A 144,179-nucleotide genomic window follows, 5' to 3' on the forward strand; every position below is an offset into this window, starting at 1 on the left:
TGCCATTGGATGGAAACTATGAGACATCATCCAGTATCCTCTTTTCTTTTTTCTTTCAGAGAAAATGGCAGTTCAGATGCTTGGGCTAAGTTCTGACACATGTAGATATCATTCATTTCTGTCTGAAGAAATGTTCTGCCTAGGGTAGCTGCGTGCCCTATTTGAAGACTTTATTTAAAGGAATCCTCTGCAGCAGTGGTGGGCAGAATGAATAATAATAATAATAATAATAATAATAATAATAATAATAATAATAATAATAATAATACCTAATAGCTACAAAGGATTAAGTCATAGCAACCAAGAACTACCAAAAATAAATCATGAAATATAACCGTGTAACAACAGATTTATGTAGGCAATGTTCTCAATTTCAAGAAACAATAGACAATAGACAGAAAATGGAATCAAGGGACAGGGCCTTCTCAGTGGTGTTTCCCTGTTTATGGAATACTCTCTGTTGTTGTCCTTTCAACACCAGGTTTAAGACTTTTTTATACCCTGAGGCATTTGGCAGCATATGATAAGGTTTTAATCAATCCGGGGATTTTTTTATTGTTAATTGCTTTAAATTGATATATTTTTTGTAATTTTTTTTATATTATGTTTCATATTATAAGGGTTTAATCTTTCATAAACTTCCCAGAGAGCTTTGGCTATTGGGTGGTATACAAATAATATCAACAACAACAACTGCAGTAGCCCTGCCCTCTTTTTTATCTGGTCACACTACAAAACAGGACAGGGCTCCTGCAGCTTTAACCCTAGCTAGAATTCCATCTCTGCCTATGTATATTTACTCAGACGTAAGTCCTATAGGGAAGTATGATTGCAGGGTTTTGGTTTTCTTTTAAAGATAAATGGAAAGTATTTCTCCCATGTGTCACCATGCTACATGGGTTATCTTTCCCTCTTTCTTCCCCTAAAAATATGCATCTTAAATCAGACTGTCAGTCAGTTGTCAGATCATGGTGTTTGCTTAGTCTATGTCTGCTTATCAATTACATTAATTAGTGTTTGGAGATAGAAAGCTCCAGATGGTGCCATTTGCAGCTGTATTTTGATTTTATTTGAACTAGCAATGCAACTGGATCATCCCATTGGAACCGTTTTACCCCTTAAAGTTTCATATAACTCCTCTAGACTACATAAGCATCTTGTCTGCTTTAAGGTGGTCTGCAGACTTTAAAAAAATGTCCCTGATGTACAATCCAAACAAGTGTTCTACTCTATTCAGGAGATCCTCTTTTTTTAGGATAGAGTGTCATGTCTAGCCCTGCTCTCCCTGGGTTGGAAGAAGGTGTTTCAGATGATCAATCAGACTCTGAAGTAGAGGAGTCGGCACCAGAAACAGGCCAGCCTGTACCGGGGGGGCAGGGGCGGCGGAGAAAGCTCTCATGGGCTCTTCACCAGTTGGGAGTGAACCCTCTCCAGAGCTTATCTCTTCAAACACAAATAATACACAGTCATTGAGAAACCAACATTCTTCCGAGGGGGAGAGCATGGAGAGGTTAGCTGATCCTAGAGTACGCTGCAGACTAAAACAGGCAGAGCTAAGGTGAGAGTGAGAGAAAGTCGGCCCGGCTGGCATCCCGTCAGAAGCTGCCTCAGAACTAGTCTCTCTGAAGTTAACACGTCTTGGGAAAGGGCTTTCCGTTCTTCTTGAAAAGACAATTGCCTCACTTAGCTTGCATAGTTTTGCTTAGGGAAAAGTTCCTAGAGATTAGGCTCTCTTCAGGTGGGAAGAGGTGTTGATTGCTTGAATAAAGCTTTGTGGATTGCTTAGCAAGCCTTGTTATTGTCTCCCAAGAAGGCAGGAGGTTTTTGAGAAACACGACACAGAGAAAGGAGATATGCAATACTCCTAAACCATATAGGCATATGGTTTAGGAGTATTCAAATTCTTCCCTTACATTATACCAGGGTAAGGCAGGCTATCCCAATCTGGTACCCTCCAGATGTTTTGGACTATACTTCTCGGGTTTTCTGATCATTAGTCATGGAGGCTAGCACTGTTGGAAATTGAAGTTCAGCATATCTGGAGGGCACCAAGTTGGGGAAGGCTGATCTAACATCACCATTCTGTTCTGACTCAGCTGGGACTCAGGGGAAGTGCTCATGGAAGGTCTGGGATAGAGAAATCATATCTGGTGGAGCAAGGACCACATCTTGTCAGTCAAATCACATTTGATACAGCAAGCTCACATCCAGTAAAACAAATCATAGTTGGTAAGGGCTGAAGGCTATCAGGACCTTGGACAGTGTTCTGCAGGAGCTACTTGGCTGGACAAGTTTCTCATAAAGGGAGCTGTTGTCTCAGCAGGGACTATCAGTAATGGAGGGCTTCAGTAGGTTGGTTAGCCCAGATACTTCAGAAGCTCCATCCTCACAGGGTACTAACTAAGGTCTCATGGTCATTTATGTTCATGGCTGAGGGACATGAGAGGCTTTGGGAGAGCCTTCTTTGGGTGCTGGAATTGAGGAGAAAGCTAAAACCTTTGGCCCAGAGTATGCATGAGGATTGCCAAAGGTTCTCCCTGGAGTGGAGTGACCAGTGCCTCATCTACTCAGCTTATTAGAGCCACACTGAGCCTTTGCGTACAGTCCTGACACATTAATAGCAGAGATGAGATCTGAACTCAGGCTTTCCTGTTCTTTAGAGTAGTTCCTCAGCCACTATATTCCACTATCTTCCCTCAAGTCCCTTAGAACTTTAAGATTCAACTGTTTTCCCCTTCTTCTTTTTTAGCAGGTATCCAATTAAAAGTTGAATAGACCAATGCTTTCTCACTAGCTCATGTAGCACCTAGTAACAGCTGAGTAAAGTCAGCTCTAAGCTAATGGGATAAGTTGTATCTCCAGAGTACATAGATTGTCCAGCTGAGACACATCCCATGATACAAGAAACCAAACAGGAAATGTCTCCTGTTATGATGGAGTGCCTCCTGACTGGGGATTGGGTCACTAGTATTCTATTTTATTTATTTTATTTATTACATTTTTATACTGCCCATCAGCTGAAGCTCTCTGTGCAGGGCACAGTTAAAAACCAAAACATACAACAAGTATAAATTTAAAACATTAAAAAGTTTAAAATGCAATATAAACCAGCTACATTAAAAACCAGGGAAAGCCTGTGTAAAAAGGTATGTCTTCTGGAGGCGTTTAAAAGATATTACATTTTCCGCCTCCCATACTGCATGAGGGAGGATTCTTCAGAGTGGGTGCCACCACAGAGAAGGCCCTCCACCAAGTTTCTTCACAGTGGCATCCCATTTGTCTCGGAATGGCCAGTAGGGCCTCCTCTGGGGATCGTAGTTGTCATCTGGGTGTATATAAGGGAAGGCAGTCTGCTAGGTATCCTGGTCCCAAGTTGTTTAGGGCTTTGTAGGATAACAACATAACCTTGTACGTGGCTCGGTAGCTAACTGTCAGCCAGTGCAATTATTTTAATACAGGTTTAATATGGGCAGAGCTAGGTGTCCCTGTGAGCACCCACACTGCTGCGTTCTGCACAAGCTGCAGCTTCCGAACCACACACATGGGTAGCCCCACAAACAGTGTGTTACAGTAGTCTAATCATGAGGTTATGAATGTGCATGAATGACCATGGCAAGGCTATCCCTATACAGGAGCAGGCGTAGTAGCAAGCTATGCCATTGCTTAAGTGCCTGAACTGATTGCTTTTCCTTCTAAGATGCAGCTTTTGACCTTAATAAGTTTGGTCCTCCATATCTAAGAAACGGCTATCCTCCTGATGAATTTAAGGAGCTGCATTGACTGAAGTCAAATGATTATTGAGCCACCTAGCCCAGTACTCTCTATTTTGATGAACAACTACTCCTCTTACCATTCTTGCTACAGGAAATTCCTCATATGGGGATTGAACCAGCTGTAGCTGCATTTTGCAAAGACCTACCTCAAAACAATGCTCTGTTCTGCGCTGATTTTAACCCTGCCTCAATATGACTCTAAACCAGGCCATGGGTCAGTTCCAGATTTTGTCCATGGGACTTAGGTTAGTTATCATTAACTTAAGCCCCATTGCTTTCAAGGTGTCTGCTGTGAAATATGGATAAATACGGAACCAAGTCCCATTAAAAAAATATGTCAGCTAGTGAGATTTCCATCAAGCCCTTGCTTACAAACTTGCATGCAATCACACACATAGATTGTTCATTTGCAGTTGTCCACTAAAGGCTTCTGAGGCAACATTGATGCTTTATTAAGTAACTATAGTAATTAACTAGAGATAGAAACCAATCTGTTGGGCCTGTTGGATCAATACAATGGACATCATTCCCCTCTGGGGAACTGTTGTGAAGCTGGATTTTCCTGAGGACAATAGCTGGCATAGTGAAAGTGGTACAATATAAACATGTGTGGTTCCAATGGGCTGATCCAAAATGTGTTTGGGCTATCGTGAATACATATTGCCAATGTATTTGTTGGAGAGTTGGGTATTTGTGTTTGTTAATTTATTGCTTTCAATTTGAGTGAGATATTGATATTCATATTAAAAACTAGTTATTGTTTCACATCCACACCCACACCCTTAACTTATTTTGTTTTTGTGGTTGTGTAAATGTGGACAAAACTGTGGTTATGGACACAACTGATCCTAAGTAGGACCAGAACCTGGTTATTTATAGATTAAAGGTGCAATCCTATGCATGTTGAGAGGCAGAAAAAAGTTCTACAACTCCTAGCATTCCCCAGCCAGGGAGAATGGGAGTTGTAGGACTTTTTCTGTCTAAACATACATAGGATTGCATTCTAAATGATGGATGTCTTGTGCACAGTAGGTTAATTCCCTAACCTGAATTAGTTCCATTGTTGTCCATAGAATAGCTTGAGAGGGAAACAAATTCAAAGGCTACAGGCTTGCATCCAGATATACACATATATCCCCCCTCACCCCCAATAGAGTCTTAGCTGATCTACCATCTGAATCAATTGCACATATCTGAGACTTTAAACTGCTTCTATTAGCTACAACAGAGGAAGTGATTATGTAGAACATTGAAACATCTATCTTGTGATTGGTTTATCAGCCTTCCTCAACACTGCATGATTTTCAAACATTGCCTCCTTTTTATCTGGATTTGTAATTATTATAATGAATCCAAAGGTTGTCCTTACTGTGCTGTAAACCATTCTGAATTAGTCTGTGATCTCATATGATCTAATATTCACCAAGCAGTAATAAATCCTGGCAGTCTATACTGACTTGCCAAGAAATTATCATTAACAGTTTCAGAAAGAGTAAGAATATGAAGTGTTCAATTAACTCTTCCCCAACCTGTACTTCCATGCTACATTAATATATTGTTCTTACCCTTGGTACTTGGTAAACATTTTGGTTGCAAATACATCATTATCAGTAGTGAAACAAAAGTTAAAAGAGTGCCAAAGGAATGTCAGTATCCAGTTACAGAGTTAACATCATACTGACACTACTTAACCCCTTGCAGGCCTACACAAAGCTCATTTTCACTCACATCCATAAAACACTTAATTCACAAATCTAAGTGCCTGCACCATTTCTTCTTTTGCATGCCCAGTGGAGGCTGGTGGCTTTGATTTTGGTTGGACTGCGAATCCATTCTGGGGTTCAGCCAGAACTCTAAAGCTGTTGTCCGAAGTATTGAACCTACTTTGTGGATTTGGTTTGACACCTTGGATAGCTCTTTTTGTGTTGTGGTGGGACTTAAACCTGGAATAGAATCACAGCCCCACTCTGCACTGATTTTGCCTGCATATTCTCTTGTGTGCAATACCCATGGTTTATATCTAGAAAGTGAATATATCTAAGAAGATAAGGATTGCCTTGGGTTAGTCTTGGGATAAAAGTGACAGACAATACAATCCTTCTGATATATATTTTTTAAAAACGTCATGGTCTGACAGTCACAGAGTTGTTTAATAGAAATGCAACCTTTGAGAAACCACACCAAGGCCATTCAGATAGGCTGAATGCGAATCTAGCTACTCATTTTGAATTCTGGAATAACTTCCCCCCCAATTCGGGACCAGGATACCTGAGAGTGTCCTTTTTCCCTTACCAACCTGCCCAGTCACTGAGGTCATTAGAGGGCCTGCTCCTGGTGGTTCCACATGGACCTATGGCCCGATTGGAGTCCACCAGGAGAAGAGCCTTTAGTGTGGTGGCCCCTTCTCTTTGGAACTCCTTGTCCCTGGTGGTCAGGCAGCTGCCAACATTGTGCTATTTCCAGCACCTCAACTGACCAGCCACTGTTTTTATTGGTATTCTGTTTTAGATTGAACAATTTTAATATGCTGTTTTAATCTTTTTACTGTTTTATTCTTATGTTCACCACTCTGGAATCTATTTTAGATATGGAGCTGTATATAAATATTGTAAATAAGTAAGTGTGCCACAATGGTGTCAGAAGTGGCTTTTACTCCTGCTGAAACCTTTTGAATGCCGTGGTATCCTCTCTCTTCTTCCAGATTCAGGGCCATGTTAGGCAAGAATCTATAGGAATGGTCATATTCTATCCTTGTCATGGTGCCCATCAGTGGAGCTCATGTTCCACCCAAGCTTTTCTCAGGCGATGACCATCATGTCGTAAATTGCAGCTAGAGTTATCACAGCCTCTTGAATGCCCTCCTTTAGAATGCTCCGGCCGTGGCCTGCATTGACTGACTGTACCTCAGCAATTCTACTATTAATATTTATAAACCTTAAATAATGCAGACCTTTGTGTACCTGATAGACCATATGTTGTCCTCTGTCCTATCAAGGCACCTGAAGTGATGGGGCTTGTTGCTCCATCTAACACTAAGGCATGATCTTGAGAGGGACAGAGGGAGTGGGATGAAGCAGAGATTCCTTTCCCACCCCTCATTCCCAAAGACCCATATCTTTTCCTCCTCATTAGTCGTCAAAGCACATCTCTGGTCTTCTTCAAGTGAAAGCTCAGGGAATATTGCTTTCCCTTTCAAAACTTGTGAGCATAAAAAGAAGTCATCAGGCTGTGTTGCATTGGTTCATTTCTTTGTTTTAAACGTTGAGACTCCTTTTGCTTGTGACTTGGACTGGCTTAGGCATTTTGTCCTATTGATGATGACTGGAGCAATTGAGGCAGCTTTAATTCTTTTGTGTATCCATACTGGGGTGGGGTGGGGGCACAGATGACTGTAAATTAACATTTAATGGCATGCATCTGAAAGAATGAATAATGCATAGAAATAAATGGCTTGGGGAAAACCATTTGGACTGGGAAGATACTGAATATGTATTTTAAAAAATCATCATATTCTTCAACAGCATTCTAAATTGCTTTATTAAGATGGGTGTGTCCAAAGGCTCAGTTGAATGAGTCTGTGTGGTGCACACTTTTGAAGCTATTTGCCCATAACGGTAAAATATGGGTGAATAATAAATATTATATATGACTTACCTTCTTTTGTACGGCTGAGCAAAGGCCTGGGTGGGATATATGATTTGATCAAGATTTATGTCATACTTAGAATAACCCATTGAAACCAACCGGACAAAATAAATCATGGCTAATTTAAGTCCCATTGTTTTCAATTGCCTTAGAGCAGTCTTATTGTTTTCAAAGGGACTGCTCTAAGAATGACATAAATCTGGGTCCAACCCATCAAGTGAATGATATGAATGTGATGTGCAGTTATTATAAAGAACATACAAAGGCCACAGCAAGGTACATCTAGTCCAGCAAAGGGATTTCCTTAGGATCTCCATCTAGATGCCTCTGGAGAGCAGTTAGGACTGTACCATCCTTCCCCCACCATTTCCTCCCCAGAAGGAGATATTAATGGATAGACAGACTCTATTTTTTCCTCTGCCCTCTCCACCCCCCTTTCCTTGTGTGCTGTGTCTTTTTACATTGTAAGCCTGTCGGCAGGGTTGCTGATTGTTTGTAAGCTGCTATGGGAGTCTTTTTCAGCTGAGGAGTAGGATAAAAAACATACTGTAAATAAATAAAGTAATAAAGATGGGGCTCTACTCCGTTATCATAACTATTAGCCAATGATAGACTTATTGTCCTCCATGAATTCATCTAATTCTGGCCAGCAGCCAACACCTCAGTAATAAAGGGGGCAGGACAGAGCCTCCAAATCTTTTCTAAGGAGAGCAAGGTCATGCCCCAACTCCCTCATAAGTGTCTTCCACGAGAGGTGGTTTTTCTCCCTCTCACTGTGGCTTCGGCCCTGAGAGCCAAGAAGCGTGGTGCTGAAAGGACAGCGCCTATAAAGCCATGTGAGTGGAAGAAGATACCATCTCTCTCAACTAGGGGACCCCGTTGGCCAACGAGGCTGGTGGTGGGCAAGAAGCTCTTGAGGGTGCTCCCCTCGCCCAGATTGGAGGATCTCGGGCATCATGAGCAGGAGATTCAGGAGCAATGACCAATCCTGAGGGCCCACTATAAGCATCACCTCCAATGGCAATCCAGCTCAATAAGACACAAGGCAAACAACAACAACAAAGGTATTGCTTTAAATGTGTGTCTGGTAGCCCTGTGTCTCTCCCACCCCTTAAATTTTACTCTAAAGTAGACTCAGAGCCCCTCAATCCAGATCAGCACCCTAGCATGGGGGCTTTTCATATCGCCATCAGGGCCCCTGCGTCTACTCAAGAGTAAAAATGAAAAAAGTCATAGCAGCTAGACCACGCTTCCCCAACTTGGGTCTATCCAGATGTGTTAGGACTACAAGCTCCAGCATCCTCCAGCCAGTCTGCAGCTCCCATCAATCCCAGCCAGCATGGCCAACAGTTGCGCTGGCTGGGAATGATGGCAGTTGTAGGCTGGCTAGGGGATGCTGAGATTTGTAGTCTCAATGTATGGGGGCGGGGGCGGGGAGAAGGTTGGGGACCCACCTTCTTTGGCATCTCCGGAAAGAAAGAATCTCAGTTTGCAGCAGCAGGGATAGGAAACCCGCCCTACCTGATACGATAAAGAGCTCCTCATAGTCAAGGTAGATCAGCCTTCCCCAACCTGGTGCCCTCCAGATATTAGATGATGATGATGATTTACATTTATATACCGCCCCATAGCCGAAGCTCTCTGGGCAGTTAGCTCCTTGGGCGGTTGTCTATCCTCTTGTGGGGATGATGGGAATTGTAGTCAGTCCGACACATGGATGGGTGGAGGGACCAGGTTGGGAAAGGCGGGTGCAGAGAATACTGGGCCAGATGGACCAATGACCGTCCTGAGACACCCATATTTAATCTTCTCTCTTCATGTGCTCCTTGCTTTACGCCTTTTCTCCATCTCTCTCTCTCTCCCCCCCCCACCCCACCCACCATAGCCCACGGTCTCAGCCTTGCCAAGGACAAACCTCGCCTCTCCTTTTCTGCCTCCCCATGCCCTAACAACGAAAAACTCCACCCTCCCCATGGCCAGCTGCCGCCTGCCTCTCCTGCGTCCCTTCCCATCTCCTTACACACACACGAGGGGAGCGAGGAGGGCGGGGGGGGGGGGAGAAGCCTCCTCGACTCACAGCCCTGACGCCCCATGTCTGTGAGTCAGCATCCCCACCCCCCGCCCCGCTTGCAACCTCCAACTCGACCCGCTCCCCAAATCCCCCCTCTCTTGCGTCAACCCTTCGCCCCGAACGGCGCGCGCCCGCCCGCCCGCGCGCGCGTGTAGAGGGGGGACTCGGACGAACACCAGGCAGGCTTGTCCGCGAGGTGGGTGTGGCAGAACGGGGAAGCCTCCGCCCGACATCGCCTCTCGTAGTAAAGCCCGGAAAGGTAGGGGGGGCACGTTTGACCATCTATGACCCTCCCCTCCATCCCTCTCTCTCTTCCAGCCACTTGTAGCAGCTGCAGTGCGGGCCGGCGGGGGTGGGGGTGGGGGGGCGCAGGTGGTGCCGGGGAGAAAGCGCCTTTCTTTCTCCAAGCTGTTCCACTTCTATTCGCCCATTCCACTTGTCACATCACTTCCGGATCAATCCCCCGTTTCTGCTGCAGAGTGAGCGGGGTTTCCACACCCCTCCCTCTCCGCTTTCCTCTCCTCCTCCTCCTCCTCCTCCCTCTCCTCCTCCTTCTCCCCCCCCCACCTCGCCCCTCCATCATCTGGATGCTGGGAACTTGAACCCACCCCCCTCCCGGCTGCACCCTGCAACTGACAAACCCCTCCTCGCTCCCAGCCCTTCCTCCTCCCCACCCCTCCCTCGGTCGCCTCTTGCAAGTCAACTTTGCATCGCCTGCAAAGCTCCAGCTTCCACAGCAGCCAGCCCCGTCGAGGAGCCAAGGAGGCGAGTGGCAGTACAAAGGCAAAGCCCTCTGCCCACCTCTGGGAGCTGCCGCCAGCGCTGCTATTGCCAGCTACCGGCTCTCTCCAGGGCTGCCGTGGATGCTCTGATCTGTACTAGCTTTTCTGTTTCAGCCACACACACTCAGAGAGAGAGAGAACGAGAACTCCGGGAGGGAGACCTACGAGCCGCCCCATCGAAGAGCCATGGCCGAGAATAGGCAGGCATCGGGCAAGCCCCACGAGGAGGAGGAGGAGGTGCCCGCCTTCTTCAAAAACCTGGGCTCCGGCAGCCCCAAGCCCCGGCAGAAATTCTGCGGCATGTTCTGCCCAGTGGAAGGCTCCTTGGAGAACAAGACCATCGACTTCGACTCCCTCTCGGTGGGACGCGGCTCATCGAGCAAGATCGTGGCCAAGCAGAAGGACGTGGCCCACCTCGGACCGGAGAGTCCGTCCCTCGGCTCGTGGCAGAGCAGGAAGGGAGGGCAGCCATCTGTTGATTTCGGGAGGAAGGTGGAGATCCGGAGAGCCACGGGCAAGGAGGCGTTGCAGAACCTGAATGACAAGGTGAGGTTGGTGGGTGGGTGGGGTGGAACTGAGAGCCCTTGGACCCAAGGATCCGGGGCTCAATCTCCCCCTAGGCTGAACGGGGCAGGCAAAAACTGCTGAGAGACAATCCCCATGGAGAGAGCAAGAAGGTGGTTCTCTCTTCTTTGGGTGGGGTGGTGGTGAGGGAGGGACAAGTAGGCACAGCTCCTCCTCCTCCTCCTCCTCCTCCTCCTCCTTCTCCATCCACTCTAATTTTTTTTCCTGGCTACCACTGGAAGCCAACTCCTCCACCCCCTTTCCTTGGACATTTGGTATTTTTCAAACAGTGCTATAATGAGAAAGCCCCACCCATTTGATGCAGGGCCCAAGACTAGACAAAGATGCTCACTGGCAAACAAAACAAAAAGAGAGAGAGAGAGAGAGAGAAAGACAACCAACTACAACTACTACATTCTTATCATGGCTCACTTGGACCAAGATCCTCTGAAGCAGTTTTGGCGACGCAATGGAACTCCTCCGGGTGTAAGACACTTTGAAGAATGGTACCGTAGGAACTTGAATCAAGCAAGGATCCCAGTCAGATTAATACTGAATCAGAGAAAATCTTGATTTGAGTGCTCTTGGGCCAGCCAGTCTATTGGGCAAATGGGACATATATCCCAAATACCATTACAAAAGAACTTAGAACCAGTGCTGGCCATGCCATGATGGTAGGCTTTCTGGAACCAATTCTCCAGATCAGGGAAGGTGTTTGTTTCTTAGGAAAGAGGGATTGAATATCTCTTGGCAGCCAGATGGAATCCCTGACCACCTACAGGCCTGGATCCTGAAAAGGAGGACGGACATGGGAAACTGGCTTATACTGAATCAGACCATTGGTCTATCAAGCTCAGTATTGTCTACACAAGCATTTATTCCAATCTGGTCTCCATCAGATGTGTAGGTCTACATATCTGGAGGACACCACATTGGGGAAGGCTGGTCTACCCTGAGTATCAGTGTCACCACATGGTTACAGACGGGGGTCTTTCCTGACCATACCTGGAAATGATGGGGATTGAACCCAAGAGCTTCTATGTGCATTTGCTCTAAGATTGCCCAATGACCTTATACAGATGCCATTCCCTTTCCTGTACACTCATTCTACAGCTGGCCTTAGTGCAAAGTCATGCAATATTGGGCTATTGGTTTTTCAACAGGGTTTGGGGGTGTTAACCACATGGTTGGATAGACTAGGCCAGGGGAACTCATAGCTGGCTGGCTTGGTCTCAAAAATGGGAGAAGGGAATATAGAGATGTCTTGGCACCTTTGGTGAAAATGGTGTGTTCACCTTCAGATGCAGACCTTTAAAGGTGCCACTCATAAAACACCAAGGAAAGGTTGTATATGATGCCAGCATACAAAAATCCAATCTTGGAGCCTGTGAAGGGCAGTGCCCTGTGAACCGCATTGCCTTAGATGGCCACCTCCAGATCCGGTCACTTCCAGATGGCAACACTACTTTGGATAGCCTCTCCATTAGGCAGAATCAAGCGGCCACATCCAGCAGCTGATTCTGAGTGTCATGAAAGGGCAGCAAATTGCTAGTAGTCTAAGGCGCAATCCTATGCATCCTTGCTGGCTGTGGCTTGCTGAGAGTTGTAGGACTTTTCTGTCTGAACATGCATAGGATTGTACCCTTAATGAATAATATTTTAGCTCCCAGGGAAAAGTTTTGCGAGTTTTTCTGGCTCAGCTGCCAAAATATCTTGACCGGCCTCGGGTATTATGCCCCTTTACTGGGAACTGGAGAGGATTTTCTGGTGTGGCAGCAAAATATTATAGAGCAGCCAGCCCTGGAGGAGAAGGAGGAGAAGAAGGAAGAGGAGGAGGAGGAGAAAGAGAAGAAGAAAAAGAAGAAGTAGTAGTTCAAGAGAAGTTGGAGAGAAGTTGGATAGATGTCTCAGTTTTTCACCCCCTCAACCCGATAACACTAGAAGTCCAGCAAAATGGATTGGCAGTAGATTCAGGATATAGAAAAGCTCTACACAAGTGTTAATCCTGCTCACATGAGAGCTTCAAGCAGGGATGTGATATGAATGTGTATGCAAGCCCTGCCCACAATGTCCCTATCCCTCAAGGTCTGATCTTCCCATCTTGAGTGGAGAGGTCTCAAGGGGGACATTCTACTCACATTCACTTGAACACAAGGTGAACAATCCTGCTTTGTCTCTTTTTTTAACCATGAAATTTTATTTTATTTCAAAATAAAGGCAACATAAACAAGAAGGACATACATAATAACAAATCAAGATCACTAAAGAAACAAAGGCATTTACTAATTATAATTCTTATTCTATAAGTGATATACTTCTGGGACATCTACAGTAAACAGCCAAAGTAGGGACTCAATATCTAATGAAAGTGTTAAAATGCAATTTATACAACATATAAAAAGAGCATCTGCAAACGTGTGTTATTTTATGTGTTTGTGTGTATTAGTCAGAAAATATATATAAATAGGCAACTGTACCTGGTTGGACTTTGATCAAAAGTTTGAAGAGCTTCAACATAGGAACTAATAGGTTTCTTAAAGTTAGGATTCCTTGCTTGCTGAGTAAGTTCATATATACATAGTCATAGTCCCCCACATGTTATCAACCCACTGCTCTTGAGTTGGTTTCTTTGGAGACTTCCAATTACATGCTATGAGTACACATCAGAGCATTAGGAGATGAGGACATTGGGGGTGGAACTGTCCCATTTGTGATCTTTTGATGCTCCTTCGGAGGCTGGTAGCAAGAGGGACATTGGTTAGCTCCAAGTGGGTCCTGCCTGGAACTCTTTCCTGTGAAGACAATGGGAGGGTGTTGTCTCAGCCGGAAGCTAAAGTCAATTGAAGTCCTGTAGTGTGGTCAGTTCCACCCTCCTGGAGAAGCTGACTGGACTCTTAAAGGGATCTTGATTGATTTTGTAGCCTGGGACTCCTGCAAGGCTGGGAGATGGAGATTCTATTGGAAACTCATTCTTTGAGCCAGAGAGTGATGGCAGGGCTGTGTCCTCTGGCTGGAAGGTTCCTATATAAGGCACTGTCTGTCCTTCTCCTAAGGAATTAGCCTGTGTTTCATCATTATTAGAATCCTCTGCTGCACACTAGAAAGGGTGGGGGTCATGACAGGATCTCCCATGTTCCAAGCAAACCCACGTCTCGTTCCCACTTTAAAGGCAGATGAGACAACAAGGAGAAGACATCTGCCAATAGTAAATTATTAGTTATGATGGTTAAATGCCATCTTCATGTTCAGAGGCAGCACAGCTCTAAATATCAGTTACTGGAAGGCAAACAGTGTGAGTCAGATGTCACCTTCATGCCATGGTTATAGGCTTCCTAGAAGCATCTGACTGGCCTGTGTGGGCAGCAGGATGTTGGGCTAGGTCAACCTTCCCTCGCCTGGTAAACTCCAGATGTGTTGGATGACAACTCCTACAATCTCCTGGCTGGGAGATCATTGCCCAGCACATCTGGAAGGCACTAGGTTGGAGATGGCTGAGCTAGTTAGAACATTGGCCTTATTTAGCAGGGTATCTTCTGAGCAAGCCATTTGTATCATCTTCTTCTTCTTCTTCTTCTTCTTCTTCTTCTTCTTCTTCTTCTTCTTCTTCTTCTTCTTCTTCTTCTTCTTCTTCTTCAGTTGGCTGCCCAAACTAGGGGACAGGGTGATGAGCAACTAGCAGAAATGTTGGCCGTGGTAAATAGAGCATCATAGGCATAGTTGGACCTCAGCGTTTATCCCACTTTTTTGGTACTGTTTCCCCCACTGCTTATGGCAACGACTACATAATGAAGCATGCCTTTCTTTTGAGCAAGTGCGTTTTTTGGAAGCAGAGCTCTGTCTAGTTGTGTGCAGTTGCTCTCTAAGAGCAGTATAAGCAGCTTCAAACCAGCTTGGCTGGGATGTAAGCCAAGGGATATTGCCACTCACTGCATTTTCCTTCGCCTCTAAAGAGCTCACATTTGCCGCTTTGAAGATAGCTAAGTCAACGCAACACCTAACAAACTTCCAGTTTCAAAGCCAAATGTGTCTTTTGATGTCGCTCCGCTTACTCAGCAGCTCCAATGTCCTTATCAGAGTGACATTCCAGGAAAGTCAGCCGATGCACCAGTGCCATAGGTATCCTACACATTTGTCTCCTGGGGACTTGAATTTTTGGAAATCTCAGGAGCCACCATCCCTTCTCATCACCTCTGCAGAAACCAAAGGACCAGTTCAGACACTACTTTTTCAAATGTAATTATGCCCAAAGATGCCATGGTGACATGTGTAAATGACATCCATTAGCAATTGTGTGGATGGGTTTTAAAGTGAGAAAAGCAGGTGTGCTGCCCACTAATCCAGGTCAGGACTGTAGTGGGGGAGGAAGGGGGGTCTTTCACCTTTTCTACCCTGCTGTGGTCCAGTCTGGATCAGGGCCCTCTTTTAGCATAAATCAGACCTTTCCTTTCTGTGCCAGTAACAGGTGCAGGGCCTGATAGAGACTGCAATGGGGTGGTGGACTTCAAATCTACTTCTGGCCCCAATGCACCTTCTATTTACACAGTAAAAAAAATCACACAATTGCTGGTTGTGTGAATGGCATCACATTTAGCCCTTAATAATGTGCCCGTGTCATTGAAACCACTTCATAGAATCATAGAATAGTAGAGTTGGAAGGGGCCTATAAGGCCATCGAGTCCAACCCTCTGCTCAATGCAGGAATCCACCCTAAAGCATACCTGACAGATGGTTGTCCAGCTGCCTCTTGAAGACTTCTAGTGTGGGAGAGCCCACAACCTCCCTAAGTCATTGGTTCCATTGTCGTACTGCTCTAACAGTTTTTCCTGATGTCCAGCTGGAATCTGGCTTCCTGTAACTTGAGCCCGTTATTCCATGTCCTGCACTCTGGGATGCTCAAGAAGAGATCCTGGCCCTCCTCTGTGTGACAACCTTTTAAGTATTTGAAGAGTGCTATCATGTCTCCCCTCAATCTTCTCTTCTCCATGTGTACAAGTCCATTGAAACCACATGTGTAAAGGCTTGGCTGCAGCTCCCTTCCCATTGCATACTTGGTAATCATAAACCCGGGTCTACTGCCATGTTGTGTGTCGAAGAACTCCAGGGCAATGTTCCCGAAAGTGGAAAGTTGTATGAACATCTTCACCCACGAGACTAACTGTGCAGTCATTTTATTTATTTCATCCATTTCTTAGCCGCCTTTGGAGACCGTTTCATCATCCCTAGTCATTCTACAACTGAGCCAAAAGAAGCTAGCAAGGGAACTGTTAATATGGAACTGTTCAAGTTAAGGTGACCATACGGAAAGGAGGACAGGGCTCCTGTATCTTTAACAGTTGCACAAAAAAGGGAATTTCAGCAGGTGTCATTTGTATGCATGTCACACCTGGTGAAATTCCCTCTTCATCGCAATGATTAAAGCTGCAGGAGCTATACTAGAGTGACCAGATACAAAAGAGGGCAGGGCTCCTGCAGCTTTAACTGTTGTGATGAAGAGGGAATTTCATCAGATGCTGCATGCATACAAATGGCACTTGTTGAAATCCCCTTTTCTATGTAACTATTAAAGATACAGGGGCCCTGTCCACCTTTTCATGTGGTCACCCTAGTTAAAGTAGGAACTGTTAAAACAGAAAGGTCCTTAAGGCTTAAAGTTAGCTTTTCATCTGCTTTCTGTTGATTCATAAAAGCAGGTTGATGTGGTGAAGTCAATTGTACTTTGTGGGGTGGGGGGGGAGGACACACAGACCTGTGGTGAGCCTGTCACGAGCTCCAGGAAAATGGAGAAAAATGTCTACACTGGCCAACTGTAAGATCAAGGCAGAAGAAGGCTGCAGAGATCTTCAGGCCTCCCTGGTTGAACACACCCACATGATTTGGTATTGTTGACCCTGCCTCAGGTAAAAGCTTTCAGGGCATGCTCCAACCCTTGTTAACTTGAGCGTCATTTCTCTTCACATTGCGCTGATAGCAGTTCCTTTACCCCTCAGCTTTTTGCCTGTTTCGATGTGATCCTACTGTCATGGTCCCTGGTTTCTTCTTCCAGCCTTGTTTAATACTGTATCCTTGGTGGAAATCTCACTCATGCCCTGCCCCTTTCCTTGCACATCTGTGTGATGTAGGAGCTCCGCAGAGTCTTGAACCTATAGTCAGGGCGGGATGAACATGCAGTTTTGGAGGAGAGGATGGGAAAAAGTATCACAGAGAGATATCATGGCCCTGTGCATGCAGGCCTCTGCGTGCCACCCTGCATGTAGCATACTTTTAAATACAAGATGGAGTGACTGTTGTCCACCCCCTCCACAGAGAACACCACCGTTACTAATGCATGACCAGAGGCACTGTCCTTTAGGACAGGTTGCCAAGCTGTTGACCCCTGAGCGTCATCTATCAAGTCTCTTATTTCTGCCACATCCTGCAGCTTGAACTGGATCGATGTGCTTGCTCATAGCCATGGCAAGTGTCTGACTGTACTGCAGCTCAGCCCACCCTTCTTCTCATATCAATGACTTCCATGGAACAACGGTTTCTTATGGCCAAACAAACCTGGCACCGTGTCTTCCACCTGACTTGATTCGCTGCCTGTGCACCTATCCTCTCTGTTGCCAGAAGCTTCTACTCTTGGAGGTTGTTTTTGGATGAGTCTGCAAAACAAGCAGAAGAAGAGATGAAAGCCTAAGGAACGTTTGCAGGGGCCACCTCTTTTGAAATGAGCAAGGGCTGACAATGACACCAGCTCTGACCATGGAGTCACTCTCGCGTGCCAAGACACCGAGAAATGGCTTTTTAATCCCTCTCTCTGACCAAGCATAAACAGCAAGAGGAGCTCTGCCAAGAGTTTTTCCTATATGCACCTTGGCACCTATATGCAGCTATATGCACATTCTCTCATGCAAACCAAAGAATGGGCAAATGCTCATCTGCAATTGATCTAGATGGGGTGGGGTGGGGGGAGACTGTGTCACCAGTGCCTGACTCCCAGTTGCTCCCTGTTACTCTAAGCAGGAATAAAGAAATTTGGCAAGAGGAAATTATTATTTCCCACTAGTGCCAGGGGTTTTTTGGGGAGGGAGGAGGGCTTGGGCAAGATGCTCTCTGTGGGCTCCCTCCCCATGTTAGCCCACCTCCTCCTTGCTCACTGCTATTGTTACTGTTTTTCTCTCTGGGCTCAGTTGGCATCACCTCCTAGAGAGAATGAGCAAGGCTTGCTGAGGTTACCAGGCACATAAGAAGCTGCCAGGTGAGAACGATGGACAACTTCAAGCCCCCTGCTTCAAGAAGACAACTGTCCTCTGCCAGCCTTTCAAATGGAGGAGTGTCCTCTAAAGTAGGAGACATGGCCACATGGCCACCTTAAGTCTTGTACATGCGCAGGAATTCAATGGTGTAGAAAAGGCTCTTGCATCAATGGTGCAATATTGTCCTCCTAGCTGCAGAGCAAAAGTGGCCTGTATGGAAGACGTAGGGTTGATATGTAGGGATGAATAGTTTTCTCCCCTCCTTTCTGTTCTTTTATTGTTCCATGGGGGTTCACTTTGCTCTGAGATCCACTCGCTCTACCTGAATTCTAGATTAATGGAGAATTTCTCAGGTTAATTATGGAAGAGTAGCATATGCATTTTGCTCCAAGGCTCAGTTTTGTGAGTTCATTTGCATATTTCTTTCCCTCTGTGTTACCAATGCATACATAAGCTTTGATTAAAAAAACCCCTGCAAAAAAGCAATCTGGATGTGCTCAGACATACAACTGTATCGAGATTCTTTTGGTGAGGAGTTTTACCACATGTGTGCACTCACATTGAAATACCATTGAGCAAAAAGAAGTGGAATACAGTTGAAAATATGATCACATCAAGATCATGATGATGATGATGATGATGATTTGGCAGTGTTTTACAGATACCCATTGGTGTAGTGTGTGTTTTGGAAGATAAAACACAAATGGACTGTAGGGATGAAGAAAACTTGGGATAAGCAGCAGGAAAACAGTTCTGCTTGAAAGTACTAGGAGGAGCACAGTTCAAATTCTGGTATTGGCCACAAATGCCTAGATTCAGAATGTGCTCAGGGACATCCTCTTCTTGAATTTGAAGTGTATATCTGTTGCACCTGGCTCTGATTGGTGGACCTTGTGGTTCTAGTAAAAACCCCAAAGTAGATCTGACAAGCCTGAAGTTCAATAGTGTAGTGGTAAATTTTGACAGTCCCCATACCCATGCCCCCAAAGAGAGTCCAAAAATTCAGGTAGCTGTGTTGATCCCTATCAACAAACCAGTTCTAGCCCTTTTTTTTTATCCCCAGGAGTAAGCCCTTTGTGAAGTTAATGGGACTTAATTGCTCATTGAAGACCAGGACACCCCAAAATACTTTGTACTGCAATATGGTTGATTCACAACTATATATTGTTGCTGGGAAAATCCATTTCCCCCAGCTACTGTGGGGACTGCAATTAAACTCAGAGGGAACAGGGAAGCCTGGTGTGTGTGTGTGTATGTGTGTGTGCATGTGTGTCAGATGACATCATCATCCCTACTAATCAAAAAAGTCCAGCTGCTCTGAGCCTGTGAGCTTTGGCTCCACTGCATCATGGCTGAAGCCTCCTTGCTCCTGAACTAGTGCACTTAGACAGAGACTGGGTTCAGACAACATAATAACCAATGGTGGTTTAAACAGATGAGACAGTTGGTTATTTAACCCACTGTTGGTTATCGTTTTGTGTGGAGGGAGTTTTTTTTTAACCAACAGTTGGTTATTTGGTTGAAATAACCAACACTGTGCAGAGTTGGCTGTTTGAACCTCTGTTGGTTATTGTACTGTGCGGAGGGCACCGTTGGTTATTTCCTCAGCCACTGTTGATTATTTCATCAGCCACAGGGTTGCAAGGCAAGAGCAGTGGCTGCCGCTCTAGTCCAGCCAGCAGGATAGATTTTTGGCAGCAATGGCTGATGGGATACTAGCGGGAGGACTGTGTGTGTGGGGGGGGGGGTGACAGAGGGTGGGGGATGAGTGAGTCAAATCAGTGTGGACCAACAGTCAACTCAACACTGATCCTAATCCACACCACATTTGATTATGATCATGTTGTGTGGAGAGTACCCCCTAGATAAACCACTGTTGAGTTGATTATTACCTCACCACTGATTATCGTGTTGTCTGAATGCAGCCCATGAGCGTACAATTGCAGACATATAGTGCATTCTACTCAATCAGATGTCTTGTTGTTGCTGTTCACATGCCTAAAATTGTTGGGAGTTGTAGAAAAATTAAAAAGGCAAACACACACTGTTTGTGGGTTTACAATCTAAAAGTAGTTGCAGTGGTGCACTTAGTAAATTTAGGCCCTTTCTACACCTAAGGGTGTAGAGGGACGCAGGAGAGATGATCCTGGGAATTCTGGCTTCCAGAATTGTCGCCCTGCATCCAGACGGCTGAGTGATGTCCCAGACGTGAAGAGGGACGTCACACCCATCTTTTTTTTTTTTTTTTTACAAAAACAGGAGCTGGAACACACTTGCGCTACAGTGAACAGTATGGGTTTTTTTTGGTTTTTTTAAAAAAGAAAGCCCAGACCCTGCTCCCCTCCAATGTCCCTGGACTGCCCCCAGCATGGCTCCTTCCCTCTGCTGACCTCCGCTACTTACGGGGAGGAGGGAAGAAGCTGAGAGGGGCACCCACACCACCCATGGTCCTTGGGATAACCATGGGAAGAATCAGGTTTTACCATGGGTTCTTTACCCCTGGGAAAACCCATTCCCACCCCACTGCCCCCAGGAGTCCCTGTGTGTCATTTGAAAGCACAGGGACCACCCCGGGGAAAAAAGGCTGATGCAGAAATGGCCTTAGGCTCAGGTCTTATGCCTCTCACTTTAGATGGCAACATAGATCACTTCAAATGGTCTTATACCCCCATCTAACCCACCCCACATACACATTTTGGATGTTAATGTGTATTATTTCACTTCAAATTATCTTATGGGGCTCAGCCTCTCTAGATGGTAATTAGTTCACTTGTGAATTAGTTTGCTTACTTCAAAATGCAGTAAAACAGCCCTGTTGATTTTGGAGGCCCTCCTGTTCATTTGTGGGGAGTGGGGCCCTGGACATGTGGTGATGGCACCACTGAATAACTGACAGGAAATAGGGGGCAGAAGAAGCATATACATCATTAGCAGCTTTTGGGTGGGTTTGGGGCCGAATAGAAATTATGGCTTCTACTCCCACTACAATAAACAAACAAACAATTGGCCATGCACGTCACTCAGATTTAGCATCCAAGCAACTGTTTAATATGAATGTTTATTATTCTTAATCTTTACAAATTGAATCCAGATTTACACTCTGCTTCTCCTGCTACTGCTGTCTGCAGATGTCTCATTTTATTAACTGTTTCTCCACCAGTATACCTCAATCCATATGTACATATTCCTATTACTTTCTAAGGCCTTAGCTAGACCTACCTTTTGTTCCTGGGCAGAGGAGGGGAGATCTTGCATTAGGATTAACGTGAGATCTCTGCCCCGTTTACACGTAAGGTGTGACGACCCCAGGAAGAGAGGCGTCGCGCCCTCCTTTGTTTTATTTTTTAAAGAGGACGCATGAATGCTTGTGCAATAAAGGTAAGTCTTTTTAAAAAAATTAATTTGGTTTCCTCACTCCCTCCACCCTAACCCCGATGGGCACAGCACTCCTGAGGAGTGCTGCACCCTGTGCGCGGCTCCTGGTGAGTAATCGTGTGGAGTGGGGTCAAGCCGCGGAAATGGGCTATATGTTCCGCGGTCTCGGGCTCAGCCTGAGACCCTGGAAAAAGTGGGCCCAAAGGGGAGGGCTGTATCCCAGGGCAAGGGAGGGATGATCCTTCCCTGATCCCAGGATCCCCTGTGCGTCATCTGGATGCACAGGGATGATCCCGGGGTTCGCTCTGGGATATAGCCTGGACTAGCTAAGGCCTTAGGCTCATGTCAAATGTCTCTCATTGATGAAAGCCCTTGGTGCAGTAAAGCAGCTTTTGTCCAAATGTTCATCCATTGGTGATTGCCACATCAAGGGATGATTTGCATGTGTGAATGGGCTATCACCCAGACATATTATTTGGACATCAAGGGGTTCTTGGGTGAAACAGGTTATCTAGACACATTTCAATCTGGTTGCAGGCCTAGTTATGAGACTGAAACAGCTTTGGACACCGTGGTGGATGACCTACACTGGGGATTGGACAAGAGGAGTTTGCTGGTTCGGCTGGATCTTTCAGTGCCATAGTCCTATCTAATTGCTTCAAGGTTTCCAGGGAAGCCAATCTGAAGCAGTTGTACTTACTAGAGTGGTGAAGCACAGTCAAGTTTGGCTTTGCAGGGGGCAAGGTCTTTCAGGACCCTGGACAGATCTATTCTGGTTGGAATTAGGGATGTACACCACAAAGAAATCTTGCCCTTTTAAGGCTTGCTGGATTCCTGTCGCACGCCTGATGCAGCTTGCTTTGGTGAGCCAAACTGTGTGGTTCCTCTGAGTTCAGTAGACATGTTATGCTGTGGGTGGGTGGGTGGGTGGGTGTGGGTGTCTCAGCTGTAATTTGCACAAATAGACACTTGCACAAATTATGGCCACAATTTTTTACAAATTTGCATGATTTGTGCAAATTACAGCCATAAATGGTGTATTTAGAGTAAATTGTTGCCATAATTTGCACAAATGATGCAATTTACAGCTAAAATTTGATCAAATAATGCAATTTACAGCTTTAATTTGCACAGATGACTTTTTATGGAAACTCCCCCTCCACAAATAACGAAATTTCACCAGCTGGCCTAACTCACTGCACACCAAGTCAAGCCATCTGGTGGAAGATGGAATGAAGTCAGGGTGGGGATGAGCTGATGAACTTTCGTCGAGCGCTACCCCACAACCGGATTCCTCTCACATCCCTAGCTGTAACTCACTCAGGAAAAGCTTTTGTCTCAGCAACATGCAGAGGCCTTCTAAAAGCTGTCAGGACTGGACCTGTTATTTAGTTCTGTCTCATTTAAAAGGTCATTGTTCCATTCTGCAGATGCTGGATCCTATGGCAATGAGGTGCATTGAAAACTACATTGGAGGGGTATCCCCTGAGTCCAAGGAGTCTGGTAAAGCCATAGCCTTGAGTCTGATAGATGATGGATCACTGGATGAAGCCTCCTTCCCCTCTGAGTCAAAGAAGGGATCAATGTTGTAGAACATGACAGGCATTTGATATCCAACCATGATATCCTTCTGGATCACCTGGCTGGGATGGGCCTTAGAGGCAACATTTAACAGTGGGTCCTGTCCTTCCTGGGCAGCTGATTTCAGATGGTGGTTCTGGGGGACCACCAGTTTGATACCTAGGTCCTATGGTTTCCCAGAACATTCTCCATGTTATTTAACATCCAGATTGAAGCCTCTGGGAGAGGCCATTCAGGATTTCAGTCATGGGGCCAACCTTAATAGAAGTATAGCTTCCAACTCCAAGTCATGTGAGTTACTGGTTCTTTTCTATTTGGCATTGGTTAGGCCTCATCTTGAGTATTGCATCCAGTTCTGGGCACCACACTTCAATAAGGAAGCTGGAGGGAATACAGAGAAGGGCAATGAGGATGATCAGTGGTCTGGAAACAAAGCCCTATGAGGAGAGACCAAGGCCATAGCTAGACCTAAGGTTTATCCCTGGATCGTCCAGGGATCAAACCTGTTCATCTAGGTGACACACAGAGGATCCAGTGCTCAGGCAGGGGCGAACCCTGGATGATCCCAGGATAAACCTTAGGTCTAGCTGTGGCCTGAGAGAACTGGGCATGTTTAGCCTTGAGAACAGAAGACTGAGGGGAGACATGATAGCACTCTTCAAGTACTTGAAAGGTTGTCACACAGAGGAAGGCCAGGATCTCTTCTTGATCATCTCAGAGTGCAGGACACAGAATAATGGGCTCAAGCTGGAAGTCATATTCTGACTGGACATCAGAAAAAAACTTCCTGACTGTTTACAGCAGTATGACAATGGAACCAATTACCTAGGGAGGTTGTGGGCTCTCCCACCCTAGAGGCCTTCAAGATGCAGCTGGACAACCATCTTTCAGGAATGCTTTAGGATGGATTCCTGCATTGAGTAGGGTGTTGGACTGGATGGCCTTATAGGCCCCTTCCAGCTCTACTATTCTGATTCTACGAATATGAAGATGACAAGCAGTTTGAGTTCTTTTTTCATCTGGTTCCAGGGAAACAGCTGATGTGGCACTGAGCAACATTTTATTGTCCTGTACTGTGCAGGCGGGGGGGGGGGAGGCAATAAATTGAAGCTTAATCCAGACAAGACTGAGGAGCTTGTTTGTTCATACAGATCAACATAGCTGCCTGGGTTTTGGGACTTCTTGAGGGGTGTGTCTATGGGGACATCATGATGAATGATTGCACTTCTAAATTTACCACTACACCACTGGCAACTAGACCAAAAATATGGGAGGAGACAGAAGGGGCAAAGCACATTTCTGGCAGGGGGCAGTGGTGGTTTCCCCCTCACATGTTAAATTTATGAGAGAGAAATAACTATGTATTTCACATTACCACTTCCATCCTAAACATATATTGACTCTGTTCAGATGACACGCTAAGCCACGGTGGTTAAGCACTTTGGCTTAGCGTGCCATGTGAAACATGACTTAGTGTGTTATGTGAACCATTCCTCAGCATGGTGGCTGCATAACCATGGTTTAAACATGTTCACCGACCATTTGTTGCAAAAGGATTTGCGCCCTAACCATGGTTTAGCATGTCGAGGTCTTTCTCTGTAGTAAGTCCTCTTGATTTTGATGGAGTTAACCTTCAAGTAAGGATTAAAGCCCTTTTTTTTAGTATCAGGTTGTTGTTCATTGATAAGTTGCATGTGACAAGTGCCCACTTCAAGTAAGGATAGAGGTCCAGCAACATGGAGGATCCAGATGGATGGGGAATTTACAAGTCTCTGGTGCTACTGGTGGTAGCTGCCAGTACACTACTTGTGTTGCTGGTGGCTGATGCTGAATACTCAAAGTTGCCATATATATACGTAGAATTTTTCAGGGATATATTGATGTCAAGCTGGCAGATTTTGTTGGTTATAGCCTAGATTTCAACTTCCTGTGATCTCAGGAGATCTAAAAACATTTCCCCGGTTATTAATTACTTTTCTACCATCTCTTTCTTCCAAGAAGCTTAAAGTGGCATTTTTGAGTCACAGTAAGTGTTTAATATTGGTTAGAATTCTTTCAAATTTGGATGGATAGTTGACATGAAGATTGCAGCATCTGTTTTTTATTTACATTGAATTATCTTATGTGAACTGCCCAGAGAGCTTCAGCTATGGAGCAGTATACAAATGCAATAAATTTATTTATTTATCTATTTATTGCATTTATATCCCACCTTTTTTCCTCCAAGGAACTGAAGGAGACGTACATAATCCTCCTCCTCTCCATTTTTACCCTCACAACAACAACCCTGTGAGGTAGGTTGGGCTGACAGTCTGTGCCTGGCCCAAAGTCACCCAGTGGGTTTCCATGGCTAAGTGGGGACTAGAACCTGGATCCCCCGACTCCCAGTCCAACACTCTAACCACTACACCACACTAGCGCTATAATAATAACGATGATGATGATATATCCAGATGTGGCTATCCAGGAAAAAAGTTCTTTGGTTGAGGTGGACTGAAGTGGCAGTGGAGAAAAGAGGCATTCTTAGAGAATATTATGAAAGAAAATGAAGTAAAATAGCCAGAATCAGAATGCTATATGGTGCACTTGCACTCAGACTATTGTATACAATTATGGTCAGTCTATGAATCAAAGAACTATGGTGTTGGAAGTGATCCCGGAAGTTATCTGGTCCAGTGCCCTGCTCAGTGCAGGAATCTTGCATCTACAGCATTCCTGACAGATGCTTAAGTACCCCCAGTGAAGGAGAACCCACCACCTCCTAAAGCAGACTATTTCATTCCAAAAGAGATCTTATTCTTAGGGCATTTCTCCTGATGTGTAGCCCAGGCCTGCTTCCCTGTTATTTCTACTGATTGGTTTTAGTCCTGCTCTCTGGAGGAACAGAGAATGAATCTGTTTGCTATCATAAAGCTAGGACAGCATGAGGAAAGGACAGCCAAAACAACCCAGAACTTGCAGCAACTTGCTTTTCAGGAAAGGTTAACCACAATTGGGGCTTTTAGGTTTGGAGTGAAGAGCAAGAGGCATGACTAAATTGGGACATGAAAGAGGTTTATGAAATGATGCAGGGTGTGGACAAAGCGGATAGATGTTGCCTTCTCCTCTTCCATCACTCTAGAACTCTGAGTCCCTTAATGAATTTGATTGGCATTCTGGACTGATAAAATAAAATCCTCCTCCAAGCGACATACTTATGGAATTTGCTGCTTCTGTAAGATATGGGGATAGCCCTTGGCTTGGGCAACTTTAAAAGCAAATTAGAGAACTGCATGGTGGTAAAGGAGGGCAGGTCTACCACCATTAGCCATGTTGCATAACTGGAAAGCATAATACCAGGGTCTGGATGGAGGCTACAGTGGTGGAGGACTATTGCTTTTATGTGCTGCTTATGACCTTCTGGGAAGCCTCTGGCTGGACACTGGAAACAGGATGCTAGAGTCGCTAGCTCTTTGGTCTGATCCAGCAGGGCTTTTACAGACCTAGTAGGACCCTGCAACAACATGTTACAGCGTGGAGTGCTCCTGTTCAGAATTCCTGCTGCTCCATTCCTCCCTTGCCTCTAGTTTTCTTCCCTCTGCCCACTTACCCCCACGTCAATCAGCATTCTTTGGCCACTGAGTATACTCAGTTCTCACTGGGAAGTTTATAGGTAACCCCCAACCCCCCCATTTGTTCTTCTGCAAACCTTGGGGTTCCCCCAAGCCTCCTGACATGTAGATGGTGTTATTTTGTTACATAAACATCGACACTCAAAGCCTAAACACCAGAAATAAAAGGAAATGAGACATATAGCAGGTCAGGATGGGGCAAGCAATACTCCCTGATCTTGGTAAAAGCATCCAATTCAGCTTGCCCAACGGGTTTCTCTTGCTCTGTTCTCTGTAAGACTTTGAAAATGCTTCCGTCTTCCCCCACCCCTCTGGCAGCTTGGCTAGAGTTGGATATGACAGTCCTGCCAGCCAAATTTACAGCTGTATAAAACAAAAGAACAGTATCATGAGCTATAAATATCAAGGGCAGACTCAGAATGGGCAAAGACACACAATTCTTGATTATATATATACAACGAAGCAGGCAGTACTTAGAATGTAAGCTGTAAATGTCTGGAAATCCCTTGATGTGAATGGGACTTGGTATTAGAGAGCAACTGGGTATGCTGCCAGAAGCTGAGATTGCAATACAATTTTAATGACCCAGCTCAATTCATAAACATTCTTTTACCCAAGTCATGCCCAGATTGGATCGAGGCATCCCAACATCACTCAGGGAACCAGCCTCGTAATGCCTACTCTGGTCTCTTCTGCGGAACGAAAATAAAAATGGAAACGTTCATTTATAAAGAGAGGTTCCCAGCCGACGTAATTATAAAGAAAAGTATGAGATGATGTGGAAAGGCGAAATGGAGAGATGATGTGGAAAGGCGAAATGGAGAGACGGCTACCCTCTCCTCCTAATTCAGCACTGTCAAGAGAATATGATTAACGTTGCTCTGGGTTGAAGTTGCCAGCAGGATTTTGCATTTGAAGTTTTATGGCCAATCGCTCTTGCTTTTATTCAGAGGACCAGATCTACACCAAACACACACACATATACACACACTTTGAAAATGGTTTGAAAAGTATATATAGAGTGTCCTGGGCCCCAACAGTTGTCACTACTGTTATAAACTGTTTTAAAGCCATTGTGTAGATCCTGCCTTAGCCTTTGGGCATTGGAGTTTCTTTCTGAAAAGCAAAAGCATGTTCAGGTTGATCTGCGTTGATCTCAGTGGCTGAGGGTGTAACTGTAACCCAAATCCAAAAAGAGAGACCCCTTTGCAGGTCCATAGCCAGAATGCACAAGTGTGCTAGACTAGACAGACCCTTGGTTTGATCCAACATGGATCTTATTATGTTCTCTGCAAGTGATCAGTTTGGCAAGAGCAATCTGTTTATTTCCAGGCAGCTGGCAAGGCGGGGAAAGCTGGCAAGCACAGAGAAAACTGCTGTCAGGGAATAATAATAATAATAATAATAATAATAATAATAATAATAATAATAATAATAATTTTCTTACCCACCTCTCTACTTGGATCGAGGCGGGGAACAACCATGAATATAAAAAGGTGGTGTCGGCAGCAGAGAGCAAGAGAGAAGCAGCAGCAGCCCCCAACAGGTTATCCCTGAGAGCACGTGGTCTTCAACAGAAAAAAGGTTGCCCACCTCTGCGGTACCTTAAGTTTAGCCTTGTGGTTCACACCACACCATAGGTAACCAGGAATCCCACAAGGTAAGCGAGCAGGCTGGCAGAGAAGGACAGAGAGATCAGCCAGCCCGTTCCACCAAGCCCCGCCAGCTGGTAATGGTGGGACGGGTCACTCTGCCTCTCCTCTCCCTTGGTAGCAGGCGATTTCTTTTCTAGCCTGGTAAGGGGTTGGCAGCTTGTATTTTCACGCTGGCTATGGAGAGTAGGGCTTCGCCTTCCACATGGCGGAAACAGGAGAACAGGCTGCTACCCTCTTCATTGACCACTAGCCTCTTTTACAGGCTGTTCAAAGAAAAGAATGCATGTTATTAACTTTCATAGACTTATTTGCAAGGCTGATTGAAGTCCTATTCAGCATGGATTAAATCCTTGTTCTCCTAACATGGTCTTTGGTGCTATTTTGCCCCCTAAAACTAGTTTTTCTGGAATTATCCCTGAATGAATGAAAGTGTGTAAGTGAAGAATAAAGTGTGTGTGTGTACAAAAGCTCTAGCTGTGGTGGTTAACCCTCCCTGGATCATCCACACATGATAAAATGATGTGAGGTACGGGTTCCTCTCTATTCGGCCTTGGTTAGGCCTCATCTAGAGTATTGCGTCCAGTTCTGGGCTCCACAATTCAAGAAGGACGCAGACAAGCTGGAGCATGTTCAGAGGAGGGCAACCAGGATGATCAGGGGTCTGGAAACAAAGCCCTAGGAAGAGAGACTGAAAGAACTGGTCTGGAGAAGAGAAGATTGAGGGGAGACATGATAGCACTCTTCAAATACTTCAGAGGTTGTCACACAGAGGAGGGCCAGGATCTCTTCTCGCTCATCCCAGTGTGCAGGACACGGAATAACGGGCTCAAGTTAAAGGAAGCCAGATTCCAGCTGGACATCAGGAAAAACTTCCTGACTGTTAGAGCAGTACAACAATGGAATCAGTTACCTAGGGAGGTTGTGGGCTCTCCCACACTAGAGGCATTCAAGAGGCAGCTGGACAACCCTCTGTCACGGATGCTTTAGGGTGGATTCCTGCATTGAGCAGGGGGTTGGACTCAATGGCCTTGTAGGCCCCTTCCAACTCTGCTATTCTATGATTCTATGACAGTCATCCCTTGATCACTGAGGAGTGATGAACCAACCAACCCCCGCCAGCCCAGACGTGCTTTTTAAAATGGCACACAACTCTCTTCTCAGTGGGCTTCTTCAGCTGCCATAACCTCATGCAAGCTAGAAGGCGACTGAGGCTCGTTCATCGATAATTTTACAATACAACCTGTAATTTCAGTTCTATTTCAGGAGAGGCAAAATATATATATGTTTTTCGGCAGAGAACCAAAATTAAATAACTGGGGAGTGTCTGGTCTCGTTTGAATAGATCCTCGCTCCACAATGGCCAACGTCTTTATTCGGTTTATGCCATTTCCTGCTGCAAAATTCAAACAATGCCTTTGCAACCGCGCTAACCAATTGGCCTCGCGGCAGCAGCAGCAGCTGCTAATGCAAAAACAGCCCAGCGGATGCAAATCGAGGTTGCTTTGCTCCAGACAGCAGCAGGAGAAAAGGCACAGCCAGCCATTCCTTCACCCTCCTGTCTGGCGAGCGAGAACAGGGCGTGGACCGCCGCTTAGCAGCCGAACTGCAGATGATCACTCCTTTTTCTCCAGCTCCGGGATGCAACTCCGCACCGAGACCGGATCAAACCCAGAGCTGCTGCACGAGGCCAGCATTGTGCAGCAGTCAGGCATTTAGCGGGAGAGGGGAAATGGCCAACATTGACCGGGCTTGCAACAAGAATAAACCACCCTACGACAGAGAAATTTGGAATCCTCCGTGGAAAGATGAAAGCAAACCCCGCCCCTGCATTCCTTATTGACACTGCTGCATCCCAAGTGATCATGGTGGCGGCGGCAGCAGCAGCAACGTCGCTCGTTCGCTCTGCCTTCCTGCTCACGGCGAGCGCCAAAGGCTGCAGCCCGCCGCTCAGTGGCTCCTTCATTGCGCCACTTTACATGTTACCGCTCCGCTCGCTTCCCATTGCACGCCGGCCGGCCTTCATTTGCATACCACGGGCGTCGGCGGCCAATCGGGGCTCGAAGCAGGCCGACCCGCTCTCTACGGAGGACAAGGGCGTGGCGGGCCGCGCAGGCGCAGCAGGGCCTTTTCTTGTGCTCGGGCTTTGATTGCTGTAGCGAGGAATCTGTCTCCCATCTCCTCCTCTTGCCTTAAGACTGGGCTGGGTTTGGAGCAGAGGGAAGGAAAGGCGACGCGCGGGGATCGCGATCGTGCTCCGGTTCCTGGGATTTTTTTTTCAAAAAAATTTTTTTAGGGGGGTGCAAAAGCTTTCCCGTTGCACGGTCTGTTCTTTCTTGCAAAAACGAAACAGCAGCAGCGGATCCTGCACACAAAAGTCTTTCAAATTCTTATTTTCTTCCTTTTTTTTTTTGTTAAAAAGAAAACAACCCCCCCAAAATTGTGCATTTTGTTGTCGTTGTTGCAAATAACCGAATCCACAGCAAAGCGGGGTTGTTGTTGGCTCTTTTTATTATTGTTGTTGTTATCCTTATTATTATTTTGCGTGGGGATTGCGTGGGAGTTCGTTTCCCAAGAGCAAGATGTCTTATCAAGGGAAGAAAAATATTCCGCGCATCACGGTGAGTGGCGAGCTGTGCGGTGATGGCCCGAAGCACTTGGAGGCGAGGGTGGTGGTGGTGGTGGGAGGCTGGCGATGCGGATCAAGCCCTTTGTGTGTAGGGGTAACCCGCGCGCATAAAATAAGCGTGCAAGCTTTTGCCGTCAAAAGGGGGGGGGAAAGCGAGCGCGCCTGACCTGCTTTGGATGCAGCCGCGGATTAAAATAAATGCATTTTTTTTTCCTTTGGGGGGAAAAAGAAACAATGAACGTGGTCGTGGGGGCGGGAAAGGGACCGGTGCGGGCGGAGGAGGAACAATGGTTGCCTTGGAAGTGCATAGCGGATGCAGATGATCCTGGAGGCGATCGCTTGCTCTCTCTCTCTCTGGCTGCTGTTCGTGGCTGCCCAAAGATACTTGACGTTGCTAGCAAAGGGAGGGTAGATTTCATGACAAACCCGCCTGGAATCATAGGGACTAGTGAGTGGGAGAGACAAAAACGGAGCGAGAGAAGGTGTCCCATGGCTGCATGGTCAGGCTGTTTCATAACCCTGGCTGAGTGCTGCTGATAGGTCTCCCTTGAAGAACCTTCCTTCCTTCCTTTCTTTCAAAAGCAGCAGCAACCAAATTCTGACATGGCAAAGCTGTTCTGCGCCCTGGAGAAAAAAGAGACATGGAGTAGCTCTATGATGCGAAAGGGTGGTGGATGTGGATCTGGCAGCAGTTGTGAGGCAGCAAAGGGTTTTGTGTATTTCTAATTATACCTGTTTATCTATCTGTTAAAAAAAGTCGGGGGCTTAATGGCAATCCTACTTGTGGGGGGTGGATGGGGGGGGCTTTGGTAGCCCCACCCCTGCCTTGTTGGGTGTGGGTGAAAGCAAAGCTTGGGGAGTGGTGGATATGACTGAGCTCTTAGATTTCTTTTCTCTCCCCCCCCTTTCTCCTGGTGTTAGCTCCCCCCCTCCTTTCAGTTATACAATGGAAGTGGTGCTTGCAGAACAAGGCTGGCTTCCCCCCCCCTCCTGCAGGAGGTAATGGCGCTCGCTCTGGTGACATGAGCAGATGGGCTGGCTGGCTGGTTGGCTCAATTCATCTTTGTACTCCTTCCCCAGCAAGCAAACCGTGTTGAGGAGATGGGGGAGTGGAGAAGGGGTAGGAATGGTTCTTTATGGGTACAGGAGACACCCCCCCCGCCCTCTGCTCCACATTTCCAAACGCTCCCCTTTAATTTTCCCAGCTCTTTTAGGGGGCAAAAAATAGGGTATAATTCTGTTCTGGAAGGATTTTCTCCTGTCATTCATAATATCCCGCCTTCCTTTCTGCTGAGAATCCTGCGGGAGAAGAAAGAGAACAGTTATATAAAAGTCCGACGCTCATTAATAAAGGACCCGATTGTCATGCGAGCATCAGCAGATAGCAGTTGGATAGGATCATAAAAAGATCTTAGTTGGAGATGCAGCTTGTTATTTTAATATGATCTGCCCTAACTAGGGAGAATCTTAATTCCACTCTCTAGCCCCCATTCCGCCCCTAAATTAGTTATGTGACAGCTTAGACACATTCGCTCACATCTCTCCTGCCAAGCCTCTTTCTTAGAGTATTAAAGCTGGGTGTGTGTGAATAGATTTTTTTGTGAAGCATCTTCAACTGCTGGGGTTGGACAGCAGTCTTTTTACATAACCCAGCTCAGTTTACAGATTGGTGGAGTCAGTGAATTTATATTGTGAACCGCCCAGAGAGCTTTGGCTATTGGGCGGTATAGAAATGTAATGAATAAATAAATATTCTTTCGCCAAATTTTACGATCCAAAGCCTTAAAAAAAGAAGTTAGATCTATGAAAGGTTGAACTACAGCTGTTTGATTGGCAATGCATGCCTTCGGATGTATATTTGATTTGTTTCTTATCAACGGATACTGATTATGTCGAAGCAATGATAGTAACATTCTAAAATAAAGAGGGCAAGTGGATGAGATCTAGTTCATTTCGGTGTGTCAACCTAGAATAACTCTGCAGGGTTAATGGTATTACAACAATGGAAAAGAACTGAGCACGTGATGCAGTGTAGAGGCCAATTTTGCCAGAAGCAACACTTCTGCATCCAACAATTAATAGAAGTGTGGCATTGTAAGGGCCTGGATGCAGTTTGGAATTCATTTTGTCTAGTGACCTTCAACCTCCCAACTCCAGAATTCGCATTTAATCTTAACTCGCAATTGGGGTGGGTGTGCTTTTATCCTTGGCTGTTTTTACACACTTTCCTTTGCTGTGTATTTGCAGAGACCTTCCCTCTGCAACTTAAAGTCGTGACAAGGCTGGTGCAATCCAGTTTACCTAGAGGCATGGCTCAATTATTTGTTGGGGGGAACTGGTTGAAGACCAGTGGTACAGCTCAACTCCTTGAAACCGGGCACGTTTCAGAAAGCCCACCACCCTTAAAGGCCTAGCTCACATAATCCAGATTAACTGTGTTTATATGTCACACAGCAGAGGTGCCAAATTGAACTATTCTTAGGGATGCCCAGAGAACGACTTTGCTCTTAAATATAATTGCTTGGTTTATTGTGGAGACGAGAATAGTGAGAGGGGACATGACAGTGCTTTTCAAATACGTGAAAGGTTGCCCTATAGAAGAAGGCCAAGTCTAGTTCTCTGCCGCCCCAGTGGACTAGATCCAATGGGTTTAAGTTACAGGAGTGTAGGTTTCGGATGAATGTTAGGAGAAACTTTTTAATGGTAACTAGCTTGACAGTGGAAGCCATTAGCAAAGGGGGAGGCTGCCCTTCACTGGAGGTCTTCAAGCACATGCTGAACAGCTCTCTGTTGGGGATACTCTAGTTCTGGGTTTCCTGCATTAAGTGCGGGGTTGGACTGGATGGTTGACATGGCCCCATTCCTAGTCTGTGATTCTAAGTCAGTCTTGTTGCGTTCAAGGTGAATTGCTTTTGCTCAAATGTCCTTTAGGACCGAATCCTTAAAAAACCAAATCTAGACCCATAGCAGTTCTTTTTGGCAAAGGGGTCGGAAATGAAATACGAGTGAGCACCATGAATATGCAACCCCCTTCGCCTTGGGAAGAGGGTTGCTACTGGTTTACTGAGGGAAGAAGTGCGTGATGAACCTTCCTCGTCATGTCTACGGGCCGCAAATCCCTGCTTTCTGGGCGTTTTCAGACATCTGTTCCAGAGACTAACCGTACATGATCTGTAGACCTAGATAGGGAAACCCACATTTCTATGTCCTAAAAGGTAAGGAAACCCACCAAAAACCCTGTCCTAAAATGATAAGTGTTTGAAAATTCATTTTGAGGGTAGGGCAGGAATCCACAAATGCGCTCACCAGCTCACCGCTGGCAACTGGACCTTTTTTTCTGGAAAAACAAGCTCAGTGGCAAAAACTGGGGTGTCTCCAATATTTTGATGATCTTTGGAGACACTCAAAGTAAGATGTTTCACTGATTTGAGAGTATTTCCAAAATTCAGCCTGACAGCAGGGACAAGACTCAGCACCCTCCCATCAGGGTAGAGTCAGTGTCAGGCACACATTTTATCTGGCTACGAAGGCTGGCCAAAGTTTGTGGACTGCTGTTGTGGTTGCTGAATAGGCCCCATCTTTCCTGCTTTAGGTTCCAGAGCATTTGATCAACCTGTACGCTGTCTCTGAGGGAACCCTGCTTTTGTATGAACAGCTCCTGCGTGGTCGGAGTAACATTTAAAGGACCCAACCGGATTGACTCACCCATGTGGCTGGGAGACTTAAATGTCATCCCAGGCACATGTTAACTCACGGAGTAGCAATTTATTTATTTAGCAACTACCCTGCAGCTCTTTATTTATTTTGTCTGTACTCCGCCTTTTTACCGAAATAATGGCCCCCAAGATGGCTTACGGGACCAATTAAAATTCCTTAAAACAATACTTTAAAATGCAACGCAAACATAACAGTTACAGCAAAAATATGTAATTAAAAACAGCACCCAACTAGTGCTGTGCCGAAAATTTCGACCATCCTATTTTCAGCATTTCGTGGCAGGTGGAGGGAAAATGAAAACCTAGTCAAAAGGGGCTGGGAGAGTTGAGAATTTTGGAGTTTTCTCCTTGGGGAGAGGTTTTTGACATACTTTTAAAAATGTAGCCAGGTGTTGCCGGGTCATCTTTTTTCTTTTTCTTTGTTTAAAACACCCCTGGCATTTTCAGGAGCCCAGGAGTTCTTCCTGAAAGCTTATTGAAGAGGGTGAGGTCACATGGTCTCCAATAGGCGTTCACTGAGAACTGCTGAGCTCCTCCAAAGGCGAAGTGAAGGAAGATGTTGCTGTTTTGTGAAAATCTAAAAAAAAAAAAAAAAAACCAGGAAGAAGGGTCCTCAGCAACCGGCTACATTTAAAAAAGGTATGTTGGAATCCTGTTCCCCTGCGCAAGGAGAAAAAAAATCTCTGAATTCCCCCCCCCCCCCCCCGGCAAAAGAGGCAGAAAAAACAATGCCTCTTTCACAGGGAGAGAGACAGATCCCGAAAATAGGGGGCAGGTTTTGGCCCAGCACTACACCCGACCCATCTGACCCACTTACAGGTTAAAGGCCTTCTTAAATAAAGCAGTCTTTGCTACCAGCAGAAGGACACCAAAGAGAGCAAACTTGGCTCCTTTGGGAGAGAGTTCCAAAGGCTGAGGGCAACCACCAAAAAGGCTCTCCTTTGGGTTTCCCCCAAAAATGCCTCTGAAGATGACGCTCTTGAAAGAAGGGCCTCTCCAGAATATCTTAGGAACTGGGCAAGCTTGTATGGGAGAAGGCTTCATTTGAACACCCACCCACTCACCCGTGCTCAGCAATTAATTGTGATGTCCTTACTGTGTACAGGTAGTATTTGTAGAAAAACACAGCAAGCAGTGAAAAACGCATGGCCTGACTTGTTGATGTGCCATAAAATCTACCTAGTCTAGGTAGCTACCTACATGGTACAGAGACTCCTAGAACCATCAGCCTTGCGTATAAGTCTGCAAAAGTTACTAGCCTACAGGAAGTTGGTTTTTTTTTTTTACTGGCTTGCTAAGTGGCTCATATCTTCTCCATTCTGGCTTCATCCCTCCTCTACGACAAGTATCGAAAAATGGATGACTAGCCTCTTAGCAGGCTAGTAAAACAAAACAAAATCCTCCCTTCTACTAAGTGGGCTGGCGGAGAAGGGATGGAGTGTTTTGAAGAGTGGGGGGATAAAGTGCTTACATAAATAAACAACGTAAGTACCACAACTAAAAACGCCCTGCCCTGTAGATGCAACCATGGCCCATCACTTGTTTTGAGAAGCCAGAGCGCAACTTCTGATGTTGATGGGACTAAACAGGGCAGAATATATTGGAAAAAGTGATTCTTAAGGTACCCAGCTCTCAAGCCTTTTAGAGTTTTACAGGTGAGAGCCTGAACCTTGTCCTGGGCCTGGAAACTGTTGGGTGACTATTGAAGATTGTATTGGACCAAAGGAATATGCTGTAGCCAGCCCCAGACAATAGGCTGGCAGTCTGGCAACCCTACAATCCTGTCTGTAGGTTGGTACGACATGAATCAGTTTCCACAGGGGAAGATGTATTATTACGTTGCAGCAAAACCAACGAAGTATCCTGTGGCACCTTAAAGACTAACAAACTTATTATGGCATAAGTGTTTGTGGAGGTGTTCTCCACTCCACAAAAGCTTATGCCATAGTAATAGATTTGCTCATCTTTAAGGTGCCACAGGATTCTTTGTTACTTTGACCACACGAGTGATTGTGGTCACTGAATGTTGCTACACACAGTATTTTTAAATTATTATTATTATTGAATGTTTCTACATAGTCATTTATTATTATTATTGTTGTCACATACAGTATTATTATTAATAATAATTTAAATTGTCACACATAGAAAACTAGGTTGTCAAGGAAAAGGCTAGCCCTAGAGTCTTTTCCCTTGAGATGCTAGTTTTCTACATACATTATTATTGTTCATTAGTGCAGTCTCATCATGTAGTCTGAAATAATACAGCCCACGCACCGCAGCGAGAACTAGGCCCCAGGGGAACAGAGCCTGAGTCTCCGTCTAGATTTGCCCCCTCTTGTACCTCAGGCAAACAAGACAGCAGAGAAGGGCATAAGTAAGAGAAGAGCCATGGCAGATGTTGCCAGCTCCAGAGTCTTGAGGGCAAGGCCTCCTCTGCGTGCAGCCTCCCTTGGTGGGTCCTTCTCATTGCCACTGTCACCAGCTGCAATGGTTGCTCATCCTTTTCCTCAACACAGAACCAGTGTGGTGTAGTGGCTAAAGTATTGGACTGGGAGTCGGGAGATCCGGGTTCGAGTCTCCACTTGTCCATGGAAACCCACTGGGTGACTTCAGTTAACATCAGTAACTCCACCTTCCCATCGCTGTGTTGCTGTTAATGCAAGCTGAGGGGTTAAAGTTGGCCAGTGAATGGAGCCAATAGGTGTGTGGAGATGGGCCTCTCCTGCCCATTTGTGTAAAGTCATGCGCCTGCTTACTATGTCCCTTAGGCAGCCAAGTGTACAGTGTCACTGAGAAAGACCTAACATGTACTACTACTAATATAATATATTTATTTCTTACCGGCCTCTCCCTTTGGATCAAGGTGGGGAACAACATTAGTACAATAATACAGTATAAATCAGATACATAAAGTTAATTGAAAGAGCATATAAAACCAATACAACATCAAAATAACAACACATCTTAAAAAATGTTGGTTTAACATTCATCTGGGTAGGCCTGCCGGAAAAGGCTAGTCTTTAAAGCTGTCTTAAATTCAGAGAGAGAGAGAAAGAGAGAGAGAGAGAGAGAGTGTTAAGTTGACGAATCTCCTCTGGCAGGCCGTTCCACAGTCTGGGGGCAGAAGAAAAGGTCCTCGATGGCTCAATTCAAAACTAATTACTGACCAAGGCCAATTACCCTCCAGTTTTGGAATTAGGATAAAGGAGTTTGAGGTAAGAGTAGGTAACTTTGACCAGGTTTGAGCTCTGGAACCTCTCACTTTGGGAGTGTGTTCAAGGTTGTCTTTGGGTAGTGAGCCTTTAGTTAGACGCAAGCCTTTGCCTTGATCTCTTCATTCAAGACCCCGCTCGTTGGCCTGTCATTAAGCTCAGTTAGGTTGGCAGGCATTACACACGGGGCCTTTTGGATGGTGGCCCCTAGTTTTTGGATCTCCCTCCCAAGGTTTTTGGGAGTGCTGGTGGTTGGATGTTGTCATTGTTTGGTTTAGGCTGGGCATGTTTTAATTGTAGTTATTGCTCTCTGGCTTTCGATATTTCATAGAATCATAGAATCATAGAATCATAGAATAGCAGAGTTGGAAGGGGCCTACAAGGCCATCGAGTCCAACCCCCTGCTCAATGTGTGTAGTTTATTGTGTGTAGTTTACACACAATAGTTTCATTGTGTGTAGTTTATTTGTTTATTAGTTATATTTCTAAACCGCCCAATAGCCGAAACTTTACTTTGCATTTTATGTTGCATTTTACCGGAAACAGGATTTTATGTGTTCTGTGTTTGTCCGATATCTAGAGAAGACGCTGTCCTGTAAGGTACCCCAAAAGTCCTGTAAATAAATATTATTTTTTAAAATGTGCTGCAGTTTGAGTTTTGAAAGGTTTTAATAAGCTAACACCTTAGTAATACTCATGTTGGAAAGGTATAGTTCTTCCCTTCCTGATTCTAAAGGGATGTTTATTTCCCTTATATAAGGACCCATGGCTGCCTTACCCCATCACCATCACCACCGTCTTTTTATTTGTGTCTCCTTATTTATGATTACATTTATATCCCATCTTACTTTCTCTTGCAAGGAACCCAAGATGGCTCCCCATTTTATCCTCACAACAACCCTGTGAGGTAGGTGAGCCACTTTGTATGCCTGTTTCCCCCCAAAATTGTGCCAGAAGTGTCTCACGACATAAGGAATGAATAACAATAAATACAATTTACAAGGTATCCAACAGCAATCAGTATAACAATATCCAAATATGCAATAGAAACCATTACAAATAACCCCAATGTTGGCAGATAAGTAGGTAGTAGAACTATCAGTATATAAATATCCAATAAAATGTAATAAATAAATAAATAAATAAATAAATAAAAATAAAACAGTATAGATAAACTAAACAAATCCAACAACTGAGCACTAAACAAGAGAGAATGAAGCACGGTACAAAAGTATTAACAAAAATGAATAGCCCATCATTGCACAATTGGTTCTCCACAATTGGACTACAAGTGGATGTTACACTTCTCCCTTCTGGCAGCCTTCTGTCGTGTCTAACCCTACTGCCCCTGTTTTGGGAGAAGGTGTTTCAGGTAATCAATCAGAATCAGATTCAGAAATAGAGGAGGTGGCACCAGACACTAGCCAGCCTGTACCAGTGGGGGAGGAAGCTCTCACGGGCAATGCTCCAGTTGGAAGTCAGCCCTCTCCAGAGCTGATCTCCTCAAGGCCAAATTCTACACACTCAGTGGGAAGTGAGCTTTCTTCCAGGGGTGAGTGTCCCGACAAGCTAGCCGATGCTAGGGCCCGCCGGAAGCTAAAACATCCAGAGCGGAAGGAAGGCTTGAGAAAGTCGGTCCGACTAGGATTGCACCAGAACCTGTCTCCGCACCAGGCTCTCTGAAGTTATGGGCGTTTGGGAAGGGGCTTCCTATTCTTTCTTGAATGTACAATTGTCCGTTTGAACAGTTTGCATAGTTTTGCCTAGAGGGTCGTTTCCAAGAGATTAGGCTCCCTTCAGGTAGAAGAGATGTTTGTTGCTTAATAAAAGCTTTGTGGATTATTTAGCAAGCCTCGTCATTTGCCTCCCATTGAAAGCAGGAGTGTTCTGAGAAACACAACACCTTCCTCTCTCCCCTTCTCACCTGCATCTCTTCCCATAGTTCCTTCCCTGGGCAGGACTACAGCTTAAGTGTGTAGAGGGAGGGGGGAGCATTGTAATCTTCCCTGTTGCCATGATCCTCCCATAGCGTCTAGATGGCCGCGCGACGTCCCGGAAGGAAACAGGGACGTTGCGGCTGCCTTTTTTTAAAAAAAGAGGAGCCGTGTGCGCACGGTGAAAAACAAAGGTAACCCCCCTCCCCCCGTGCTCACCCCCCGCCATTCCTTGGATGGTGAAATTGCTGCCCCCGCCCCCCATGGGCATGGAGCCATGCCCGTTTCAGGCCCCAGAAGCGCGTGGCACACCAGCCACAGTCCTTGGGATAGTTCCGGGACTGTGACAAAAATCAAGATAACTGGGCCACCAATTGGCCTGGGAAAATGCAGGGGTCATCCCCTGCCTGCCCCAGGGATCCCCTGTGTATCATTTGGACACACAGGGACAATCCAGGGCGGACCCCGGAAGAAAGGGCTGGTGGAGACATGCCCTAGAAATTGCTAGTGTCAGCTCTTCTCGCTTTGGATTCTCTATACCAGCTTTCCTCAAACTGGTGCCCTCCAAATGTTTCGGATTTCAACATCCAACATTCCTCTCCGTTGGCCATGCAGGCTGGAGATATGGGAGTTGAAGTCCAAAGAAGCTAAAGAACAGGATGGGAAAGCGTGGTTTATTTGGATTGCAGTGACTTAGGCCACAGCTAGACCTAAGGTTTATCCTGGGATCATCCAGGGTTCGCCCCTGCCTGAGCACTGGATCCCCTGTGTGTCACCTAGATGAACAGGTTTGACCCCTGGACGATCCAGGGATAAACCTTAGGTCTAGCTATGGCCTTAGTCTCTACATTGTCAGGTAGATTGCAGGGATTGAACCTCTTCTGGGCTTGCAAAGCTGTGTTTTTCCATCTCATCTATGACCACTCCCCTTCCCTCTCTTTGTTTCATGCCTGGCTATTCTCATCTCATAACAGCCTTCTGTGTATTTGAAAATGGTTGCAGCATATATTTACACTCACTCCCGCCACATTTATTTTTCTAAAAAATGTATTTGAAACAATTCTATATCAACACATATGCAATAGGTTCCAAGGCAGCAAACAGCAAATATATCAGTAAAATAGGCAGGGCAACCATAAAATTAACAATAAAATGAGGCAGCAACTAAAGACATATTATTGTTTCCTAGGCCTAATCTACACCAAGCAGGATATTCCACTACAAAAGTGGTGTGAAACTGCTTTATAGTGGTATTGAAGTGCACTGACAACTGTTGGGGCCCATTTACACAAACCATATACCGCTTTCATACCGCTATATCCTGCTTGGTGTGGCTCCTGCCTTTTATATACCGCTTTCATATTGCTTTCATCGTGCAATATCCTGCTCGGTGTAGATTAGGCCCTATAGAGTTGGGCAGATTTCAGGCTTGGGGATGTACTTTTTCTTTTTTTTTAACAAACTGGAACAAGGAACAAAGTAGTGGCTGCGTTGGTACTGGAGCTAGGTGTAAAATGAAGCTTGTTGGTAAAGTCAGATACTTCCTGCACCCCACGAGGATGACCTGTGTGTGGCTACAGATCTACATGTCAGATCCAGAGAGCTTCGGCTATTGGGCGGTATAAAAATGTAATAAATAAATAAATAAAATAAATAAATCCTATATCCGAGTTAGAATCAGGAATTCTAACACAAAACTCTAAAACTGACCAGCTGAATTACATAATGGGTTGTTTTGAACTGTGGGTTGTTAGTTGTATTGTATTTTAGTGGGTTGTCTGAATGCAGCACATTTTCTTAGGGGTGGTTATCGTATTGTTTGAACACAGCAAGGGGGGCGGGGCTTGTTAACTATGTAGTGTGACTTGTTAACCACCTGGAGCAACCCAACAACAAACCATGGCTTCTTAAGGTGGCTTGTTCAAGAAAATAACCCACAGTGCATGGTTAATAAGCCACCCTGGTGCTGTTCAGGCAACACACTAACCCACGGCTCAACAAACAACTCATGGTTCAAAACAACCCACAGTCAATCACAGTGTGGGTTAGGGTGTTGTGTGAACAGCCCCAAAGACTTGCTCAAAGGCAACCAGCTTATGCTCCTGTTTTGCAGATGAGGAACACTGAGGTTGAGAAGTTAAGATCTCTCTCTATATATATCTGATTCGCCATGATCAAACTGTTGGGGAGTTGGAACCCATTGGTGATCTACAGCAAATCATCTACAGATCTACAGTAGATCTTGATCAACCTGTCCCTAATGAATGGCAGGAGTGGGCTGACTTCAAGGTTGTGGGATCTACTTGGTATTTTTGTGGGTTTTTTTTACTGGAATCCTGAGAGCCACCAATCAGAGTCTGGTGTAAAATACATACACCCAGAATGGAAAAATCCTGAGCCCAGACATTTGTTTGGGGTAGCAGAACTGAACAGAACTTATAGTCTTTCCATGTAAAAAAATCCTCACATGGCTAAGTCCAAGCTTTCTTCATTCAGCACTATAATATAGGGTGGTGGTGGTGTGTGTGTTTTGTTGAACAATTGAGAATCAGGGATCTTTGCCAATCTGCTGCATATTGTCCAGAAGTTGACCAGTTCCAGATCTACCTTCTGCACATCCCTGGTGTACAATATGGAAAAGAAATATGTCTTCTTTAGAACTGATGTTCCAAGGTGGAGTTTGCTAGCTGTGTTGCTGTTGCAATGCCAACATTTTGGTTTTTCCCACTATACCATTTTCATCTGAGTGAAATGCAATGACTTAGGTTTTCTACCTTTTCCCCCTCTCCAGCTTAACTACGGCTGGATTTGTTTTAATTGGAATATACAGTAGCTGCATTAGAAGGGCGAACGTACCTATTCAATTGAACCCTTTCTAGAATTGAGCTGAAAGGGCTTGTTTGTATCGTAAATCCCATGGCAACAGACTTTGGGTTAGTTTCCTTGACTGCCGTTGATTTGAAAAAAGCCAAGTGATGACTTGAACCTCTGTGGGTGTCTTTAGGAAGTGAAGCTCACAGCAAAATTGAAAATGAAACGTTACAGGAAACCGTTGATTTGCCTCCTCTAAAATAGTGTGTGCCGCTTTGTAGTAGCTGAATCTTTATTTTAACTGGCTTTGGGTGTAGCTTAATTAAACAGGTGAGCAAGCCCTGTAAATGTAACCTCTTTTCTTTATTATTATTACTAGAGCGTACGTTTTTACTGCTTCCTTTACTGAGGGTTAGATTGATGAAAGGCGTCTGCGGTTCTGAAGAGCTATTTTATCTTTCCAGTTGAAAGTACAGTAGTTGACTTGTTTATATGGAACGCCCTCTGAATAATTCAAATCTAGATTCCCCCGCCTCTGTTTTTTTTAATCTGGCACTGCACACTGTCATCCAATAATTGTTTGATGTCTCTTTATTTCAGAGTGATCGCCTTTTGATCAAGGGTGGTAAAATAGTTAACGATGACCAATCTTTCTATGCAGACATTTACATGGAAGATGGGTTGATAAAGTAAGTACCCGGCAATTGTGTGTGTGTGTGTGTGTGTGTGTTTGCAGTGGGGTTGTACATCGGAAATGTAAAATCCTATAAAATAAACTGCGGTGGGCAACTTAGCCGCATGGTAAAGTTTAGGGCAGGGATAGTGGGGAACATGTGGCTTTCCAGATGTTGGACTGCATCCCCAGCCAAGGATTAAAGGGAGTTACAATCCAACAACATTTTCCCCATCCATGGTTCAGGGAAAAATGGGTAACTAGTGTTAAGTATTAATGTTAAGTGAAGGAAGATTTTTTTTAATTAAAAAAAAAAACTGTTCTAAGGCTACAATCCTGTGCATGCTTACATGGGAGTAAGTCCCATTAAATCCAGTGGGATCTGCTGCAGAGTAAACATGCATGAGATTATGCTCTCTACATGTAAATGCTGATGGCTGCGTGATTGGGTTGTCAAGAAAGACTTGGGTGACACAAACTCCTCTCTCTCTCCCCTCTGCTTTGCGAATAATGTTTGCAATTGTCCCAGCACCTCAGGGGTGCTGAATCTCCTTTCAGCCCAAATTCCAGTTTGGAGAAGCTCGGGCAGGGAGGAATGCAAAAGGGGTAGAGCCAAAATGCCAAAAATACTAGCATATTTTCCCTCGTGTGGCGCAGAGCGGTAAAGCAGCAGTTTCTGCAGCTGAAACTCTCCCCACGGGTCGACTCAGCCTTCCATCCTCCCGAGGTCGGTAAAATGAGTACCCAGTGAGCTGGGGGAAAGGTAGTAATGGCCGGGGAAAGCAACGGCAAACCACCCCGTTATAAGGCCTGCCAAGAAAACATCAGCGAAAGCTGGCGTCCCTCCAAGAGTCAGTAATGACTCAGTGCTTGCACGAGAGGTTCCTTTCCTTTTCCTTTCCCTTAAGGCTCTTACTACTAGTAACTCAACTCAGTCTTTGGAGAATGTGCCCTTCAAAAGCTGCTCTGAAATGGAATTCGGCCCTCGGGGTAAACATTGATCTGCACCCCTGTTGTAATCCATCCTAACCCAAGTGATCAACAGGCAGCTCAGCTTGCCACCCAACTTGGCATGCAGGGAACTCAGTTACTTTTACCTCATCTTCACCTCTGCACTGATAATACAGTGGCAAGAGCTCTGGGAAAGCCAAGGCAGTAAACTCCAGTTCAAATCAGTGCCTCCATCATGGTCCGATGTATCCCTTAGGAATTTCAGCCATGAAAATTTCCAGGCTAAAAACTGGACATGGGTCCATTCTCATAGGAACATATGAAACTGCCTTAAACCAGGAACTCCATCTGGCCCAATATTCTACTCTGACTGCCAGCTGGTCTCCAGGGTCTTGGATCGAGACCATATCTAGTTTGCTGTTGTAAAGAGGTATGTTCTCTTTCCCACTAGTGTCTTCTGTACACTATGCTCAACATGTAAGGTCCTCTTCTGCATGCCTACTCCGAGGGAAGCTCGGAGGATGGCAACAAGGGAGAGGGCCTTCTCATTGGTGGCCCCCCAATTATGGAATGATCTCCCTGACAAAGCCTGCCTGGCGCCAACATTGTTATCTTTTCGGTGCCAGGTCAAGACTTTTCTCTTCTCCCAGGCGTTTAGCAGCATACATTGAGTTTTTAATTGATCTCGGATCTTTCTTTAGGTTTGGCTGAGAACTGAAAGTTGTTTTTAAATGTATGTGGTCTGTATGCTGTCTGTTTTTAGTTTTTATGGTTTAAAATTTTGTGTATTGATTTTTAATGTTTACTGTTTTAATCTTATGTAAACTGCCCAGACAGCTTTGGCTATGGGGCGGTATAGAAATGTAAAATAATAATATAATATAATTCTGTGTTCCCCCACTGTTAAATGTGTGTGTTTGTCTGTTCTATTTTTTTTTAATGCTCTCCAACATTTCTTGCAAACTTGGTCGCATTATCTATCCCAGTTACAGATCCCTAGCTTAATTTCTGAGTGAAAAGAAATAGTTTGCATGTTTTCTTAAAAAACACCCCGCAATACTTTTATTGAACTCCCCCCCCCCACCAACCTAGGGGACTAATGGGATCGCATGTACTTTCTGACATAATAATAACTTTTTATTCCAATCTTCCTTGGAATATGAATTAGTTTGGGGAGGAGGAAGAATGGAGGATGGTTAATACATGGATCATTGACTATCTTGGCTACGTGTTCAACACATCTGTTCTTTAACTCAACATTCAAAATTGGAGGAGTCAGCAACAGAGACATAATGTGTTATACTGTGCCATATGCTTAATTTAAAAACAACAACAAGGCTCTTAAGATACGAGTGATTTCTTTACAACAGAAATGTGGTAGCATCCATATGTGCAGATTTAATGCGCATCTCAGACAAATGTTTTCATAGAATGCACAAAATCTAAGCTGTGGTTTGGAAACTTTTCTAGAATGCAAGCTGAAAATCAGGGGTGGGGAGTTTTTTTCAGCTGCCTTCTCTCATGGCTGACTTTCAGGGGTTTGCATGTTAGTGGTAGGCGGGGCCAATGACCAACGTAGGTGGGGCCAAAAGCTGCACCCATCACTCATGCGCACGTATCTACTGTGTGTAACCCTGCCAACTGGCCAACCCAAGTCCAGGATTCGAGTCCCTGTTCACGCACCAACATTTATGTAACCCTGCTAACTGGCTAACATGCGGCAGGGCCTTGCTAATTTTTACTAAATTTACTGTTTTACCCTGTACAGCACCATGTACATTGATGGTGCTATATAAATAAATAAATAAATAATAATAATAATAATAAATATTTTACCCGGTGAGGCTCTAAAATCATAAAGTTGCTTCGAGGGTGGCTAAAATCAGGCAGATCAAATATTGAAAGGGATATTTGATCGCAGAGTTGTAAAATAAATAAAATAACTTGCAATGTGAATTAAGCAGCAGTACAATTTCAGTTTCTTCAGTACCCCTCTAAGAGAGCATACGGTACACAAACAAGAAAGGGTGTAGGTGGAATCCATCAGAGAAACAAAGTGCCCCCCACCCTCCAATACTTTAGAAATCCTCAGCTCAATATAAATCCTCTTCTGAGATGCTGAAGAGGACACCTCTTGCTGCAGCTTGAGCTTTTAAAATCAGACACAAATCTCAGTCCGTAAATCCCAGGCCTCAGGCCTTCTTTCATATGTGGAGTTTATTTTCGCCTGGTGCTTGAGCTGACTGAGGTATTCGTTAAGTTTTACGGCAGGGGTGGGCAACTTACGGCCCTCCAGAAATTTTGGGCTTCAGTGGCGTATCTTTCACAGTTGACCATACTGGCAAAGGCTGATGAGAGTTGTAGACCAACAACATCTGCTTTACGGTGCAACAGGGCTCTTTGTCATTTCAAGGGAAGGGTATGCACTGAATGTCGGCTTCTTCAGTAATACCCAATTCTGCTGCAATTTCCATAGGTCACAGCCAAGCAAACAATACATGAACCCAATCTTTTGGGTTCATGAGGCCATAGTTGCCTGTTGGGTGGTGGAAACAATAGCCAGCAAAGCAGAGATGTAAAAGAATTGTGTTTTTTTTTAACACTACTTTTAATGCATCCCCTGGGGATGGCGTTGATGTCTCAAAGCGGCTTAGGTTTATGCAACCACTTGGCGGTTGCGTTCTGGGAAAGTTCTAGAAATGTAGAATGGGGTGTGTGTCTCATGGATGTTTAGAGGCACTCTTGGGCATGTGTTTGACACTGACCAGGCAGTTATGACATCTGCCTGAGATTCTGCCTAAAACATCTTTTCTCAGACAAATAGGAGAGAACTTGATTGTGCCGGGCGGAGTGAAGACCATCGAGGCTCATGGCCGGATGGTGATCCCTGGAGGGATCGATGTCCACACTCGCTTCCAGATGCCTGACCAGGGGATGACCTCTACCGATGACTTCTTCCAAGGAACGAAAGCCGCGCTGGCTGGAGGCACCACAATGATCAGTAAGTTCTCGCTATTCGCGTCTAAATGTAATTGACTGAAAATCAATATTTGCAATGTGGAGGAAGAGGAGAGCGTGCTCTTCTTAGGTCAAATGAGGAAAAGGCATCCTGGTTGAAACAACTACCACTCATCAATAAGGGGTATGGCGGATGGAAATAGTGCATTGACCCAACGTTGCCTTTGTAGATGAAAATGAGCAGAACATGTCATTGTTACCGTTCCAAAACTCTGCCCACATTCTTGTGGTGGAGTCATGTCTGGGCTGTGCCATTTGTGACTGCATTTGGAGGCTCATGTGATGGAATGTTCCTCCATATCAATCAATCAATCAATCAATACATTAAGAACTTAAGAGGAGCCATGCTGGATCAGACCACAGGTCCTTCTAGTTCAGCATTCTGTTCACACAGGACTCACGGGAAATCCACAAGCAGCACACGAGTGCAATAGCACCCTTCCACCCATGTTCCCCAGCAGCTGGTGTACATAGGCTTACTGCCTCTGTTACTGGAGTTAGCACATAGCCATCAGGATTAGTAGCCATTGATAGCTTTATTCTCCATGAATTTGTCCCAGATTACCCACACATAGAATGCTAGCAGTGAAAAAGGTTAAGCTAGAACTTCCTCCTTGACCTTCTAGTTTTCCACATGCAGGGATCCCCCCCCCCCCCATGGAGGATCATTCAGTCATGTGAGCCCCACATGCAGCCTGAGGCGGTCCACTCCAGATGGTTTGCCACTTGGGTCAGAGAACTACATCTCTTCGTTTTGGGAGGGGACCGGAAGATGGAATCACTTGGTTGTTCTCCTATCTTTTGAAAAGTGGGACGTTAAGTGGATTTCATTGGAGCACTTTAAATCGCACTGTGCTTAATGAGGGGGGTATTTCTGCAGATCTCTGAATGGATTGTTCTTCAGAGACTGTGAAGGGATTTGGGTAGGTAAAGGCATGGGATGAGGAAGCCACATACTGTGTCTGTGTGGAGATTTAATTTAATGTATTTATTAAAATATTTATATCCGTCCCTATATCACTAGGATCTCAGGGTGGCATACAGATAAAATTATACAAGATGGGCAAGATTAAGGAGCCTTGGGACTACAACTCTTATCATCCCCCAGCCAGCTGTAAAATTAATCCCTTAAAATAGCTGAAATTCCATCCCCCCTTTCATTGCTGATCAATGCAGTATTGAAATGCACAGGGACGGGAATTTCACTTTTGCCCTAGTCTGAGTTGAGCCTATGCGGGACTCCCCTCCCCTTACTTCGTCCCAAATTATACAACGTCCCTCCATTGCCTCTTTTCATTCCTTTACCTCAGAGTTGATTATCTGATTAACATGTTACTTTTGATAGGCTTCTGGGCGCTTGTGCCCTTTCCAATGTGTGAAATCGTAATCTCAGGAGCTGGATTTCTGTAGTACAAAAAAGGCTCCTGGAGCACAGAGGCGAGATCCAGAAATGAACGCCCTGCATTGCACGGGAGGTGGCTTTTTTTTAAAAAAATGTCTTCCAGGTATGCAGCTATACAAATGAGTCTGCATCTGCAAAATCTAAGGAAATGCTGGCCTTCGGGTACCTGCCGAAACACTGCAGGATGTCTGTTCCTGTAGCATTTGGAACTAATTAAGCGAACTCAGTGAGCATATGCAGATTGGCATAATTGCCTCCCCCAACCTCATTTTATACTTCCTTCCAATACATAGAATATGCCAGTGCAAAACCCTTTTAAACCAAATGGGAGCTGCATATGTGAATGGCAAAGGCTTGTGCTCCAAATTAAAAGAAGTGAGGAGGAGGGGGTGGTCACACTGCCACTTCCATTATGACCCTACCCGATATTGTAGGTCTTCTGATGAGGCTCTGTTCTGGATGCCCCTGCCAGATAGAACAAAGTGGATGACTACCAAAGAAGAGAGCCTTTTTGGTGGTGGTCCCTCACCTTTGAAACTACCTCTGCAGATAGATCTGTAAGGCACCTTAGCGGCTGATTATAGGCATCAGCTGAGGATGTATTTTTTTTTAGCAAGGCCTTTGATTTATGGCTCCTGTTTTTATTCTAAGCTTGTTTAGCTTTTAATGGTTAATTTGATTCTGTTCCTGTTTTGCGGGTAATCTTCTTGGGTGTTATGTGCATACCCTTGAGTTTTTAGTAGAAAAGCAACAAATACATCGTTTGAATAAATAAAACAAAACTGGATTTCCCCCCCTCTGGCACCAAAATATCTTGAGCCAATATAAAACATGTATTATTTAACTTGACTTAGATTTATCTCTGGGAGTGGGGGGACGTGTGTTATGTAAGCTTTTTTTAAAAAAAATAACCTGTGGGATGAAAACACTTGGATAATTGCAAGTTTAGAGAAACAAAGGAGTAGAGGGCTTTTTGCTTTTGTTTTTTGCCAAAAAGAAGTCTGGTAAACATTTGGATGATGGAAGAAGCAACAACCCACTCTGCAAACGACACACTAAGCCTTATGGATTGTTCCGGGAAATGAAACTGGGGGTTGGTGTGTTGTGTGAAACTATACCCAATCCCTTTACTGAAAAATAGATATCGGTCTAGAAAAAATAAGACTCTAGCGTTGAGAAGAGAAGACTGAGGGGAGGCATGATAGCACTTTTCAACTATTTGAAAGTATGTTACACAGGCTGGACATCAGGAAAAACGTCCTGACTGTTAGAGCAGTACGACAAGGGAACCAGTTACCTAGGGAGGTCATGGGCTTTCCCACACTACATGCCTTCACGAGGCAGCTGGACAGCTTTAGGGTGGATTCCTGCATTGAGCAGGGGGGTTATTTATTTTATTTTTTATTTTATTTTATTTATTACATTTTTATACTGCCCAATAGCCGAAGCTCTCCGGGCGGTTCACAAAAATTAAAACCATAATAAAACAACCAACAGGTTAAAAGCACAAATGCAAAATGCAGTATAAAAAGCACAACCAGGATAAAAACCACAATCACGCAGCAAAATTGATATAAAATTAAAATACAGAGTTAAAACAGTAAAATTTAAATATAAGTTAAAATTAAGTGTTAAAATACTGAGAGAATAAAAAGGTCTTCAGCTGGCGATGAAAGCAGTACAGTGTAGGCGCCAGGCGGACCTCTCTGGGGAGCTCATTCCACAACTGGGGTGCCACAGCAGAGAAAGCTCTGGACTCGATGTTGGACCCGATGGCCTTATATTTATTTATTTTATTTTTATTTTATTTATTTATTACATTTTTATACCGCCCAATAGCCGAAGCTCTCTGGGCGGTTCACAAAAATTAAAACCATCATAAAACAACCAACAAGTTAAAAATACAAATACAAAATACAATATAAAAAGCACAACCAGGATAAAACCACGCAGCAAAATTGATATAAGGTTAAAATACAGAGTTAAAACACTATAATTTAAATTTAAGTTAAAATTAAGTGTTAAAATACTGAGTAAATAAAAAGGTCTTCAGCTGGCGACGAAAGGAGTACAGAGTAGGCGCCAGGCGGACCTCTCTGGGGAGCTCATTCCACAACCGGGGTGCCACAGCGGAGAAAGCCCTCCTCCTAGTAGCCACCTGCCTCACTTCCTTTGGCAGGGGCTCACGGAGAAGGGCCACTATAGATGATCTTAAGGTCCGGGTAGGTACATATGGGAGGAGGCGTTCCTTCAAATAACCTGGCCCCAAACCGTTTAGGGCTTTAAATGTCAATACCAGCACTTTGAATCGGGCCCGGACCTGGACTGGCAGCCAATGAAGTTGTAAAAGGACTGGCGTAATGTGATCTCGCCAGCCAGTCCCTGTTAGTAAACGTGCTGCCCTGTTTTGTACCAGCTGAAGCTTCCGGACCGTTTTCAAAGGCAGCCCCACGTATAACGCATTGCAGTAATCCAAACGAGAGGTTATCAGAGCATGGATAACTGTAGCTAGGCTATCACTGTCCAGATAAGGGCGCAGTTGGTATATCAGCCTAAGCTGATAAAAGGTGCTCTTTGCCACTGAGTTCACCTGTGCCTCAAGTGACAGTTCTGGATCGAAGAGCACCCCCAAACTACGGACCCGATCCTTTAGGGAGAGTGCAACCCCGTCCAGGACAGAGCAAACATCACCTCGCTGGACAGATGAACCACCCGCTAACAGTACCTCCGTCTTGTCTGGATTGGGTCTCAGTTTGTTAGCCCTCATCCAGTCCATTACCGTGCCCAGGCACTGGTTCAGAACAGTCACTGCCTCACCTGGGTTTGATGAAAAGGAAAGGTAGAGCTGGGTGTCATTCCAACTCGTCTATTCTATGATTCTATGTTTGAAGAGTTGAAATTGACAGAGAATTGGTCATGAGGAAACAATTATAATGAGGGGGTGGGAAATTATCTATTAAATTTGTGGTTTCTAGAAATTTTTTCATACCAACCTATTAAGCTGCCTTTTCTGACTGAAGTTGTTGGACCGTTTCACCCAGCATCACAGAAGTGGAGAACCTCAAGCAAAGGGGGTGGGGAGTCCACCCTGAATTTGATTCCAGTCTATTGTCTGTGGACCACTCCCCTTTCTCCCTTCCACTGATCATTGATATCCTGGCTTTTGTGCAGTTTTATTCCCGCTCTAAAAGCTTGGAATGCCTTTAGAAAGGCTTAGTTCCTGGCACTAAGAAATTGTAAGTTAAATCTGCTTGGTGGTGGGTTTTTTTTTTTTTTTTGTACTTTTGACCCTGCCCCTTTTGCCTCTGGCCATACCCACTAGTGGGATGTGTCTTCTGGGCGCTTCTTCGAAATGGAATTCAGCCTTTGGGGCTGAGAGACATGCCCCCCACCCTGCGGTATCCTGTACTTTGACAGACAGCGGCTCCACGAGGTTTCGGATAGCCTGATCATCCGAGATCCTGTCAATTACAAATGCCAGGAATTGAATTCTGGGACCTTTTGCTTGCAAAGGCCGTGCACAAGGTCCCAGAATTTGCTTTACGACTGAGCTATGGCCCTTTCCCTTCCTCCACCTATGAGCAGACTCCAGTTCGTTCCGTCTGGTTTCAAAATAAGAATAGATTGCACAGTTTGATGTCCGTCATGGTTGTGTCAATGAAATGCAAATTGTTGCACTCATGGAGATAAGTCAGCAAATTAGTGGAGACATTCCAGCTTATGATGAAAGTTCAGTTGTTGAACATAACATCCGATGAAGCTGATGGTATTCCAGAGATGCTTTTGCCATGATATTTCCCTATAAGGCAGGGGTTGGGAACCTATGGCCTCCAGGTTTTGTTGGATTTCATATCCCATCAGCCCCAGCCAGTATGGCAGTGGACAGTGGGAGTTGTAGTCCAGCATTATTTGAAGTTCCCCAGCCACGAGACTCTTTGTTGATGTTCCCGATATGCTTTTTGTGCAGTGTCTTACTGATGGTTATATATACACCTGTGCACTGGAGGGGAAAAAACCACACTACGCAAGAAGATAGTTGATACAATCAATTGTACTGTTGTGCCAAGATTATTTCTTTCTTTTTTTTTTTTGCCAGTGTTTTATCACTGCACACATCTACAATATATGTGTGGTGCTACTGATCCGTTCAAAATTTGGAAATTAAAAAAATGGAATAAGGGAGGATTATTAAATTTGGTTACATGTGTATTTATTAGAAGTATGTATAAATCATGTTTCTGCTCACCAGGGTTTTCAATTACATTTTTTTTTTAAAAAAAGAATAATACAGGAAAATCACATTAAAATAAAGGGGAAGAGAACATTATTTAAAACAAGCGTAGTAATGCTCACATCTATTGAAGGCCACACAGAGCACTTAGGAAACAGAAACCGAGTAGTTTGGGAATTCTGAACTTCAAGAAGGAGAACTTGAGAAGCAATAGCGTTGTCTGAATCCTGGATAACTCCTGAAGTGTATCCCTGCCAAAATAGAAGATGAGCATCTGATTAAATTCAGAGCAGTATTTAAGCATTAGCTTGGTCGCCATAGGCGATTAGGAATGGCATGGAGGCGAGTGAGTGGGCTGGTGAAGGAAGGGTGCCACACTGTCTTTGATTTGCGTCTAGTATAGAAACTGTGTGGGCTTCTACAGGAAGGAAATCCCATCTCCACACCCATGGTAGAAATGCAGCTCTCCATCCACCCTCTGCCATCCCCCAGCAAACTAATAAAAATTGTTTGGTAGGCTAATAATTTTTACAGCCTTATGTGCAAGGTTGCTTTGCTGAAGGATAGATTCCCCCAGTCTGCTCCCTTCCTCCCTTTGCTGAAATCTAGCCTCTTAGGTACATCAGACTCTGATAATGCAGCTAGAATGAAGCAAACTATTGTCTCTAGGTTTATTTCTCTAGCTTCCTCCCTCAAATATTTCAGCCGTTGTTGTTCCAGCTAGTGTAATTTTATGTCTTGCTTTAAGTCTGGGATTTATCTGGGTCCCTTTTTTGGATGAAAGCATTCATGCATCAGTCCTGTAGTGCAACTCGCCAATTAGCACAGAAGGAAACAGCTGCTTAAGCTTCCACATTGCATCAAGGTTTCTTTTTTTCCTTTTTTTTGCATCTGGTCATGTTGATAGGATTTATTAGATCTTCCTTCTTTCTCGAAAAAGAGTGTGGGCTGCTTTCATGGGAGGTGCGGAGTGTCTTTTCCGAAAGGGGGGAGGATAGAAACAAAAGATTATTGTGTCATATCAGGCCAGATAAGACGCCACATCTTATTTCCAGGGCTTTGGCTTGAAGTCTTGAGCTAATTTTGTTGCAGAAATGCGGCAGCAGATGCAGAATCTTACGGATCTGATTGATGGGCCGTTGCTAAAACCAGCGACAGCCGCTGTATGGACTATAAAAGGCGCTGGAAAATAAGGTCTCCCCGGCCTTGGGAAATCTGGTACCACTGAAGTCTGTTCAGAAATAACAAAGAGATGTGAGACTTCAAAGTTCAGCTCTCTTTGAGGGAGCTAGCAGCTCTGCAGGTAGCTTGGGAGATTAAAATGCGTGAAACAACGCAGCATCAGCAAGCTGGGACAGGAAAAGTCTTTGATTCTATCACTGATGCTGCTGATTCTGCCGCTCTCTGTTCCCCATCACTCCTCCAGCCTGGCAAGCTGTCTGTTTCCCTGCCATTGCTAACACATTGGATATTTATCTATTCAAATGTGGTTTGGCATATGTTGTATGCACGTTTTAAGAACCACTTTGCATACAGGGTCTGACTGTCTGATTGACACAAGAGCTGTCCAATCGGCACTGTGTAAAAACACACACACACCGTTTTCTGGCCGAACCCGGACAAATTGGCTGGTTCTAAGAATGAAACCCAGAATGGATTCACAGCCCCCATTGAAATTGGAGCCACCAGCCTCCACTGTGCGCTGAAGCCTCCCCCCCCCCCCCCCCGGGCAAACATTTCCTGACTAAAGTTCTAGCCAGTGTGTTGTTGATGTTTCTGCTTTTATTGTGTTTTGTTTTGAGGTTTTAATTTTGTTGTGCACTGCTCTGGTATCTCTTGATATGTAGTGATTTTATAAATTCTGTAATAAGTACATCTCAAGATCTAAGGCAGGGAGCAGAACATGAAAAAGAGCCGTGCTGGATCAGACCAAGAGTCCATCTAGTCCAGCACTCTGTCCCCACAGTGGTCAAACAGCTGCCTGCAGGAAACCCACAAGTAGGCAATGAGTACAATAACACCCTCCCAGTTCTGTTCCCCAGCAACTGGTGTATAGGGACAGGTGCTGCCTCTGATACTGAAGGTGTATCAGGACTAGCAGCCATTGATAGCCTTCTCCTGCAATGAATTTCTGTAATCCCCTATTCAAGCCGTTCAGATCGATGGACACACCACTTGCATCTTCTGGTAGCGAATGTGGCAGTTTGACCATGCGCTGCAAGAAAGACTTTTTATTTGTCCAAGGAGAGTGGTGGGACGTTAAGAAACGTCACACCAGAATGGTACAGGGGGAAAAAAGCACATTTATAAAATCAAATGTAGGTTTGCGGTGGGATTTCAGAAGCAAGTGTGTTTAAGAACATAAGTGCAATGTTGGACCAGACAGGGTCCATCTAGTCCAGCACTCTGTTCACACAGTGGCCAACTGGCCGTCGGACAGGGACCAACAAGCAGGACATGTTGCAATAGCACCCTCCCACCTATGTTCCCCAGCAACTGGTGCACACAGGCTTACTGCCTCGAATACTGGAGGTAGCACATATCCATCAGGGCTAGTAGCCATTGATAGCCTTCTCCGCCAGGAATTTATCCAACCCCCTTTTAAAGCTATCCAAATTGGTGGCCATCACTGCAACTTGCGGTCATGAATTCCATAATTTAACTATGCGTTCTGTGAAGAAGTCCGTCCTTTTATTTGTCCTGCATCTCCCTGCCTGCGGCTCCTGGAAGGCCAAACCCTATTCAGCCCTCATTCCTGCCTTGTAATCATTAACAGAGGGCAAAAACGATGGAATGAAATTTGCCTTGTGGATGGCGACGGAATGCTTTGCTTTGCTGAGAACTGACAAGCGTTGAAACGACAATGTTCCCGGCAGCCTCTTTTCCCAGCAGTCGCATCTGGATAGCTGACCTAGATATTTCTTTCCAACTCCCCCAGCCTCCAAATCTGACAAGAAGGATTTGGCGTCGTTTCAGGAGAATCAACCCCTGTTAAGTGCTTTGTGCAATAATGCATTAATCTACAAATTCAAAATAAAAATAGCCCACATTATGGAAGCTTCTTTCATACTAGAGCAGCCTTCCCCAACCTGTTACTCTCCAGATGTTTTGGAGTACAACTCCCAGATGCCTGCATTGAACAGGGGGTTGGACTTGATGGCCTTATAGGCCCCTTCCAATTCTACTATTCTATTCTAGGTGTACTAGAGGGTAAACATTTTTTAAAAAATGTAATACTTATCCTGCCTTTCCTCCAAGGAGCCCAAGGTAGTATACGTGATCTTCCTCCCCATTTTATCCTCACAACAATCCTGTGAGGTAGGCTAGAGTGAGAGTCAGTGGCTGTGTTCGGACAATCACGAAGGGGGAAGAAGCTATCGTGACTTCCTTGCTCCCATACGTGCTGCATGCATGACTGACATTTATATGATCACCCATGATGCCATGTGGGTTGACGTGTCGTCTGAACTGGGCACGCAGCGCAGCGGGGCTAGCATCATACTCACCCTAAAACACATGATGTGCAGTAGTGGTTGTAGGGTGGGTGTGAAGGCATCCCCGTTGCGCCGTGTGCCCAGTTTGGACGACAGGCCAACCCATGCGGCACTGTGGTGGATTATGCAAATGGGGGTCGAACATGCAGGGGTGAGGCGGAGTGGGGCAGAAGCCACGATTTCTTTCCCTATCGCAATCGTCTGAACCCAGTCAGTGACTGGCTCAAAGTCACCCAGTGAGCTTCATGGCCAAGCAGCGACTAGAACCCTAGTCTCTTGTGAACCAGACCAACATCAAACCCATTACACCACACCAATTATGATTGTCTTGCTGCAGTGTTATATCCATCATACAGATGATCCAGGAGAACCTGGGTCCTTGCGCGATGTAGCATTGCATGCCTGCTCGTTACTCCTCCAAAATTACACCAAAGCTGTTGGTGAAAGCAGCAGTGAACTGCAATGAAACTGAGTAAAATGATGTGGCACATTTTTAGGAGATCCTTTGAAGACCATTTCAGGGCACTGGCATTATCCAACTGTGTCACTCTGTTAAGGCAAATGACGTTGCGCTGGTGAAAACTAGGTTCCAAACTGCACCAGAGGAGAATCCAACTAAAGTTATGGTTGTACAAGTGTGGTTGTGCATTATACTTGCACACGCCACATATGCAACTCATGGTGCAAGCTGTTGTGCAACGGCTAGCACAACGGCCCTGCTTCGGAAAGATGCGGTGGGGCTGCACTAGTGCGATTTGAGTTTGTAGAATACACGATTGGATACTGGAAATATCCTGCCTACGGAAATTCTGCTTACCAAGTGGTGACTTGCTAATACCAGGACAGCCCTTTTCAGTGTTGTCCTTTCCCCAGCTAGCTTAAACATCAGAAGAAAAGGACTGTCCTTATCCTGGGGTGGGCGGATGGAAGAGTATAATGGACAAGGAAGATCAAGGACAATACAGCTCCCTGACAGTGCTGAGCTCCAGAACCTGTTTTAATCATAGGACTTGGCTTCAAAAAATGTGCAACTACATGCCATAAGTTGTAGTGATGGCCACCAATTTGGATGGCTTTAAAAGAGGGTTGGAGAAATTCCTGGAGGAGAAGGCTATGAATGGCTACTAGTCCTGATGGCTAAGTGCAACCTCCAGTATCAGAGGTAGGGTGACCATATGAAAAGGAGGACAGGGCTCCTGTATCTTTAACAGTTGTATTGAAAAGGAAATTTCATCAGGTGTCATTTGTATATATGGGGAACCTGGAGAAATTTCCTCTTCATCACAACAGTTAAAGCTGCAGGTGCCCTGCCCTCTTTTAAATCTGGTCACTTTAGTATAGCTCCTGCAGCTTTAACTGTTGTGATGAAGAGGAAATTTCTCCAGGTTCCCCATATATACAAATGACACCTGCTGAAATTCCCTTTTCTATGCAACTGTTAAAGATACAGGAGCCCTGTCCTCCTTTTCATATGGTCACCCTAATCAGAGGCAGTAAGCCCATGCACATCATTTGCTGAGGAACATGGGCAGGAGAGTGCTGTTGCACTGTTGCAACCCTTCTACTTGTTTTTCTGTCACCAAAAAAAAAAAAAAGACCTGGAAAATCTGGTTTTTTCAGCTGTAGCAAAACATTGGACTCAATGGACTTATAGGCCCCTTCAAACTCTGCTATGGCCTTATAGGTCCCTTCCAACTCTACTATTCTATGATTCTATGCCGCCATTTCCTGCTGTGTGCAGGAGAAGCTTTGAATGGGCCACGTGGTCATTGTTTACTTCCCTTTTCTTCCATGTGTAAATAAAGAGGAAGTATTGTGAGACAGAAGCGGGGAGGAAGCGACAATAGGGAAATGTGTTTTCCCCCTCCTATCTGATGAGACTCTAACTGGAGAACCTGAGACCTCCTGCATTTAAAGCATCTGCTCTACTGCTAAGTTGCAGGCCTTCCTTAGAAGCAGCACAAAGATTACGTGTATTCAGGAACAAAATGGCAGCGCTAGGAAGAGCTGCACAGACCTTCTAATAGAGCTTCTGGAAATAAAAAGTAGAGCTCTCCCTGGGATAATATTGAAGCTTGAAGGAAAATGTAAGGGAACAACGCCTTGCAAAACAACAACAACACAGAATAAAACCCATTGTTGCCTAGGAACATTGAATGGTTGTTCCCAATCTCTTTTCGGGTTGCCCCAGTAGTGGCTGGTGAGTACATCTTGCGGTTGCTAAGCGCTCGCAAACACATTTATCCCTTTCCTTCCAGAACTAGCAGAATGGCTGTTAAATTGGGCTGCAGCTGACTGGCAGCTCCTGCATTTCTGGGCACCGCAGCATGAAAGGCAATCCTTGGCTCCTTTCTCTCCTTCCAAGTGCGTTTATTACATAGTTATTTTAACTTCGTCTCCAAGTTCAGCCGCCAGCTCCCTCTCCAAAGCTCTCTTTGGTTTTCAGATTTATGTCTGTTTAAAAAGCTACACATTTTTTTATTTTTTTATGGACATCGACTGCTGAGTTGGTCAAAAAATATTGCTTAATCCCTTGCCGGTTCCTTTTTTTAAAATATGTAGCTTTTATTTTAATACTCCCCCGAGATGTAAAACTTAATTGGAAGCATGCAAAAATTATGCTGAGAATAAGAATGAATCTGTGGTTTTTCTTTGTTTTTCTACATTGTTGCTGTTTTTATTATTTTGGCAGCTGGAAGGAGTAACTAATGGTTCAGGGGGAGCCTTTTTAGACGCAACATAGAATCATAGAATAGTAGAGTTGGAAGGGGCCTATAAGGCCATCGAGTCCAACCCCCAGCTCAATGCAGGAATCCACCCTAAAGCATTCCTGACAGGCGGTTGTCCAGCTGCCTCTTGAGTGCCTCTAGTGTGGGAGAGCCCACCACCTCCCTAGGTAACTGGTTCCATTGTCGTACTGCTCTAACAGTCATCAAGGTTTAAGAGCCAATGTGGCTAGAGTGTTGGACTGGGAGTCAGGAGATCCGGGTTCTAGTCCCCACTCGGGCACAGAAGCTCACTGGGTGACTTTGGGCCACTCACACACTCTCAGCCCAACCCACCTCACAGGGTTGTCGTTGTGAGGATGAAATGGAGAGGAGGGGGATTATGTACGCCGCCTTGGGTTCCTTCAAGGAAAAAAGGCGGGATATAAATGTAATAATAAATAAATTATTCACTTTTTAAATTTTGGGAGGGAGGTGATTAGTAGTTGGTCCTGTAGCTATCACCAAAGACTTCTCTGGGACAGTAATTGCTATTCTCAGACTAGGAGCCATTGCCGGATTCTCTACCTCCCCCACACACAAACTTTTCCTGAATTTCATCCAGTTCTGTTTAAAAAGGGAGACTGATGCATTGAATCTAGTAGATAGAACAACATGTAACATCATTTTGTCTCCTTGGATTCCTTTAGAATAGAGACACAGACAAACCATTTGCCACAACTGCAATTGGTTTAACAGTTGTCACTGTGTATATATGCTGCCTCTCCCCCCCACCCCACCCATCTGAATCTAATTCTAAGCCATTTGCTAAAGTGATTTAGTTCTACAAGGATTCACAAAACGATTTAGAAGAAACACTTCTTTAGTTTAGAAAGGAGGAACGGGGAAACGGTTCCCAGGCGGTGAGCATACATATCCTTTTTTCTTTCTGTGGGTTAGGGGCAAATACAGCATCAGCAATCGTAACCATGGTTAAGAGGTTTGGAATGGGTGACTTGCTGTAATGCAAATTCCCCTCTGCCAGTCTTAGGGTACAATGTTATATACGTTGAGACAGAATTTTTTTTTCCCTACAATTCCCAGCATGCTGCAGCCACCCATGCTGGGAGTTGTAGGATTTTTTTTCCTGTCTAAACATGCATCGCATTGGACCCTTAAACACGATTAAGCATTACATTGGTGCTAGTGTTGAAAGCTCTGGTTTCAAGTTGTTGTGAGGATAAAATGGAGTGGAGGAGGGGGATTACGTATGCCGCCTTGGGTTCGTTGGAGGAAAAACGGTGGGATAGAAATGCAATAAAATAAATAATTAATAAATATATGCTGTAACAGCAATTTCAGACTCAGGTATAGGGAGGAAACCAGCCAGCTTGCTACCGCTGCTGACTTTAATTACGTTTTCGAAAACGGAAATGGTTTGCCAGGAGAAATTAATAACGGTTGAGTACCCACAGTTTCATTAGATGCTGATGCAGCTCATGCTTGTGAGTCCAGCCTCATTACTAAGGCTTAAAGCCCAGATGTGGTTAGAACATACAAATATTACTCGGTGCTTCGATTGCGTGCGGGAAAATGCCTGCAAAAAGCGTTCACCGTATCCTTTGAAAGGATTTTCATATTATACATGGGTTTTAATGTGCAGATCTATGTAATACTGGCTGGCCATTCAGTCTGACTTATTTGGTAGTTGTGTGCGTGTGAGTGTGTGTGTATACCAAAAAGCAAACTTTTAAAAAAGAAAATAGCATACAGAAAGTTTCACACAACGGTTAACACAAAAACTGTTAACCCTGCACAGTCAGCATTGTTTGCTAACTAAAATAATGAAGGAAATTTTCTGTGCACTTTTAATGATTAACCAGATCTTATGTGCACGCCTCTATGTGTAGATAGCCTCTCAACATCTTAATAGTTATGTCAGGAATAGCACAAGCTGTTTCTATACACAGCCAGGATGTTTAACTAAAGAAGAGAGATGGCACTGTGGCATAATAGCAGGAAACTAGAACATTATTTCTCCCCTTCCCAGTTTATAATCTGTCCGTATCGATTTTGCCATGTCATGCGTGGAAGCTTTGTATTGACATAGGTGACGCTTTTGTCATGTAAGAGTGGGTTTTGGGGTGGGTTTTTCCTTTCTTTCTTTTGGTTCAAATCTGTAACAGCAATATGTCAAAACAAAATAGGAAAGATTTTCCCATTAAACAAATGGACAGAGTCCTGTTGAAGTCAATGAGAATCCTGTTGGTTGGTTTATTTATTTGCTGCATTTAAATACTGCCTTACTTTTCAAACTAGGGTGACCATATGAAAAGGAGGACAGGGCTCCTGTATGTTTGACAGTTGTATTGAAGAGGGAATTTCAGCAGGTGTCATTTGTATATATGGAGAACCTGATGAAATTCCCTCTTCATCACAACAGTTAAAGGTGCAGGAACTATACTAGGGTGACCAGATTTAAAAGAGGGCAGGGCACCTGCAGCTTTAACTGTTGAGATGAAGAAGAAATTTCATCAGGTTCTCCATATATACAAATGACACCTGCTGTAATTCCCTCTTCAATACAACTGTTAAAGATTCAGGAGCCCTGTCCTCCTTTTCATATGGTCACCCTATTTCAAACACTCAAGGGGCCTGTTCAGAAGACACCTTAAACTCTGTTGATTAAGGCTTTTGGTTAAACAGCAGGGTTTAAGGTGTCTTTTGTGATGTGTTTTGCTAAACCCTGCTCACTCACTAACCACAGTCGGACTGTCTGCAGCAGGGTGAGCTGCTCTAACCGTGGCTTAAAAGTGTTGTGTGCGGCTTGTGGTTAGCGCTAACCCCAGAGAACCACAGTTTCGCTAACCACAGAGGCTGAAGTGTCATCTGAACAGGCCCAAGATGGTTTACGTAGGGTGACCATATGAAAAGGAGGACAGGGCTCCTGTATCTTTAACAGTTGCATAGAAAAGGGAATTTCAGCAGGTGTCATTTGTATATATGGAGAACCTGGTGAAATTCCCTCTTCATCACAACAGTTAAAGCTGCAGGAGCTATACTAGAGTGACCAGATTTAAAAGAGGGCAGGGCACCTGCAGCTTTAACTGGTGTGATGAGGAGATTTTACCAGGTTCTCCATATATACAAATGATGCCTGCAGAAATTCCCTTTTCAATGCAACTGTTAAAGATACAGGAGCCCTATCCTTTTCATATGGTCACCCTAGTTTACGGTTTAAAAGAATGACTTGCATTTTAAGAAACCTGGTACAAAGTAAATGGGTAAGGAAGAAAATAAGCAATTATTATTATTAGCAAGCTGCTGTCTGCGTGTGTATCAGTCTGTGGCAGAACAAACACCCACAGGAAGGATAAAGCACCTCTTGATTCTCCTCTTGACCTCCACCACTGCTACTCCAATAGTAGCAATTGCCTCCATCCTTGGTGCCCTTCTTACCTGAACTCCATCCCTCCAGTTCACTCAGTTATCACTCAGCATTTGTCCCTCAACTTTGCTTCCCATTCCTTGGTGTGGCTTCATGGTTTTTTCCCCTTTCTCTTAGCTACCCTGGGGTCTGAGTGCTCCGTCTCCAGATCCGCTTTGTCAGCTCTTCCTAAAGTGAAGAGACGAACGCCATTACGGTGCACCCGGGATAGGATGCGTCTTCGTTGGATTCTGCTCGACAGGATATCTTCGCCGTTTCTCAGCTGCTTGCTTTTCTCTGCGTGCGACGTAGAACCGAAGTGTGCACACACTCTAAAACAGCCGTCGGGCACTTCACTTCCGTCCTGTTCATGCCGCTGGCTAGGTGGAGGCCTCCCCACTTGGCAGTGCAGAAGTGAAGTACATGGCCGTTGCAGAAACCGCTGCTCTTTTGAGCACATAGGTGTGCTTACATAGTTCCCGTGTATACTTGTACTTGTATCTGAAACCAGCTAAAGGCCTGCCAATGCAGGGTGTGGATTACTGAGGCCATAGCTAGACGGGGCAAAATCCCGGGGTGATGCACAGGGGATCCTGGGAGCAGGGAGGGATGATCCCTCCCTTGCCCTCCCCTTTGAGCCCGCTTTTTGCATGGTCTCGGGATGATCCTGAGACCACGGAACGTGTGTGCGGGCATCGTGGTTCCTCACGATGAGCTGGGAGCTGCGCACGGGGCACAGAGCTCCTCAGCAGCTCTGTGCCCATCGGGGTTGGGATGGGGGGAACGGGGAAATTAATTTAAAATTAAAAAACCTCACCTTTTGCGCACGACCGTTCATGCGACATCCTCTCCCTCCGAGGTCATTGTGCTCCACGTATAAACAGAGGGGGAGATCTCCATCATGCTAGACCCTTAAGTCTAGCTTAGGTCTGGGTCTCATCACCCATGTTGTGCGTTTCAACACAGTCTGCTTGGATTGCCCCCGTCCATGGTGTGTACTGCAGGGAATCATGAATTGGTGATGTGAATGGGCTATATGGGCGGGGGTGGGGGGGGGAATTGTACCGATTTCAGAACCGTAGCTGCAAGAGACCTGAAGGACATCAAGGAGATTCCAGTGTTTCCCCTGAATTTCTGGTTCTCATTTCAAATCAAAGTCAGTTTCTAGTCCATTTTATTTCTGGAGAGACAAGGGAAGACGTGACATGGAGTTCGTATGTTTTGACTTGGGAGTACTTTGAACGATCTTCTGGGTGGGGGGTGAGGGCAGGGAAAGGCCATCTCTAGCATCAGGCAGAATAAGAAGACAGCTCTGTGGATCTTAAAAGCTTTCATTCTCTCTTCCAAAAGATGTTGGTCCAGTTAAAGATGACAGCATCCCTCCCCAAATAAAATAACTCTAAGAGAAAGTCAGTGTCTTTGTCCCCAACTGGCAAGTACGCTTATCTTTAGCTGTAGAACCATACAGTTCAGTGAGATTCATTCTGTACCAGGAACAAATTGAGCGAACCAACCATAGCCAGTGTGTGTTGCGAATACAGTAGGATCGCTTGTCTTGGTTTAGGAACCATTCAACCTGTTGAGTAAGTGAGTGTCCAGATGCAGTAACTGGGGCACCCTTGGCTTCTGATTGGCTCTTGCGTGATGCTGCTCGTCAGTGAAGTTAGCGCTGTCGGAGATTTGGCACAGCAGATTGTCTTGATCGTCTATGTTTTGCTTTTTGAAAACACCAGTCGACGTAACCCCATCTTAGGTCCGAAAGGTATGGGGTGTGGGAAATCTGTGATTGGATATTCGGATTCTACACACACACAAAAGCAGCCACACAGAACAGGCAGGTGCTTCTGATTTTGACACCTAATCGTCAGCCTGCAACCTTCTTCTCTCTGGCCTTCCTTCTTCTCACATCAGTCCGCTGGTTTCTGTTCACCACTCTGCCGCAAAGATCATCTTCTTGGCTTGCTGCTCCGACCATGTTACTCCGCTTCTGAAATCTCTTCATTGGCTTCCAATTCACTTCAGAATCCAATATAAACTTCTCCTGTTAACCTTCAAAGCTTTTCACGGTCTAGCTCCTTCCTATCTCTCCTCTCTCATCTCACACTATTGCCCCGCTCGTGCTCTTCGCTCCTCTGATGCCATGTTTCTCGCCTGCCCAAGGGCCTCTACTTCCCTTGCTCGGCTTCGTCCATTCTCTTCTGCTGCCCCTTACGCCTGGAACGCTCTTCCAGAACATTTGAGAACTACAAGTTCAACCGCAGCTTTTAAAGCTCAACTAAAAACTTTTCTTTTTCCTAAAGCTTTTAAAACTTGATGTTGTGCGGACTTTATACTGTTAGTTTTACCCTACCCTGTGCCTGCTTACCCTACCCTGTGCCTGTTTGCATTCTCTTCCCCTCCTTATTGTTTTACTATGATTTTATTAGATTGTAAGCCTATGCGGCAGGGTCTTGCTATTTACTGTTTTACTCTGTACAGCACCATGTACACTGATGGTGCTATATAAATAAATAATAATAATAATAACAACCCAGGTCCATGGGGGACATCTTCGAAGGAGGAGGTTTTGGATTCCTCAGAAACTCCACTCTCGTAGAAGACATGGAGCAACCTGAGCAGTCCTGTTGCCTGAGGTCCTAATGAACTCCTTCAAACCATCCCGAGTCCTGCTGCGGTTCCTCACTCCCCACCTCCGTCCCACGGCTCAGCAGAGCACCGGTGCCAATGGACTGGGTGGGACACTCAGTTTTGTTGAGGTTGGAGTGCCTGGCTGGCTGCCGTTCATTCAGGAGTAAGGGTCTTCTCATGAGGATGAAGATCCCGACGTAGCTACTGAAAAAGCAGGCCCAACTGCAACTGATGAATTCGTGCCAGCTAGTCTTTCAACAGACCTTTGTTGAGTTAACAGATCCCATTGAAGCTCTTGTTCCAGCTGTGGCCACAGGAGACTGACCTGTGTACTCCATAAAGCAGGCACATAGTAGCCCTATTCAGGGTTATTACTCATGGCTAGACCAATGTGTGACCGGGACAGTGCTGACCTGCTCCGCCTCCTGGCGTCTGCGCACATTGTGAGAATGACAACAGGGAGGCAGCCTTTGCCTGTATAGCTGAATGCATGAAGGTTTCTGCATCATCTGAAATGCCGTGCAGTAGGGGTCCCAGGTCATGTGGCACCTTTGCAGGTCTGGCTCAAGACATTTTGCTGCCTGGGGCGAAGGACAAGATGGCGCCCACATCCCCTCCTGTTCTATGTACAACATCTAAATGGACTGGCAGTTGAATCTTTCTTCAACACTGACAATGGGACAGCGTCTTCTACCACACCTGAAGACAGTAGGCTAGCTTAGGGGACACAAGGCAGGCTGCATGGGCAGACTGCAGCTCCTCCAGCATCTGCTGCCTGAGGCGAGCACCTCACTTTGCCTAATGGTAGGGCCGACCCTGCACCTTTGTGTGTATATCTGTACACTCAAAGGCCCCCGTCCATGCAGATGTTGGTGCAGTTGTCAGGGATGGGGCTAGACCTGCACGTCTCCACTCCCTGATCAAGTCTTGGTCTATCCATGAGTCACAACCTCTGAAGAGATGCCTAATGACTCCCAACATTGTTGGGTATGATCCCAGTGAAACTGCTGCCTCAAGTGAACTGGTGCTAAATCTGTCATCCTTAAAAATCCCTATACAGACAGTTATTTGGGCATCCCACTGCATGTTGACAGCAAAAATTCTCACTCCTGGGGATGGTGTGGAGGGACGGGGGACTGGCTGGTTTGGAACCATCCATATGGCCATTTTGTGTACATCCAGTGGCCCCTACATCATTGTGTAAAATCCAACATAGGTCCTACGTAGAGTAAACCCAATGAAATGAATAAGACTTTTGTTACTCATGACTAATTTAAGTCCCATTCATTTCAGTGGGTCTACTCTAAATTTACCCAATGTCTCTAGACACGTGCAGGGCTAGATCATGTTTATTTACCTTGGGGGTGCAGAAACACTAGCCTGTGGCCCTAATCCAGACTCCAGGGTTCCTCAGTCAGTCCTACAGGGTTTACTGCAGTTCTTCCAAGGGGTGGGCAGCCAGGACCTTGGAAGATTTCCACCCGGAAGGAATCTCAGCTGTTATCTCCAAGCTGAGATTGGAGATAACAGCAGGGATGCGAACAGTGGCTGATTCAGCTAATGGCAGGGAGAGTGGCACACAGGGAGCCCCTGCCGCCATTATATCCCATCTCAGCTTGGAGATAACAGTAGGGTTGCAGCCGCTGGTTTTCCCTGGGCTGGGAGAAGCACAGGAAAGCTAAAATGGGAGTGGGTAGGACTAGATAACATCAGTGTGTGTGTGTGTGGTATAATCCACCCTCAGTTTAGATCTCTCTCCACCCCCCTTGATTTATATGAACATGCGTCTACACATCTGATTTGCACAATTGCGGGGATTCCCCTTTGAGCTACCACGGGGTAAAATCCAACTAAAGTCCTACTTAGAGTAGACCCATTGAAATGAACAGGGCTTTAGTTAGTCATTAACTTAAATCTCATTCATTTCAATGGGTCTACCTTAAATTGGACTTTAGTTGAATTCTACCCCTGGTTCTGTGTTGTGTTGATTCATGTTTGTGTTATTACTTCACTTCTGCAACATTTTTGCTGGTGTTTGCTGTTATTTTAATGAATGGTTGTTTGCTACCTTGATATTTTTAAATAAAAGTTAGTTCTCCCCTAAAAATGTACCCAGTGCGATACACCTGCTATCCTTTTTCTAACATTCTTGGCAGAACTGTTTCCTTAGATTTCACTTTCTCCCATGATGAATAGCTGATGCTGTATGAAAGATCTCTTTCAACCTTGCTATTCTTGTTTTGGTATGTTTCATAATAAATAAAATTAAAATAAATATGATAGCACAGAATCTTTGGCAGTTCTGTGCCAGATACATTAATAGCGCTTATCTTCCCTGGCCAGTTTTTTTTTTTTTTTTAAAGCAAGGCACATAATGTTTCAGGGTGGCTCATTGCCAACTCTGGCGCATAAAACCACACAGATAAGCTAAACAGTGGTTCGCCTTGTTGTCTCCCTTGGGCTTATTGTCTGTTGTTTTTTAATCTCGAGCTGATTAATTTGTTCAAGGAGAGACAGGAAAAGGAACGGATAAGACAAAGGCAGCGATCGCTATGTAAGAAAGGGGTAGAGGGAGGAATGCTGTGGGGGACAGGCCGTAGCAGAGGGGTAGAGCACCCGTTTTGCAGGTAGAAGCGATTCAGGTTCAGACCTTGGTAGGGCCAGGAAAGGGTCTTGCCTGAAACGCTGGAGAACCACTACCAGTCATGTTGGCAACCATGAGCTAGAGAGACCAGTGGTCCGACCTGGTCAATGGCAACTTCTTATCTTCCTGATGTTGGGTATTATAACAAGACACACTTTGGGAGTCGGGGTTGAAAGTTGTGTGTAGAAATTGTGTGTGTTGTGTGTGAAATGAACAAAGTTACGGTAAGGAGATCCATTTTCTGCTTCGGGATGCCCAGTGAATGTTTGTGTTTTGTACTTGGACGGAAGACCACTGAAGAGCCTCACGTATGTTCCTCTGAATTGTGAGAGGAAAGGCCCAGCGTCAACGCCCAGCACTCTTGGGGAGCTGCTGGAGTTTCCTTCTTGATGTGTTTTAGGAGGCAGGCAAAGAATTCTTTGTTCCGGCAGGCCTTTGGCAAATAATCTGTCTGTGCCAAGGACTTTTAAAACTGCCGTTTTAAATGTTTTAATATTGAAATATATTTAAGATATTTTTAACTTTGTATATTTCTATTTATATGTTCTAAATGTGTATGTTTTACATTTTGTAATGCCGCCTTGAGGCCCAGCATTATACACAGGATATTATAATAATAATAATAATAATAATAATAATAATAATATAACAACAACAACAATAATAGGGTCTACTGGTATTGGCACCTGTCCTCAGCTCTTGGGAATGTGTGGCCATTTAAATTTCTTACCTTCATAAAGTTTAACTCCCGGGCATTGTGGGAAATTAAAATGGCGGCTCCATTGGAATGCGGTTGCTGTCCAGGGAAGCCCATCAGCAAGGCCTGCCAGTGGGTACTTTGCTGAGGAGCTTAGCCTGGCTGTTTATGGGATAGTAATAGGATTGTTTCCTCGCCCCGGACCCTAAGATTGTCTTCAGTTGCCTTCTTTAGGTATCCCTGTCAAATGAACTGAGGGGGTGGCTTCTAAGGAAAGGGCCTTTTCCATGGTGGCACCCAGATTGTGGAATGAGCTTCCCACAGAGGGTTGGGATCTTTTTGATGCCAGGTGAAGACCTCAATTTCCCAGGCAGTTTAGTCTTTTGGTTTCTGCTGTTTTTAAATCAGTTACTGTATTATAAAATCTTTACGCTGCTGCTGGTTTTTACATTGATTCTATATTGTAGTTTCAAACGCCTAAAAGTGTTATATTAATTTGGGGCCTGTATTTTAAGTTTTTAATTGTGGTGAGCCACCCGGAGAGCTTCGGCTATTGGGCGGTATCGAAATGTAAAAATAATAATAAAAGAAATAAAATAAACAACAAGAGCAGGAACTGCCCAGTAATATACATATTTACATTAACAGAGCTGAATGTTTTGACTCTGGGAAGTAGAGGGGGAAATTCACGTAGAAAGAACATTGTTGTTATTAACGTTTACATACCAGCTGTTTGCTATCAAGGTGGTGTACAACAATTTAAAACCATAAAACCATAACACAATAAAACAAGGATATTATAAACATGGGTAGAACCATCCTTTGCCCCAGTCAGCATCTGGAGGGGGTGGGCATAGGATAGTTTAGTTTCCTGGCTCTGACCTTCCTTCCCCATCCCGTTCATAGCTGATGTGGGGAGAACTGCTCTGGCTACCTCTCTGCGCTCGGAAAACAAAGGGCAGAGTCAGGGGAAAGGGTGCGTTGTGGGGGGCGAAAAGGGAGGAGGTCGGACTGGCTCCACTAAGCCATTTCCCATGGGTGCCTCAGGGGCATGTCTACACCAGGGGAGGGGGAGGATCCCGTGATATGCTAATCACGAGCTCCTCCCCCTCAGTCCACATGGGCCACGCGACGTACCAGGCATCATGCCAGTCGCGGCGGCCATTTTTTAAAAAACAAACGAGCTGTAGTGGAAATTAAAAGGTAAAACACACAACCCACCCACCCCCTGATCCCCTACCCACCCCGATGGGCACGGAGCGCCTGAAGAGCTCCGTGCCTGGTTCCTGGCTCCCCGCGTTCACTCGCGAGGAGCCGGAACGAAACTGGGACGGTTGCCCACACCTCCCGGGGTCGTGGGACGACCCGAGACCATGGGAAAAATCGGGCTAAAAGCCGTCCCGGTTATCCCAGGGAAATGGAGGGATCATCACTCCCTGTCCCCAGGATCCCCTGTGCGTCATGTGGACGCACAGGGATGATCCCGGGGCAATCCCCGGGATAAGGCATCGTCTAGCCATGCCCTCAGCCTCCTTCTCTTCACCACTGAGGTGCCGCTGCTAGATGGGCGAAATTGCAAGCTCATTGCAAGATGGTTTAAAGATGGCCTCCTCTCCCCCGAAGCCGTCTTTTTGAAATCTTACTCTCCTAGCCCATCGTAACGTTCTCCAAACTAGTTCCACTCCCAGTTACAGGTTTCGGGGGATTGTGAGGTTCGCTGCCCCTTCTGGACAGCAATCTGCTGGGGATGCTTTAGCTCTGGAATTGTTCCATGAAGCAGGTGGCTGGACTAGATGTTTAACAAAATCCTCTCCAGGTCTGTGGTCCTCAACCCTTTGAACCTGCCATTGGTCGCTGACAGTGTGTGCCTTTTACATTTTTATTTCTTCAGTTGACCATGTTGTTCCTGAGCCAGGCAACAGTTTGCTGTCTGCGTTTGACCAGTGGCGAGAATGGGCGGACAGCAAGTCCTGCTGCGATTACTCTTTGCATGTGGACATCACAGAATGGCATAAAGGGGTTCAGGAGGAGATGGAAGCCTTGGTAAAGGACCATGGTAAGTTTGAACATTCATTTGGGGTTTTCTCAACAGTGGTTATGTGTGTGTTTTCCCCCAGGGTGACACAAAGCCAAGGCAAGACGTCTGAGGACTTAATTGAATTCATGTCGATGGCTGTCAACCAGCTCTTGACCAAGAACCCACAAACAGGGCACGGTGCAGCTGCGCCCTCCCAACCATGTTCCCCAATATAGGCTTACTGTCTCTGACACTGGCGGTAGCACAAAGCCATCAGGACTAGTAGCCGTTGATAGCCTTCTTCTCCTCCTGATGGATTGTGTGCCTTTCCTGGCTTGGACTATTATGCCTCTTTTCCTGTAGCCTCCAGAACCAGTGGGTATTGGAGATGTGGTGGGGTGGGGCTTACAGAAGATGACAGGCATGGCTCTTATTTCAGTCACAGCTTCAGCTTTGGTTCCCTTTTACGTGTCCGTTCCTCTCTCTTCCTGACAGGAGTGAATTCCTTCTTGGTGTACATGGCCTTCAAGGATCACTTTCAACTAACGGATTCTCAGGTAGGGCCATTTCTTGGTTTGTGCTCCCCCCCCTCCCATCCCGGATGGGCCTAGTTGTGTTATAATGGCCTACTGTACAATTATACACACGGAAAACTGGACGTAACCACAAGAATGTCTTAATTCCTGAATGTAAAAAGCAGGCTAAATCAGTAGGCCAGAGCTGCCTCCTTAAAAAGTCTGTGCCAAGAGGGTTGTCAGATTTCTCCTGCTGAGTGGGAGGCGAGTGTTTCTCAAGCAGCAAACAACCCCTTGGGCCTTGCTGTCTTTGCTGTCAAGTGGAGCTTTTAAATCTTACGTAGACCATATTTCTCTTCTCCTCAGTGGTCCTTGTGATCTGGGTGACAAGCTGGGCTCTAGATTTTTTGCCTACAACTCCCAGCATTCCTTGCTATTGACTATGCTGGCAAGGGCTACTGGGAGTTGTAGGCCAAAACAGGTGAAGAGTCCCAAGTTGCCCATCCCGGGCCTGGAAGGAGAAAGCAGAACCTTCCTTGCTCTTATTGGTCAGTAGGGGTCCCTGTGTGTGATCACTAGAGATATTTATTTACCAAATTTGTATACCACTCCATATCTAAAAGAGATTCTGGAGCAGTGAGCATAAGAAGTCAAGTAGAAAAAATAAATTAAAAAAGATTACAGCACATATTAAAATTATACTTTTTAAAAAACAGAATGCCCATAAAAAACGTGTCTGTTAAAGAATGCTTCCTGGAAAAGAGCTGTTTTCAGGAGGCGGCAGAAGCAACACAGTGTTGGCACCTGCCTGAGCTTCCAAAGAAAAGGGGCCACCACGCTGAAGGCCCTTGTCCTGGTGGACTCCAGTCGGGCCATAGGTCCCTGTGGAACCAGCAGGAACATGCCCTCTGATGACCGCAGCGACCAGACAAGTTGGTAAGGGAGATGTGCCCTCTCCATGCTGCTCTGAGCTGAAGGGGCAGGATAAAAATTAGAGCGGGGGTCTCAAACGGTGGTCTGTGAGCTGCATTCGGGTGATCCACGGAAAGACTGTGGAACGCTTGAGAATGTTTGTACATGGCCCTGCATTTGAGTTTTACTTCTTGACCCTGTTCAGACGACACGCTAAGTCACGGTGGTTATGCATTTTGAGTCAAACATTATTTATTTATTTAAGCATTTTTATGCCGCCATTCAGCCAAGAAAGGTTCTCACGGCGGCTTGCAAAAATATTTCTTGACAGTCCCTGCCCACAGGCTTACAATCTAAAAAAAAAATGACACAAAAGGAAAGGGGATTGGGAGGGAAGAGGAGGGGGGGGGGAAGAAAAGCAAATTCTGGCACTACATTCTTAGTTGCAAAGTTCAGCAGTGACAGTTGGCAGCAGGAAGGAGTGGGCTCTCAGTTGGAGCTGGACCCAGGCATGATGGAGAGGTGCCTGGCTGCTGCTTCCTCCCTCACTGGTGGCCTCTGCAGTGACAGTTGGTAGCAGGAGGGAGGGGGCTCTCAGCTGGAGCTGGACCCAGGCATGATGGAGAGGTGCCTGGCTGCTGCTTCCTCCCTCACTGGTGGCCTCTGCAGTGACAGTTGGTAGCAGGAGGGAGGGGGCTCTCAGCTGGAGCTGGACCCAGGCATGATGGAGAGGTGCCTGGCTGCTGCTTCCTCCCTCACTGGTGGCCTCTGCAGTGACAGTTGGTAGCAGGAGGGAGGGGGCTCTCAGCTGGAGCTGGACCCAGGCATGATGGAGAGGTGCCTGGCTGCTGCTTCCTCCCTCACTGGTGGCCTCTGCAGTGACAGTTGGTAGCAGGAGGGAGGGGGCTCTCAGCTGGAGCTGGACCCAGGCATGATGGCTTAACGTGTTGTGTGAACCATTCCTACACACAGGTTATGCATGTGTGTTAACCATTTGCTGCGAAAGGGTTAATGGCCTAACTATGGCTTAGTGTGTTGTCTGAACAGGGCCATTCTGACAATGGACATCAAGACTATTTTGACTAGGGCCATATGATTAATCAGGCTAAGAAGCCCCCTGGCCTAATTCCTGTGATTTTCCTAATATGGTGCTGGTGCAGTCAGTTATACCAGTTAAAAGGGCTCTTCTCAGTGGACTCACCTAGGGTCAATGATTTTCATAAAACTTTCCATGTATGAATGAAGCTGCCAGTGCCAAAGGCGAAAAAAATAGTCTTTAATGTGAATAATGTATGCCCTTAGATTTAAAAATCAAACACAAAAATGCAGTGGTCTGCCAAGTTCCTTTGCGATTCTCAAGTCATCCATGAAAATAATAATAAATACTGAGAATAGTTATACAGCTGTCCGGGAGGTTTGTATTCAGTTTTTAAAATGTACTGACTCAACCAGATAACCATTGGAATTAAGTTCTATTGAGTCCAAGGGGCATTTGAACTTAGAACAGGAGGGTGTACCTTTAAGGAACAATGAATCAATTGGGAACTTAGATCAGCCAAAACATCGCCTTTCCTTTCTGTCTAGATATACGAGGTCCTGAGCGTGATCCGTGACATTGGTGCCATAGCCCAGGTCCACGCTGAGAATGGTGATATCATTGCTGAGGTAACTTCTAAGAGTGTGCGCTGTTAGTAGGGCCAATGCTTTGTGTACACTGCGGTTTATGGAGTAGTGTAAGGAACAGCACCCTCCACCCGTGTTCCCCAGTTGCTGGGGAACATGGGTGGGAGGGTGTTGTTGCACCATGTCCTGCTTGTTCATCCCTGGCTAAGGGCTGTTTGGCCACTGTGTGAACAGAGGGCTGGACTAGATGGACCCTTGGTCTGATCCAGCATCAGGGCTCTTCTGATGTTCTTAAGAAAGGAGAGAAATTTCCCCAAGCAGCTTCTGATCTAGATTTTGGCAGTGGGTTAAGTGTGTCAAACTTCTTCAGACCAAGGTCCAACTTCTATTTCAGAGAAGCTCTCAGGGGTCGTATTCCAGTGGTGGGGCAAGGTCAAAGGCTAAAAAGGGGTAGGCCTCAAATACAAACAAAACCTTTATATTTGAGCTTATAGTCTGTACTAGTGCTGTACTGAAAATTTCGACCATTCCTTTTCTGGCATTTTGTGGGTGGTGGAAAAACAAACAAAAGAAAACTCGGGTGAAAGAGGCTGAGAGTGGTGAGAATTTTCTCCTTGGGGAGGGGGACAGGGTTTCCACATACCTTTTTAAATGTAGCCAGTTGTTGAGGGGTCTTCTTTCTTTCCTTTTATTTTTTAAAAAACACCCCCGGCATTTTCAGGAGCCCAGGAGTTCTTCCTGAACGCTTATTGAAGAGGGTGAGGTCACATGGTCTCCAATAGGTGTTCACTAAGAACTGCTGAGCTCCTCCAAATGCCAAGCAAAGGGGTGTGGCTGTTTTTTGAAAAACTAAAAAATAGGAAGGCCCCTCAGCAATCGGCTACACTTTAAAAAAGGGGTGTGGAAGTAGAGGGCAGGATTTGGCCCAACACTAGTCTTTACTGCATTAGGAGAGGCATTTCAGCCTTTTAGAATTGGAAAAAAGAACACACACAAAAGCGGAGAAACTACCTTACAATCAGGAGACAGGGAAAATGGGCCAGGGGAAAGGTGTGTGGCCATTTGGGGAACATGGGAGCCCTGGAATTGGCCCAGAGGGGCCAGCTAGACTGAGACTCGATGCTTTTGGGCTAGATGGATTTGGAATATGGGTAGAGGTATGCATTTGTTTAGTAACAAATGAAACATAGAACCAAGTGTGCCCCATTTGGTTTAATTTTAACTTATTATGAAAAAAGAAGTTGGGAGTAACCAATGGGCATAACCTGGCTTTGTGTTTTTCTTATCCCATTCATCACTCATTCAAGGCTGGATCATTCTAATGTCTGAGGAATTCCACAGGAGTGGAGGAATGGCAACCATCAGTAGTGGCTTCCGTTCCCTGCCCTGGAATGATTTACCCTATTTCTTCGATTCTAAGACACACTTTCCCCCCCCACATAAACATCTCTAAAAATGGGGTGCGTCTTAGAATCACGGGTGTGTCTTAGGGTTTTTTTTTTCTGTTGGTGGTACTGAAATTAGTGTGCGTCTTACAATCGATGGCGTCTTACAATTGAAGAAATACGGTAGCATCTGCAGCATTATGGGAAAATTAAATAGTGGGCACCAGGAGTCCTCTGCCATAGGAGGTCTCTACACCTCCTATGGCTCTTTACATAGGATGAGTTTTTAATAACTAGTGTAAAACCCATGTCGCCATGGATGCTAGCAGCCCAAGTGAGGGCTCCCGCGATGCCAGTCCTCCAGAAGCTGAATGGAGGCTACTTTCCTTCAGCATAACCCTCGCTTCCTCGTACCTGTCACTGCTGAGTGACATTCGTTTCTTCCCCTCAGGCCTCAAGCCCACCTCTTTCCGTCTTCCTCCACATTTTAAAACCCGGCTTTTTCTGGGGCCGGTTCTTTTCCTCTGCTACCGCCTCAGAGTGTTCACCACCGCCTCCACTACCTCTCTGCCATGAATATGGCCTCTCTAAGAGTGGGCCCGACTCACAAAGTTCAAGGCCCTCCCTCCATCCCTGCTTTTTCTGTTTTTCTCCCTGGCTGGCACAGAGCTACATGGTAGCTGTAGTTCCCTGACTTCCTCAGGCTCTTGGCCATTAAAGCTCAAGCTTTGATTTTTTTCTGACTGTCAAAATTTTCTGCACGACTATACTGCTCAAGCTTTAGTTTAAAACAAAAAATGAGCAAAACCGGCCTGATAGTTCTTGAGCAGTAGTAGTAGTTGTAACAACAACAACAACAACAACAATAATTCTTACCAGCCTCTCCCTCTGGATTGAGGCAGAGAACAGCATTGAATACAAAAATACTATAAAATACATAAAATTGATTAAAAACATATAAAACCAATACATTATTTAAAAAACAGTCTGACATATTAAAATTTGACTGGGTAGGCCTGCCAGAAGAGATCAGTATTTATGGCTTTCTTAAATGCGGACAGACTTTTAAGTTGGTGAATCTCTCCCAGCAGGCCGTTCCACAGTCTGGGAGCGGCAGAAGAGAAGGTCCTCTGGGCAATAAGCCTTACACTACCATATTCTTATATAAGATCAACATGAATGGAATTATAAAATGAAAAACAGAGCGATTCTTTCATGTCTTTATATAAGGCAAATGTTTACTAGCGATTGCATTCATTAGAAGTTGTTCAGGTTGATAAAGGAGACGCCCACAGGGATGGGGTTGGAGAACCCAGACCGGAACTCTCGGAAGACTCTTTGACACTTGTCATTAAAATATGCCTAAGCTGTGCTCTTTTTCTTTCTGTTTTAGGAGCAGCAAAGGATCTTGGAACTGGGCATCACTGGTCCTGAGGGCCATGTGTTGAGCAGGCCTGAAGAGGTGAGCATGTACGACAAAGTTTTGCTCGTTCCTTTGCTGGGGCAGGGACAAAAACACCAGCAAATTTTAGTGTTCAGCTCTCTCTGCCAGTGGCTAAGACTTAGGAGATGCATTCCAGCCTTTTAGAATGGGAGAAAAACACACAGGATCTGGGGAAAACACCCAATGACTAGCGATGGATGGAAAGGGGGCAGGAGAAGGGGATGTGGCCAGATTTGGCCCCTGGGCCTGAGGCTCTCCACCCCTATTATACAGGATGTGGGCCATGGAGGAAGATTTACACAGAGAGAGAGAGAAACAGACAGACATTCATGGTCACATTTGTGTGCCCGTACAACACAAGCTGTCGCAGGATGAAGCTGGAACGTGTTCAGAGGAGGGCAACGAGGATGATCAGGGGTCTGGAAACAAAGCCCTATGAAGAGAGACTGAAAGAACTGGGCATGTTTACCCTGGAGACGAGAAGGCTGGGGGGAGGCATGATAGCACTCTTCAAATACTTGAAAGTTTGTCACACAGAGGAGGACCAGGATCTCTTCTTGAGCATCCCAGAGTGCAGGACATGGAATAATAGGCTCAAGTTACAAGAAGCCAGATTCCGGCTGGACATCAGAAAAAATTCCTAACTGTTAGAGCAGTCTGACAATGGAACCAATAACATAGGGAGGTCATGGGTGCTCCTACACTAGAGGCATTCAAGAGGCAGCTGGACAGCCACCTGTCAGGTATGCTTTGAGGTGGATTCCTGCTTTGAGCAGGGGCTTGGACTCGATGGCCTTATAGGCCCCTTCCAACTCTATTAATCTATGATTCTGTGATTAACTTAGCATGCTGGCATTCAATGGCCGATCTCTCTTGGTGTGTTAACATTACACTGGACAAGGATTTATATGTGCCTCATCCACTGGGGATCACTGCACCATGGATGAGAATTTATGGGTGGCCCATGCCGTTTATAAACTGGCCCTGAGGAGTAATGGAAGAGATGAGGGGCGTAGGAGGGAGACACTTCTGAGAAAGTTGCAGCTTCAATGCGAACGGACTACAGATCTCAGAAGGAGCCAGAAATGAAGTGTGTGTGTGTGTGTGTGTGTGGCGGGGGGTGAGGTGTGTGCAGTATTGGAACAAGATGGTCAGGTAGCAATGAGGCAGGCCATTCTCAGATTTCTTAAAGATGGCAAGGTGGAGAGGGTGGCTATAATGGGGAGGGGGAGATATTGTCAGTAAAAAGGCAGTCGGAGGGAGAGGTCAGGGAGAAAAGACTAAAGACGGCTGGGTCGGAGAAGTCGGTCTACAGCTGGTGGGCCACTTCGTGGACAGAATGCTGGACTAGATGGACCTTTAAAGGGCTCCATCTTAGGTTCAGCAGGGCGCTTCTTAGGTTCTTAAATTTATGTTACAGAAGCATGACAGAAAGTTCAGAGGGGACCATGAGAGAGAGAGAGAGAGAGGAGCAATGCAATGTTAAAGGGCATGGAGAAAAGTTGGAAGTGTAGAGGGAAGAAGGCTCTTCTAACAGAGGGGGTAGTAACTCTGTCGGTGGTAGGAGCAGGCATCGAGGAGCCAGATTTCACAGAAAGGAAGGAGCAGAAGGGAACAAGCATTCGAGGGTGGGAGCCAGACATGGAATGAAGTAATGAGAGAGAGAACGTAAGGGAAGACTGGAGGCAACAAGTAGTGGCAAGGTTAGGTAAGAAGAATCAGGTCCACTTTTCCCCAAGGTGTTGTTAAAGGAGACCCCTTAGTTTTCTGCATCTCTCCCAAACCCACTTCCTGGGCCAGGTGGAATTCTGTCTCTGCATCACAGGAAATGAGGCAGGTGGATCTCTTTAGAACAGGTCAGGCCCAGGTGCACCTGCTAAGCTTCTTCCGTGCCAGTGTCAAGATACGGTCAAGGTCCTTTAAAGCATCCTCTGGGGAAAGGATGCTTTTCCTCTGGAGGAGGAAAAGGAGGAGGAGGAGGAGGAGGAGGAGGATAGTATCTGAAAATGAAAAACTCAGAGGAGTCCCAGTACAAAGTGGGTTAATGACATTTTGGCAATGTGCAAGATGTGACTAAGTCCATCCAGGCTGGGTCGGCAATGCGCAGTGCCCAGAGGGCCTTGAAAGGCGACATTTGTCGGCCGTGTCTCCCCGCCCACATGGAAAAAAGCTGCGGTGTTGCTTCATGCGGTTTTAGCAAATGATTCTTTGCCACAAGCGAGAGTTTGCAACAGTTTTAGTTTAGGAAAATGCAAGTCATGTATGTGTGCGGGTGGGGGGATGCATTTTATAAAATTATGCTTATTGTGGGCCAATCGGACAGGGAGATGTTTGTTAGTTACAATGTTTATTTAAGCAGTAAAATACATTGCAGCGTTTAGAAGAAATCCAAAGCAGAAAATAAAATTATTATAACAAAAAAGGTTCCACATGGCACTTAATATAGTGCTATAATTCTCCAGCAACATCCTTCTCTGTGGCCAAGATCCTTCTGTACTATCTACTCACATGTTCAGCAAGCGTCCTTTCTTATGTTATTGAGAAGTTTACTATTCACATATTGTGGCGACTTTATACTTTCCTATTGATTGAAGCTGGAGGGATTACTTCTAAATTCCCTTAAATATCTCTGTTGTCCCATAGACAGTTTCTGTATCCATGGATGGGTTTACTTGCTGTTTTCCTGGATTTTTTAAATTTTCATTTTCATGTTAAAATTGCAATATTTTGCTGTTCTTTCTTGCTCTCTCATAATACTAGAACCCAGGGGTCATCCAGTGAATGGTGGGAGATTCAGGGCATACAAAAGGAAAGATTTCTTCACACAACACATAGTTAAACTATAGAATTCGCTGCTGCAAGATGTGTTGGCCAGCAGCTTAGGTCGCAATCCGAACTCGGAGCCTCTGCATCCAATGCAGAGCGGGATGAGCAATGGATGCGATCTTCGCCTCAGTGCTTCTTCCGCTCTGCATTTTGGCTAGATGGGTATTTTTCGCCCATCTAACTGGGAGGGAAGGAGGCCTGGGGATCTGTCTTCTTATATGTCGCTTGCATGTCGCTGTTAATTCCTTTTAGGGCTTCATTTTCAAAAGGGGAAATATGGAAGGCACTTGTTGGAGTGGAGGGTGGGGGCGCTCTGCTCATTGCCAAGTCACATCTGTGCTGCTTTTCCTTCCCATAGGTCGAGGCTGAAGCCGTGAACCGAGCGATCACCATTGCCAACCAAACCAACTGCCCCTTATATGTCAGCAAAGTGATGAGCAAAAGTGCAGCTGAAGTTATTGCTCAGGCCAGGAAAAAGGGTACGTTCTATTAATAGCAGTGTCATGGAAACTTCCTGTTAATTATTCCACTCTGGTTTCCTTGCCAATGTCGTATGGCTCCCTCTTGGATATATTTGCGTTCTCTGTCCAGACTGAATTCTAACATTCTGAGCAATTGGCTTTTCATGGGGAACTTGTCCTGCAGCCCAAAAACAGCTTGTTGGGACATTTGCTTTCTAATCCAAGTTTCCTCTTTCTCTGTTTTGTTCCACCACCTGGCCCAGTTGCCTTGGTAACGCCTTTTTGCAAATACAAACAAGCATTCGGGCATTTAATTCTCTTTAATCATGTCCCAACCCTGGCTTGCAAACCCTCTCTCTTTCATCTTTCCTCCAAAGTCGCTCTCCTTCTGTTGCAGCTCTTCCCAGCATCCCTTCAGGCTCTCACCTGCCCAGAAATAAACTCGGTTTCCAGATGTAACAACAGCTGGCAGAGGAACAAGTGTTTTGATATTTATTTTCCTGTTCAATAAGAATGGTGCTTCGTGATTGGTAGAATCTGAACCCAGATGAAGTCTGGGCAAGTTTCACGACTGCAAATGTCAAGTAGAGGGTAGCCCTGTTCATGTCTTACTTAAGAACATAAGAACACAAGAAGAATCTGCTGGATCAGACCGAGGGTCCATCTAGTCCATAGTGGCCAACCAGCTGTCGACCAGGGATCAACAAAGCAGGACACGGTGCAACAGCACCCTCCCACCCATGTTCCCCAGCAACTGGTGCACACAGGCTTAGTGCCTCGGACACTGGAGGTTGCACATAACCATCAGGGCTAGTAGCCATTGATATCCTTCTCCAGGAATTTATCTAACCCCCTTTTTAAAGCCATCCAAATTGGTGGTCATCACTACAACTTATGGTAGTGAATTCCAGAGTTTAACTCTGTGCTGTGTGAAGAAGGACTCCCTTTCATCTGTCCTGAATTTCCCACCAATCAGCTTCATGGGATGGCTCATGTATTCTAGAATGATGGAAGAGGGAGAAAATGTCGCCATATTCTCCACACCATGCATGATTTGTACACCGCTATCATCTCACCTTAGCCTCCTTGTTTCTAAGCTACTTATTTTTATTATTATTTTTATTTATCATACTTATACCCCGCTCCTCAGCCAAAAAAGGCTCTCGGAGCGGCTTACACTAAGCAAAAAAGACAGTCCCTGCCCTCAGGCTTACAATCTAATAAAGACATGACACACAAGGAAAAGGAGTCAAGGGGGGAGGGAGGGAGGGAGGAGAGAGAAAGAGAGAGAGAGAGAGAGAGAGAGAGTCCAGCAGGAGCAGGCCCCGATGTTACTTCTGCCTGCTCCTGTCCCCTCGGTCCTTCTTCTTCCCCACAGGGCCAAGATGGCAGTTTGCCCTGTGGGGGGGGTGGGAAGAGTCCAGCAGGAGCAGGCCCCGATGTTACTTCTGCCTGCTCCTGTCCCCTCGGTCCTTCTTCTTCCCCACAGGGCCAAGATGGCAGTTTGCCCTGTGGGGTGGGGGAAGAGTCCAGCAGGAGCAGGCCCCGATGTTACTTCTGCCTGCTCCTGTCCCCTCGGTCCTTCTTCTTCCCCACAGGGCCAAGATGGCAGTTTGCCCTGTGGGGGGGGGGAAGAGTCCAGCAGGAGCAGGCCCCGATGTTACTTCTGCCTGCTCCTGTCCCCTCGGTCCTTCTTCCCCCCCACAGGGCCAAGATGGCAGTTTGCCCTGTGGGGTGGGGGAAGAGTCCAGCAGGAGCAGGCCCCAATGTTACTTCTGCCTGCTCCTGTCCCCTCGGTCCTTCTTCTTCCCCACAGGGCCAAGATGGCAGTTTGCCCTGTGGGGGGGGGGGGGAAGAGTCCAGCAGGAGCAGGCCCCGATGTTACTTCTGCCTGCTCCTGTCCCCTCGGTCCTTCTTCTTCCCCACAGGGCCAAGATGGCAGTTTGCCCTGGGGGTGGGGGGAAGAGTCCAGCAGGAGCAGGCCCCGATGTTACTTCTGCCTGCTCCTGTCCCCTCGGTCCTTCTTCTTCCCCACAGGGCCAAGATGGCAGTTTGCCCTGGGGGGGGGAAGAGTCCAGCAGGAGCAGGCCCCGATGTTACTTCTGCCTGCTCCTGTCCCCTCGGTCCTTCTTCTTCCCCACAGGGCCAAGATGGCAGTACTTGTGTACGGGAAGCTTGTGTACTGGAACAGGTCCACCTCACCCATCCCACATGACTAGCTAACCTTGCCCCTGATGTTTGCCCATTAAGGGCAGGAAACAGCAAGAAGGGAAAGGCACTCATATGTCACAAAACCAGAGAGAAGATATTCTCAGAGGCCTGGGAAAAAACTTCTTTATTGAGCCCAAGGTGTTTCGGAAAGAAATTTCTTTCCTCATTTTGAAACCGAAGAAGCATTGATAAGTTCTTCTGCTGTATATTTGGCAAAAGAGAAGCGAGGAAGGACATTTCTTTCTGAAATGCATTGGGCCTAATAAAAGGTTTTCCAGGCACCAGAGAATATTATTAGGCTTGTTGAGTGCAGAGATCTGAAACAGGGCCCCTGTGCATGAGCAGTTGCTCATGCCTAGGGCTCTGTGGGATAAAGACACCTGTGCAATTGCATGGAGCCGCTGTATGCAAGCAGCTGGTAACACACAGAGCAAGGTGTTGAACCATAGACCCATGGGTCACACCTGGCCTGCTTGGGATTTCAATCTGTCTCAATCAGGTGGACAGTAACAAAGGTGTATTTAGAAAGCAAAGTCCAGAGGTATCTGTTGAACTGGCAGAAACTGCAAGGAGAAAGCCAGAAGCGCGGAGCAGGTAGGAATGGGCTTTGGCTGATTGGGCCCTAGAAGTGGGCCGCAAGAGTCAATGAAAATTATCCAGCCCAGATTCACCTGTTGCTGCAGTTCCTCCTTAACGAAACAGGGAAGGCCTGAGCCACGTTAGCCCTGACACTCCTATGTCACCGGTTCTGTGGTCCTGCTTTGCCACACGAATCCATATTTAGGGACCAGTCCACACCTTTCGTCGCAACAACCCAGGTTTGCCACCAGAGGTCTAGTCAACAAAGAGCAGTAGTCAGTCATGGCTTTTGGGAGAGCATGTCTTGCATGACTGATGCCCACGTTTGCAAAACATGTCTTTGTCACACTCAGGTTTGGATGCTTTTCGGTGTACACTTTTTTTTTTTTTTTAAAGCATCAGATGTGAAGCGGCCGTAGGGCTGACGTCCATCTCTGGCAGTTGTCTCCTGATTTGAGGACCATGGCCCAAATAAGCCGCCTTGTTTGGCTTTAGCTGAGCGTTCTTGTACTTTGAATCCTTCCTCTGAATTCCAGTCTTCAGAGAATTACTGTTCAAGCAGCGTCAAGAGCTCCTATTTCCTCTCTCTTTCATTTATTGCTTAAGCCTTATTAGTTTCTATTTAAAGCGTCCCTAAGTGTGGGTGTTTTAAGCTGACGATTTCTCTCTCTCTTTCTTTTCCTCCCTCCCACAATGCAGAAAGAATTTCGACTGTGATGCAGTCTAAATAAACACAAATTAATGAGATCATTTTTCCGCCTTCCGGGGGTGGGGGATGTTGCCATTGTAATCCTGGGAATGTTTACTTGTATCCTGGCAGAACAGGATTGCTAAAAGGCAACATGACGTGGGAGCAAAATGTATCCTGCCTGAAAAGACCCCTGCCCAGCTTTCCTTAAAATCACTTGCAAGGAGGCTGTTCCTTGAAGGGGAAGGAGCTCTGTGCATGCTCAGAGGCCATCTCTTGCTACTTCATACCCCACCCCCCATCTGAGCTCTGGGTCTGTAAACCAGATTCAGGGTCTTATCCAGGAGAGGGACATTTTCAAACCCACCCACCCCAACAACAAGCAACATTTCTTTGAAGGTGTTTGGAGTGACTACAAAGCATCCAAACGGTCAGAATGAGTTTCTTTTCAAGCAAATTTTGACCCTTTTGGCACTGTGGTAGCTATAAAGCACTCCCTTGAGAGAGGGAGTGGTGCCGGCCTCTTTAAAAGAGGCGGTAATTAGACCACTCCTGAAGAAGCCTAATCTGGACCCGGAGGATGTTAACAACTATAGGCCGGTGGCTAATATCCCTTTCCTGGGCAAGGTGCTTGAGCGGGTGGTTGCAGGACAACTCCAGGCACTCTTGAATGAAACGGATTATCTAGATCCATTTCAATCGGGCTTCAGGCCTGGTTTTGGAACGGAAACTGCCTTGGTCGCCCTGTGGGATGACCTCTGTCGGGAGAGAGACAGGGGGAGTGCGACCCTGTTGGTTCTCCTGGACCTCTCAGCGGCCTTCGATACCATCGACCATGGTATTCTTCTGGATAGGTTGTCTGAGCTGGGAGTTGGAGGTACTGCGTTGCAGTGGTTCCGCTCCTACTTGGATGGCCGATTCCAGAAGGTGGTGCTGGGGGATTATTGCTCTGTGCCGTGGCACCTAAGCCATGGGGTTCCACAGGGCTCTATCTTATCCCCTATGCTGTTTAACATATACATGAAGCCGCTGGGGGAGGTTATCCGGAGATGTGGACTGAGGTGTCATCAATATGCGGATGATACCCAGCTCTACCTTTCCTTTTCATCAAACCCAGGTGAGGCAGTGGCTGTTCTGAACCAGTGTCTGGGCACGGTAATGGACTGGATGAGGGCTAATAAACTGAGACTCAATCCAGACAAGACGGAGGTACTGTTAGCGGGTGGTTCTTCTGTCCGGCGAGGTGATGTTTGCCCTGTCCTGGACGGGGTTGCACTCCCCCTAAAGGATCGGGTCCGTAGTTTGGGGGTGCTCTTGGATCCAGAACTGTCACTTGAGGCACAGGTGAACTCAGTGGCAAAGAGCACCTTTTATCAGCTCAGGCTGATATACCAGCTGCGCCCTTATCTGGACAGAGATAGCTTAGCTACAGTTATCCATGCTCTGATAACCTCTCGTTTGGATTACTGCAATGCGTTATACGTGGGGCTGCCTTTGAAAACGGTCCGGAAACTTCAACTGGTGCAAAACAGGGCAGCAAGGTTATTAACAGGGACTGGCCGGCGAGATCACATTACGCCAGTCCTTTTACAACTTCACTGGCTGCCAGTCCAGGTCCGGGCCCAATTCAAAGTGCTGGTATTAACATTTAAAGCCCTAAACGGTTTGGGGCCAGGTTATCTGAAGGAACGCCTCCTCCCATATGTACCTACCCGGACCTTAAGATCATCTACAGGGGGCCTTCTCCATGAGCCCCTGCCAAAGGAAGTGAAGCAGGTGGCTACTAGGAGGAGGGCTTTCTCCGCTGTGGCACCCCGGTTGTGGAACGAGCTCCCCAGAGAGGTCCGCTTGGCGCCTACACTGTACTGCTTTCGTCGCCAGCTGAAGACCTTTTTATTCACTCAGTATTTTAACACTTAATTTTAACTTAAATTTAAATTTTACTGTTTTAACTCTGTATTTTAATCCTATATCAACTTTGCTGTGTGGTTTTATCCTGGTTGCGCTTTTTATACTGTATTTCGTAATTGTGTTTTAAACTGTTGGGTGTTTTACTGTGGTTTTAATTTTTGTGAACCGCCCAGAGAGCTTCGGCTATTGGGCGGTATAAAAATGTAATAAATAAATAAATAAATAAATAAATAAATAAAGCAAGTGAAAGAGTCAAGAAAGGCTCAAAATGGCCGCTTTTAGGGATGGCAAGGGCTGCAGTGGTGGGCAACAGGGGCCACATGTGGCACATGGACCTCAAGTTGGCCGTCTCTGGTCTAATCCTTACTACTGCAAAATAAGTTCCAGTTAAAGAACATAGGAAGTCAGGCCTTTTGGTCCATCTAGCTCAATATTGTTCACACTGACTGGCAGCTGCTCTCCAGGGTTTCAGGCGGGATTCTTTCCTCGCTCCACCTGGAGAAGCCGGGGATTGAACCGGAGACCTTCTGCATGCAAAGGCACATGCTCTATCACACTGAGCTATGTCCCCTCCCTGGCCAAGCTCTGGAGAGGGAGAAGAAAGTCTCCAGGGAAAGCCACAGTCTTGAAAGGCAGCTAAGAAATGTGTTCAGTAAACTAAATGAATAAGAAACGATTGATATTCAATGTGTGGGCAAAATCAAACCGGAAACAATAGCACTCAGTGTGTTTGGAGGGAAAAATCCATCACCAATAAATAAGGCAGTTGGACCTATTTGACCTTGGGTCCTGCGTATGCTTTCCAAACGTTTCTCCATATAATTGCTGGAGAATCATCTTCTCAGTCATTGCAGAAGTAGTATTCAGTTGGTGTCTCAGCCCAAAGGCTGCCCATATACTTTTTGTTCATTATTGACACTTTTTCTGCCACTCTTCCTTCGAAGGAATTCAAGTGGCCTAAATTATTCTTTTCCCAACCTCCATTTATCTTTCAACAACCCTGTGAAGTAGGCCAGGCTTAGAAATAGTACCTAGTTTAAGATAATCAAGGGAATAGTCCAGAACGTTTGGAGGGCACCTGGTTGGGGAAAGGTGTGTTAGATGGTGAATACTATTTGTGGTTGGCAGTAATGGTAACATTCACTTCCAAGATACTTAGTTTTAGCAGTGTTGGTACGCCCTCATCTGGGCAGAGGTTGGCTGCTCACTTCCCATTTGGATGGGTATCTTCTTCAGCCCAGATTTGGATGGGCAGGGGGCAAAGAGAACAATTACTGAATCCAAAACAAATCACACACACACACAACCACTCGCCTTCCTTACCAGTTGCTGCCACCAGGTTTAGGAAGGTCTGCCTTTAACTCAGCGTTTCTAAAAACTGCTATCAACTGGATCAGCCTTGGTCATGTAGACTATCCAGATGCAAGAAAAGTGAGCAACTTGGCTGGCATTGCTTATCCCCTCCCATGCACATAGGAGCCCTATTAAGGCTGTGTGCCTCAGCAGGAGAATTGCAATTTGTGTGCTGTCACCCCCTCCAATGTCCCTGCGTGTGCCAGTCCCAACCCTTCCATCCCCGGCCTTCCGGCTAGTAGCCTCTTAGCCAGCTAGTAAAAAATAAAAATACGGGCAAGTAATTTTGGTTTGCCTGTTTACAAGGCTGGCATAATGGTTTCTGGGCAATGGGCAATGGGGTAGGGCTACTGCCTTCACGCCCTACATGGGCATTGCCTGGAAGCATCTGGTTGGCCGCAGCTGAAATTAAGATGCTAGACTGAACCTTGGTCTGAACTAGCAGGACTTCTTCTTATGCTCTTATTGTTGGTCTAAGCCAGCTTTCCCCAAGCAAAAGGGGTGGCAGCTCTGCCCGCTGCCATCTTGATTTCCCATGAATAGCTCTGGGCAGGTTACTTCTCTTTTGTGATTAACCATGCCCACCCCTGGCAGCCATTTTATGGTTGCGCCCAGGAGAGTTTTGCAAATTTCCAGATGTGCCTGTAGGCCGAAACGTTTGCTTACCCCTGTTTTAAGCAAATCAAATTATATGTTCAAACTTTGACCACCATCTTTGTAAACAAGTCCATGGAAGTTACTTGCTAAGGAATTATTAGCCTGCAATTTCCATGTCGTGGAGGTTGGGAGAAGTGCATTGTGTCAGAAGTTCAGCAGTGGTTGTATCTACCCTCTTCGTATCATCCTGTTCTATAGGCACTGTGGTGTATGGGGAGCCCATCACAGCAAGCTTGGGCACTGATGGTTCTCACTACTGGAGTAAAAACTGGGCCAAAGCAGCTGCTTTTGTCACCTCTCCACCACTGAGCCCTGACCCAACTACTCCGGACTTCCTCAATTCTCTGCTGTCCTGGTGAGTAGGAGCGCCCCTTCCTTGAACGGCTATAATCTGCACTTCAAAGGTGAAATTCAGTACCCCCTCCCTACAAAAAAGTAAGAATGCTGAATTCTGTGACCTCTGCAGATTATTAAAGTGGAATCAAAGCAGGATGCACATGTTCTGAGAGCAGTACTCACCGTTGCTTTTTTTTTTTTTTACTTTCTGGAATTTTACTCAAACTTAGTCGAAGAAAAATGCATTAAAAAAAAGCTGGCCAAAAATGTGTATTTCCCCCATAAAATAAAGCATGAACATGTGCATTTTCTCAAGTGCGAATTTGCGCAAATTTGGACAACTGGAAAAAAAATGCAATTCCTTCCATTTGGAGATGCTGGAACGAAAGGCACCTGGGAATTGGCAAAATGTAGATGGAATGAATTTTAAAATCCATACATCCCTGACTGAGGTGTAGGAGTTCCTCCAGTAAGGTATGGGTTATGTTTATGGGCTGCTTTGCGCAGTGTGGTGATATGGCCAAGGGATGTCAAGTGCCAAACAAGCCAGGGGGACCATATGAAAAGGAGGACAGGGCTCCTGTATCTTTAACAGTTGTATGGAAAAGGGAATTTCAGCCTGTGTCATTCGTATGCATGCAGCACCTGGTGAAACTCCCTTTTCATCACAACAGCTAAAGCTCCAGGAGCCCTGCCCTCTTTTGTATCTGGTCACTCTAGTATAGCTCCTGCACCTTTAACTGTTGTAATGAAAAGGGAGTTTCACCAGGTGCTGCATGCATACAAATGACACTGGCTGAAATTCCCTTTTCTATACAACCGTCAAAGATACAGGGACTCTGTCCTCCTTTTCATATGGCCACCCTAAAACAAACCAATAAGGTTCAACTATGTAATAACGTCAAGTCAAATCAGAATGAGAGCAGTGCTTCCTGCCCTCACTCTGAATGGGTGATCATTTTCACCCCATTTCTCAGATCCTCAACAATTGCCAGAGAGGGAGTAGCAGAACACAGTGTTCCTGCATCATCCTACTCACTGCCTAATCCGTGCAACTTGGGAAAAGATAGTCCACTGTGGAATCAGTGGGGTCAGATTCATAGGATTCCAAATTCATTTGATTCCTTCGCAGATGTCTCCAGCATCAGTAGCTGCAGGGGTGAATTTTCATAGGGCTCAAGTGACTGTAATGCGTAGGATGATTCAGGAAAGCTGTGTTATGAGCACAGCACTCACCACTCTCTGCATCCAAGCCAATGTCTCCTTCCACCCTCTTTGTGGCCTTCACTCTAGAGCGTGTTTCTTTCCAGTGTTAATTAAACATCTGCCCAAACAGGTTTTACAACTGCCATCAGCTCCTCCCTGTGGTGCAAACTTAATTCCTCTTAATTGCAAATACTCACAGAGGAATTGTTCAGTCATTGGCTCTAGGTGGCATTCCCCCCACAACTTTTAATCGCTTACCATTTGGATCATCAGGCATAGGTAGATGTTAAACATGGTGTGAAGTCCGATAAGACCATTGCAATTTTAGCCTGTGGGCAGTTCCTGTCTTTGATCTCGCTTGTAAGGCGTGTGGACTGGAACATGCTTTTGAAATAATAAATATTATAAACATGGGAACGTGCCTTGAGTTAACAAAATCAACAACCATTTGCCACGGTGAAGCTTCATACATGCTGCACTTTTCTTCAGATTTTTTTTTCACCTTTTGGTCCAACATTCCCCAGTTTCCTGTATTAGATATTCGTGGGATTCTTCTCCTACAAACACCTCTTGCTCTATTGGCTGCATTTGTCCTTTGCATTCAGCTATGGTTTTCAAGTTGGTTGGTTTCGAACAAACCATAATTAACATTAACCAGGTTTGTCCCTTCGGACCACACAATAAACTGTGGTTAAGTAAAAATGGAAGTGAAAGATTCCAAATGTCTCCTCGTGGAGGAGAGGGGAACCATAACATAGCAACAGGGTTAGGGTGACCATATGGAAAGGAGGACAGGGCTCCTTTATCTTTAACAGTTGTATAGAAAAGGGAATATCAGGAGGTGTCATTTGTATGCATGCAGCACGTGATGAAATTCCCTCTTGATCAGAACAGTTAAAGCTGCAGGAGCCCTGCCCTCTTGACCAGATACTGTTGTGATGAAGAGGGAATTTCACCAGGGGGTGCATGCATGCAAATGAAACCTATTGAAATTCCTTCTTTTATACAACCATTAAGATACAGGAGCCCTATCCTCCTTTCCATATTCTCAACCTATCCCTTTTCTCCAGAGAAAAGACTGTCCCCCCACCTCAACACTTCCTGCATGAGTGCAATTGCAATTCTTGGGGGGGGGGGGGGGAGGGAGAAGAAAAAAGAATCAAAACTCCAGGTATCAGCATTTTTAAATTGGGCAGAATGCTGATGAAGACCTGATCTAACTGCACCATTCTTTCAATTGAAAATGCTTGCCAGAAACAGGCATTTCAGCAAGTAAACTGCCAGCATAGTATCAGTTCTGGACTGGAGAATTTCCCGTAAGGAAAACCTCTCTTCCCTGATTGTTTAGGTCAGGGATGCACAATTTGCACTCACACAAAATGCACTCGCTTGGCAGTTGAGACAGTGGCAGAACAAGAGATGATAAAGAAATTTGGTTGTGTTAATCCGGCACTTGATAGGGATTATGGCTTCTATACACATTATAAGGATTTAGGGTCAAACGCTATGCATGTTTAGACAGAAAAATGGGTCAGCAAAATAATTGTTTTCGGGAAGCCCAACGCATTTCGGCCTGTACTTTATTCAGAGGCCTTCTTCAAGTGGTTGTTAGAAGATAGTGTCAGTCATCAGAGATTATCACAGGAGATAGTTATTTTGCTATGGATAATTCTGCCGACACTATCTTCTAACAAGCCCCTGAGGAAGGCCTTTGAATGAAGTACAGGCTGAAAAGCATTGGGCTTCCTGAAAATCAATAATTTGCATCCTGAGAACCCGTTTCTCTTTTTTAACCTGTTTTGGATTCACTTTTGTTTTTAGACAGAGAAGTGCCCTACAACTCCATTCTGGCTGGGGCATTCTGGGAGGTGTAGTATTTTCATCTGTCTAAACATGCATCAGATTGTGCCCTTAGTGCACCTTTTGGTTTGTAACTATTGCAGTGGAATGCTTGCTGCAGATCTACCTCTAACTGTCTTTTCAGATCCAAAGCTTCCAGTTCCACTTTCAGCATCTGATGAAGTGGGTTGTAACTCACGAAAGCGCCTGCTAACTTTAGTAAAATATCTGAACCGCTGAAATAGTTAGTCTATCCTTGTGCTTCACTTCACCCTCGGAAGTAGCAAGCCCGTCACTGTTGAATCGGTAGATCCCCTGAGCGTTACTCGTGCCACGAGGGAGAAGGGTGCTAGCCAGACCACCCACCGGCACCTACCACAAATTGGAGGCAAACGTCTAGAAAGGAGAGCCTTTTGTGTTCATGAAGACTTTGGCCTCCAATTGGTGAAGACGTGTGGTTATAGGGAAAAAGAGTGCCGCTGGTCGGGTGATGGATGGGAGGCAAGCTCTGGTGCTGCTGAAAAACAACAACACTTAAAATCTTTAATGGTTCTTTCTGATATAAAAGGCTCGACGTTTTGGTTTTAATAAAATCCTTCCTCAGGAGCTACAACAGATAAGATTTAAACAGTTAAAAATACAGACAGACATAAGGAACAACACCCATACCAAAACAAGCTTTCTTTCCGCTTTCATAACCAAGATTTGTTTTTAAGACCAACAGAAGATTGTTTTGTTTCAGTACGGGTGTTGTTCCTTATGTCTGTCTGTATTTTTAACTATTTAAATCTTATCTGTTGTAGCTCCTGAGGAAGGATTTTGTGAAATTCGAAACGTCGAGCCTTTTATATCAAAAAGAACCATTAAAGTTTTTAACCGTTTTGAGCAGCACCAGAGCTTGCCTTCCTCCGTTCATCACCCCTCCAATTTGTGAAGGTCAGGGAGGACGGCAAGAGGGGGCCGCAGACCTCATCTTCGCTCTCCCTTATAGGGATGGAGGAAGCCACCGTCTACTGAGAGAGACCAATCGGTCCATGCAGCCCATTATAGCTGATCTTGACCAGGGGCAGCTTTCTAGGTTTCTCAGACAGGAGCATTCCCCTGCTGAACCCTGAGCCTTTTTGCATTAAAAGCATGTTCTCTACCACTCAGCTACGGCCCTTCCCCTAAAAGTAACACTCTAGTCCTTATGGCTTTGAATAAAGGACTGATTTCAACTGGTGAGTAATTGTGTGACTGAACAGGGCTTGATTTCTGTCATCTCTTATTAAAGACAGAGGGGAAGGGGACTGTGCTGGTAACTTTTGCAATGGATGCCACTTCCATTAATAGTGCACCTTTTGTCTTCTGGTTTTAGTGGTGATCTCCAGGTTACTGGCAGTGGCCACTGTACCTTCAACACTGCCCAGAAAGCTGTTGGGAAGGACAACTTTACTCTGATCCCCGAAGGAACCAATGGAACTGAGGAGAGGATGTCCATCATCTGGGATAAAGCTGTGGTGCGTTGCCTTGAGAAAAGGGCTGTTGGCCTAGGAACCCCTCCGTTGATCTTATTTGAGATCCTAGACCAGCCTTCCTCAACCCCGTGCTCTCCAGATATTTTGGACTACAAATTCCATCATCCATACCCATGACTCATGCTGGGAGTTGTAGTCCAACACAGATGTAGGGCGCCACATTGCAGGCAGGTTGTCCTGGACCTGCCGATTACTGGTATGATGAGAGGCAAACATTTGGACAGTGACATGGATCCACAATGTCTGGAGGATAAAACTTGGGGGTACTTCAATCTGTCTGAAAGTCTTGGGAATGAAACATTTGGGGATTTCTCTTGCTTGACTCAGCAAGCAAGTCAGGCTTTAAGCATCTACTGTATCTATCTGTCTCATGATTCCCTACACTTCAGTATGACATGAAAGCATCATTAATATTATTTTTAAGCCTCAGGTAAGGATGTGTGAGAATTTCTTTCAAAGCCTCAGGTACGGATTTATGAGCATGCCTCATTGGAAGCTCCAAGTGAGAGCATGTGCCCGCTGAAAATATTTGCAAATTGTCAAACAAATGCTCACATTTGTCTTGTTCCTGATTCCCAGTTGCTGTTTGTGCACATCTCCCATTTGCGCGAATTTCCTTCGTCAGTTGAATCAACCCCGCTTTAGTCTATGGAGGAAAAGTATGCAGATGAAGACGTTCCTGCAAATTTGTTCAAATTTACTGGAACTTGTGCAGATCTAATGTTTGATAGCTGCTTGACTTGCGCAGAGCGAGCAGCACATTGGTATTGGGCACAAGACGAGCTGCGGGACCACGTTTAGATTATCCTGGCGATCTCAAACATTACTCAGGGCCTGCTCACCTGAGTTGGCCTAGAGCTGTGGTCTTCTACTGGGGAGTGGTGAGACAGATCTCGGCATAGCAGTTGCTGCCATGATGGGTATGGAGAAAATTGTGAAAGTGGGTCCCATGTTGCAGATTGGGAGTCCAAGGTGGGTCTCGGGTCTGGACCAGTTGAAGACTACTGGCCTAGAGGGTTCTTTTAGAGGTGTTGAGGAGGAAATTATATTCATTTATTTACTTATTACATTTTTATACCGCCCAATAGCCGAAGCTCTCTGGGCGGTTCACAAAAATTAAAATCATGAAGAGCATAAAAACAACCAACAATCTAAAAACACAAATACAAAATACAATATAAAAAGCACAACCAGGATAAAACCACACAGCAAAAATTGATATAGGAACTGATATAGGTTAAAATATGGAATTAAAAAAGCAAAGTTTAAATTTAAGTTTAATAGGTGTTAAAATACTGAGAAAATAAAAAGGTCTTCAGCTGGCGATGGAAGGAATAGAGTGTAAGCGCCACAGCCGGGGTGCCACAGCAGAGAAAGCCCTCTTCCTAGTAGCCACCTGCCTCACTTCCTTTGGAGAAGGACATAATAATGTTTGAGGGTTTGAGGCTACGTTTGTTTGTAATGCTCAGGTTTATAGCTAGAAATTAAGGGGATCTAATAGTCAAAGCATACAATCCAGGTAAGCCTAATATGCTTAAAGTATAACTGCTGACTCCAGTTAGTACCAGTACAGGAAATAGCAATTGACTAAGCTCGTTTATGGTCCGGTTCAAACATAAGAGGAAACCAAGGTTTTCTGCTCTATGAACAAGCCATAATGAGTCCCAGGCTCAGATGCCGCCCTCCCCTCCTATTTTGTGCACCAGAGGAGGGGGAACGGAAGTTTTTGCTTCCAATTTTAAACAGATTGTATCTCCCCATTGTGTACACGCTTGGGGAACTTTGATTTGTTTAAACTCTTGGTTAGTGAGAACAACCCAAGATGAAACTGGCTTCTAGCTTGTTCTGAAACTGTAGTTTAAACAAGCCATGGTTTCCCTAGTCTGGATGTAACAAGGAACTCTGGCTTGTTTAAAATCAAAAGCAGATGCTTCTGATCTCAGGCTTACAAAAGTTGTGGGGGAAGACTGAAGCTTGCTGTGGCTCATTCACATAGCAGAAAAACATAGTTTCCCATTACATTTGAAAGATGTTCTATTTCTAACATATACTGTTGGTTCTGTTCTTCTGATGGGAACATTACCTTTTTGTTTGATTGGTTAGGTGACTGGCAAGATGGATGAGAACCAGTTTGTAGCTGTGACTAGTACCACTGCAGCCAAAATCTTCAACCTGTATCCACGGAAGGGACGCATTGCTGTGGGCTCTGATGCTGACCTGGTGATCTGGGACCCAGACAGTGTCAAGACAATCTCTGCCAAGACTCATAACATAGTAAGTGATTTCAGTAGAGGTCTTTTCCTTTCAAGCGCAAGCCTCCACTTTCAACTAAACGTTAGAAAAAAATGTTCATTGAGGAGAACACTGTTAGTCATGACTACAACTTCCACCCTCCCCAGCCAACATAGTCAGTGTTCAGGGATGATGGGAGTTGTAGTGTAAAAGGACACCAGGTTGCTTTCCCCTGGTAGTGCATGTGAAAAGGATCTCAGGTTTGTAGTCAATCAAACTGAACATGAGTGATGTGGCTGCAAAAAGGGCGAATGCAATTTTAGACTGCATTAGAACCATCGTTTCCAAATCATGGGACGTCATAGTTCCACTTTATTCTCCATGAGTCAGCCCTCATCTGGAGTACTGTGTCCAATTCTGAAAGAGGTTAGAACCAATTAAAAAGAAACATGCCTGTAAGATAAAACAAATATTGGCACTTCTTAAAGAACCAAGCAAGTAGAAAGGCACAGAGAAGATAACAAAAATGAGTCGATCTGGAGCCAGAAATCCAAAGACAGGGTCTTTTTGGTAGCAGCACCTCATCTCTGCTTGGGATTCAGTGTGGATACATAGTGGGCCTCACCTGCTTTTTCTTCTTCTAGTCTGTGGAGTACAATATCTTTGAAGGCATGGAATGTCGTGGGTCACCACTGGTGGTCATCAGCCAAGGGAAGATAGTCCTGGAGGATGGTAACCTTCATGTAACTGAGGGCTCTGGACGATACATTGCCAGGAAACCCTTCCCTGACTTCGTTTACAAGCGCATCAAGGCAAGGAGCCGGGTGAGTACAAAGCCGCTGGACTCCTTGAAATTGAAGTATGCCAGGTCATAGGATCTAAACCTTCCAGATTCACACCATTAGGGAGCCATGTGAATTTGTTACAGGAAAATCTACCAGGAGTCTTGTAGTACTGTAAAGACTAGCAGATCTCTTGTGGCAGAACCTTTCATGTGCTAGATCTCCTCTCCCTTCTGTCAGATAAGTGAAAATAGACATTTGTAATAACAAAAGAGGGTATGTGTCTGTCCGTCCATCAGCTCCATAACACATGAAACTTGGCATGCATACAAAGGGGACTCTAGGGATGTACACCTCCAGGTGATTTTGTTTTTTAAAAATACATTAATTAATTTAAATATGGTCATGTGGTTGAAGTCTTCCGTAACATCTTCAGCCTCTAGGGGGAAGACTTCCCAGTACATAGTTTTGCAGTCTATACAGCTTGAAGCCAGGAGAGATTAGATGGCCGAGGGAGAGAATTATATGCCTGTCCTGTCCCCACCCCCTGCTATGGGCCACCCTCCTCAGGGGGCTATAGGAGTGCACCATCACAGGGGCTGTGCCGAAGAGTGCCAGAGGGCTTGCTTTCGCTCAGACAGGGTGGGCACAAGGCATCCAACTCTCCAGCCATTGCCACTGGGCCCTGGCTGCGCGATGGGTCTTACCAGGTGTACAACAATGCCACTGGTGGACAACAAGGCCCTGGTGGACAAACACATGTGCCTCCCAGTTTGTGTGTTAAAGTTTGGGTAAAAGTACTAGGCTACCTTTTGCTAGAGGTAATCCATTAGCAGACGAGGCTGAGCCAGGTACATAAGCAATTACAAACAGGCCCAAGCACAAAAAAACAGGGCTTGGTTTTCTTCTCCCGGAGCTAAATCCAGTTTTAAATCAACATGCATCAACATAACACGGACGGCGTGACTGCAGCTCTTGGTTAGCTAGGAAGAGAAAAATCCTCCAAGCCAAAATGGATCTCTTTCATACGCTGCCCTCTGCTGGATAACGTTGTATTCGGTTTGGCTGATTTTCCTGCATCTTACGGGTGTTGGCTTCGTGTTGATGGATGTGGGATTGGTTCACATGCAGCTGGGACTGATGCTCGGTCAGGTTGAAGCATTGGGGCTGCTCTCCAAAACAACGTGTGCGAAGGGAAATGTCCCGTCAAACACAGTGGGGCTTTTCCCCCAAGCTGGGATTGTTCAGCTTGGGGAAAAAGGGAGGCTGAGGGGAGACATGATAGAGGGTTACAAAATTATGCATGGTATGGAGAATGTGGACCTGGAGAGATTTTTCTGCCCTCTCCCATAGTACTAGAACCCAGGGTCATCCCATGGAGATGATTGGTGGGAGAATCAGGAGAGATGGAAGGAAGCACTTCTTCACTCAGCACAGAGTTAAACTCTGGAACGCGCTACCATAAGATGTGCTGATGGCCACCAATTTGGATGGCTCTAAAAGGGAGTTGGATAAATTCCTGGAGGAGGCAAAGGCTACCAGTGGCTACTAGCCCTGATGGTTATGTGCTGCCTCCAGTATCCAAGGCACTAAGCCTATGTGCACCAGTTGCTGGGGAACATGGGTGGGAGGGTGCTGTTGCACCATGTCCTGCTTTGTTGATCCTTGGTTGACAGCAGGTTGGCCACTGTGTTTTGAGCAGAGTGCTGGACTAGATGGACTCTTGGTCTGATCCAGCAGGGCACTTTTCATGTTCTTAAGACTTGCTTTTGAGTAGACATTTATAAGCAGGAGTGGGCGGCCTTCATGGTACAGGCAACTTTCAGATTAATTTCATGCTGCCTGTAGCCCTAAGGTCAAAAGCCCTCTGTGTGCAATAAATTTGGACTTTTGGTAAGAGTGATCTGCCCCTTTCCTGGCACCCCATTAGGTAGGGAGGGGAGAGGGAGAAAGAGAGAGAAGTGGGTGGTCCACGCCCACTTGTGGCTCTGGCCCCACCCATCCACCGCTGTCTTTGGCTCCAATCACATTCAGCAAGTGGCTCACGGCAGATTTCCCCCCAAAGCAATGTGGCACTCAGTGCGTGCATTCGCGTGACCCGCTAGCCTATTCCAGGCGACAGTGCACGGCTTGTGTTCCTGACAGGTGATCAGACTTGTCGTGGCTTCTTTCCCTCTCTCGTTGCATCTCAGTCCTCCACCCAGCATCCCTGGGTCCTGTGAGGCAGAAGCATCCTGTTTGCCTGTCCTGCCCCCACGCCCTGCTTCGATTGCTAGCCCTTTTCGGTCACTGGCTTTTTTACTCCCTCTTTTTCTTTATTCTTCTTTCAGTTTCTCACAGTAGCACTACAGTGGAATAACTTTATGGCACCATGAAGAAATATTTTAAAAAGGGGTGGCAGCAGGTGCAGGGGAAGCAGCCTATGAGAGCGGGGATGAAACTGACCTAGATATTGACAGAATGCGGAAAGTAGTGAAAACATCATGTAGGAGCAGTGTGTGTGTGTGGGGGGGGGAATCGCCATAGGCACAACTCGCAAATGGCCCTATATTTGGTCTCCTTTTACTGAAGTTTATATATAATTTTCTTTTTCCCCCTCTTTAGAATGTTGTAAGATTTGACTCTGAGGCCTTTAAAGCATGTAACTATACTTGTGATTTTTAATTTTTCCCCCAGTTTTTTGTTTGTTTTGTTGAAACTAATGATAAAAAATGATATTTTTTTTTTTAAAAAAAGAAACTCGATGACCCCAACACCTGTCAGTTGCTCCATCGGAATAGCTTTATAGCACCATGATTTATTTATTTTATTTTTAAAAGGGAGAAGCGCTTCACATTTGCAAGAGGATGCCCAGAATTTAAAGGGTGTTACTGGCCCTTGGTGGGGAGTGAGTTGTTCTCCTTGGTGCCCACTGTTCTGTTTCCCAAAACCTCCTGCCTTATTGAAAGACAATAAAGAGGCCTGCCACTTAATCCACAAAGCTTTATTCAGGCAATAAACATCTCTTCCCACCTGAAGAGAGTCTAACCTCTAGGAACTTTCCTCTAGGCAACTAAGTGACAATTGTCCTTTCAAGAAAAAAGGGAAAGCCTTTTCCCAGAATGCTTTAACTTCAAGGAGGCTGGTTCTGAAGAAGCCTTTGGTGAGAAGCTAGCTGGGCTGACGTTCTCTTGCCTTCCTTTAGCTCCACCTGTTTGAGTCTGCGGCAGACTCTAGGATCAGCTAGCCCTGAAGTGCCCTCCCCCTCTGAAGAATACTGATTTCCCTCAGGCTGGTGTGCACGCATTCGAATTGAAAGCAGGTGGGAACATGTTCACTGCAGTGTAGGACTGGATTCAGTACTTCCTTTCTCCTTAACCCCCCTCCCTTTTCTCCCTTTTCTCCCCAGCTGGCTGAGCTGAGGGGTGTCCCTCGTGGACTGTACGATGGCCCGGTGTGCGAAGTTTCGGTGACACCGAAAACGGTCACGCCAGCGTCCTCGGCAAAGACGTCTCCGGCGAAGCAGCAGGCGCCTCCTGTTCGGAACCTGCACCAGTCTGGATTTAGCTTGTCTGGTACATACCTATGTGAGGCTAAATTATTATGGTGAAACCTTCTTTGTTTTTATTTGTCTAGAGCTCTGGGTCTCCCTTCCTATAGACATTGGGGATGGGGACCGGGGGGAGAGTCTTTGAGGGTAGTTGCTGTTTCAGGAAGAGTACAGAGTAGGGCATCAATCTGTGGAATTCTGCATAACTGGCCAAAGTCCAGCGTAGTAGATTTCCTCAGTATTGCATTTTTAATTTGCTCCAAGGCCAAGAAGAAAGAGAGAAGCCTTATGCCACGATCTGTTTTATTGCCCCTGTACCTCTCCTCTCCATCGCTATGAATGGACAAAAGAGTTCCACTGATTTTATTAGGGATCTAAACGTACTTACTAGGGAGTAACAGCGTAAGCAACAAAGCAGAGGTGTCACCTAAGCCATCAGGCTGCTATGCTAGAGGATCTACGGCCTACTGGGAGATTTGCTTATTCACAACAAGGGATAGTCGTCAATGTTACTCCTACTTAAAGTAGACCCATTGAAATGAATGGGGCTTTGGTTATTTATTTATTTAAACATTTGTATCACTGGGATCTCAGGGCAGCATACAGATAAAATCAGAGCAATGCAAAACAATAAATGATATACACAAATTAAAACCAGGAGAATTTTTTAGAAGCAATAGAAACAATTATAACTGTGCAAACATGGAGAATTTAGCTCTCAAAGGCCTTGATAAAAAGCCATGTTGGGCCTCATTCCACAACAGACTCACTTAGGTTCTTTCATTTCAATGGTTCTACTCTAAGCAGGGCTGACATTGGATACTGCCCAAGGAACAATCCTAAATCTCCACTTAAGAGAGGATTCAGATGTTCCAGTCTCTCCTTTCAGTGACTTGTGCAGTCAGATCTGTGCATCATTTTTTCCTTTGAAGAAATTGGTTTATTTCATTGAAATCCTGCCTTTCCACCCCAGCCCAAAATGGCGCTTAAGGCAGGCCAATAATAAAATCCAGATTAGAAACAAAATCTTCATGAAAACATAGCGTAAAAACATATATATTAAAACACGGTTAAAAACACAACAGTAAAAAAAGTAGAGTAGGCATCACCCTGCAAATTAAAAACCAGTTCAGCAACAGACCAGCTTACATGCCAAAGGCCTGCCTGAATAAAAAAACATCTTTGCCTGCCAGTGGAAGGACAACAGAATTGGTGCAAACCTAGCTTCCCTTGGCAGGGAGTTCCAAAGTCTGGGAGCGGCCACCAAGAAGGCCCTCTTTTCTGTCCCCACAACTTCTATTGTGTTGTAGATTCTGGTTGCCATTACACAAGGGATCTGCAGCTCATAAATCTGGAAGCTCTGAATGGTGGATTCTGAGGCCACTGTGCTTTTGACAAGTTGCTTCTATCATGCAAATCCCACATATTTTGCACATGAGCTCATTGCATACAATTTCCCTTTTCCAATGGAGTCATGGAAAGGGGCAAAGAGTTACCTTGGGCATGGAATTCCCCTCCCTCCACCACAACCACTGGAAATGGCCCCAGGCACCTGAGTTTTACCAAACAACCAGCTACACATTTTTAAATCCTGCTTGTCAGCTTGTAAGGACCAGCTTTTTCTTTTTTTTTTTTTAAGCTTGAAGATCCTGAGTAATTCTACTTCTGCTTCTAAGTTCTCCATTTGCTGGAAGACTCACAACACTCTTGATAGCAAGCACACAGTAAAGAGATGATAGGCAAAGGCAGGTGGTTAAAAAGAACTTGAGATTGTGCAAGCACCTGCACACACACAACTCAATTTTACTAATTTATTTCCAATATTTGCATACCACTTCTCAATCAGAATGTTTCTCAAGTTGGTTCATCATTGCCATCATAGTCATAACTACCATCATCATCCTTAAAAATGATACCAACTCAAAACAATTTAATTCAAATGACAGCGGGCAATTACAAATTACCAAAAAAAAAAAAGAAAACCGGGCAAGGAAAACCACAGATCGAACAACACCAGTAGTGTCATATTACCGAAATGCTCAGGTAAAATCAAACAGAAAAGAAAAGCCGCAATGTCGTTAGCTCCCCTCCAAAAGGAAAGGACCAAAAATGCAAAGCTGACCTCATACAGGAAGGAACTCCACAGTTTAGGAGCTACCAAGGAAAAGGCCCTGCTCCTTGTCAATGGCAATCTAAGCTCCAAAATTGATGGGACGTGGACCTGACTGTAATCTCAGGGGAAGGGGAGAAGGCCATATGGAAGAAGCTGCTCCTTGAGATACTCAGCTCCTGCACGCACATGATGGAGAAGGAAGGGATGCAGCTCATTGGTAGAGCATATGCTTTATATGGAGAATGTCACAGGTTCATTCCCTGACAACTCTTGGTAGGGTGAGGAAAGATACTTGTCTGAAAACCTCAGTGTAGACAATCCTGAAGGGCCAATGGGCTGGGCCCCATTTAGGGCAACTTCCTGTCTTCCTGTGATTATGGCTTCCCTGCATGGTTAGAGACTTTCTAAAGCTGTATTCTGAGACAGCAGGCTTAACTTGTGAGGTGTTGGGTGAATTGGGTGATTTCTAAACGAGAAATCAGAACACCCTCCCAGGATTCCCTGAGGGAAGCAATCGGAGTTACACTGGTTTATGAGGTCTTTTTAATAAATAAATAAATATCCAGGAATGTACAAAACCTGGCATCGCCTTAGAGAAGGCATTTCCCATTTCCCATAAGTCTCTCCTTAGATGCTGCCTTTTGTGGATGTGCGTATGACATCTAAAAACAAGGGGAGACTGTTTTTTCCCCTCCTTCCTCTGTATGCTTTTATTCAATGTAGATCAATTCACTCCAGCAATTAAGAGGAATTTGAGAGAGCCCAAGTTTATCATATAGATGCGCCCCCAGATGTACGAGATTTCAAGCTCCATATGCTGGAAGCACGTGGAACTTGTTCAGTGTGGGACGGCAGTTAAATGAATAATTTTAGGTCTATGTACATGCTCAGGTGGTGTTGTTTTTACTGTGCTCATCTCTCTTTCTCTTTCTCTCCCCCCCTCTCCCCCCCCGTCTTCTCAGGTGCACAAATTGATGATAATATTCCACGCCGTACCACGCAGCGCATAGTGGCGCCACCCGGTGGCCGTGCCAATATCACCAGCTTGGGTTAAAAAAACAAAACATGGGGGGGGGGGGGAAACATGGCCGCTTAGCGGCACATGGAAGAGGGTGGGGCACTTGAAGACCCTTTTTTGATTCTTTTAGAGCCTGTGATGGTTACTGTGGGCAACTGTGGGTTACTGTGGGTTAAGGCTTAATGGAGGCCTCAGTCTCCCTCAGCCCCCTTTGTTGTCAATCTCTCTCCCCACACCCTCACTGTCGTCACAGAACGTATTCACTTCCCCATTCCGGCACATTTGGGAACAACCCTCTCTGTTTTTGACACATGCGAGATGCGAAAAAGGCAAACATTGAAGAGTAGAACTTGGGCTTATTGTGACCATTAACATCTTTTCCTTTTTTATTATTTTTTTTATTTTTCCCTTTTTTTATTTTTATTTTTTTTAAAAAAGGAAGGATAAAGTGAATTTCTTGGGAGCTGCCTCTTCCGTTTTACTTTTCCGGGTTTTTTAAATAAATAAATAAATAAATGAAGGCATGGGATTAACTGTTGAAAGAAGGAGGAAAGGGACTAAGCTGGATGTTTGCGAAACTGGATTTGCGGCCGTGCAGCTTAAAATGGGACACAAGAATAATGATCCAGATGATGCCTGTTTCTACCCTCCTTTCCAGTTCAAGGAAGGTAGAGCGCGTGCTGCTAAGGTTTCAGTCCAGGAGTAGTGGGGAGCAGGGGGCGGGGCGGGAATATATCCCATCCTGGTTTGGGTCTCTTAATACTTCTAAACCTTTCTGGAATTGAAGGATTGTTTGTCTTCCTTTTTGTATTTTTTGGTGTCTCTGTGTGTGTATGTGTGCACTTGCTCCTGCATGTTGTGTTGTGTTCTGTTTTGAGATGCCTTATTTTGGAATTGAGATCATCCTTCATCTTTCCTACTCACTACAGTCCTGGGGTCCCTGTCACAGAATCTGTAGGTCGCCGGTAGTATTCAGACATTCACGATTCTTGGGCCGACTTGACCTTGGTTTTTTGTGGGGAGTCCAAACGATGATAAAGTGGTTTCCTGTTGTTCTTCTCCTAAGGCTACCAGATTCTGGATAGACTGGGTCACCTGTCATTGGTACCATGAAATCTCCATCAGTTGGAGACAGCCTCTCAAGAGATCATTCCAAACCACCCACTTCTTGTGGGTCTTTGAAGGGTTGAGACCTAAAATCAGAAGATCTAGCCAAGGAGTATGCTGCCAAATGACCCCCACTTTATTTTATTTCAATATCTCCTGGCTTTGAGGGACCTTTGGGTGGGGGGAAGCAATCCATTTAAAACGCATGAGGCTCAATCCAGTCATACCATGGATGCAGAGGTCATGACGAAGCCTGGATTCCAGCCCCCTCTCTCGTGCATGCACTGTACCAAGCTCATACAGGCGGTGGGAGGCCTGTGTGCACCTCTCTTCTTCCTTCCCTTTCCACACAGTCAAGGAACGCAGTCTCGGAGATCGAGCTTCTTGACTAAGTGGCAAAGAAAGACTCTACAGAGTTACGGGCGGTGGACATAGGGCACCCATTTCCTGAACCACCTTGGTAAGGTGCCTGTGCGCAAGACCATCTGTACATGAAACGGGGCATGGAGGAAAACTGGGCTCTGTGATTCCAGATGGCTATCTCTTTGTGTTCTGTGCCCTTGATAGAACTGGATCTCTTTGTGTTCCGTGCCCGTGACAGAACTGGATCTGCCTCCCACTGACCCTTAAATCACTTTTGCCAATAGAAGGCATTGCAAGATTATCAAGTCGATAAGGTGTTAAGGTGCAGTTAAATCCTTCCTCCCTGTTGAAATTCACCGTTGTGCAGAGGCTCCACCTCATCTGGTGAATCTGGTGTCCTTTAAAGGTTTACCCAGCACACGGCCGGCGGCTGTATGTAAATGACCCAACCCTGCGGGCATGCTCAATGGCCTGTTCCTTTACTCCACGGAATCTGAATTCAATTTGGACATCCCAACTGTAGCCAGCACAGATCTCTTCCTAAGCACCAACACGCGGGCCCTGCATGACCAGCCCTAATAAATGGCACATGGAATTTGGACGGCTCACGTTGAACCTTACGATTTGAAAGCTTACGACAGCATAACCTCCTTTACTTTGCCCATCCCTTTAGTTGATATTTCTCCATCTACTTTCTCCCCCTTACATCCAGACAGACATTTGACGGTTCTTTGGAAAGAAAGGTGGAATAGATTTAAGCCAGCTTGTTTGTCTCTAGACTGATGGCTTGATGTGTGATCTCCGAAGGAGGCTCTGTAGCCCAGTCCTCAAACAGATCTGCCGTGCTAGAGCCTATTTCTGACTATCTGCTATCCATGGTGAAGAAAATGGTTCAAATGCAGATTAGAAGCCCCTTGGAGGGTGTGTGTGTGTGTGTGTCAGAAGTGCAGAAAATGGTGTTGCAGTACTCTAGTGCCGGAATCTCAAAGGGGCTGGTTTAAATATGCTGCAAAATAAGGTGCTTAAAATGTTCTGAGATGGTCGGTAGAGTTAACTGTGCCATTCTTAGACTCTTGTCAGGAGACTCCCATTTTTAATGCTCTGTTATGCAAAAAAGCTTCCTGCAAGTAGAAAGCTAGCAGAGGGGGGAGCTGTAGTAGAACATTTCCCCCTGATGTACTAGGTTTTTTGTTTACTTGCATGTGCATGTGTATTTGCGAGCGAGTATCAAAAATAGTCCATTCCTCACTTGCATTCTGAAGTGGTACACTCCACAGTCCTGTTGTCTCAACCCACCATCTCAGACCCGTCCACGTGTAAACCAGGCCCCGCACCCCTGCACCACATCTTCCCATCCTAGTCAACATCCACAGATGGTGGCCTTCCTTCTGGATCTGCATGACCTTTCAGCACTGGGCTTCTGTCCCAAGAATCAGACTGGCCTAGTAAAAACAGCAACCTCGAAGCCGTTCACTCCCACCACTGCACCTGCTGGCCCTACTCTAACACACACACACACACACACCGGACCCCTGTGCATTTACTGGAAAGCATGTAGACTCTCCTTTCTAGATGTGCAGATATCTGGGGCAGAATTGACAAGTTGCGTAGGCATGTCCCCACTCCCTCCCTATTCAGCCTAGATATGGAGGTAACACCTGAATCGGGCTTTGGTGCTGGATAATTGCTGTTTCCTGGGCTGTGCCCTCCGGTGCTGTCGGGTATAAAAATCTGCCAATTAGATGCCAAAAGCAACAGAGAGATGCCAGTCAGATCTGAATTTCGTTTGCCCTTTTCCCATTCTTTCACTCTTAGCACTTGTGATGTCAGTTTTATCATTCCAGACCGTTTCAGTTCGATTTCGGTTCTTTTATTTGCTTAAGAGATTGCACTTTTTATTAAGGGGGAAAATGGATTTAGTAAGTGTAATATATATATTTGCAGCTGTTTTTTTAATTTTATTTGTTTTGTTTTCCATTTGTGCTTTAATAATGAATCTAAACATGTTGTGTGGGGTTTTTTTAGTGAGGGAGGGCAAATAAAGAAAGTGTTTGTGTTTGTTTCAGTCCTATAAAACACACGCAGCTCTTTGCTATTCGCTTGTCTTCCTCCCCCCCCCCCCCCCCCCGCCAGTATCCGTTATTATTACTATTGTCGTTTGAGTCATTTTGTTCTTTGGGGGCGGGGGGGAAGGAGAGAAAAAGTTTTTTAAAAACCAACCCACGTTGCAGGTTATGTAAGCATGTTTTTTTTCCTTGCTCGCTATGTGTGTCTGTTTTAATGAATGTCATATGTAAATGCTTAAAAAGAAATGACATTGAACATGGAATTAATTTACCGCAGTGACTTGATGCTCTAAAGGAAAAGGAAAATAATAATTAAAAAAAAATTAAACCATGTAGAATTTACTACTAGCTGGATTTTAACCCTTGGATTTGTGCTTGTGAAACATGAGTGAAGGAGCTGTAAAGTGCTGAGCTGATCATGTGTGTAGACAAAAGAAGTACTGATATTTGACCATTCGATGGTGCAAATAATGGCATAAAACGAGTCTTGTGTTTTTTCTTCCTTACCAACTCTGTGTTATATTACCATGGGAACTCCTAATAAAGACAAAACGTTGTTGTTTCAGTCAGTGTGTCCGTGTGTCTCAGAAACCGGTGTTCCATGTCTGCGTAAGTTAAAGGCAGCGTCCGGACATCATAGGGGTGGTCAAACTGTGGCCCTCCAGATGGTGTTGGACTGAAACTCTCACAATCTCTCTGCATTGGCTATGTGTTGTGACTCTTAAGCTCTTCTGCCAAGATGTGAGACAAATAAAGAGATCTGGTGTGCAAAAGCTTCATTCTGTAAATAGCCATCTCTCACCTGAAGGGAGTGTGAACGCTAGGAGCTATGCTCTAAGCTTAATAAGCCTAACAAAGCAAGGCAGTCGTCGATCAACTAAATGGACACTTTCTTACAGTGCTTGATAAGTGTTTACCAAACCCCTCCTTCAGGCAGGGTCTTCAACTTGTAACCTCTAGCGAGTACCTAACTTAGCAAACCGCCTCCCATCTCCTCTCAATTCCACCTGCTTGACTTTGCAGCAGATGCTGGGATCTGTCAGTTCTTATGCCTCTCTCCCCCCACCCCCATCCTGACAAGAACTCCATTCCAGGGATGGGGGGCGGGGATGATCTCTGAGCTTCAGTCTCCTGTTCAGTAAGCTCTTGGAAGATTTGTCTTCAACTCTTAGGGAGTCTTCGAGAATGTCCTCTCCTGCGTCCTGTCTTAGCTAGTCTACTTCTTTTTCTTCAAGCTCTGAGTCTGATTCAAGATACGTACCAGGGAGACTGAGGCTGATCCTGACACTATGCAGGCTAGGCTTGATGGTAGTTGCAGTTTGTGGTGTCCCTGCCTATTTACCAATGGGAATAGTCTTTCAAAAAGGCCTTTCCCACAGCAGGCAACTGTGCTGCTGTCCCCTCTGGTCCTCTTTCATTCTTCCCTATAAATCAAAGGATCCCAGCAATGGAACAGGCATCAGGGTGCCACTCACTGTCTCTTTGACTCGCCAACCATGTTTGGCCTCACAACAGTCCATCAACCTATACTCGCACCTTCCTTTCCGCTGCCACCATCGAATCCTGTACCCTACCTCAGCTACCTCACAAAACACTCCAGTATGAAACGATATGAATGCTTCCTAACAAGTAAGGTTATGCAGTTAAAGAGTGTAATGGTATCATCAGGTTCAAGCTTATTTGTTTCAGTACAGTTCCATATACAACCCTGCCTACTCTATCCTCTAGACTACATTAACCCCCTTCTTCACTGTTCCCCAAAATAATAAAGCACATTGCTACACTACATCTAGACTCTGACGGACCCCAAACCCTTCTGTCCCTGACTCTTCACACACTTCTCACTAACTGCTTCTCTGTTCGCTCCTCCCTCTCCCTGCTAACTACCAATCCTAACCTTTGAACCACCAGCCAATCAGCATTCACTCTCACATCCTGGTCACTCACTCCTCCTCCCACTAGAATTAACGACTTAACCTTGTTCTAGCAGTACACCCAGCAAATACATCTTTTAACCACAACCATTATTAAAACAGTACAAATACTTACATTACAAAACAGGCATTCAACAGCAAAACATCACAGCAACACCTTTCCCCCCATGCACAGTAACGGTGCACCACAACTTTTCTCTCCGGTTGAACCCTTTAACTTTCTATTATTATTATTATTATTATTATTATTATTATTATTATTATTATTATTATTATTATTATTATTTATATAGCACCATCAATGTACATGGTGCTGTACAGATTACACAGTAAATAGCAAGACCCTGCCGCATAGGCTTACAATCTAATAAAGTTGTAGTAAACAATAAGGAGGGAAAGAGAATGCAAACAGGCACAGGGAAGATCTGAGGACACACCGGCCTTCTTTCTAACCTGCCTTATTCTCATTATTACTTTACCCTTTTGTAGCCGTGAGCAGTAGGTGTAGGAATTTATAAAACAAGTATTTATTAATCACAGCATTATTAATAATATAATAATAAATTTATTTCTTGCCCACCTCTCCGTTTGGATCGAGGCGGGGAACACCAATAAGTATAAATACATAAAATTGATTAAAGACATAGTACATATTATTAAAACATCCTAAAAACATCCTAAAATTCCACTGGGTGGGCCTGCAGGAAGAGATCAGTCTTGATAGCTTTAAGATGTTAGTTTAAGATGTTAAACAGTAAATAACTAACCTTAAAAGCATCTGTCCTCTTACACACAGGACACTTAACTGCCACTCTAGCCCTGTACAATCAAATCCTAGTAGCCCTATTTCTCTTAATCATCTCTTCCCAAGTCCTATCTACATCCATATCTGAACCATGCAAGCACAGTACCCTCTTTACCCTATTTCTTCGATTCTAAGACACACTTTTTTCCCCATATAAACATCTCTAAAAATGGGGTGCGTCTTCGAATCGCGGGTGTGCCTTAGGGGTTTTTGTTTTCTGTTGGTGGTACTGAAATTAGTGTGCATCTTGCAATCGATGGTGTCTTACAATCGAAGAAATACAGTATATAACACACATCTTTTTACACACTCAGCCAATCACTTCACTTACGCAAATACATCACACCCCTTGCCACTCATACCACTCTCACCATTCCCTATTCCCAAGATTTTTATTTTATTTTAAGCAAACACACACACAAGAACCTGAACATCTCTGAACTGGAACAGAACATTTTTTAAATATCCAGGGTTAGTTGTTCGTATATAACGGTCCTTCTAAAAAGCTTACCTTATGACACACACAACCTGTTTTCAGGTGTCCTCCCCTTATGCGCTTAAAATCCCATGAGGAAGAGAGTGAGGCTGTACTCACTGTCCCTATCATTGGTTCCTTGCTGTCCACTGTTCATGAATTGGGGGTTAGTCTCCAATACTGATTTGCAAACTCAACCCGTGTGAGTTGGTTATTTATTTGGAAAGTAACGAATTTGTCCATGTGAACTCATACAAGAATTCTCTTTTAATACGAGCTCATTGCATATCAATGAGTTTTTGTGCATGCACAAAATCAAACTACCTCTTGGGGGCTGTAGTCTGGAATTGTGTAGTGTGGCGTGATGTCATACATCACCATGTTATATCCCGCTTTTTGAGTGGTCGTTTTCATGTGGCCTGCGAGGTTATTATTTATTAAATTTTTATGTAATAAAATATGAAGTCACGGGATGTTTACTCACCGATGAGGGATATGAAGGTAGGCCATCCAGAGTCCTGCTGTCCCTCCGAGGGCCAGAGCTGCTAAAATGGAGGCATTGATGGAAGCAGCCAAAGAGATTGCTTCAAGTAAGTTTGGAGATGAAGCAGTGTCTTAAGTGGTAGGACAACTGATTATTATTTTTTCTGGGGGTGGGGGAAAATCTGTTTTACTTTACTGTGTATGCAATCAATTCCAAATGTAATAGTGAAATTGTAATACATAGATGAAGGCTCACTACCAGTGGATACTGGTGACTCCAGTTCCAGGAGGACTAGGAATCCATTCTGGGTTTCAGTCAAAACCAGCCAGAATGTTAAAGGAGCTATCCAAGGTGCTGAACCTTTCTTGGGGATAGGGTTCAGCATCTTGGAGAGCTGCTTTAGCATTCTGGCTGGTTTTGCCTGAAACCCCAAACGGATTCGCAGCTCCAATAAAATTGGAGCCACAAGCCTCCATCACACACTACAAAGGTGAGGATTACAAATGGACAGGTTTTGACCCAGGAGGTGACTAATTACGAAATCCGGTGGCATCACTAGTATTGAAGTGGGTATGCTATTGTACATGCATATGCTCCCTGTACAATCTAGAACCCTTCATGGTCAGGGTTCTAAAAGCAGGGGCGGGGGGAGAGGACATGCTGCATGCTCAATAGGATACCCATTTCAGATATTTCCCCCCACAACTCCAATACGTGGATGACTGGGAGCGTTGTGAGCATGTGAGAGCAGAACAGTTGAAAACAGCTTCCCTGTTTCCAACCAGAATTAATCATTAGCACTGTCAAACGAACAAACCACGAGCAACAGCACGGCTGATACAAGCCATTTTGTTGCCTGGGGCAAGGGGCATGATGGTTCCCCCTCTTCCACATATAGAATCAACCAAGTCTGGCAACTGATTTTTTGTCTTGAACACAGAAAGGTGGACTCCACCCTTCACCCTCCCTAAGGGAAGCTGGCTTTCTTAGGGGGCACAAGGTAAGCTAGATGGTGCACAGCCCTGTCCTCCAACAGCTTGTCAAAAGAGAAAGGAAACCCCAAATAACGAGTGAGCAAAAAAAGCCAAAGGCAGAGGGTGGAAGCAGGAGTTGTGTATCTGAAAGGCTTTATTATTGCCAATGCCTTTCAGACTAAATCCAGTCCACCAAGGCAATCTAAAGGAAATTTTTAAAAAGATATAGTTTTACAAAAGTAGGGAATTGTACAATATTGTACGAGCATTTATGATTGTACAAGTCCCTACTTTTGTAAAACTATATATTTTTAAAATTTCCTTTAGATTGCCTTGATGAAGGTCTGGATTTAGTCTGAAACGCGTCGGCAATAATAAATCCTTTCAGACACACAACTCTTGGTTCCACCTCCTGCTTTTGCCTTTTTTTGCTCACTCCAACAACTTGCCGCTGCTCCCTTGCCACTGAACGTCTGTTGTCTGAGACAGCTGCCTCCCTCTTGCCTAATGCGAGGGCCGGCCATGAGCATGAGGCAAACCCTGGCTCCATCTACAACACCTTCCGCCTTTTCTTCTGAAAGGAAGAGGCCAGAGGCCGGAATGTATTGCTAACTGCCAAGGGCTAGAAGAGGCTCTTCTCTTGCCCCTACCATCACCACACACACACACACACACACACACACACACACACACACACACACACACACACACGCATGCTCAACAACATCACATCTATTGTATCTTTGTGTGGGTTTGTATTGTAAGCTGCTTTGGGAGTCAAACTTAGAAAGAAATGGGTCATCCAATATGCAAGGGGCATTGAACCTCAGGTCAAACCAATCCAACCTTTCAGAGTTCTCCAGATAAGCCCCACCCCTTTTTCTCAGACTGCTGATTGGTGTTTTCACAGCTTTTTCACAGACCCCACCCCCACCCCCACATGTTAAAAGGCCAAAATGACTCTCTTAAGATTTAGGAGCTGAAATATGCTAGTATTTTTGGCTACTTTGGTCTCTGCTGCTTTTGCCTTTGGCTTTGCCCGCCATTGACATGTGGCCTGCAAGAGCTTCTCCAGAATTGATTTCAGTCTTTGAGCTGAAAGAGGTTCAACATGCCTGTTTTAAAGCCTCCCCCTCCCAAAATTCTTGAACCTGAACCAGCCAGTATTCAAGCAACATTCTAATTTCATTCATTTATTTATCTACTTATTTTTATGGAAGGGTCTCTTCAATTCTCTATTAGATTCTTCATGCATGTACAGGAAGGTCTGTCCATCCTGCTCCCACCTGACATTTCTCCTCCTCCTCTTCTTTGTGTTTTGCATTTGATCACTTTTAACTGAGGATTTTCCTCTCTTCAAAGCAATACTTTGCATCAAGTAAACCAGTGGAGAGAAATAAAACTCCACGTTTGGGAACACTAGGTGGCAGCAAGACCTACAGAATGTAAATACGACGACAAATTCTGATTTGTTGATTTTATTTATACAATCATTTCAACTTAACCTTTTGGTGCTTCAAAGGGCCCCAAAAGTTGCTTACAGCAATAAAAGAACGAAACAAACAAACTTTAAAATACTATGAATGATCAACAATCAAAATAGTGTCATAAAAACATCCCAAAGTAGAGAGTGAGAGAGATGTACTTCTATTTAAAAAATAATAATTCCAAAATCTATATCCTGCCAATAGGCTGGAATTTAATAATAATATGCAGCGGGGGCGGGGGGAATAAGGTCTCCACTGATGGAAATGTTCTATATACTCATCCATACATGTCAGAAATTACTATAGATGTCTGCAAGTGGTCTTTCAAAATTCTCCACCCTATTTGTGGATAGAGACATTTTTTGGGGGGTGGGGGGGATATTTCACCAAATTTCTCCAAGGGGCGGAGAAATTCCCCAACAGTTTCTCATACATAGGCATCACCACTGGTAAGGTTGTAGAACTTTAAAATACTATGAATGATCAACTATCAAAACATCCCAAAGTGAGAAAGAGGTATTTCTATTTTAAAAATAATAATTCCAAAATCTATATCCTGCCAATAATATGCAGGGGGTGGGGGTGGGGATAAGGTCTTTACATCACCACTGGCAAGGTTGTAGAACAGCTTCTTTCTTTTTTCCCCTTAGGGGTTTTTGAGTTGTTGGTATGAGCCTGGCTGGCTGGTTTCCTCTACCACCAGGGGCTAATAAACGAAACCAAGCCCATGAGCGGGATGGTTCTTCCGTCAAAAATGCATTGGATATTGATGAATGCCAGGAACTGAGGTGGAACTCCAGTGAGGGGGAGTCTTGTTTTGGCTGACCACACGCCATTCATCTCTTTGGATTATGAGGCTGCCGGGGGTGATTGATGAGTTGTAGCCCAGTTGAGACAACATGATTGGCAGAAGGTACAAAGCTGGAGTTCTAAGAAGAGTGGCTTCCGATCCCATAATTCACCGGCAGACCGCTTTGGATTGTCAGTGTAAGCACTAAAACACCAACAAGGGGCTAGGCGTTGATCCTACGCAACACATCCTGAGATTGGGAAAGGAAGCTTTGCAGATGGTTGCTTATAGGTGTTATTATTTGAATATTTCCAAGCGACGGTGAATCGGGGTGTGACGACACACATTTGGGGGTTGTATTTGTAGGGGATGAGATCACTTTGACTGTGACATCTTAAGATAAATGGGAGGAGGAATTTGTTTAAAGTATTTTTATCCCACCCTCTCAGCCCAAAATGGCTCTCGAAGCACCTGACCATCAATCAGTAACAAAAGATGCTCTTTGCCTACAAGCTTACAATAGAAGCAGCAGCAGCAACATGGTACACGAGGAAAAGATATGGGGAGGGAAGAGGAAAAGAGAATGGAGTGATAGTTGGGATATGTGTGTGAGGGTTGACAATTGGGAGTGGGAAGTCTGTGGGCAGTTGAGGGGATTACCACAAGCGAAAACACACACTTGTCCTTAACAAAAAAAACCTGAATGACTGCAACAGAGTTACGGAAAACAACATAAATGGCACCAGCAGCTACAACTTGATTACTATGTCGACAAAAATGTGTACAAAAATATTTATTACATTAAATGAATTAAAAACAAATCACAAGGAAGCCAAATGCATCTCGGCAAATTCGTCTTCCACGGTGGCCTACAAAGACACAATGAAAAGACAAAAGAAAAGAGAAATACAAATAGTGACACAATATCTATATCTTGTGGTTATATCACAGCTGTTTTGACCAAATTAAAACTTACCCTTTTCGTTTAAGCCTTGATTAATTTTTTGCTTTATTATTTCTGAAATAATAAATCAGCGGTTTATTATAAAATACATACATTATGGTATTTCTTTGTTGGGATAAATGTGCTTTTTTTTAAAAAAAAAAGTATGTTAAAGTGCCTTATGTGAATTGTTATCCTTCCAAATGGTGTGTGAGGGCCAAAAAAGACATTACAGTAAAGATGTAGTTAGTAGCTGAAGTATTTTTTTCTTTCATTTTTATTCTAGATTTGGATCAGTACATTAGCTGGTGTGTGTGTGGGAATTAGGGGTCTTTAACTCTTTTCTTCCCCTATTATGGGCTTGAGGTCCCCCATACCTGTAATTGCAAAACAGTGATCCATACAGCAAGTGGGTGACTGTTTTTCAATAGAGATTGGATATGGATATAATGGCCCATATTGTGTCCGTGTGGGGATGGGTTAAATCTTCTCTCCCCCGCCCCCCGCCTCAGCTCCCTCACTAGCATCTTGATCTGGATTGCCTCCCAGCACCTACTCCAGCATAAAAATAATGGCGTAGGTGGTTGGGAAAGACTTAGCAATGAACTACTTCTGTAAAGTAATGTGTATTGAACCGGAATTCTTGTTAATTATGGTGTTTCTCATTTTCAATTTGAAGTTCGCCTGATCAGAGAGTTTTAGGCATGGCCTTGTCAAAGGCTTACCAAATTCAAGCATCAAATTCAATTATCAAAAGTCAGTCTGGTTTAATATGTTTTGTTAAGGGCTTTCCATAATAACATGTATGATGGCTTCAGTTGCATAGACTGCAGACATGTCTACACCAACCCTACATCCTGGGATCATCCCTGTGCATCCAAATGCCACACAGGGGATCCCAGGAGCAGGCAGGGATGATCCCTCCTTTTCCTGGGATAACCCTTAGGTTTAGAAAGGGCCCAAATCTTCCAGTGAACATAGTGCTTAAATCATCTGTTAAGGCCACAGCACTTAAGATTTATAATTTTCCAGCATTCTGGAGTTTACATGAACATGGAAAGAGGACATGAGAGCCAGTGTGGTGTGTGGTTAGAGTGTTGGACTGGGACTCAGGAGATCCAAGCCATGGTTTAAGGGGTCTTCTGAACTGGGCTCAGTATGTTAAATGAAAAGGCCATTTGTATATTGAATTCCAAAACCTCTGACTTTAGTGGGGGCTAGTGGCTCTGATTTCAGTAGGGCTGTGAATCCACTCTGGGTTTCAGTCATAAACAGCCAGACTTCTAAAGGAGCTATCCAAGGTTTTGAACCCTCTACACCTGGCACAGAAAACGCCATAACAGGGCTGCCAGGTGAGTTTCGATGGAGCAGGTATTCCACAACTGCAGTGCCAACACTATAAAAAGGCCCTCTTTGTAATAGCCATCTGCCATACATTGTTTGCCAATGGACATGCTCTTTATAGCCCTAATGGCTCACCACATGGAGCAACTGTCCCCAGCAGTTTCTGACCTCCGCCCACTTACTCACCAGTAGCGTTAAGCAGTCACTTTTCTCCTACACCACCCTCAGTTCCCCATTTTTAAACTGGGACAATGAATGATGAACAAGATGAACATTTGTAAAGTATTGAGCACAATAAAAAGTACTACCTAAATGATTTTTTTAAAAAAAGTTACACTCCGGAGTCGCAAGATCAGAAACTTCATATTCTTCAGGAATTGTTGGACAGGTACAAGTCTTGGTTGGATGATGTACTCCGTTCTTTATCAGTTTCCTCTAAAATCTCCCCCAATAGACATTTCAGCTTATCAGATATATCACCATAGAGACGACAGATCCGATGTGGGGCTGTGTCTTCCAACCTCTTAGGTGAAGATGGATGCAAATAACTCAATGAGCGTTGCTCCAAAATCGTTATCTTTCTCAATTGGTCCTATTCCTGTTCTGTGATTTGGACCAGCTCAACAGATTCTCCAGCCAACTTGCTTGCTTCAAGCATATTTATTTCCGTCATTATCGACTTTTCAGCAGTTCTTCCCATGCTCTTCTGTGCTTGCCTTGCTGTCCTTTCGCACGGAACCTGCTAGAATTGCTATTGTAATCCAGCCAGGTGGGGTGTTGTGGTTGGTGTTGTAAATTTCACTTGCATTCTGCAAGAAAAGTTGCACTTTTCTGTTTTTTGTTGGAAGGTGAAGATGGTAGTGAAATTCTCCTGAGCTGGGTTTGGATGTGAAATTTGGGGGACACTTTCCCATAACTGCTGTTGGTTTGGTGGCTCCTTGAGTTTTGCAGTTTTGGGGTCCCATCCTGAAAGCTTGGAATACCTCTCCTAAAGGTTAATTCCTGACAGTTAAGCTAAAATAGGCTGCTTAATTTGCAGGTAGAAATGCTTTTCTTACCTTCTACTCCAGGTATTGAGTGAAGATGTGTGGAATGGAGGGGAGAGGAGCATACATGTGCCTCCTGGCTTAGCTCCTGACCTCCCTGTGTTCAGCCAAAGGTATAAATGGGGTCTACATACATGCGCCTATTGGTGCATAGACATCAGCTGTTCTCCCCTTCAGCCCAAGATCAGGAAGCAGAGCCTGTGGCTGTGATCTCAGCCCCTTTTTATGCATTCACTCAATGCATATAGCCAGAGGGGACCTCAGGGGGATTATTATTATTATTATTATTATTATTATTATTATTATTATTATTATTATTATTTGTATCCTGCCTTCTCCCCAATACTGGGTCTCAGGGAGGTGTTACAAGATTAAAACTTATACAATTAAAACCTATAAATAGAAACATACAAAAGTTAAATATATAATTAAACCCACTGTACGTGAAAAACGTTTAAAATACAAATAACAATTTTTAAAAATCCAGTGCATATTCAGTGGTCCAGACTATTTCTCAAAAGCCTGCCAGAACAGAAAAGTTTTTGCCTGCCTCCGGAACCATAGCAAAGAGGGAGCCAGTCTAGCCTCCCTGGGAAGGCAGTTCCAGAGCCTTGGAGCAGCCACCAAGAAGGCCCTCTCCCACATTCCCACCAGGTATGCCTGTGATGGTGGTGGGTAGGTCACATGGCAACACCATAACAGTTTTGATACACCCCATCAGTAAAGGCACGAAGGGAGGGGAGGGTTCACTCAAAAATCCCTCATGTCTTAAAAGCATGCATGAAAGAGTCATGGGTGAGTACCAACACCTGCCACTCATGCACTGTCCCTCCTACACTGGCTGTGTGTTCAGCAACCATTAGAACAGGCCCTGCACATTTATTGATGTATGCATGTAGAGCTGTTCCATGTGAGGTGGGATCCTGGGCCAGTCAGGAATTCCCTTCTCATGGAGGTTCTCTACACAAGTCCATTGGCATGGTTGCCAATCAGATGACAACTGGTGGTGGAATGCATCAGGGATAGGGATGGCCTATGTGGTCCTGTGGACTCCTGGCATGTTAAAAATGTATCTGTCCCCCCTTGAGGTCCCAAAGTCCTGAAAAGTCCAATAATGTTAATAATTGAGATAAACCACATCTTATTAACCAATTGTGCTGAGGGGGTCCAACATCAGACAGTACTTGATTGTGTTTAGCAATGCTGCAATTCCATTTCTTCAGTGGAGTCTCCTGTGGATAAAATAGGGAGCCAGTGGAGAGCTCTGAATTGTATTCTGCTCCTATGCTAATCCCTTTCTGTCAGATTAAAAAGTGGAACCCACAGCAGGCTAAATAACTCCACACATCTGAACTCCCCCACTCTCTCTCTCTGTGAGTGTGTCTGTGTCGGTGTGTAGCTGGATTCCTGCATTGAACAGGGGGTTGGACTCAATGGCCTTATAGTCCCCTTCCAACTCTACAATTCCATGATTCTAGTCAGTTCTCCCAATCTTTAAAACAAGAGCTGTCTGGGTGAGCCCTTAAAGTGAGACAGGGTGAATGCCTATTGAAAAGGTAAACCAATATTAAAACAAGCACGAGCTATAAAATTCCCTCACAAGAGGGCTCTAGAGGCACATTATTGACAAATGCTTTGTTTGTACTCTATTTGAAGGCTGACGCATGAAAACAGCAAAGCTCTAGTTTAACTTGGCTGAGAATGCCGGGCCAAACAAAATGAGACATGGGATGAATGTACACACACATGTCTGTGTGTAACTGAAATGCTCCTGGTCACTGGTTCTAAATCATGGGAGGTGCCAAGGGCCACGCAGTAGGCACTTTGCTTTAACCTCCTCCCCTGATGTGTGGGACCAGAAAGGATGCAACAGGATGTTTGGTGTCAATCACTCAGTCTGACCCTGCTCTACCTCTCATGAGATTGCTTGAGGGGAGAACCTCTGAAAAGGGGCCCAGTCACTGTAACTCAGGGATGTTGAACCTCTTTCAGCGTAAGGGCTGAAAACAGGTTGGACAAACACCCAGGGGGCCACATTCCAGTGGAGCTTGGGTCCGAAGGCAAAATGGGTGGAGCCAAAAATGCCAGCCTATTTTAGCGTAAAGCTGCTCCTTCTAGTACGTAAACCTCAGGGGAAGCATTTCAACCTTTCGGAATGAGGGACAACTGCACAGAAGCCTAGAAATCGCCCAACAACCAGTGGTCTGGGGAAAGGGAAAGGGTGGGGGGTAGACATCTTGGGAATCCTGGAGAACCAATTGGTATCCCAGGAGGCCATTTTCTGTTCAGGTGCTTCAACACCTCTGTTGTAACTATTTGGACTAAAAGTGTTTTACTTATGTCGTATTTCTTGTCTTGAAGCAATAATCATAACCATAAACATGCTGATAAAAATATTAATAGCCCACAGGGTGAGAGTTAAGCACTGATTTCCCTGCTGCTACTCTGATCAAACCCACTCCCATCTCTGCTGTAGGAATGCTCCTACATTCTCATGGTGAATCACAAAATTATCTTGGTGATCCTTAGAACATGAGAACATGAGAACATAAGAAAAGCTATGCTGGATCAGACCAAGGGTCTATCTAGACCAGGATCCTGTTCACATAGTGGCCAACCAGCTGCTCAAAGGAACCCACAAGTAGGACATGAGTGCCACAGCATCCTTCCACCATGTGGCCCAGCAACTGGTGTACATAGGCACACAGCTGGAGGAAACAGAGGCAACAGGACTAGTAGCCACTGATAGCCCTAAAGTGCTTGGAGTGTCACTCACCCCACATCTACAGCCTAAACCTCATGCCATGGGTAAGGGGAAGGTAAAGGAAGGAAGGTGGGACTCTTAAGGAGGCAAAAGATCCCTAAGGAGTTGTTCAGGGGTCCAAGTCATAGAAGGAGCCCTGGCACCCCCTTTTAAGGCCATCCAAATTGGTGGCCATCCCTACATCTTGTAGCAGCAAATTCCATCGTCTGACTATGCCATATTATTGTATGGACTGGAGGCTTAGACACTTAAGAAAAATAATTTGAACAAAATCAAATCTTTTGAAATGTGGATATACTGACATATGTTGAAGATACCATCGGCTGACCGAATAACAAATGAGGACGTACTACAACATAGGGTGAACAAACCAACTGAATTAATAAATACCATCCAAAGAAGAAAATTGCAATATCTTGGTCTTATTATTTGAGGAGGAAAATACACCATTCTCCAACTTATTACACAGGGGGAAATTGAAGGGAAAAGATCAGTGAGAAGAAGACAAACATCATGGCTAAAGAACATGAGGGAATAATGTAGCTGTACTTCTATACAGTTATTTCGAGCAGTGGCATCAATAACAAAAAATAGCTGTAATGATAGCTAACCTCTGATAAGGAGAAGGTACCCTAAGACGAAAAAGAAGACTATATGCTGTGTGAAGAAGTACTTCCTTTTATCTGTCTGGAATCTCTTAAGCCAGAGCGCTATCCCACAAGCCCCTTCATAACACTGTGCTTTCTCCCTTTTACCACCTCTGTATTACAGAAGGGCAGCTGGAGGATGCATGGCTGAGGTGAAATTGGAACCAGGGCCTTCTGACTCTTGTCTCAGGCCTCCAATAATTATGGCACACCCGTTCTCTGAAGCCTTGAAGCTAATGGTCTTATGTAGAATGCTTAAAAATCTACGAGAATTTCTTCAAAGGTATACAAGTCTAGGATAAGGCTATAACCGAGGTTTGAGATTAGAGGTGCAAGACCTGAGACCCGGTGACCAAATCCAGATGGCCACACCCCTTTTTCCCTGTTGGGTGGTTTTTTGGCTTCTGTGCTCCCCCCCCCCATTTAGGTCTCTCCTGCAGCTTAGTCACTGATAGTAAGAGCTTTAAGCCGAAATACGCTTGCCATTTCCCCACTATTTTTGGCCCCAAGAGCTTTACCTTTGACCACGTCCACCACTGCAATGTGGCCTCCCAAGAGCCCCCCCCCAAGAATTTGTCCCTCCGTCTAAAAGAGGTTCAACACCCCTGTTTTAGATGAATGAGAACATGGCAAAACTCAACACAGCTAACGCAAACTGTTCTTCAAAATGGCTGAGCTTTCAAGAGGAGTGGTCAGGGACAGCATTAACTGGCGCACAGCATTTATGCTTTCAGTGTAGAGGAAACGAGGGGGGTGGCTATCCTCTCGCAGGGTGAGATGAATTTTGTTTGAAAGATGGATTGTTTCATGTCAGAAAGGTTGTCGGTTGGCATTCTGGGTAATTTCCATGACATATATATGGGCATATAATTTATAGAGATCTGTGGGGTTTGTATTGTTCTTTGGTTCCTAATATTATTGGGCAATTGAGCCATCTGAGCAAGAAGGAAACACTTGTGATTGATGATATCGAAAGTTAAAGATGTCAGCAAGTCCTTCAAGAACTGCTCCCTCTGCTCCCGCTTGCTGTAACTTATGTCTTCAACACGCACCACTTTGATTAAAACCTCTCGTCACAGTAAATCAATTGCACCTCAGAGAAAAATGAGAACGCTCCCACCTGCCCTCCAAACTAAAGCGATATGTCAATTATGTTCCTTTCTCCATATTCAAATTCTGTCTCCTGCATATAAATAATAACAATAATAATTGGTTGAGTTAGTTAAAATACCAGGGATAGTGACAGTGAGCTGTGATGTATCTGCAATCAGGTTTTTTTTGTTGGTTTTTTGGTATCTCTTTATCATGAAGCATTAATGAGTAAATGTTGTGACTAACAAAGTAAACCTATATTTCCAAATTATGCATTCCGCTTTTCAGGGAATTAATTTCTGTTATCAGTTCACAATGAGAAAATTGACAAATTATAGTAAGAAAATAATAACAAAAGCAAGATAAAAGCACAAGCAACTAAACCTACATATAAATCAGACAGTATTGGCAAATGATGAAACCGTGCGGTATAGTATTTTATCTATTTGTTTTATAACGTCCCTTTCTGTACAATGTACCATCAAGGCAGCATATTAACAAGATAAAACAATGTATAAAATGGCAGGCACAGAATAAAGCAATTCCACGATTCCTAGGAAGGTTCAAGTGAATCAAAAGGGTCTTCATTTGGTTCATTTGGTTCCTAAAACTTAAAAAGGACCTTTACAGTTATGGAACCAGTCCTGGAGCAATTTCTCTCATTGCCTGAGGCAAGAGAGATCTCTTGCTTTCCCCTTTATTGTCATGACTAGGCCTGTTCCCCTTAGGCTGGGGGAAGGAGTTTCTAGCAAACAATTGGAATCAGGTTCTGAAGCAGAAAAGAAATGTACCAGCCTACATGGGAAGTGGGAGAGGTGATTTTCATGGGCTCTTCACCAGCTGGGGATGAACCTTTGCCAGACCTTATCACTGAAAACGATAGCTTGGACAAAAGGCGAGTAAAGGGAGACAAGACAGAGGTGTACAGAATAACTTATGATATGGCAAAAATGGCGATATACTTTTTTTTCTCCCTCTCTCATAATACTAGAACCCGGGGTCATCCCATGAAGGGGATTGGTGAGAGATTCAGGACAGACAAAAGGAAGTCCTTCTTCACGGAGCGCATAATTCAACTATGGAATTTGCTATCACAAGAAGTAGGGGGGCCCCACAAATTTGGATGGCTTTAAAAGGGTATTAGACAAATTCCTGGAGGAGAAGGCTATCAATGGCTACTAGTCCTGATGGCTTTATGCCACCTCCAGTATCAACTTGGGACCAGGATACCTACCAGACTGCCTTTCCTTATATACACCTAGGTGACATTTACAATCTCCAGAGGAGGCTCTGCTAGGGTGACCATATGAAAAGGAGGACAGGGCTCCTGTATCTTTAACAGTTGTATTGAAAAGGGAATTTCAGCAGGGGTAATTTGTATATATGTGGAATCTGGTGAAATTCCCTCTCCATCACAGCAGTTAAAGCTGCAGGTGCCCTGCCCTCTTTTAAATCTGGTCACTCTGGTATAGCTCCTGCACTTTAACTGTGGTGATGAAGAGAGAATTTCACCAGGTTCTCCATATATACAAATGACATCTGCTGAAATTTCCTTTTCTATGGAACTATTAAAGATACAGGAGCCCTGTCCTCCTTTTCATGTGGTCACCCTAGGCTCTGCTCATCATTCCGACACAAAGAAGGATGTTGTAATGAAGAACCTTGACAGCTGTCCTTCTCTGTGGTGCCACCCACCCTCTGGAAAACCCTCTCTCATGTGGTTTGGGAGGAAGAAAAAGTAATATCTTTTAAACGCCTCCTAAAAACATATCTTTTTAAACAAGCCTTCCCTGGACTGTAAGTTATTCTGGGTTTTTTTTGTGTTTTGGGGGGTGATTTTTAAAGTTTTAATTTGGACTGTTATACTATGGTTTTAGTTGTAAACTGCTCAGAGAGCCTAGGCTGTTGGGCAGTATAAATATGTAATAAAGAAAGAAAGAAGAAGTATGTACACATGGGTGGGAGAACACTGTGGCACTCATGTCTTCCTGTGGGAAGCTGGTTTGTCTCTGTGTGAGCAGAATGCTGGATGGACCCTTGGTCTGATCCAGCAGGGCTCTTCTTGTGTTCTTATGAGGCATGGTCTTCTGGGGAACCCCAGAGGGTGAAATTGGGATCTTGGCCCATGGGCATGTGGGCTTTGAAGAAAGAGAAGAAAGTTGAGCTTCCAGATCCATGAGTCTGGGGGTGAGTTGAGTCCCCAAAGGAGTGGTACATTGACATTTGGATTTCAGTGGTAAAATCCCAGCAAGGAACTGAGCACCTTGACTCTGCACAATGGTGACCATAACCTGCTGTATCTCTCATTAAACCTCTGTTGAGATGAAAAATTGCCCTCTGCCTCATCCCAGCAATGCCTCGGGCCCTTTGATGACAAAGTGTTGCTTTGTCTTCATCCAAGAACTTACGTGCGTTCCCATCGTGTGCACCTCTCATTAGCAGATTGTCTGACTTGCCATGCTGAATGTTAATGACAGCTGTGCCTTGGTAAAGGACCTCTTCATCATGGTATGCTGTCAGTGCTCCGTCGGTAGCTATGGAAATGGCACCTTACGCTCCTCTCTCATTCCTTTTCAGATCTGAGCGCTGGAAATAGAACCATGGGGGTAAACACAGCTGACGAACAGACCAATCGCAGAAGAGGAAGACCATAATTCTTCAGCCACCTACGGGGAGGGGATGTGGCTGCTGTTTGCAGCTGGAAAATTTTGAAGTGATGGGGGGGGGAGGCAGGAATGGGGAAGGAGTGAGCACATGTTTTGCATGTGTATGGGCCTAAGAGTAAACCCCTTGGGGAATTTCCTTGGCGGAGGAAATTCCTCAAGACTCTCTAGGAGTAAGGGAGGCTTCTTCCCATGAACATATTGGATAGGAGGTTCAGGTCCAGAACTGTCTCCCCCACCCCATCCCTGGGAACTTAGTATTTATTGGAAGGAGAGGGAGCACCAGAATTGACAGATCCCAAAGTCCGCCGCAAGACTAAGTGGGCACAGTTGAGAGAAGGTGGGAGGCGGTCCTCCAGACTGGCTACACATCAGAAGTTGGGTCAAGGGGAGCCTCCCTGAAGGAGAAGTCCAATAAAAGCCTGTCAGGCCCAGCAGGAAACCATCCATTTAGTTGAGAGGTAACTGCCTTGCTTTGTATAGCTAATTAGGTAGGGTGACCATATGAAAAGGAGGACAGGGCTCCTGTACCTTTAACAGTTGCATAGAAAAGGGAATTTCAGCAGGGGTCATTTGTATATATGGAGAACCTGGTGAAATTCCCTCTTCATCACAACAGTTAAAGCTTCAGGAGCTATACTAGAGTGACCAGATTTAAAAGAGGACAGGACACCTGCAGCTTTAACTGTTGTGATGAAGAGGAAATTTCACCAGGTTCCCCATATATGAGACCTGCTGAAATTCCCTTTTCAGTACAACTGTTAAAGATACAGGAGCCCTGTCCTCCTTTTCATATGGTCACCCTAAATTAGGCTTAGAGGATAGCTCCTTGTCTTCAGGTGTGAAGACTGAATAAAGACTTTGTGGCTTGCATAGTGACTCTCTGTTGTCTTACATTTCAGTGGAAGGGCTTGGAATTCCGACATTGTGAGTCCTGGCATCACTACTTAGCAAGGCTCACAACTGATACCTGCCCTAGATCTCCTTGTCCTCCATCTTTTTTAATTTCCCACAATCCCCTGGTACTGTGCTATACCAGGAGTGCTCTGGGTTTTATAGCATGTTTAAGCAGCAGCTCCAAGCCATCCTTGCGAGCCATGGCTGCTGCCTTGTGACCACTGTCTCCTCTGGAGCAAGCATGCTTGTTGCTTTTTCCACTTTGACAGCTAATGTCAGGTATAGGCCTTGTACCTAGTGATTAGATTTATTAGGAAATGCTTTGGGAATGTCAGATGTTCCCTGCAAGCTTATTTCTGTAAGCAGTTCCCATGGGAGTAGCTGGTTCACTCCTTTGCTTTGGCCTTGAACTTCAGAGTGTTTTGGAAAAGGTAGGGAACACTCTTCGAAGTGGGTTGTAACATCCTGCCCTCTTGGCACATGGGCATTGTTTACAGGTCAGAGGACCTGTCTGTCAAGTGACCTTGAATAGGCCTTAAAGGCTGATGCAAAGTTGAAAAAGCTTTGCTAGGTTTTTCTCTCAACGCAACACCTGACCTCCCTCCTGCTTCGGATTCCATCTCTGCTTGGGACTTTGAAAGCGCTCTACACCTGGACACTTTGCTATTTGGACTTTGGATATCTAAGAACTGTGTCATGAAAAGTAGTGAGGCTTTCCATAGACTTGGACTTGCATATGCTGTGGATTCTGTGTTCGTGCCCAGACTCAGGTGGCAAGGAGTTCCCAGTCCTTAGCAGAAGGATGGGACTCCCAGGCCTGAGGCTTAACCTTTCCTGAAGTCATGGTAACGGGGTCAGCTCAGTAGTGGTAGGCTGAGACTGACAAGTGCATGACGGATTTCTCTGCCCGGCTCTGGTGGCTCAGAGCAACCTTTCCTAGGACTTCGTTTTAGGAGATTGGCCATGTCCCTTTGAGGTGCCAGCATATGCAGTGTCTGGAGAAGCTCAAAGCTGTTATTGGTGTACCTATTCACACACCCCTCCCGAGTGTTTGCCTTAAGGATTGTTTCAGAAAAAAGAGCCTAAAGCTTCCTAACCATCATTCAGCTTTAAGTGTGTTTTGGAGACTCTGTAACCATTAAGCTTGTCTACCGTGTGTTTTCCTTAAAAAAGAAGTCTCACTGATGGGAGTGTCTCGTGTCAGCTTGCCAGCATGTGTGAATGCCAGAGGGAACAGGCAAGAACATGACAGCTATTGGCCGTAGCTCCTCTTGAACTCAAGGGCAAAAGTAGGCACCTGGAGCGTACTAACGTCTGTGACGAGCTTTCAATGGCTTTAGCAGCACCCATTTCTTTGAGTGATGCATTGCATAAAATTGTACTTGGAACTCATTCACAGTCCCGCCATGTTGCTGCTTTGGACGTTATCTTTTGGAAGCCACGATGGTGCAACACTTCCCTTTAGTGGCTGAATGCTTGTTTAAATATTGAATTATCTCCTCGGCCTCTTACTGCAGTCAATTATCTCCAGTTAAAGAGCTTTTGTCTTCAGCTGTCCTTGAAAGGCTATCCTTTAATTTTTCTTTCTAGCAATTAGACACTCGGTGGGTTTGAGTTGTATGCCTTCTGGGTCTTTGCCAGAGGCCCACAAGTACTTAATTGTGTAAGATGTTCCCTTCCTTCTAGCGTGCACCACTACAACACACCTGCACATTTTCCTTGTGGATATTCATCTACAATTCATTGCTAAGTTCACAGCAAGCCTATCCAATAGTTTGGGTGCGAGACCAGCTTTTGGGGGGGGGGAGGAGCAGGAGTAAGGCACCTCACGTGGTGCCAAGAAGGACCATGTGAGAGAAGGGCGGGGGCTGTGCCTATAAAAGGCAGCCACGCCCGAGGCTTGGCCTCTCTTGATTTCGGCTCCCACGCTCCCACCCCTTTGGAGGGAGGGCTGAGTAGGATTTTTTTCCTATTAAGTTTTTTGCTTACTCCATACTGGAGGTTTTATGTGAGGGGGTGATTAATTAGGGTGACCAACTGTCAGGATTTCCCCAGATTTGTCCTGGTTTTTGTTCTTTTCATGGTGTCAGGGGGGATTTTCTATAATTTTCAATAATGTCCTGGAATGACACACCTTCCCCTTTAAGGCTGCCATTAGCATGGCAGGAGGGAATGACATGCTTTCTTGAGGCACATCATTCCCCCCCCCCCCCCGAGCTCCAATTGAGGTCTTAAAGGGGAAAGTGGGTCATTCGTGGACATTATAGAAAAGGCCCCAATTGGAGTGGATGGTGGTGGTGCAGAATGAAATCCTTTCCCCTCCTCCACTCCAATCGGGTTCTTTAAGGTGGCGGGGGAATAACGTACTTTCTGCAGGACTCAGAAAGCTGCTTCCCCACACACACACTAGGTGTCCTCTTTTTTGGTTTCCCAAATATGGTCACCCTAGATTAATTAGGTTGATTTGTGGCAAGGATGTGCGGGAAATGGCTTTATTAGATAGGGACGGTGAGCACGCTGGCACCTTTATGGTGATTGGCATAGCCGGATGGCCTGCTCCTCGGGGGCTATGCGGCCCCAGTGCCAGGATATGGTATGCCTTTGGAGACCCTCCTGTCTTCACCTACTCGCTGTCGATATGGCAGTGGGTGGGGTTGTAGTAGTTGTGTGTGTCTCCCCACACTTACAAAGTGTCACATAAGGAAGGAGCCGGCTTACCTAACTCCTTCCTTTGGAGAGTGGCTCGCCCTTTATTACAGGCAAGTGGCCTGAGATCAGGAATTAATTCCTGCACTTTCATGCACAGATACTGGGAGGGTTGAATTACCAATAGTTAATAAAGAGGCCCTAGTTTAACCCAAGCTCTGGTGTCCGTGTCGTTATTCCCTGCTTCCTCCTCTGCTCGCAAACACTGAGAGAAAATCAGCCACAGTTAATGTGTACTTAAGGGACAAACAAGATGATTTGTTAGATTTGTGAATGCATATTTAGAGAGCAATCCCACGGCCCTTAGACAGCATCGGGGTGGGTGGGGGTACAGAATAGTTCAGATTCCTGGATCCGAGGCCCTGCAGCCATGGGGGGATCCCAAATGACCACCCAGAAAGCAGCAGGTGATGAAAACGTATGGGCAATGTGCCACGACACAAGCTCTTTACAACAGGCCTGTCCGTGGACACTCCCTGCTCAAGCTAAGCGCCACCACTTTATGAGCCTGAGGTGAGGGACAAACACCACCTTTCTACAAACTATGTGGCGAAAGGGGTTAAACAGGAATAATTTCAGGAATAAAATAATGCGCTGTGAGTTATATGTGTTGATAGTGAATTAATGTCAGAACGGGTGTTATTTGTATATAACTGCAGATGATAAATGCCAATGAGACACGTGGGATTTTTGTGGTAGTAAAACAAACTGAATAAAAATTGATTTCAATGTTCACAAACTTTGTTTCATAATAAAACTTTTCAGACCCTTGTTAAAACCTCTCATCCAATCCTTTCTCTCTTCTCATACACACTTTCCTTTCTCTCACACTTTCACTCTTGAACTTTCTTTATTATCAGGATTGTTTAATATACACCAACTGACTATCTGCGCACTACACTCAAAAGACAACCCTCTTTACCCTGATCCTCTAATTCTCCTGCCTACCAAAGTACTTTAAAACACTCCTCCTATCACCTCAGTCATCCCCTTATATATCCTCCCCCTCCCTCCTAAGATATTCAATCTCCACCCGCTCAGGTCAACATTCTAAACACAACAGATTTACAAATTCTAGACATACTTTAGGGAACTGACTTGTGGGGTGTAACGCCACAGGCAGCAGAAGGAAACTCGTTTTTGTTCTGTAGTCATGATGGCACTATGTTTTAAGCAAATTCAAAATGTAAAAGGGTATAAGTTCAGATTATATATATTTAAAAACAGGTTGGCAAACAGTTTTGCTCTAGTTTTAAGAAAGCAGGAATGTTGAAGCAGTTGTAAAGCATGGAATGGTGGGGGAGGGAAAAATGGTTGTGTGCTTCACAATGGAAATAATTCACATGGGCAGGGGTCTCACATTCCCAAGTGTGGACCTGTTGGCACATTTGGGAATGTGAGGAACTGCTGAGGGCACCACTCCAAAATGCCTAACCAGTAGATTGCCACATTGGGGTTCCCACATCACTTCTACGGAGTTTAGGCTCTGTCTCATTCAGCAAAAGCATTTTTTTTCCATGTCTATTGGACACTGCAATATCTCTTCAATAATGGATCAGCTAATTTCTGGCATTGCCATATTGCTAATGCTTCTTTTAAACCTATGTTTTGGACATGTCCAGTAGTTGCTTCTTTTTGTGGGGGGAGGTTATTACATGGATAAATTTTGTACTGGAACAGTCGTTAACACCCACTGATGTACATGTTCTTTTAAATTATTTACCTGCTTCATGGAAATTAACAAATGGTCAGTGTAAATAAATTCTTCACCTCCTTTTGATAGCAAAAAGGGTGATATTACAATACTGGAAGGATAAACACTCATCTCCTATAATGCAATGGATTGAGGTCCTTATAGGAAAGGAAAGGAACCTCTCATGCAAGCACTTGAGTCATTTCTGACTCCTAGAGGGATGCCTGCTTTCATTGACATTTTCTTGGCAGACTTTGTAGTGGGGTGGTTTGCCATTGCCTTCCCCAGTCGCAGTTACCTTTCCCCCAGCTAGCTGGGTACTCATTTTACCGACCTCGGGAGGATGGAAGGCAGAGTCGACCTGAGCCGGCTGCTTGAGAACCAGCTTCCGCTGGGATCGAACTCAGGCTGTGGGGAGAGTTTCGGCTGCAGTAACTGCCGCTTACCACTCTGTGCCACATGAAGCTCTTTGAGGTCCTTATAACACTTGCAATATTTGAACGGGTGGCATATAGACACCAAATGGATACTTTTTTGGGAGGGATATTTGGTATGCTTTTGTTGACTCCTATATTATTATTATTATTTATGAATATTATTATTTATTTATGTGCTTTTCATATGTATTCATTGCTATGACGATATAGAAATTGATGTACATATATTAAAAGGGGGGATTAAACATGTTTTGTGACTGTTGGGGACCCCTTCACAGGCACCATGGTCTAAAATTTCCTGGCTGAACCACTGATCCTGCATTGGTGGATTCCTGCATTGAGCGGGGATTGGACTCAATGGCCTTATAGGCCCCTTCCAACTCTACTACTCTATGATTCTATGATCCCCCATCATTTGGGAGAGGGTGGGAAGATTCCCCAGTGGTGAGTTAAAGTTAATTGTATCACAAGACATAGTGATGGGCACCAATCTGGATGGCTTTAAAAAGGGGTTGGGTAAATTCCTGGAGGAGAAGGCTATGAATGGCTTCTAGTCATGGCTGTGTGCTACCTCCAGCTGCTGGGGAACATGGGTGGGAGGGTGTTGTTGCACCATGTCCTGCTTCGTTGGCCCTGGCCGATGGCTGGTTGGCCACTGTGTGAACAGAGTGCTGGACTAGATGGACCCTTGGTCTGATCCAGCAGGGCTCTTCTTATGTTCTTATGTTCTTAGATGGACCCTTGGTCTGATCCAGCATGGCCTGCATGGCACTTCTTAGGTTCTTCTTATGTTCTTCTTATGTTCTTCTTATGTTCTTCTTATGTTCAACCATTCTCCCATTTTCATTTCATTTTCTTGCCTTCCTATTACAAGAATTTGTTTTCTGGGCTGATCCAATACTCTGCAATGCTGAGAAGGCCAGAGTTGCTTATACTACTTGCATTTCAAAGAGCGCCACATCCATCTGGATCTCTGTTAGCAGGGTTCTATTCTTCCCAGGTATGATGAATATTCAACGTTCTATCATGGGTGCTGTAACTTTACACAACACTCCCAGAATTTCAAATGACCCATCAATACAAAGAGGCTGATTAGAATGCTGATCCACATGGTGTTTTTTTTTTTTTTGGAAGAGGTAGCTTGGTACTGTAGTGGGAGAAAGGTAGGTGGAATGGAAATGCTACTGTTCACCTCCCTATGCACCACCATTGCATATTTTTATGTTCAGGTACCCAGTATATGCAGCTTCATCCCACCAAACTCATCAAATGTGGAAATATTAGAAAGGAGAATCAGGGGTGGTGATTGGGAAATACAGCAATAATTTAACAACAACCTTGCTAACCCATTTGTTTATTTAATTCATGGATTCCTATCTTGCCCTTCAACATCTGTTTCTAGGAATCACTTACAAACTGAACAATGATAACAGAATGACAACAATACAAGATAAAAATACAACCCATGACAGCAAAAGCAGAAGTAAGAGCTAGCATTAAAAGTGCTGATTTAATTAAAACTGAGGGAATAGGGGTGCGGAAAATAAAAGCTTGAATAGTAGAAAGGTCTCTGCTGATTCCAAAAACATAATGGTGTCATCACAAGATGAAGAAAAATTAAACAAATGCTGACATCTGCATAAGCTTTAAAGATAAAGACATCAAAATTGGCACAGTAATAGATATAAAGGAGAGCATTAAGCATACCAAATTTGAATCAGATTGGGTCATCCGTTGATTTTTTTATGTGTTTTTATTTACATTTCCCCCCCTAAACCCATTTCCTGGTATGCAAAGGATCTTGCCGCATGGTAGCAACAACAACGCCAACAGCTTAGCACTTTAGGGGATAATTTGAGGGAAACAGGTACATGGGATGAAGTTCTATATTGCCCTTCTTCGCAAGGAACCCCTATAAAAACAATACGACACATTAAAACCATAACTCTAAAATGACAAATATGTGATCAAACACGACAAAACTAGCAAACACTTGCTTATATCCCCCAAAGCTTGTACTAATGCATACATCTTTAACTCATGCCTGAATGACAACACTATGGTGGTGGACAGGTCAGCCAAATTTCTCCTGGGAGGGAATTTCATAGTCAAGGTGCCACCACTGAGAAAGCTCTGCCAGGTGTAGTTGCTCCCACAGGTCACATTTCTCAAGGATGCCACAAGCAAAGCCTCCCTGGCCCATCTTAAATCCTGAGTTGGTTGGCATAGGCTTGCCAGTAGTGTTTGGCAAGCGTTGGTGGTGTATTTGGCTCCTCCCTGTTTGCTTTTGAGCAGGCTTAAAGGACCTAATGCTTAGAGGTCTTAAAGATTCTTATGACATTAACTGTAAGCCACCTTGAGAAAACATACAAATCCCTAAATACACAAACACTCACATCGTTCCTAGGGTGACCACTGGACTGTGCTGATTCCACAACAGGGCCCTTCTTACTTGCAGCCAGAGAGGGGAGCCATATGGTCTGAAGATGGGTGGATAACTTGTGGCCCTAACACCCATCAACCCCAACTAGCATGTCCAATGGTAAGGGATAATGGAAGTTGTAGGCCAAAAGATCTGGAAGGTCACAAGCTGTCCACCCCTGGTCTAAAGCCTCTGGATGTTTGGATTGCGACAGATTAACATGTGATTCCCATCTGATGCTCTCTCTCTCTCTCTCTCTCTCTCTCTCTCTCTCTCTCTCTCTCTCTCTCTCTCTCTCTCACTCACTCTCTCACTCTCTCCCCCCCCCCCCATATTACAGCTTTTTCAGTTTCCTTTTTCCATGGCAAATACTACCATAGCTTGCAATAGGCAGAGCCAGCCACTAGAGGGCACAGCCCTCCATTTCATACTGACAATGTCACCCCAGCACTGTAGATTTCTATCATCAGTGCTCCATGTTGTAGTTACATGAAGAATTCACACGGAGCTCAGAAAGTTTAGAGTCAGCTTGCACATGAAGTTCCTCAATGCAAAATAAAACGAAGTAAAATAAAAATGAAATAAAACCAGTCCTCTGCCTTGCTTTGTGTAAATGTAGCAATGAGTTTCCCCCCCTTTTCTTTAAAATAAACAGAAAGGGGCTGAAGTGTATACAAGGAAAGCTTAACTGTAGCCTGTCACATCAATTTCTTTCAAATAAAAGATACATTAAGAATGACATGTTATGAACACCACATTACTGCTAAGATCTAGCCACAGAGATAAGTGGCGTTGGTCCAGTATTCTGCAAATTATTTATTTATTTAAAAAAATGTTTACATGACAGTCACGGAAATCCTGTATTCATTTTTCCTTTGGGGTTAATTTGAAATGGGGCAGAATTGTAGCTAATAGGTCATCTGGCAAAATCAGCAGTGCTTGGGTTGATCTGATCATCAGGGGATCTTGGCAGGCTAAGAATCTACAGTCTCTTTGGATGCTATTGGCTTAGTTGCCATGACGTCACAGACAGGTAGAGCAAGCTAAGCCTGAATGGATGAGTCTTGGGAGTAGATGCACATTTTTGCAGAGCCTGGAGGGGCTTCTAGGTGAGGCTCTTATCATGCGATTGTCCTGCCTCATTCATGGAATTTTACTGGGCTGTGTGACCACATGACATTATCTTCCATTTGTTCATTTCCCATTTCTTCCATCCCACCCCCCAAAAAAAACTTTTAAAGAGGAAAAGGTGGAAAAGCTGCACCCTGTCTTTGGATTGGTAATGCTAAGAACCCTTCATCACTCTGGAAACAGCCTAAGATCCTTTCAATGGAAAACTGTTGACTGCATGTCATGAATGAACCCTAACGGAAATGTGTAATTCCACTAAGATAGGGCCATCCCAAAACATTTTGCTGCCCAAAGCGGACAAAATGGTGGCCCCTCTCATTCCATGTATAGAAGTTGATTGGAATGGCAGTTGAACCTGTCTTCAACCCTGGTGATTGGACAATATCCTCCACTGCACCTGAAGACTAGCTTATGGGGCAGGCCACAGGGCACACAGCAATATCCTCCAATTTATTGCTGCCGTCTCCCAGGCCTTAGCTAGATGGGGCTTTATCCCAGGGCGAACCCTGGGATCATCCCTGTGCATCCACATGATGCACAGGGGATCCAGGTATCAGGGAGGGATCATCCCTCCCTTGCCCCGGGATCTTGCCCTCCACCTTGGCCCGTTGCCGCGGGTTGACCTGGCTCCACGCGATTCCTCACCAGGAGCTGCGCCCTTTGGGGGGTAGGGTGGGGGGAGCAGGAATTTTTTTTAAAAAAACACACACCTTACTTTAGTGCACGAGCGTTCGTGCACTCCTTTCTCTTTAAAAAATTAAAAATGGCGGACGCGGCGCTTCTTCTTGTGAGGTCATCGCACGTCGCATGTAAATGGAGGAGGGATCTCGTGTTAAACACAACGCGAGATCTTCCCTCCTCCGTCGTGGGATAAAAGGTAGGTCTAGCTAAGGCCCCAGTATCTGCTGCCTGAGGAGTCTGCCTCCCTCTGCCTAAGAGTAGGGATCTTGTGAAAGAAAAGTGCTGGCTGCATTACAGTGGCTGTGTGTTCTAGTGACCCTCTTCCATTATCAGCGAGTGGCCGGTATAATTGGTTGGAATGAGGTTGGATCACGCTCCTGAACTTCATGTTGAGCTTTTCTAGGTCACATCAAGTTTGTCCTGATCACTAACTTGATTTATTCTGCTAAAGTGAGCAGTGAGCCAATTTCCTCATTTCTGTTTGTTTGTTATTCCACTTGTTCGCCGTGCTCTGTGTTCCTCTTTGCATTCTGCTGCAAGTGGAAGAATGTCTAAAAATTCAGACTGGAATCTAAGCATAAGCGGTTTGCCTCGTCTTTCGGTTCCTTCAGTTCCTCTGCATCTTTGCCTCCTTCTATACTATACAAATGTCAGGGCCACCCCTACCATTAGGCAGAATAAGGTGGCCAACTAGGAGAACTGGTTTTGGGAGTCGTAAAAGGGCAGCAAAATACAAGTTAAGTTGTTCAGAGAGCAATCCCATGCTCTCGATGAAACATTCTGAGATCGGATTGCTCCGTGCCTTCTTATACCCTGACGGTGATTGACCACAGGGCAGAAGTCAAGAGAGAGGTGGGGCTTACCATATTTTTTTCCCATCCATGAATGGAAGAAAAACCATTCCTTCCCACTGCTGGCAATGGGAGGGGGACATTTAAATGTGCTGTGTTGAGCATATCTAAATATTTTTCCAGCTCAGAGGCGAGATTGGGAGTTGGGAGGGTTTAGGATCCCTTGGATCCTGGGACACTCCTTCTCTGCCCACCAGAACAGACCCAACACCCCCATTTCCTTCTCACTCTGAGGTTGAAGTTCTGACCTCATAGAGGCAGCCAAAGTGAGGGCTCCAATATCAGGAAAACCCTTCTGTAGTTGGAGGGTTTTTCTGCACAATCATATTCCCCCTGGAATTCTGCCTAGGGGCCAAAGGATTGCTCTCTAAATATGGCTGTTTGGGCAATTCTGGGAGTTGTTGGAATATATACATATATGTATGCATAGGATTGCCAACATGTATCCGATTGCCAATTGCAGTCATGCAGGAAAAGCACTTGGTATATGCTTAGAGGCAATCATCTTATTACTACCTGAAATGAAGGACTGACTTCCTGCAGCCGAAAGTAACCGTTGAAGCTAAGCCATGGATCCCCTCAAACGCTGCACCTCCCTTCTCAGGAGACAAAGGTTCCCCAGTGACTCTTCCAATCCAGCAAAGATCTTCCGTCATTAAATAGCTGATCTGGAGTTCATGCTCTTCCTAACTCAACTCTTATTTCATACAAAACCACTGATTGTTTCCCCCTGAGTTTGTAACCATTTAAATAATAATTAGCCTGCCAATACAAATAAAATCGACTATTAATTTATGACCCTTATTATAGTGTGTGTGTGTCTGAGAGAGTGTGGGTTACATCAGCTCTACAAAGAAGCCCAGTGTTGGCATACTCATATTTTTAAGGGGAGGCTAAGAGGGTGAAGGAGAAAGAGAGGGGTGGGTGGGCGGGCTATTTTTACACTTGCCTTTTTTCCAGGGATCATCCCGGGATCATCCCTGTGCATGCAAATGACACACAGGGGATCCCAGGAACAGGCAGGGATGATCCCTCCATTTTCCTGGGATAATCCTTAGGTGTAGAAAGGGAGAGAAAGAGAGAGAGACACATATGACAACTCTGCAGTGTAGTCTAGTGTTGTACTGGTATTTTGGATTTTTTTGGTTTTGTTTTATTTTAGGGAAATGCAGTTAGTGGGTGACGTTTGGTTGAACAGGATGATCTGTGGTGTAGTGGGAAAATGGCTTGCAGGGACATATGGACACAGATATCCTTTGCTACCCCCATCAGAATTTCCTTTGCCTTCTTAGCTTAACTACAATTCTCACCACAGCTGGTGTGTGTGTGTGTGTAATAAATTTTCCCAACAACAATATATCGTTCCCAACAACAACAGTTTATTGCAGTCAATAGACCATTCCAACAAAAATTACATACAAAAGGACTGAGCATACAATTAGCTATTAAAAAGACAAGTAATCATAGAGGATCTAATAGAAATGGCCAAGTTCAAAAACTTGGCCACTTGCTCGGTGACTGATTTGTCTGAGTTCCGAAGTAAAAGGGACATTAAGAATTCAGTTGGGTGACCAGGAAAATATTGTAAAATGGGGTTCAGAAGATCATTCCTAGCCCCTTGGTAAAATCTACAGAACAGTAACACGTGTGATACACTTTCCACCTCGGTATTGTTACAGGGACAGCATCTGTTGAGCAGTGGGATTTTGTTGTATCTGCCATCTAAAAGTTTAGAGGGAAGGACGTTAAGTCTGGCTAGGGAGAATGCTCTCCTGTATTTGGGGATTGTTAACCAGCGCAGGTAAGGCATCCCATCTTTGCAAAAGGAGACTGGTAGCCCTAGGGACTGGGGGGAGCATGGGACCCGAGCAGCACTCTGGAGGACTTGCATGTCTATATCAAGCAGCCTCTGTTTCACTAGTGATTTGGCACTAGCTAAATCCCTTGATAGTAACCCAGTTGCAATATGAAGTATTTTAAGGGTGGCTTGATCTTGAATTGGCCATAAGGACCTATTCACTTTGCAAAAGTCCTGTTCCACAACCCCACAGCCCCCTCTGCATAGCCTATTCTCCATCCTGTCCTCATGGTTTATCTGCTTTGAGAGAATGAGAATTTCACTGGCACTTTCTGCCTCGTTAGGGAGGATGTGGCGTTAAGGCTTGTGAGCCTTAACTCCCAATTTCCCTGCTTTTTGGTGCCTGGTTGAAAGCTCTAGAACCTTAATGTTGTTTTGTAAACTCTAGGTTTTTTGTTTAATGAATTATATTTATATCCCACCTTTTCCTACAGAGAGCCCAATGCAATGGAGGGTATAATGACCCTCCATCTTTCGATTTCATTCTCATAACAACCCTGTGAAGAAGATAAGCTGAGAATTAGTGCCTGGACCAAAATCACCCAGTGAGCTTCATGGCCATGCCTGGATTTGAACTAGTGCTGGCCCCAAACCTGACCCCCTATTTTGGGGAACTTTCTTTCTCCCTGCAAAAGAGGCATTGTTTTTTCTGCTTCTTTTGCAGGGAGGGGGGAAAATTCAGAGAATTTTCTCCTTGGGGAGGTGGACAGGATTTCCACATTGCTGAGGGGCTTTCTTCCTATTCTTTAGTTAGTTTTTTTTTTTAAAACCCACCCCTTCCTCCAGCATTTGGAGGAACACAGTAATTCTTAGACCATGTGACCTCTCCCTCTCCAATAATAATTCAGTAAGTACTCCTGGGTTCCTGAAAATGCCGGGGGTGTTTTTTTTTTTAAATAAAAAGAAAGAAAACCCCTCAAAAACTGGCCACATTTAAAAAGGCATGTGGAAAACCTGTTCCCCTCCCAAAGAGAAAATTCTCTGAAATCCTCACCTCTCCCAGCCTCTTTCCCTCAAGTTTTCAACTTTTCCCCATAACATGCCGAAAATGGAATGGTCAAAATTTTGGGCACAACATTAATTCGTACCCGAGTCCCAGTTGAACACTTTGATCATCACACCACACTGAAGACTCTTTCCCCCATTCTAAAAGGTTGAAATCTCTCTCTCTCGGCTTAGTTACTGGCAGTAAGAATTTTAAGCTACAATACACTTCTATTTTTAGTATTTTGGCCCCAGCCTTTGGCCCTGGTCGCCACTGAAATGCAAACCCCAAGCGTCTCTCTAAAATGGAATTCTGCCCTTGCGCTGAAAGAGATGCAACATCACTGCCCTAAAAACCTGATCTTCCTGACTTGCTATCAGAGGAATCACGGGTTCCTATGTCCTAGTCACATTTCTTTTTCGCTTGTTTTGGAAATAAACTCCTGTAGAGCTATTATTGGAAAAGGAGGGAAAAGAAATTGGACTCGAAACACACGGAAACAGATTAGGTAGACTCTAAATACATTACCTCTCACCACAGTTCCTAAATATGTCAGGGAAGTTATTCATAAATGTCTAAATTCTTCTTTGGATAATAGCCTGATGCAGACACATGCTCACACACACTTTGCAAGGGGGGCGGATACACTAACCTGTAAATGTCCATCAGCCTGAACCAGCATGACCAATGGTGAGGCATAATTGGAGCTGTACTCAAAAACATCTGGAAGACACCACCTTCACTCCAAGTCATTGCGTTACTTCCCACAAAGTCCAGGTTAATCTTTGTATATAAATATAGGCAAAACAATTGATGGCATAAACAAGTTAGTACAATGCAATTAAATCAAAACATTTCTCTCCTGCCCCCCCTCCCCACATTTCCTGGCAGCAGCATCCAGTTCCATCTTAGATTTTAAAACGCGTTTGAAAACTCATCTGTTTTCCATAGCTTTTGGTATTTTAGCCTGATTTACTGTTCTCATTGCTATGATTATTTCTTTATTTCTGTTCTGTTTAACCCCTTCCCCCTTCATATGTTTTAATGTGATTTTAGACTGTAAGCCTCTAGGCAGGGTATTGCTGTTTTATTTGTATATTCTGTACAGCACCAAGTACATTGTTGGTGCTAAATAAATAAATAAATAAATAATAGTTTACTTTAAGGCCAGATGTGTTCCAAGAAATAACAGCCCAAAGGCATTTAAACCTTCATCAGAAGGAGGCACTCCCATCAGAACATCTCTAATGTGCATTTTATTACTACTTTTCATTTTCATAATCTCTTGGGTTATTAAAGGTCTAATTATCTGATTAGGAGCCCACATCAATTGGTGCCTTAGTGGAGGATCTTCACATGAGTATTGGCAGGGGGAGTGTGTCCGTGCTGGTACTTTTGGACCTCTTAGCGGCTTTCGATACCATCGACCATGGTATCCTTCTGGAACACCTGAGGGGTTTGGGAATCGGGAGCAATGTGCTCCAGTGGTTCTGGTCCTACCTTTCGGGTAGGTTCTAGATGGTGATGTTTGGTGATAGCTGCTCATAGAATCATAGAATCATAGAATCATAGAATAGCAGAGTTGGAAGGGGCCTACAAGGCCATTGAGTCCAACCCCCTGCTCAATGCAGGAATCCACCCTAAAGCATCCCTAACAGATGGTTGTCCAGCTGCCTCTTGAATGCCTCTAGTGTGGGAGCGCCCACAACCTCCCTAGGTAACTGATTCCACCGTCGCACTGCTCTAACAGTTAGGAAGTTTTTCCTGATGTCCAGCCGGAATCTGGCTTCCTTTAACTTGAGCCCGTTATTCCGTGTCCTGCAGTCTGGGAGGATCGAGAAGAGATCCTGGCCCTCCTCTGTGTGACAACCTTTTAAGTATTTGAAGAGTGCTATCAGGTCTCCCCTCAATCTTCTCTTCTCCAGGCTAAACATGCCCAGTTCTTTCAGTCTCTCTTCATAGGGCTTTGTTTCTAGACCTCTGATCATCCTGGTTGCCCTCTTCTGAACACGCTCCAGCTTGTCTGCATGTCAAAAAAGGTGCTGTTGTATGGTGTACTACAAAGTGCCATTCTATCCCCAACATTGTTTAATATCTACATGAAACTATGTAGATCATCCAGAGGCATGGGGTGTTCGCAGCTTGGGGGATGCTCCTGGATCTGTTGCTCCAAATTACAGCCCAGATAGATGTTACAGCCAGGAGTGCCTACTATCAGCTTCAACTGTTACACTAGCTGCACCCTTTCCTAGAGTTGGAAGTCCTAAAGATGGTAGTGCATGAGCTGGTAACCTTGAGGCTCAACTTCTGCAATGCGTTGTACATGGCGCTACCATTGCACCTAGTTTGGAAACTTCAGTTAGTTCAAGTTATAGCAGCCAGGTTGGTCATTGGTACATCTAGGGGTGACCATAATACACCAACTTAAAAATCACTCCACTGGCTGCCAATTAGTTTCCGGGTGAAGTACAAAGTGTTGGTCATTACCTTTAAAGCCCTACATAGTTTGGGTCCAGGTTATCTGTGGGATCGCCTTCTCCCATACAATCTGTCCCACACGCTCAGGTTCTCTGGGGAGAACTTACTTCAGTCAGCCAAAATTAGGCTGACAACTGTTACCCAACTTTTTTTTCCTGTTGCCTCCAGACTGTGGAATGGCCTGCCAGAGGAGATTCGTCAGTTTAACACACTCTCTGAGTTTAAGACAGCTATAAAAACTAGTCTTTTTCGGCAGGCCTACCCAGATGAATTCTAAACCTAAGAATTTTAAGATAAATTGATCTCATTATATCAGAATAAGTACCCCCCCACACACACAATTCTGGCTGCTAGAGAGACATGGGCCGTAGCTAGACCTAAGGTTTATCCCAGGATTGTCCTGGGGTCAAACCTGTTCATCTAAGTGCCACACAGGACATCCAGCGCTCAGGCAGGGATGAACCTGGGATGATCCTGGGATAAACCTTAGGTCTAGCTACGGCCATGGTGTATAATATTACATCAATTACATTTTGATTCATTCTCCCATGCTAAATTGAATATATGGGGAAACCCAGATTTAAAAATTGGAAAGAAAACATTTCTGTGGAGGACATGGACAGATAAGATGATTTTTACTTTGGATCAATTAATAGGCTTAGATGATGAGTTTTTGTCCTTTTCAGACTTGTGTGTTAACAATAATTTACCTGCTATGGCTCAATGGAAATACTTGCAATTGCAACACCTGCTGGAATCTAGGTTTGTCCAAGCTGCTTTTACAGCTTCAGAGCCTCCAGCATTGTTAGAAACACTTTCAACAGCTGAACTGACACGTAGATTCATAACCCAATATGTATTTAATAGCAGCAAGTAACTATGATACCCATAGTTTAAGACTAGATTGGAATAGAGAATTGGAGTGCCCTATCTTGCCTAACCAATGGATGGTTGCTCTAGCATCTGTATTTGAAGCTTCTATGGATCTCAGGTTATGTCTTATTCAGCAATAAAATAAAATAAAATAAATGTTTTGGGTCTATTGGACTCCACAACACCTCTTCAATAAGGGTTTGTCTAACTTGCATAATTGTTGGAGATGTAATGCATCTAATGCTTCTTTAACTGGTATGTTTTGGCAATGCCCAGTAGTTGTCCCCTTTTGGGAGGAGGTTATAATAAAGATGAATTTTGTTCTGAAACAATCTATAATATGGAACAATGTGCATCTCCTCCTAAATTATCTACCAGCTTCTTGGAAGTTAACACAAGGTCAGCGCAGATGGATCTTCAGAGCCCTTATGACAGTCAAAAGACTTATATTATCACATTGGAAGGACAAAATCCGCACCTCCCATAATGCAATGGATCAAGGATCAATGGAACATTATCAACTTTTGAATGAGTGTTATATAGACGCAACTTGCAAGTGGATAGATATATGGATATCTGGTCTGCTTTTCTTGAAACTTTGTATATCTCTCCTTTTGGTTTTTGGAACAGTACATATGATGGAAATGATGATAATTCTATATATACAACGTATGGGTTCCATCCCCATCCACCCCATTTTCACTATGTATTTTCCATTCTGTTTGTTGATATTCACAACAAAAAAAGGTAAAAAAAATATTATTTTGCAATCTAAAAAAAAAGATGAATTGATTGTTATTTTAATATTGTATTGGTTTTTTATGCTCTTTTAATTAATTTTATGTATTTGATTTATATTGTATTGTTATACTAATGTTGTTCCCTGCCTCAGTCTAAAGGGAGAGGCGGGTAAGAAATTGTTGTTGCTGTTAAATCAATCATCCTTTCTGGGTATTTCATGCTATAATTTTTCTCAGGGAAATTCAAGGGCTTGGAACAATCTAATAGCTTTCTCTCGTGGAATGGACATGACATCAAAAGGGTGGGCCAGAAATATCCACATGCTGCATTTCTCTAGTTTTGTCTCCAATCCCCTGTGCTAAACCACAGAACCTGGGTCAAGCTAGATCTGCTTCCCTCAACAGCGGGCCCTCCAGAGGTTTGGGACTTGGCCAATGGCCAGGCATGCTGGGAGTTGTAGTTCAAACCATCAGGAGGCCACCAAATTGGGGGAGGATGAGGTAGACTGTCTTCTGTGGAGTTTATTGTAAAGTATCTGAACCTGTGTCTCTTATGGTTGCTATTTATTGAACTTAATTTATAAGAACATAAGAAGAGCCACACTGGATTAGACCAAGGGCCCATCTAGTTCAGCATTCTGTTCACACAGTGGCCAACCAGCTGCTGACAAGAGACCCACAAGCAAGACATGAACCTCCTATCCATGTTCCCCAGCAACTAATGTACATAGGCACACTGCCTCTGATACTGGAGGCAGCATATAGCTATCAGGACAAGTAGCCATAGTTAACCCTCTCCTTCAGGAATGTGTCCAACCTCATTTTAAAGCCATCCATATTGGTGGCCATCACCACATCCTATGGTCGTGAATTCCATAGTTTTACTATGTGCTGTGTGTGTATAACACACAAAGTTGTTACTGCAAGACAGGTCACTGCAACATTCTTCTTCCTCTCTCTTATGCAAAAAGTAGCCTGTCTCTCATGGAGGGTGATCAAACAAATGAGCAGGTGGCAGATTTGAGAGAGAGTTATGGGTTTTCCATGGGCAGCTATTTGGCTACTGTGTGAACCGAGTGCTGGACTGGATGGGCCCTTGGTCTGATCCAGCATGGTCATCTTATGTCTATCAAGAGGGATGATTAGGAGTTGCAGTCCAATAATATCTGGAATGGCATACATTCCCCCATCCATGCCACTGCCAGAATATTTCAGTTCTTCTTCTTCTTCTTCTTCTTCTTCTTCTCCTCCTCCTCCTCCTCCTCCTCCTCCTTCTTCTTCTTCTTCTTCTTCTTCTTCTTCTTCTTCTTCTTCTTCTTCTTCTTCTTCTTCTTCTTCTTCTTATTATTATTATTATTATTATTATTATTATTGTTCTGTGTGGAACACTCATCATCTGGAGGCTGTTTGCAGCACCATCCATGTAGAGAAGCCTTTTCACTACTTCACTAACTTTTAGATGGTCCTGATAAGGCGTGAGTAGGCAACCAGGCGCCTTCCATATATTTTGGTCTACAACTCCCATAAACCCCATCCAACATGGCCAATGGTTAAGGTTGATAGGAGTTGTAGTCCAAAACATTTAGAGGTTACCAGATTGCCTGCCCCTCATGTAGAGCGTCATAGATAGACTGGGAGCGTGTGTGGTGTAATGGCTAGGGTGTTGGACCCCACTTGGCCATGGAAGAACAGTGGATGACTTCGGGCCAGTCACAGACTCTCAGCCCAACCTACATCACAAGGTTGTTGTTGTGAGGATAAAATGGAGAAGAGGAGGATTATACATGCTGCTTTGGGTTCCTCAGAAGAAAAAAGGTGAGAAATAAATGCAATAAATAAATAAAAATAAATATATAAACAAAGACCAGTCTTATTGATTGTGCTTAAATCTGGTTCATTTTAGAAGGACTTAAATATGATTTGCATGACTTGCAACCCAGCGAACTTAAAACACAGCCTACCAGCCATGCGGCTTAGCTGATTCAAGTGCTTCACAATCCCAGTTTGTTCCAAATAGAGAGGAGTTTTATTGAGCTATGGAGAGGTATCAGACAGACCTGCTGTGCAGCATATGGTATGATGAATTCTTAGTGGTACTACCAGGCTGACCTAAAAACTAGGGATGTTCTTGAAAGGTTGTCACACAGAGGGCCAGGATCTCTTCTCAAGCATCCCAGAGTGGGCTCAAGTTACAGCAAGCTTGATTCTGGATGGACATCAGGAAAAGTATCCTGAATGTTAGAGCAGCACGACAATGGGACCAATGACCTAGGGAGGTAGGGGGCTCTCCTAAACTAGAGGCATTCAAGATGTAGCTGGAGAGCCATCTGTCAGGTATGCTTTAAGGTGGATTCCTGCATTGAACAGGGGATTGGATTCAATGGCCCCTTCCAACTCTGCTATTCTATGATTTTAAGACAAATGTACATCCCTGTTAGATTCACCAACCTTTCTACCAGGTCCATTTGGCTCACAACACATGACTCAATCCAGTAAATCTAAAATTACCTCAAATTACAAAACAACTCTTCGAATTAAGGAGAAGAACATCTGAAGATAATATTATTGCTTCTCCCTGTTTGGAAATGAAGTCTGTTGCCTAATGTTAAGGAATGGGAACTCCTATTTTGAGAATAGCAGGTTGGCCCCATGCCTGGTCTATGATTTGATTTAGCAGTATGGAAAACTCCAGATGCCATAGTTGTATATCTCTATGTCCCCTAGCCTGGAAGTTATTCATATACTGCTTTGTCTGTCTTCTCTTGCCTATGAAAGTTCAAAAACAGATGGGTTAGTCTTGAAGTAGTCACAGGATTCTTGAGTTATTTTTCCTGCAAAAAACTTAAATGATTTACTGCACATGACATTTCATTGTTTTCCAGCTTTCCATGTCCTCTATGGAGGGGTTGCTTCAAACATGACACACACCCCTCCCACACACACACTGATACTACATCCATGAAGGATGATCTGTAATCAAATTACATCATTATTTGTAAACAAAAACACACAGTCCACGTATATGTCCATTTCTCCATCAAATGTATACGAACTGGCTGTGGTTAGTAATTAATGCACTCTGCCCATGCTCAGTGTGATTTTCTTAGTTAATATCGCCAGGGGAACAAAATTTCCATGTTCAAATCTGCTGTACATATCGGCGTGACTGGAAAATTGTGTGGATTAACAACAAAAATCAGTCTGAGGTTTAACACTAGGCAAGATATGTCTTCTAGCAATGGTGTTGATATATGCTTCTTACGTTAATTTATGCTGCATCCTGAATGACTCCCTATATATTGTGTTGATTGACCTTGCCATTTGCTAAGGAGAGCTTTCATCTAAATTTAGGTCGGAGGGCCATTAGCTGTAAAGGAAGATATTAATAACCCTAAGCGTAAAGGTAATGATGCATTGATTTCAAAGCTTGAAAAGGCCATTAGAAACATCCCTCCATTATATGATATATTGCAGCCAACTTGGGAAATGGTGCTGGATTAGGGACGGTGTAAACTAGATCCAAATGTTAAAGGTTGGGAGAAGGAGCTAGAAACCATAGGATAGGGTGACCATATGAAAAGGAGGACAGGGCTCCTGTATCTTTAACAGTTGCATAGAAAAGGAATTTTAGCAGGTGTCATTTGTATATATGGAGAAGCTGGTGAAATTCCCTCTTCATCACAACAGTTAAAGCTGCAGGAGCTATACTAGAGTGGCCAGATTTAAAAGAAGGCAGGGCACCTGCAGCTTTAACTGGTATGATGTAGAGTAATTTTCATCAGGTTCGCCATATATCCAAATGACACCTGCTGAAATTTCCTTTCA

General features: G+C 44.8%; 1 protein-coding gene across 5 annotated transcripts; it reads left to right on the forward strand.

Annotated features, from left to right (window-relative positions):
• The first annotated feature begins 10,445 nt into the window (after positions 1–10,445).
• Positions 10,446–103,127, forward strand: DPYSL2 (dihydropyrimidinase like 2). Of its 5 annotated transcripts, none has more exons than XM_063139596.1 (14): positions 10,446–10,817; positions 43,195–43,283; positions 47,035–47,219; positions 70,356–70,520; positions 70,977–71,038; positions 73,493–73,573; positions 76,310–76,378; positions 79,545–79,665; positions 87,245–87,401; positions 91,785–91,926; positions 94,048–94,218; positions 94,821–95,000; positions 98,347–98,524; positions 101,563–103,127. In XM_063139596.1, exons 1-14 carry the CDS (start codon positions 10,458–10,460, stop codon positions 101,652–101,654), a joined length of 2,052 nt encoding a protein of 683 aa, XP_062995666.1. In that variant the 5' UTR covers positions 10,446–10,457; the 3' UTR covers positions 101,655–103,127. The 5 variants fall into 5 exon arrangements, with proteins under 5 accessions (XP_062995666.1, XP_062995667.1, XP_062995662.1 ...); XM_063139597.1 differs by having other exon boundaries at positions 98,347–98,512; XM_063139592.1 differs by lacking the exon at positions 10,446–10,817 and adding an exon at positions 30,834–30,910.
• The last annotated feature ends 41,052 nt before the right edge of the window (positions 103,128–144,179 follow it).

The sequence above is a fragment of the Elgaria multicarinata genome, chromosome 12 (genome assembly GCF_023053635.1).
Source record: "Elgaria multicarinata webbii isolate HBS135686 ecotype San Diego chromosome 12, rElgMul1.1.pri, whole genome shotgun sequence".
In the NCBI taxonomy this organism is placed as follows: Eukaryota; Metazoa; Chordata; class Lepidosauria; order Squamata; family Anguidae; genus Elgaria; species Elgaria multicarinata.

Coding starts and splice junctions, on each gene's coding strand:
- DPYSL2 (XM_063139596.1), top strand. CDS start 10,458: ATGGCCGAGAATAGGCAGGCATCGGGCAAGCCCCACGAGGAGGAGGAG. Junction 47,220..70,355: donor TGGAGGCACCACAATGATCA/GTAAGTTCTCGC, acceptor TTATTTCTTCAG/TTGACCATGTTGTTCCTGAG. Junction 91,927..94,047: donor TCATCTGGGATAAAGCTGTG/GTGCGTTGCCTT, acceptor TTGATTGGTTAG/GTGACTGGCAAGATGGATGA.